The 123,338-nt window shown below is 42.1% G+C and overlaps 5 protein-coding genes and 2 long non-coding RNA genes across 7 annotated transcripts; 6 read left to right on the top strand and 1 right to left on the bottom strand.

Moving 5' to 3' along the window:
* The first annotated feature begins 683 nt into the window (after positions 1-683).
* Positions 684-16,281, top strand: LOC121572187. The gene is made up of 6 exons (XM_041884118.1): positions 684-864; positions 8,366-8,605; positions 13,916-13,984; positions 14,475-14,606; positions 15,491-15,631; positions 15,842-16,281. The coding sequence occupies exons 1-6, from the start codon at positions 780-782 to the stop codon at positions 15,955-15,957; spliced, it is 783 nt and encodes a 260-aa protein (XP_041740052.1). The 5' UTR covers positions 684-779; the 3' UTR covers positions 15,958-16,281.
* Positions 16,282-29,867: 13,586 nt separating this feature from the next.
* Positions 29,868-45,739, bottom strand: LOC121572186 (probable E3 ubiquitin-protein ligase ARI7). The gene is made up of 4 exons (XM_041884117.2): positions 45,249-45,739; positions 43,273-43,373; positions 31,561-31,734; positions 29,868-30,683 (listed from the first exon to the last, which is right to left on the bottom strand). The coding sequence occupies exons 1-4, from the start codon at positions 45,331-45,333 to the stop codon at positions 30,159-30,161; spliced, it is 885 nt and encodes a 294-aa protein (XP_041740051.1). The 5' UTR covers positions 45,334-45,739; the 3' UTR covers positions 29,868-30,158.
* A 495-nt stretch (positions 45,740-46,234) lies between these two features.
* Positions 46,235-47,072, top strand: zgc:194655 (uncharacterized protein LOC794380 homolog). The gene is made up of 2 exons (XM_041884116.2): positions 46,235-46,463; positions 46,646-47,072. The coding sequence occupies exons 1-2, from the start codon at positions 46,319-46,321 to the stop codon at positions 46,780-46,782; spliced, it is 282 nt and encodes a 93-aa protein (XP_041740050.1). The 5' UTR covers positions 46,235-46,318; the 3' UTR covers positions 46,783-47,072.
* Positions 47,073-47,622: 550 nt separating this feature from the next.
* LOC121572184 lies at positions 47,623-48,952 on the top strand. Its single transcript, XR_006001835.1, has 4 exons — positions 47,623-48,201; positions 48,289-48,385; positions 48,605-48,723; positions 48,868-48,952. It is a non-coding gene; the product is annotated as an uncharacterized LOC121572184 (long non-coding RNA).
* An 8,455-nt stretch (positions 48,953-57,407) lies between these two features.
* LOC121572183 lies at positions 57,408-58,670 on the top strand. The gene is made up of 3 exons (XR_006001834.1): positions 57,408-57,642; positions 58,085-58,213; positions 58,424-58,670. It is a non-coding gene; the product is annotated as an uncharacterized LOC121572183 (long non-coding RNA).
* A 2,595-nt stretch (positions 58,671-61,265) lies between these two features.
* Positions 61,266-62,994, top strand: LOC121572182 (40S ribosomal protein S18-like). The gene is made up of 4 exons (XM_045225849.1): positions 61,266-61,287; positions 61,409-61,443; positions 61,527-61,605; positions 61,900-62,994. Exon 4 carries the CDS (start codon positions 61,940-61,942, stop codon positions 62,414-62,416), a length of 477 nt encoding a protein of 158 aa, XP_045081784.1. The 5' UTR covers positions 61,266-61,287; positions 61,409-61,443; positions 61,527-61,605; positions 61,900-61,939; the 3' UTR covers positions 62,417-62,994.
* Positions 62,995-84,414: 21,420 nt separating this feature from the next.
* On the top strand, positions 84,415-109,061 carry LOC121572180 (probable E3 ubiquitin-protein ligase RNF144A-A). Its single transcript, XM_041884114.1, has 4 exons — positions 84,415-84,512; positions 86,228-86,328; positions 87,069-87,242; positions 108,606-109,061. The coding sequence occupies exons 1-4, from the start codon at positions 84,440-84,442 to the stop codon at positions 109,059-109,061; spliced, it is 804 nt and encodes a 267-aa protein (XP_041740048.1). The 5' UTR covers positions 84,415-84,439.
* Positions 109,062-123,338: the final 14,277 nt, after the last annotated feature.

A 123,338-nucleotide genomic window follows, 5' to 3' on the forward strand; every position in this document is an offset into this window, starting at 1 on the left:
TCACTCAATTGACCATGTCAGCTAACAATTATTTGATTGGTAAGTTAGTCTAGCCAGCTATCTAAAGTTGTAGTAATCATGGCCAAATACCGACCAGGCACGCAGGGCAAATGCCCAGGGGCCCCCATTGATTTTGTTAGTCACTCTCAGTCAGATATCATTAACATGGCATAAGTCATGACAAATGTGTAGAATTGCAGGACATTTGCTTTAAACCTGAAAAAAATGTCTCTCCACCCCATGGCAAAATGTGTAGAATTGCAGGAAATTCACTTTAAAACATACATTTTTCTCTCTGCCTTAAAGAAGGGGGTCACTAAAATGTTTTGTGCACTAAAATGTTTTGCTTGCTTACGGCCCCCAAAAGGCTAAAACCGGCCCTGAGTCAGAGAATGTCAATTGATACAAGTTAATCTGCAGTGACTGTGATCTGTCATGCTCAAATATCTAGATAATAACAATGTTGGACAGTCATGAAATTTGACAACATGCAAAGGTGCAAGCCTCTAGGAATCAATTCAACAGCACAAAGTATAACAATACACTTTTCAATCACTACCTAGGAGTAAAATAGTTGGGCAACAACAGCATGCATGTCCTTCATACCATGTGACTTCTTGTAAATGGTAGTTGAAAAAGAAAGTGAAATCTAGTGATGTTGGAAAAACAAGTACAAGGGATAGTTGAGGAGCAAATCTGCTTCTCTTATTCATATCCCACAGTCTGCCCTGTGTGTATGAGGCTACGACTGAGAGACAGTGAAGACAGAGAGCAACACGATGACAACCCACCAGCAGGAAGGAGAGCAGCGCTATGACACCAAAGACACCACGCTCAAGTTCGTCACTAGACAGGATTATATTAGTAAGATTTATCTAAGCCTCACTTGCTCAACCTTAGTTTATGATTTCAAGTACAATAGGAATCGCTTAATAGGTAATGGCATTTTGTAGGCAATATAGTCAATTAAACTCTGGCTGGTGATAGTAATTGTGCATACATCCCCTGAGATTTGACAGTATTGATTTGATTGTAGTTTGAATATACAGGAAACTGCCCAAATAAAGGAAACACTAACATGAAGTGTCTTAATAGGGCGTTGGGCCACCACGAGCCGCAAGAGACGCAAGAGATTGAACTTCACTGAGTTCGCCCAATTAGTTTGCACTATTTAGATCAACGTTTTTTCTGTGATCAAATCAACATTGTATCAGCCCCTTTTCAATGCAACAAAACAAAACAAATCTAACTTTGCAAGATTGAGTCTGTGATTTTGTTATAGGCAAAGCCAGAGCGCAAGGAGTATAATTCTATTGGCGGGGGTAGGCCATGAGCGGTCGTTGATCACCCGGGAATGAATGCGCATTTCAGATCAGTTCAGATCAGTGCGCAGAGCCGCGCGTGTGCACATTTCTTGATATTCTTTGCTAGTTAGCAAGTTATTAGCATAATTATAGATAATTATACGTCAGCAAGGGGGAGTTATTGCTTCCTACAAGACCACAAAACCTGTAGGCTACATTTCAAGCTGTCTTTGAAAAGCCAGTCAGGTAAAAAGTTTGTCTTAATTAAAGGGGCAGTGTTGTATTTTGAGACAAGCTTGAATATGCAAATAAGCCAATAGGCAGAGGGGTAGCCTACATTTTCTAATTCTCTGTATGGTAATAATAATTCATTTGATTTTGTAAAGTGGTTTCTTGCATCATACAACACAATACAATGCAATTTACAGTCACCTATTTGTCCTATTGTGTTACAGACCAAGTAAAAAATCATTAATTAATGTTAAGCTCGTTTTTAAAAGTCTCATGCAATGCAGGCCTGCATTGAACACCCCATATAGGCTACTGTAGGCTATATCATAGAAATCAAAAGCTATTTCCATGTATCATAGAAATCAAAAGCTATTTCCATGTGGAAATGTTATGGGATTTGCTCTATTGGTTTTGTTGGTAGGCCTACATTATGCTCAAATAGCCACAATAGCCTATTGGCTACTGTCTAAAACTGTAAGGGTACAGCCTCAGTTCCGGAAGTTGCACACATTTCTAAAAACTTTGAAGTTTCCACTCACAAGACCTAAAAAAAGCACCTGCTTTCAATATACTTTGTATCCCTAATTTACTCAAGTGCTTCCTCTATTTTGGCAGTTACCTACCTGTATGTTATAAGACGTGTGCTAAAAGTTCCGGAAAAATAGGATTCAAATTCAAATTTTATTCCAAACCCCACTTCTGTAGATACAGATGAAGTCGGAAGTTTACATACACTTAGGTTGGAGTCATTAAAACTTGTTTTTCAACCACTCCACACATTTCTTGTTAACAAACTATAGTTTTGGCAAGTCGGTTAGGACATCTACTTTGTGCATGACACAAGTCATTTTTCCAACAATTGTTTACAGACAGATTATTTCACTTATAATTCACTGTATCACAATTCCAGTGGGTCAGAAGTTTACATATGCTAAGTTGACTGTGCCTTTAAACAGCTTGGAAAATTCCAGAAAATGATGTCATGGCTTTAGGAGCTTCTGATAAGCTAATTGACATCATTTGAGTCAATTGGAGGTGTACCTGTGGATGTACTTCAAACTCAGTGCCTCTTTGCTTGACATCATGGGAAAATCAAAAGAAATCAGCCAAGACCTCAGAAAATAAATTGTAGACCTCCACAAGTCCGGTTCATCCTTGGGAGCAATTTCCAAATGCATGAAGGTACCACGTTCATCTGTACAAACAATAGTACGCAAGTATAAACACCATGGGACCACGCAGCCATCATACCGCTCAGGAAGGAGACGCGTTCTGTCTCCTAGAGATGAACGTACTTTGGTGCGAAAAGTGGAAATCAATCCCAGTACAACAGCAAAGGACCTTGTGAAGATGCTGGAGTAAACAGGTACAAAGGTATCTATATCCACAGTAAAATGAGTCCTATAACGACATAACCTGAAAGGCTGCTCAGCAAGGAAGAAGCCACTGCTCCAAAATCTCCATAAAAAAGCCAGACTACGGTTTGCAACTGCACATGGGGACAAAGATCGTACTTTTTGGAGAAATGTCCTCTGGTCTGATGAAACAAAAATAGAACTGTTTGGCCATAATTACCATCGTTATGTTTGGAGGAAAAAGGGGGCAGCTTGCAAGCCGAAGAACACCATCCCAACCGTGAAGCACGGGGGTGACAGCATCATGCTGTGGGGGTGCTTTGCTGCAGGAGGGACTGGTGCACTTCACAAAATAGATGGCATCATGAGGAAGGAAAATTATGTGGATATATTGAAGCAACATCTCAAGACATCAGTCAGGAAGTTAAAGCTTGGTCGCAAATGGGTCTTCCAAATGGACAATGACCCCAAGCATACTTCCAAAGTTGTGGCAAAATGGCTTAAGGACAACAAAGTCAAGGTGTCTCCTGAGTGGCGCAGTGGTTGCTCTGGATAAGAGCGTCTGCTAAATGACTAAAATGTAAATGTAAAGAACACAGCCCTGACCTCAATCCTATAGAACATTTGTGGGCAGAACTGAAAAAGCGTGTGCGAGCAAGGAGGCCTGCAAACCGGACTCCGTTACAATGGGCCAAAATTCACCCAACTTATTGTGGGAAGCTTGTGAAAGGCTACCCGAAACGTTTGACCCAAGTTAAACAATTTAAAGGTAATGCTACCAAATACTAATTGAGTGTATGTAAACTTCTGACCCACTGGGAATGTGATGAAAGAAATAAAAGCTGAAATAAATCATTCTCTCTACTATTATTCTGACAGGGAATGTCAGGAATTGTGAAAAACTGAGTTTAAATGTATATGGCTAAGGTGTATGTAAACTTCCAGTTTGGACAGACCTACTCATTCAAGGGTTTTTCTTTATTTTTTACAATTTTCTACATTGTAGAATAATAGTGAAGACATCAAAACTATGAAATAACACATATGGAATCATGTAGTAACCAAAAAAGTGTTAAACAAATCAAAATATATTTTAGATTTTAGATTCTTCAAAGTAGCCTTGATGAGAGCTTTGCACACTCTCGGCATTCTCTCAACCAGCTTCAACTGGAATGCTTTTCCAACAGTCTTGAAGGAGTTCCCACATATGCTGAGCACTTGTTGGCTGCGTTTCCTTCACTCGGCCGTCCGACTCTTCCAAAACCATCTGAATTGGGTTGAGGTCGGGGGATTGTGGAGGCCAGGTCATCTGATGCAGCACTCCATCACTCTCCTTCTTGGTAAAATAGCCCTTACACAGCCTGGAGGTGTGTTGGGTCTTTGTCCTGTTGAAAAACAAATGATAGTCCCACTAAGCCCAAACCAGATGGGATGGTGTATCGCTGCAGAATGCTGTGGTAGCCATGCTCGTTAAGTGTGCCTTGAATTCTAAATATATCACAGACAGTGTCACCAGCAAAGCACCATCACACCTCCTCCTCCATGCTGCACGGTGGGAACCACACATGCAGAGATCATCCGTTCACCTACTCTGCGTCTCATAAAGACACGGCGGTTGGAATCAAAAATCTCAAATTTGGACTCATCAGACCAAAGGACAGATTTCCACTGGACTAATGTCCATTGCTCGTGTTTCTTGGCCCAACCAAGTCTCTTCTTATTATTGGTGTCCTTTAGTAGGGGTTTATTTGCAGCAATTCGACCATGAAGGCCTGATTCACGCAGTCTCTTCTGAACAGTTGATGTTGAGATGTGTCTGTTAATTTAACTCTGTGAAGCATTTATTTGGGCTGCAATCTGAGGTGCAGTTAAATTTAATGAACTTATCCTATGCAGCAGAGGTAACTCTGGGTCTTCCTTTCCTGTGGCGGTCTTCATGAGAGCCAGTTTCATCATAGGGCTTGATGGTCTTTGCGACTGCACTTGAAGAAACTTTCAAAGTTCTTGAAATGTTCCGTATTGACTGAACTTAATGTCTTAAAGTAATGATGGACTCTCGTTTCTCTTTGCTGTTCTTGCCATAATATGGACTTGGTCTTTTACCAAATAGGGCTATCTTCTGTATACCACCCCTACCTTGTCACAACACAACTCATTGGCATAAACGCATTAAGAAGGAAATAAATTCCACAAATTAACTTTTAATAAGGGACACCTGTTAATTGAAATGCATTCCTCATGAAGCTGGTTGAGAGAATGCCAAGAGTGTGCAAAGATGTCATCAAGGCAAAGGGTTGTTACTTTGAAGAATCTCAAATATAACATATACTTTGATTAGTTTAACACTTTTTTGGTTACTACATGATTCAATATGTGTTATTTCATAGTTTTGATGTCTTCACTATTATTCTACAATGTAGAAAATAGTAAAAATAAAGAAAAACCCTGGAATGAGTAGGTGTGTCCAAACTTTTGACTGGTACTGTATATTTACAGTGCATTCGGAATGTATTCAGACCCCTTGACTTTTTCCACATTTTGTTACGTTGCAGCCTTATTCTAAAATTGATTAAATTGTTTTTTCCCCTCATCAATCTACACACAATACTCCATAATGACAAAGCAAAAACAGTTTTTTTGAAATGTTAGCACATTAATAAAATATAAAAAAGAAATAAGTATTCAGACCCTTTACTCAGTACTTTGTTGAAGCACCTTTGGCAGCGATTACAGCCTAGAGTCTTCTTGGGTATGACGCTACAAGCTTGGCAAACCTGTATTTGGGTAGTTTCTCCCATTCTTCTCTACAGATCCTCTCAAGCTCTGTCAAGCTGGATGGGGAGCGTCACTGCACAGCTATTTTCAGGTCTCTCCAAAGATGTTAAATCGGGCTCTGGCTGGGCTCTGGCTGGGCCACTCAAGGACATTCAGAGACTTGTCCCGAAGGCACTCCTGCGTTGTCTTGGCTGCGTGCTTAGGGTCTTTGTCCTGTTGGTAGGGGAACCTTCGCCCCAGTCTGAGGTCCTGAGCTCTTTGGAGCAGGTTTTCATCAAGGATCTCTCTGTACTTTGCTCTATTAATCTTTCCCTTGATCCTGACTAGTCTCCCAGTCCCTGCCACTGAAAAACATCCCCACAGCATGATGCTGCCATCAACATGCTTCACCGTAGGGATGGTGCCACGTTTCCTCCAGACATGACGCTTGGCATTCAGGCTAAAGAGTTCAATCTTGGTTTCATTTTTTTATTTTTATTATTATTATTTTTTCACCTTTATTTAACCAGGTAAGCCAGTTGAGAACAAGTTCTCATTTACAACTGCGACCTGGCCAAGATAAAGCAAAGCAGTGCGATAAAAACAACAACACGGAGTTACATATGGAATAAACAAAAACAAAACGTACAGTCAATAACACAATAGAAAATCTATATACAGTTTGTGCAAATGTAGTAAGTAAGTTATGGAGGTAAGGCAATAAATAGGCCATAGTGCAAAATAATTACAATTAGTATTAACACTGGAGTGATAGATGTGCAGAAGATGATGTGCCAATAGAGATACTGGGGTGCAAATGAGCAAAATAAATAACAATATGGGGATGAGGTAGTTGGGTGGGCTAATTACAGAGAATCTTGTTTCTCATGGTCTGAGAGTCCTTTAAGTGCCTTTTGGCAAACTCCAAGCGGGCTGTCATGTGCCTTTTACTGAGGAGTGGCTTCCGTCTGTCCACTCTACCATAAAGGCCTGATTGGTGGAGTGCTGCAGAGATGGTTGTCCTTCTGGAAGGTTCTCCCATCTCCACAGAGGAACTCTGGAGGAACTCTGGAGCTCTGTCAGAGTGACCATCAGGTTCTTGGTCACCTACCTGACCAAGGCCCTTCTCCCTCGATTGCTCAGTTTGGCTGGGCGGCCAGCTCTAGGAAGAGTCTTGGTGGTTCCAAACTTCTTCCATTGAAGAATGATGGAGGCCACTGTGTTCTTGGGGACCTTCAATGCTGCAGAAATGTTTTGGTACCCTTCCCCAGATGTGTGTCTCGACACAATCCTGTCTCTGAGCTCTACAGACAATTTCTTCGACCTCATGGCTTGGTTTTTGCTCTGACATGCACTGTCAACTGTATGTAGACAGGTGTGTGCCTTTCCAAATCAAGTCCAATCAATTGAATTTACCACAGGTGGACTCCAATCAAGTTGTAGAAACATCTCAAGGATGATCAATGGAAACAGGATGCACCTGAGCTCAATTTCGAGTCTCATAGCAAAGGGTCTGAAAACGTATGTAAATAAGGTATTGCTGATTTTTTATTTTAATACATTTGCAAAAATTTCAAAAACCTGTTTTCGCTTTGTCATTATAGGGTATTGTGTGTAGATTGATGAGAATGTTTATTTATTTAATCAATTTTAGAATAAGGCTGTAATGTAACAAAATGTGGAAAAAGTCAAGGGGTCTGAATACTTTCCGAATGCACATTATATACACTACCAGACAAAAGTTTGGACACACCTACTCATTCAAGGGTTTTTCTTTATTTTGACAATTTTTTCTACATTGTAAAATATAAGTGAAGACATCAAAACTATGAAATAACACACATGGAATCATGTTGTAACCAAAATAGTGTTAAACAAATCAAAATATATTTCATATTTTAGATTCTTCAAATAGCCACCCTTTGCCTTGATGACAGCTTTGCACACTCTTGGCATTCTCTCAACCAGCTTCATGAGGTAGTCACCTGGAATGCATTTCAATTAACAGGTGTGCCTTCTTAAAAGTTAATTTGTGGAATTTATTTCCTTCTTAATGCTTTTGAGCCAATCAGTTGTGTTGTGACAAGGTAGGAGGGGTATACAGAAGATAGCCCTATTTGGTAAAAGACCAAGTCCATATTATGGCAAGAACAGCTCAAATAAGCAACGAGAAACGACAGTCCATCATTACATTAAGACATGAAGGTCAGTCAATCCAGAAAATGTCAAGAAAATGTCAAAAACACAATCCCCCGACCTAAACCCAATTGAGATGGTTTGTGATGAGTCGGACCGCAGAGTGAAGGAAAAGCAGCCAACAAGTGCTCAGCATGTGTGGGAACTCCTTCAAGACTGTTGGAAAAGCATTCCAGGTGAAGCTTGTTGAGAGAATGCCAAGAGTGTTCAAAGCTGTCATCAAGGCAAAGGGTGGCTATTTGAAGAATCTAAAATATAAAATATATTTTGATTTGTTTAACACTTTTTTGGTTACTACATGATTCCATTTGTGTTATTTCATTGTTTTGATGTCTTCACTATTATTCTACAATGTAAAAAATAGTCAAAATAAAGACAAACCCTTGAATGAGTAGGTATGTCCAAACTTTTGACTGGTACTGTATATATACAGTATATATATACACGTAAGTACTTACGTATATATTACATTTTTTTATTAGCGTTTTTCCATATTGACACAACCTCTATGATATTTACCAGCAGCCCAGTTTGTAGATGATCACAGGGCAGAGCTGATTCAGAGGGTCAGTCCGGTAGAGCCCATTGCAGATGTCATGCTCTCAAAGGGACTGATCCATCCAGAGGTTAACTCTAACATCCTGGCTGCCAGAACCAGCCAGGAGAAAATGAGGGTGCTATACGAAGCCATGTCCACTCAAGCCCAGAAGGAGGCACTCTACAGCATCCTGGAGAAGGACTATTCTTGGGTCACTCAGGACATCAGTAAGTATCACAAGCTCTATCGGCTCTGTCAGCTACCACTAAGCCATAAGGTACCGTTATCTCTCTGCACACAGTATGCACACAAGACCTGGTTAGAAAACAGTTGTATTTTGTAGTTTATTTATACCAACCTTTCAAATACTAAAAGTTGTTGAATATAGGGAATCAACTAAAGGCAATTATTTCCTTTGATATTCAAATACAGGTCTCAGACGATCTAATAATATGTGAAAGTATATTGAATACCTCTCAGAAAAACAAATAATATTTTAAGGTATTTAAGTTATTTGAAAACCAAAAAAAAAATTATTTGATGGCTGCCAAGTACTGTATTTGATGAAGAATGAAAAAAGAACAGTTAGTTGAATTAGTCTAAATATAAGATCATTAGCATATGGTTTGGAGGGCTTTAAGTAATTAAAAAAATACTTTGTGGTTACTAAAATAGCAACGTTGTTACCTATAGACTTTAGAAACCTGGGGCCTGTTTAGGAGAATGGACATTTACAGAATGTTCAGATATAAATGTATTGTGTAGATCAAATATGATCCAGATGGATTGGAATAGTATAGGAAATTGTGTGTGAGTTCCAGATACAGTCCTGCCATTAGTTTTAAAAAGGTAGTCACTTTCTGTGATCTGTATTCAAATAGTTTTAAAAAGTAGTAATTTTTGGCATCAGTATTCAAATAGTTGTTGTCACCTCCAAAGTAATTATTAAGTTACTTTCCCCAAATAGTTACTTTCCACAATGCATATTTAAAACTATAATTATCGCAGGTCTACTTGACAATGTACTAAACAGTTGAGCTATACAAAAGGATCTGTCACGAACTCTGATGCGGATGTGGTGCGAATCAATTGCAGGACACAGGAGCTAAGTCAATCCAGACTTTACTTGTAAATCCAAAAATAACAACACGGGTCAAACAACCCGGAGGCGAACAATACGCCACAGTGCGAAAACACTCCAAAACCGAACTGCGCACAAAACAATAGTGCGACGGTACACAAAGAGCGACTGGCAAACAGCACTGCACCAAACGACAGAAGAAACCACCATAACTGGACCAAGCAGCGTGTCCAGGAGCCAACGCCAGAGAGGACTTGGAAGCAGAAGAGAGAGAGTTGGGCGAGAACTATGGAGGCCTGGTCCACGAGGAGGAGAGACACACAGAACATTTTTAGGGGGGGGGGCTCACGCCGTGGACGACGGGGCAGCAGGAGGCCGCGATAGAGCGGTTAGTAGAGGAGGCCGCCAGGTTACGGGGGCCACTGGTCACAAAAGGGGAGGAAAGTGTAGAGGCACGGCGAGAGGTACTGGGGTGTGTTACCAGTCCGGTCCGGCCCGTTCCTGATCCCCGCGTAGGGCCAGTGGTGTGTGTCCCCAGTACGGTCCGGCCTGTTCCTGTCCCTCATACCGAGCCTGTGGTACGCGTCGCCAGCCCGGTCCGGCCTGTTCCTGCTCCCCGCACCCAGCCAGTGGTGCGCTGCGTCAGCCCAGCTCGGCCCGTTCCTGCTCGCCGCACCAAGTCAGCCCGGTCCGGCCCGCTCCTGCTCCCCGCACCAAGTCAGTGGTGCGTTTCGTCAGCCCAGCTCGGCCCGTTCCTGCTCCCCGCACCAAGTCAGTGGTGCGCTTCGTCAGCCCGGCTCGGCCCGTTCCTGCTCCCCGCACCAAGTCAGTGGTGCACCTCGTCAGCCCGGTCCGGCCCGCTCCTGCTCCCCGCACCAAGTCAGTGGTGCGTTTCGTCAGCCCGGCTCGGCCCGTTCCTGCTCCCCACACCAAGCCAGTAGTGTGCGTCGTCAGTACGGCACAGCCCGTGCCTGTTCCACCGGTGCCTGGGTCGGCACGGGTCAGCTGCGTCACGCCGGAGCTAGAGCAATCCGCTCCACCAGTGTTCAGTTCAGCTCCGGTCAGCAGGGCCAGACCGGACCAGGGGTACTTTGGGGGGTTAGAGAAGGAGTGGGGGTCATGTCCGGAGCCGGATACGCCGCCGAGGCGGAGTGCCCACCCCGGTCCCTCCCCTGTTGTGTTTGGTTGGCGCGGTCGGAGTCCGCGCCTTTGGGGTGGGGGTACTGTCACGCCCTGGCTCTGGGGACTCTCGTATGTTGAGCCAGGGTGTTAATTTCTAGGTTTTGTAATTCTATGTTGGCCAGGGTGGCTCCCAATCAGAGACGGCTGTAGCTCGTTGTCTCTGATTGGGAGCCATACTTAGGTAGCCGTTAGGCATTCATTTGGTGTGGTTTCTTGTTCCGTGTTGGTTGGTGTATGTAACCAGGGACGTCACGTTATCGTTTTGTTGTTTTGTTCGTGTGATCATTATTTAATAAATATGTTCGCATTCCACGCTGCGCCTTGGTCCTCTGTTCCCGACGATCGTGACAGGATCCAATTCGATAGCACCATTGGTGACATTTTAAGCTATCTGTGGAGTGAGCTTACGGCACATTCTTATCTCCGTCAAAGATGGTGGATAAATGAAGATGTCCCACTCAGGCCGTTTACCATTGAAGAAAGGGGGTGGATGTCCCATTGACACCAATGCATTAGCAGCTGGGTCTGGTCTACTTAGTTCATTGACTCTATATGACCGTGGAACAATTTGACAAATTATACATATATATACAGTACCAGTCAAAAGTTCGGACACACCTACTAATTCCAGGGTTTTTCTTTATTTTTACTATTTTCTACATTGTAAAATAATAGTGAAGACATCAAAACTATGAAATAACACATATGGAATCATGCAGTAACAAAAAAAAGTGTTAAACAAATCAAAATATATTTTATATTTGAGATTCTTCAAAGTAGCCACCCATTGCCTTGATGACAGCTTTGCACACTCTTGGCATTCTCTCAACCAGCTTCATGAGTTACCTGGAATGCATTTCAATTAACAGGTGTGCCTTGTTAAAAGTTAAATTGTGGAATTTCTTTCCTTCTTAATGCGTTTGAGCCAATCAGGTGTGTTGTTACAGGTTAGGGGTGGTATACAGAAGATAGCCCTATTTGGTAAAAGACCAAGTCCATATTATGGCAAGAACAGCTCAAATAAGCAAAGAGAAACGACAGTCCATCATTACTTTAAGACATGAAGGTCAGTCAATCCGGAAAATGTCAAGAACTTTGAAAGTTTCTTTAAGTGCAGTCGCAAAAACCATCAAGCGCTATGATGAAACTGGCTCTCATGAGGACCGCCACAGGAAAAGAAGACCCAGAGTTACCTCTGCTGCAGAGGATAAGTTCATTAGAGCTACCAGCCTCAGAAATTGCAGCACAAATAAATGCCCCACAGAGTTCAAGTACAGACACATCTCAACATCAACTGTTCAGAGGGGACTGTATGAATCAGGCCTTCATGGTCGAATTGCTGCAAAGAAACCACTACTAAAGGACACCAATAAGAAGAAGAGACTTGATTGGGCCAAGAAAGACAAGCAATGGACATTAGTCCGGTGGAAATCTATCCTTTGGTCTGATGAGTCCAAATTTGAGATTTTTGGTTCCAACCGCCGTGTCTTTATGAGACGCAGAGTAGGTGAACGGATGATCTCCGCATGTGTAGTTCCCACCGTGCAGCATGGAGGAGGAGGTGTGATGGTGTGGGGGTGCTTTGCTGGTGACACCGTCTGTGATTTATTTAGAATTCAAGGCACACTTAACCAGCATGGCTACCACAGCATTCTGCAGCGATATGCCATCCCATCTGGTTTGCGCTTAGTGGGACTATCATTTATTTTTCAACAGGAGAATGACCCAAATCACACCTCCAGGCTGTGTAAGGGCTATTTGACCAAGACGGAGAGTGATGGAGTCTCCACAATCACCCGAACTCAACCCAATTGAGATGGTATGGGATGAGTTGGACCGTAGAGTGAAGGAAAAGCAGCCAACAACTGCTCAGCTAATGTGGGAACACCTTCAAGAGTGTTGGAAAAGCATTCCAGGTGAAGCTTGTTGAGAGAATGCCAAGAGTGTGCAAAGCTGTCATCAAGGCAAAGGGTGGCTACTTGGAAGAATCTAAAATATAAAATATTTTTTGATTTGTTTACTACATGGTTACTACATGATTCCATATGTGTTATGTCATAGTTTTGATGTCTTCACTATTATTCTACAATGTAGAAAATAGTAAAAATAAAGAAAAACCCTTGAATGAGTAGGTGTGTCCAAACTTTTGACTGGTACTGTATATATCATTTTTTATTTTATTTTTTGGAACTCAGTCTGGGTCTCAACTTACTGGTGAGCGTTAGAATAATAGAATACACAAGGTGCAATTTCGAAATTTGGTTGTGCATCAGCAGTCACTAAATTAGCCCATGTAATCATATATTTTTTAGATTGGTAAGTTAGTCTAGCGGCCAGCTATCTAAACTTGTAGTAAGCATGGTCAAATTACTGACTGGGGTGGGGCCCATTAAAAACTGCATCCACCCTATGGCAAAATGTGTAGAATTGCAGGAAATTAGCTGTAAAACTGAAAATGTTTCTCTCTGCTCCATGGCAAAATGAGTAGAATTGCATGAATTGAGTTATACAATTGGTGGCATGAATCATGCGAACTGATATGAAAATATAAATGCATTTATCATTTTCATATTCCTATTTAGTATTGAAGCATTTCATTTAACACAACAATGCAATATGTGCGAACCTGACAGTTCAGCCCGATGAACGAATCACTCTAAAAAGGTATGTGTAGCTAGGTGTAGCCTACGACTCATACTGATAACCAGCTCAGTACAATCTGGCTTGACTGACTGGTAAAATGTACTGACAGGTGACAGGTACTCCGATGTTAAGATCGTAAAATCGTTTAGTGTTCAGGGGGCCTAAACTTTGTAGTAATCATGGCTTGATTACCGACCGGGCATGCAGGGCACGCACTTAGGGGCCCTGATTTCCGGGGCCCCCAATGATTTTGTTAGTCACTCAAAGTGAGATCTCATATGAACATAGCGCATGACAAAATGTGTGGAATTGCAGGAAATTAGCTTTAAAACTGCACATGTATCTCCCCTGCCAAAAAGAGGGCCTTTAAAATGTTTTGCCTGCAAGGCAAAATCTCGCTTAGGGCCCCCAAAAGGCAAGGCCCGGCCCTGGATAGAGAGAACAGAACCTAATGTATAAAAATACAACTCCACATCTACTGTAAACATTGAACCACCGGGAAATACATCACTATTACAATGCATTAAACAGTTTGGTCTCAGATAACATGGAGTAGCCTACTGTATGAGTAAGGCAGTCATTTCAAGTGCATTCATTTTTCAAATATGGTGTGTTCTTTCTATTAAAACAGATAGAATGAGGATATTTCCGCTGGGAAAAACTGGTGCTGGGAGGAGTGCATCAGGAAACACAATCCTTGGTGAGGGATATTTTCATTCTGAGTCTAACTTCTCTGTAACACGTAAAACAGAAATTAAAATGGCAAAATGCAGCCAGGAGATGCAGCCAGGGCTAAGTTAGAGTCAGAATTCATTACAAACATTTCAAATGAATAAATGAGAAGTTGGTGAGTGTTAAATTATAATTATCAGTAATTGTCAGTATAATTGTAAGTGTGTAGAAACAGCTTTGTATGGTCTGCCTGTATATATATATATATATATATATATATATATATATATATATATATATATATATATATATATATATATAATTATTTCCTGATGTTATATTTTTTTAAATGAAAGAGATATTTCAATTGTGTCAAAATAATAATCGTAGCAGGTAATGTCAGTGGGAAAATGTATCTTTTGGGGGGTAGGGGCCGGGAGTGCACCTGAACAGCATTTTAAAACAGGCACCCAAGTTGCAAAGTGTGCTCTTGCATTTATATTTGTATATCTTTATAGTGGAAGGACAGAGACAAGAGAGAATGGCAATCGGCATGGGCCATATTGAGGAGGAGATGAACAATACCAGAGTGCTGCAGCTGAAACAGAATACTGTTGAGCGAGTACCAGAGGGACTATCAAGGAAGTCAGGTAAGCAGGTAGAACTATATGCAGAATGGAACACACATACTAAATAGGCAATGTCAAGAAATCAATGATGATAGACTATTATATTAAAACTACAATCAGAAATTAAACATAAAATTGAATAACAATATAAAACTGCTGGGAAATACCTGAGGAGTTCAGGTAGGCAGGTGGAACTGTAGAATGCAGAATACAATACATTTTACATTTACATTTTTGGCATTTAGCAGACGCTCTTATCCAGAGCGACTTACAGTTAGTGAGTGCATACATTTTCATACACTGGGCAATATCAATATATCAATGTATGAAAAAATGAAAGGTGACAAAAACGTGCATTTTCAAGTAGTATCAACATTACAAAGTTGACGTTAACATGGCGGGTTAGCTACTTAGCTTTGTGGCACAACAGATTGCAAATATTCTGATCCTGACCTAATGTTATCTTCATAAAAACATCTCAGTAAAATATTTCTGTCTTTTGTCATTGATATTCTGTGTCTAACAACATTCCCCCTTCAAGCAATTAATCTCTGTTAAAGCAAACACAGAGTTCCTGCCCGACTACATTGCAGACGTTGCATTGCATCAACTAATTGTTGCATGCCACGTCATCGACTGTGTAGTTGGGCATCAAATGGCTATATCATATGATGTGGATAGCTGATATGTTAAATACCTATCCAGGCGTTGTAAAATCTGGCACCAATGTAGTCGGGCAGGAAACCATAGAGACTGCTGATGATAAGTCCCAAAGAGAAAAAACATCTACATGAATTCAATATATTTATGTCCATGACTTGCAAATTATACATAAATGCCCTTGAATGTAATTTAGTCTAAACCTTGATTCATGAAATAATAAAGTTTGTTTTGATCACATTCAGCAACATTCCACGTTAGAGTAAATGGACTGAGAGGGGAGATAATGGAAATCGACGTGGGCCATTCAGAGGAGGAGATGAACAATACCACAGTGCTGCAGCTGAAACAGAAAATTGTCCAGAGACTACCAGGCTGGGACATAGGTAGGCAGGTTGAACTCTACAATACAGAATAGAACACACATACTGTACATAATGATGTTTATGGAATGTTATGGTTTATCACTAGGGAAACAAGGGAACTCCAACATATTGATTAACATTGTCATAAACAGTTGATAATAACAATGGTAGGAATGTGTGTACCACCTTATTAACGACAATCGTACACTGAACTCTCACCTCTTTATGCAGATACTCTGACGATGAGATACACATACAAGACTCTGGAAGACTCACGCCTGCTCTCCTGTTATGGAATCCAGGACAAATCTCTCATTAATCTAGTGCTTGACAAATATAGAGAATAGAGCATCTTCACCAATCACATCCTCCCACTACGCTACACTCTAAAAAATGCTGGGTTGTTTGGTTGATCCTGGGTTGCAGGCGTTGGGTCACTTAGTTGGGTTGTTTTCTTTAAACATTGTTGGGTTATTGGTGCTGGATGCTGGGTTATTGATGCTGGGTAATTGATGCTGGGTTATTGATGCTGGGTTATTGGTGTATGAGTTCCCTTTAAGCCGATGTAAATCCCGTTGTTGGGATACAGTAAGGTGGTATACCTTATTATAATATGTAATAAATAATCCAATGTGTAAAATGCAAATAAAATAAAGGACGATTAGAATTTGCAGTATGTAAACTTAACATGATAAAATGGGATGACATTTACTCTCACGGGTGGCCAATAAGATCTACAGTGAGGGAAAAAAGTATTTGATCCCCTGCTGATTTTGTACGTTTGCCCACTGACAAAGAAATGATCAGTCTATAATTTTAATGGTAGGTTTATTTGAACAGTGAGAGTCAGAATAACAAAAAAAATATCCAGAAAAACGCATGTCATAAATGTTATAAATTGATTTGCATTTTAATGAGGGAAATAAGTATTTGACCCCCTCTCAATCAGAAAGATTTCTGGCTCCCAGGTGTCTTTTATACAGGTAACGAGCTGAGATTAGGAGCACACTCTTAAAGGGAGTGCTCCTAATCTCAGTTTGTTACCTGTATAAAAGACACCTGTCCACAGAAGCAATCAATCAATCAGATTCCAAACTCTCCACCATGGCCAAGACCAAAGAGCTCTCCAAGGATGTCAGGGACAAGATTGTAGACCTACACAAGGCTGGAATGGGCTACAAGACCATCGCCAAGCAGCTTGGTGAGAAGGTGACAACAGTTGGTGCGATTATTCGCAAATGGAAGAAACACAAAAGAACTGTCAATCTCCCTCGGCCTGGGGCTCCATGCAAGATCTCACCTTGTGGAGTTGCAATGATCATGAGAACGGTGAGGAATCAGCCCAGAACTACACGGGAGGATCTTGTCAATGATCTCAAGGCAGCTGGGACCATAGTCACCAAGAAAACAATTGGTAACACACTACGCCGTGAAGGACTGAAATCCTGCAGCACCCGCAAGGTCCCCCTGCTCAAGAAAGCACATATACATATACAGTGGGGGAAAAAAGTATTTAGTCAGCCACCAATTGTGCAAGTTCTGCCACTTAAAAAGATGAGAGAGGCCTGTAATTTTCATCATAGGTACACGTCAACTATGACAGACAAAATGAGATTTTTTTCCTCCAGAAAATCACATTGTAGGATTTTTTATGAATTTATTTGCAAATTATGGTGGAAAATAAGTATTTGGTCAATAACAAAAGTTTCTCAATAATTTGTTATTTACCCTTTGTTGGCAATGACACAGGTCAAACGTTTTCTGTAAGTCTTCACAAGGTTTTCACACACTGTTGCTGGTATTTTGGCCCATTCCTCCATGCAGATCTCCTCTAGAGCAGTGATGTTTTGGGGCTGTCGCTGGGCAACACAGACTTTCAACTCCCTCCAAAGATGTTCTATGGGGTTGAGATCTGGAGACTGGCTAGGCCACTCCAGGACCTTGAAATGCTTCTTACGAAGCCACTCCTTCGTTGCCCGGGCGGTGTGTTTGGGATCATTGTCATGCTGAAAGACCCAGCCACGTTTCATCTTCAATGCCCTTGCTGATGGAAGGAAGTTTTCACTCAAAATCTCACGATACATGGCCCTATTCATTCTTTCCTTTACACGGATCAGTCGTCCTGGTCCCTTTGCAGAAAAACAGCCCCAAAGCATGATGTTTCCACCCCTATGCTTCACAGTAGGTATGGTGTTCTTTGGATGCAACTCAGCATTCTTTATCTTCCAAACACGACGAGTTGAGTTTTTACCAAAAATTTCTATTTTGGTTTCATCTGACCATATGACATTCTCCCAATCCTCTTCTGGATCATCCAAATGCACTCTAGCAAACTTCAGACGGGCCTGGACATGTACTGGCTTAAGCAGGGGGACACGTCTTGCACTGCAGGATTTGAGTCCCTGGCGGCGTAGTGTGTTACTGATGGTAGGCTTTGTTACTTTGGTCCCAGCTCTCTGCAGGTCATTCACTAGGTCCCCCCGTGTGGTTCTGGGATTTTTGCTCACCGTTCTTGTGATCATTTTGACCCCACGGGGTGAGATCTTGCGTGGAGCCCCAGATCGAGGGAGATTATCAGTGGTCTTGTATGTCTTCCATTTCCTAATAATTGCTCCCACAGTTGATTTCTTCAAACCAAGCTGCTTACCTATTGCAGATTCAGTCTTCCCAGCCTGGTGCAGGTCTACAATTTTGTTTCTGGTGTCCTTTGACAGCTCTTTGGTCTTGGCCATAGTGGAGTTTGGAGTGTGACTGTTTGAGGTTGTGGACAGGTCTCTTTTATACTGATAACAAGTTCAAACAGGTGCCATTAATACAGGTAACGAGTGGAGGACAGAGGAGCCTCTTAAAGAAGAAGTTACAGGTCTGTGAGAGCCAGAAATCTTGCTTGTTTGTAGGTGACCAAATACTTATTTTCCACCATAATTTGCAAATAAATTCATAAAAAATCCTACAATGTGATTTTCTGGATTTCTTTTTCTCAATTTGTCTGTCATAGTTGACGTGTACCTATGATGAAAATTACAGGCCTCTCATCTTTTTAAGTGGGAGAACTTGCACAATTGGTGGCTGACTAAATACTTTTTTTCCCCACTGTACATGGGTGAAAGTGTTGTTGTCAGATGAGACCAAAATCGAGCTCTTTGCCATCAACTCAACTCGCCGTGTTTGGAGGAGGAGGAATGCTGCCTATGATCCCAAGAAAACCAACCCCACCATCAAACATGGAGGTGGAAACATTATGCTTTGGGGGTGTTTTTCTGCTAAGGGGACAGGACAACTTCACCGCATCAAAGGGACGATGGACGGGGCCATGTACCACCAAATCTTGGGTGAGAACCTCCTTCCCTCAGCCAGGGCATTGAAAATGGGTCGTGGATGGGTATTCCAGCATGACAATGACCCAAAACACATGGCCAAGGCAACAAAGGAGTGGCTCAAGAAGAAGCACATTAAGGTCCTGGAGTGGCCTAGCCAGTCTCCAGACCTTAATGCCATAGAAATTCTGTGGAGGGAGCTGAAGGTTCGAGTTGCCAAACGTCAGCCTCAAAACCTTAATGACTTGGAGAAGATCTGCAAAGAGGAGTGGAACAAAATCCCTCCTGAGATGTGTGCAAACCTGGTGGCCAACTACAAGAAATGTCTGACCTCTGTGATTACCAACAAGGGTTTTGCCACCAAGTACTAAGTCATGTTTTGCAGAGGGGTCAAATACTTATTTCCCTCATTAAAATGCAAATCAATTTATAACATTTTTGACATGCGTATTTCTGGATTTTGTTGTTGTTATTCTGTCTCTCACTGTTCAAATAAACATACCATTAATATTATAGACTGATCATGTCTTTGTCAGTGGGCAAACATACAAAATCAGCAGGGGATCAAATACTTTTTTCCTTCACTGTATATATCTATCATTTTTTTGCTAAACAGGTGGGGATCAAAACAGACTGCCCTGAATGACGGGTCGCCACTGATTGTGCATCATTTGCCCATTATTATTTTCAAAATTCTTCAAGCTCTGTCAAATTGGGTGTTGATCATCACTTGACAACCATTTTCAGGTCTTGCCATTCATTTTCAAGTAGATTTAAGTCAAAACTGTATCTCGGCCACTCAGGAACATTCATTGTCTTCTTGGTAAGCAACTCCAGTGTAGATTTGGCCTTGTGTTTTAGGTTATTGTGCTGCTGAAAGGTGAATTCATCTCCCAGTGTCTGGTGAAAAGCAGACTGAACCAGGTTTTCCTCTAGGATTTAGCCTATGCTTAGCTCCATTCCATTTATTTTTTATCCTGAAAAACTCCCCAGTCCTTAAGGATTACAAGCATACACAAAACATGATGCAGCCCCCATTATGCTTGAAAATATGGAGAGTGGTACTCAGTAATGTGTTGTATTGGAAGTAAATTGCTTTGACACATTTCTTGCAGTATTACTTTAGTGCCTTGTTGCAAACAGGATGCATGCTTTGGAATATTTTTATTCTGTACAGGCTTCCTTAATTTCACGCTGTCAGTTAGGTTAGTATTGTAGAGTAACTACAATGTTGTTAATCCATCCTCAGTTTTCTCCTATCACAGCCATTCAACTCTGTAACTGTTTTAAAGGCACCATTGGCCTCATGGTAAAATCCCTGAGCGATTTCCTTCCTCTCCGTCAACTGAGTTAGGAAGGACACCTGTATCTTTGTAGTGACTTGGTGTATTGACACATTATCCTAAGTGTAATTAATAACTTCAACATTTTCAAAGGGATATTCAATGTCTGTTTTTATTTTTTTTACCAATCTATCAATAGGTTCCCTTCATTGCGAGGCATTGGAAAACCTCTCTGGTCTTTGTGGTTGAATCTGTGTTTGAAATGCATTGTTTGACTGAGGGACCTTACAGATGAATGAGGTAGTCATAAAAAAATCATGTTAAACACTATTATTGCACTCAGAGTGAGTCCATGCATCTTATTATGTGACTTGTTAAGCACATGTTTCCTCCTGAACTTATTTAGGCTTGCCATAATAAAGAGGTTGAACGTATTGACTCAGCTTTTGATTTTTAATGAATTTGTACAAATGTTGTAAAGCATAACTCCACTTTGACATTATGGGGTACTGTGTGTAGGCCAGTGACAAAAACATCTCAATGCAATCCATTTAAATTCAGCCTGTAACACAACAAAATGTGGAAAAACATCAAGGGGTGTGAATACTTTCTGAAGGTGCTGTAGTACCAGGCCTTCTCCTTAAATTGTTGTCCCTATTTCAGATTACCATGGCCTGTATAATCAAGGAGCAACCTGTTATTTGAACAGTGTTCTGCAGGTCCTCTTCATGACTAAGGACTTCAGAGAGGCTGTGGAAAGGTTTGGATACTTTTTATGCGTTTTATCGTAATTAAAATGCCTGTACTGGATTTAGTGAGCTGCCAAGCTCTAGCCATCTTGAATATTCTTAGATGAAACTCAAAATAATAAATAGGCGATCAATAAAAAAACAAAAATACATTTAAAATGTCTCCCTACAGCCAAGTGTTTGAACAAGAACAACAACAGGAGCCAGAGCTAGAGAACAAGGATGGAGTTGGTCCTCAGTTGAAAAAGTTGTTTGAGATTTTAAAGACAAGCAATGCTGGCACAGAGGACATCTCATCAAAACTGGGAATTGGAAATGGTGAGTTTAGTTATCGGAGCTCACATGGAATATGCATTTTGTGCATCACTAACTTTAGTAACTTGTGATCATAGTAAATATATTTAAGTGCATAATATTATCCTGTAGTATTAGCCTGCCATCTGAGTGATATATTTGATTTTTGTCACACAGTATTTGAGCAACAAGATGCTGCTCAGTATTTAGAGAAGATTTTAAGCCTGGTCAATGCTGACGTGTCCAAGGTAATGCATCACTGATAAATTGACAGTTCTAAAGTTATGCTGTCTATAGAACTAATGGTATGACAAGAAGGCAAAGATTGTATCCAATGTTTGTCTTTAGATCTTCAAAGGACAATTGAGACACATCTCCACCTGTTCAGAAGGTCATCCAATCAGTGATAAAAGTCGTCCATTTTGGTCTCTGCCACTCTCGATGAAAGATTCCTCAGGCTTCGACAAAACTTACAGTGTGGTAAGGAACATTATCACCTGTTAGCAACTACAATGTTTGCATGGGAAAGTGTAATTTAATGTCCTCTCAGTATAACAGACAAGGAAGTATTGATTTGAGTAAACCCCATGTATTCATGTGTATGATCTCATTTTAGGCAAATATCCCAGTCTCAGTCAAAGGCAAACATAACTGTGTTTAATGTTTTTTCTGTTTATGTTGTTTTTAGGACGATGGGTGGACCGAGTTTTTCAAGTCTTCAACGGTCAGTGGGGACAATAAGATGTACTGTGATGGCTGTGACGAGAAAGCAGATGCAACCATTGTGAGTAGGGATATTTAGAATTCTCCTTTCATTTCCCAAATGTATTATTCCACCTTGATCTGTGGGCAGTTCTGCCTTGAGGGCAGAAACAAATGTGATTGATTAAGTTTAGAAAAGTAATTCCAATTGGTAAGGGTTTGAGTTATGCCCTGCATCCACCTCCAAACTTCCACTGGAAAAAGGAGAACGCCACCAAGTAAGATTTTCACTATACAAGATACTGTGTCTCTCTCTAGTGGTTAAAATAATCAGGACATTTTGTGTCACCAGGAATATCAGATGAAAGATTACCCAGAGATTCTGACTCTGCTCCTCAAGAGGTTTCAGTTTGACTACAATAGGATGGATTATGTCAAAATCGACTGCTGTGTGGAAGTGCCTTACACATTGCAGACAGCGGTATTACAATTATTATTATTTACAACGTTATTTATTCAACAGGTTCTGTTATCACACATTTTCTCATTTGGTTACACAGTTGGATATTTACGTACTATGTTGATGGTACATAAAGGAGAAAAAATCCAGTGATGTCCCTTTCTGCAGTTCATGTCACTGTTTGATTTATTCAACATCTCTGAACAGAGGTATGCATATGAACTCTATGCGATAGTGGACCATGTGGGGAGTCTAAGAGGTGGACATTACACTTCTAGAATCAAGTCCTACGAAGATCAGAAGTGGTATGTGTTTGATGACAGCTACGTTAGACTGGTAAGGAGTGTTCTTTTATTGAAGGGGATATGACTAGATAGATATTATTATTATATGCTTTTTGTATGGCCCTGTTAATAGACAAGGGCTACGTCTAATTTGTTTAACAGATCATAATGTGGGTGAGGTTGTAAACAAGTTGTTAGGTTTCAAATGAGAATATACTGTATTGGGTTGGATGGGAAACCAGGACTAATACCGCAGTAGTCATTTAAAGGTACATTCTGGGATTCGAAAAACAGCAAAACCACTTACTATTTGTTTTGGTATTCAGCTGAGGGATGGGGCTAGGGAAATGTAAACCCTCTTAAATTCATAGACAGCACTGTAGATGAAAGTCCATGCCATCCAAGATATAGTTTAATCACATTTTGAAGATATACAGTGAGGGAAAAAAGTATTTGATCCCCTGCTGATTTTGTACGTTTTCCCACTGATAAAGACATGATCAGTCTATACTTTTAATGGTAGGTTTATTTGAACAGTGAGAGACAGAATAACAACAACAAAATCCAGAAAAACGCATGTAAAAAATGTTATAAATTGATTTGCATTTTAATGAGGGAAATACGTATTTGACCCCTCTGCAAAACATTATTTAGTACTTGGTGGCAAAACCCTTGTTGGCAATCACAGAGGTCAGACGTTTCTTGTAGTTGGCCACCAGGTTTGCACACATCTCAGGAGGGATTTTGTCCCACTCCTCTTTGCAGATCTTCTCCAAGTCATTAAGGTTTCGAGGCTGACGTTTGGCAACTCAAACCTTCAGCTCCCTCCACAGATGTTCTATGGGATTAAGGTCTGGAGACTGGCTAGGCCACTCCAGGACCTTGATGTGCTTCTTCTTGAGCCACTCCTTTGTTGCCTTGGCCGTGTGTTTTGGGTCATTGTCATGCTGGAATACCCATCCACGACCCATTTTCAATGCCCTGGCTGCGGGAAGGATGTTCTCACCCAAGATTTGACAGTACATGGCCCCGTCCATCGTCCTTTTGATGCGGTGAAGTTGTCCTGTCCCCTTAGCAGAAAAACACCCCAAAAGCATTATGTTTCCACCTCCATGTTTGACGGTGGGGATGGTGTTCTTGGGGTCATAGGCAGCATTCCTCCTCCAAACACGGTGTGTTGAGTTGATGCCAAAGAGCTCGATTTTGGTCTCATCTGACCACAACACTTTCACCCAGTTCTCCTCTGAATCATTCAGATGTTCATTGGCAAACTTCAGACGGGCCTGTATATGTGCTTTCTTGAGCAGGGGGACCTTGCGGGCGCTGCAGGATTTCAGTCCTTCACGGCGTAGTGTGTTACCAATTGTTTTCTTGGTGACTATGGTCCCAGCTGCCTTGAGATCATTGACAAGATCCTCCCGTGTAGTTCTGGGCTGATTCCTCACCGTTTTCATGATCATTGCAACTCCACGAGGTGAGATCTTGCATGGAGCCCCAGGCCGAGGGAGATTGACAGTTATTTTGTGTTTCTTCCATTTGCGAATAATCGCACCAACTGTTGTCACCTTCTCACCAAGCTGCTTGGCGATGGTCTTGTAGCTCATTCCAGCCTTGTGTAGGTCTACAATCTTGTCCCTGACATCCTTGGAGAGCTCTTTGGTCTTGGCCATGGTGGAGAGTTTGGAATCTGATTGATTGATTGCTTCTGTGGACAGGTTTCTTATATACAGGTAACAAGCTGAGATTAGGAGCACTCCCTTTAAGAGTGTGCTCCTAATCTCAGCTCGTTACCTGTATAAAAGACACCTGGGAGCCAGATTGAGAGGGGGTCAAATATTTATTTCCCTCATTAAAATGCAAATCAATTTATAACATTTTTGACATGCGTTTTTCTGGATTTTGTTGTTGTTATTCTATCTCTCACTGTTCAAATAAACCTACCATTAAAATTAAATACTGATAATTTCTTTGTCAGTGGGCAAATGTACAAAATCAGCAGGGGATCAAATACTTTTTTCCCTCACTGTACATTGTTTGTTTACACTGTTGTTGTTTGTAAAGAATGGAGTAATAACACTTTATGTTTTGGGTTATGATAAAGACAGACAGTTGTGCAAATCTCATGAGGAATTCATAAGTTATATTTTTCAAGAATTGAAATGACCTAGGTTCCCAAATCCCAAACTGTAGCTTTACAGTGCCTTGCAAAAGTATTCATCCCCCTTGGCGTTTTTTTCCAATTTTGTTGCATTACAACCTGTAATTTAAATAGATTTTTATTTGGATTTCATGTAATGGACATACACAAAATAGTCAAATTGGTGAAGTGAAATGAAAAAAATAATTTATTTTTTAAGCAAGGGGCACCACCAAGCAAGCGGAACCATGAAGTTAAGGAGCTCTCCAAACAGGTCAGGGACAAAGTTGTGGAGAAGTACAGATCAGGGTTGGGTTATAAGAAAATATCCGAAACTTTGAACATCCCATGGAGCACCATTAAATCCATTATTTAAAAATTGAAAGAATATGGCACCACAACAAACCTGCCAAGAGAGGGCCACCCACCAAAACTCACGGACCAGGCAAGGAGGGCATTAATCACAGAGGCAACAAAGAGACCAAAGATAACCCTGAAGGAGCTGCAAAGCTCCACAGCGGAGATTGGAGTATCTGTCCATAAGACCACTTTAAGCCGTACACTCCAAAGAGCTGGGCTTTACGGAAGAGTGGCCAGAAAAAAGCCATTGCTTAAAGAAAAAAATAAGCAAACTCGTTTGGTGTTCGCCAAAAGGCATGTGGGAGACTCCCCAAACATATGGAAGAAGGTACTCTGGTCAGATGAGACTAAAATTGAGCTTTTTGGCCATCAAGGAAAATGCTATGTCTGGCGCAAACCCAACACCTCTCATCACCCCAAGAACACCATCCCCACAGTGAAGCATGGTGGTGGCAGGATCATGCTGTGGGGATGTTTTTCATCGGCAGGGACTGGGAAAATGGTCAGAATTGAAGGAATGATGGATGGCACTAAATACAGGGAAATTCTTGAGGGAAACCTGTTTCAGTCTTCCAGAGATTTGAGACTGGGACGGAGGTTCAACTTCCAGCAGGACAATGACCCTAAGCATACTGCTAAAGCAACACTTGAGTGGTTTAAGGAGAAACATTTAAATGTCTCGGAATGGCCTAGTAAAAGCCCAGACCTCAATCCAATTGAGAATCTGTGGTATGACTTAAAGATTGCTGTACACCAGTGGAACCCATCCAACTTGAAGGAGCTGGAGTAGTTTTGTCTTGAAGAATGGGCAAAAATCCCAGTGACTAGATGTGCCAAGCTTATAGAGACATACCCCAAGAGACTTGCAGCTGTATTTGCTGCAAAAAGTGGCTCTACAAAGTATTGACTTTGGGGGGTTAATAGTTATGCACGCTCAAGTTTTCTGTTGTTTTGTCTTATTTCTTGTTTGTTTCACACAAAAAAAATATTTTGCTTCTTCAAAGTGGTAGGCATGTTGTGTAAATCAAATGATACAAACCCCCCAAAAATCCATTTTAATTCCAGGTTGTAAGGCAACAAAATAGGAAAAATTCCAAGGGGGGTGAATACTTTCGCAAGCCACTGTACGTAATACTGTATGTCACCCAAGGCCATTGTATACCATTTTATCACCATTGCTTTCCCTCTGTTACAGCTCAATCAACAGCCATCTACGCAAGGTTTTGAAATGTAAGCGTTATTATTTTTCTGAATTTTATACATCTCATGAAGCATGGTTGAATATAATGACTACATTACATTTTAGAACACAAATATACCTTCCTTAGAAAATTATTTATTCATTAATTTGTAAGATAACACTGTTATTTTTCCATTAGATCCCGAAGAGCTTACTTGCTTATGTACAAGAAATGTAAGTAAACTAAAGTTAACTATTATATGTAATACCACTCTATCACTAATTATATCAAATGGCTACCCGGACTATTTGCATTGTCCCCCCCCGTCTCTTTTACGCTGCTGCTACTTTCTGTTTATTATCTATCACTTTAACTCTACCTACATGTACATATTACCTCAATTACCTCGACTAACCTGTGCCCCCCGCACATTGACTCTGTACCGGACCCCCTGTATACAGCCTTGTTACTGTTATTTTACTGCTACTCGTTAATTATTAGTTATTTTTATTTTTTATTTGTCTATTTTTTACTTAACACTTATTTTTCTTAAAACTGCATTGTTGGGTAAGAGCTTGTAAGTAAGCGTTTCACTGTAAGGTCTACACCTATTGTATTCGGCGCATGTGACAAATAAAATATGATTTGATTTGATTTATATTGAACCTGTCACTTTCCATCCATTTCAAAGTGCATGCACCAGATCTTCAGATGAACCATGGAACCAGCCAAGGCTGTTCACTCACTAACTCACAGTGCCAGACCTTCCCAGCCAGTGGAGAAGGAGATGTGGCAGAGAAAAGAGAGGATGTTGTCGGACAGGGTGGTTTTGTTTCTGCTGTTGCAGAAAAGAAAGGAGGGGATCATGGTTTTGTTAATAATGCAGAGAAGAGGGAACAGGGGTGTGTGACAGAGACAGGAGAGGATAATGCAAAGAAGAGGGAACAGGGGTGTGTGACAGAGACAGGAGAGGATAATGTAAAGAAGAGGGAACAGGGGGGTGTGACAGAGACAGGAGAGGATAATGCAGAGAAGAGGGAACAGGGGTGTGTGACAGAGACAGGAGAGGATAATGCAGAGAAGAGGGAACAGGGGGGTGTGACAGAGACAGGAGAGGATAATGTAAAGAAGAGGAAACAGGGGAGTGTGACAGAGACAGGAGAGGATAATGCAGAGAAGAGGGAACAGGGGTGTGTGACAGAGACAGGAGAGGATAATGTAAAGAAGATGGAAAAGGGGTGTGTGACAGAGACAGGAGAGGATAGTGTAGAGAAGAGGGAACAGGGGTGTGTGACAGAGACAGGAGAGGATAATGTAGAGAAGAGGGAACAGGGGTGTGTGACAGAGACAGGAGACGATAATGCAGAGAAGAGGGAACAGGGTGATATGAAAGAGACAGGAGAGGATAATGAGGAGAAGAGGGAACAGGGTGTTATGAAAGAGACAGGGGAGGATAACATAAAAAAGGGTGGTGTGGAAAGGGAAGGGGAGGGTTATGTTGAGCAAGCGAGAAGAGAGGATCACAATGAGCCAAGTCAGTCCACACAGTCTCCTAGCTCTGTGAACACAAGTGGGAGCAGACAAACAGACTTGACTCTCAAGAGAAAAGGAGAGGAAAAGCAAAATGAATGTGATGACGAAAAAGAGGAAAAGATAGGAAGAGAGCAAAAGGAGAGCTCAGGAGAGGTGAAGAAGAAGAAGAACAGAAGAGGAAGGTTTAATAGGAGTTCCCTGTTTATCTAATTTGATTGGTGAAACACAGATCCTCCTGAAATGCCATACTCATCAACAACATCCTAGTGGGCAAGTGTCTATTTACTGACTGATTGTTTTTACATTTATTTGTAGAATTATTATGAGATTATGAACAATGAAGACAGATAAAATGTCAGTTTAGGCTACACCAAGATGACTGGGAAAAGGATATTGGTTGTTATAGTTCAGTCAGTCAGTCACAAATGAGACTGCACATAGGTTGCAAACCTCTTTCATATGTCAGGATGAGAAAAAAAAGTACATTAATGAAATAAATGTATGCCCATGATGACTGCTAATGATATTAAAATGCCCTTGAATGTATAATTAACTTTGTCTAAATCTTGATTATTTGGTATCCTTGGTTTGTCCTCTTACGCTTTCCTTACGAACATTTTTTTCCACTAGTATTTGGTCCCATGTTCCTAGCACGCGATCAAGCTTGTGACTTTACAAACTCGTTGGATGCATTTCCAGTTTGATTTGGTTGGGTTTTGGGTTTTGCCCAATAGAGACTGAATGGTGAATGATGACTGGAGTAATTTTCTTTCTAAGTGAGTAGATAAGATGTTTCTGAACACTTAAAAATGTATCCTGATAATGCCATGATTAAGAATAATGAATGAATCATAAATAATGATGAGTGAGAAAGTTACAAAAGCCACAACCCAGCTAACAACAAAAGTTCGCACAACTTGACAGAACGTTCCCTTAAGAGTCTCATTACCTAACATTTTCATGGAATGTTCCAGTGACGTGCAAGGACTGTTTCCAAGAAACCATTGCCTTAATGTCAAACAGAACATACCCAGAACGTCGTTACCATGTTCTCAGTATATTCAATATTAATGTTCTAGACACGTTTCATGGGAACTTGCAATTACATTTGTGTCCTGTTTTCTGAGGGTTACGAGAATATTCCATCAACTTCCCACCAAACATACACAGAACATGGTTGCCATATTCTCAGAATATAAGATATTAATGTTCTAGACATGTTTCATGGGAACAGTCTACCTGGGAGGCTCTATCAAATATGTATTTGTATCAGCCATGCTATTTGAGTCATGCCATTCAGGTGTGCCCCTCACAGACAGACTAGAGAATCTTCACCAGTCACACGCCATCCCACTACGCTGTCTGTCCGTGCATGTCTGATTACCTATCCAGTGTATAGCCTATAGATCTCACTGTCAGACTGTTTTTTATATTTTTTTCTCAGAAGAATATACACATTTTAAATATTTGCCCATGCACATTTATGTCCATGAATTTTCCCTTTCTTATTACACTGTTCTTGAATGTGTCCGTATTCTTATATTTTATGATTTTTTATTGTTGTTGTATTGACAATGATTGTTTAGTCACAATATGAACACAGTTATTAATAATGTCACTGTCACTGCTTTAAAACAAAGCATTTCTCCACTTCTATACCACTTAGATTTACTATATAATGAAAGCTATGTGTTCCTGATGCTTAAAAGCTCATCTTTCATGCATTATGTTTTTGCTTGCATGTGTTAGCCTAGTTTTTTTACAGACAGTATTACGGAATGTTTGTTAAGATATCAGTTAAGATCTGCACAGGCTCGGTAGTTGAAGGGTTTTATTTTACCAGTAGAATACTGTATTGGGTAGATGTTAGCTACTGGTATAAGCATTTTCTTCTTTCTATTATTATGATCTCAAACTTCTGTGTTCCGACATGAAGACGCCAGCTTAATTTAGTGTGTTACTTTTGTCAGTCGTTTATTACATTACATAATGATGCACATAAGCAACATGACAATAATGCAATGATAAAGAAACCATAATGAGCATAAAGCACTGAATCTACACACTATGAAACTCGCTTTGTATAATACCCAAGATTATAATATAAGTTGGTAAAAAAAACATTATACTTCACGTGAAGTACTGCACACAAACTCTCATTGTACAATATATGGAGAAGGTAGCTATAATTAAGACAGACAAAGAAAACACAGAGAAGAGATATGTGTAAGTGGAGCAAGATTTCTACCTACGTGTTCTGTTGGAGACAATGTAAGCAGAGTTTACAGTATGCAGTGAATGAGAGGTATCTTTCATTTGAGTTTCTTTTCCATGTGGGTATAGAGGTCTGCCGAGGAGCCACTCCCTCAGTGCAGGCTTTGAAATATGAGCTGGTCCCCAAGCACTCCTTCGTGAGCTTAAGGCACACGAAGCAGAACTCTTTATTGCACCTTGGACAGAGAATATTCTTACAACCAGTCTTGTCGTGCTCTACCCGTTGGCCACAGGTGGGACAGGCGCGAATGGAAGGGCAGTCGGTGACACCTGCCACCTGAGGGAGAGACGTGGTTTCGCAGTTCTTCAGCAGTTCCAGGTCCTGGTTGATACAGCCATCATTGTCACAGCGGTCAGAGCGTGGCGCGGGACCTTTCCACTGCTTCAGGCACTGCCAGCAGAACTCATACCTCTGACCTTTGTCTGCAGTGCACACTGTGCAGAGGACACTGAGGTTGGAGAGGGCCTTTCTCTCTACAAAGGTTTCGCAGACAGGGCACTGTTATAAAAGAGGGTAGGGTAAGAGGGGGAGATTAGTAAATCGCTATAATTATCTGCATGCATAGAGATTCATAATGATATAGCCTAATAAAACATGTACAATTACTACTTTTGGATAACACAGTAAAGCATCTCTGACCAAAGCTATGTACTGTAGTAGAGAGGTGATTTGTTACTACCTAGTGTCTATAAATCTACCACCTGTTCATAGATCTGTAGTTGTATGTATATTATGCCTTATTATTACTGCCACATCATTTAAGCCTGTTAGATGCAGTTGATCATAGCGCACTGTGCTTAATTACGGGCGACAGTTTTAGTACTCATCACTGCATTCTCTACCAAATAGTTGGTTGGCCCTCTTTGATGTCACGTAGGTTGATACATTGCTATGTTTTCATTTATAAAGCCCTTTTACAAAAAGTACCAATGTACCTAACATCTTTACTAAACTTTAGACATATGAGTTACCACACCCGGTCTCAGGGATGGTTAATGCTGTAAATTCCTTTGGTCTCTACTGAGTTAGGTAAATCAGCTTTTAGTTTTCTTGCACCTTATTTGTGGAACAATCTTCAAAATGTTCTTAAATGTGATGTTTTGGTGCCTCTAGGGCAATTCAGAAAGCTGATTGAGGACCTTATTACTGATGAAAGTCTTTGTTATTTATGACCATGTTTTTCTTTCTACTTGAATTTTGTATTTATATTGATGTGTGTATTTTCTGTAATTTATGTAATTCAAAGCTCATCTGTAAAAGAGACCATGGTCTCAGTATGACTCCCTGATAAAATATAGGTTAAATAAAAAATAACAATATATAAAGCAGTAAAAACAAACTTTCAAAGAATTTGAACAATGAGACATGCACTCACTGATTTGTATTCGCAGTATCTGGCAGCAGCCAAAGCTGCCAAGGTCTTCTCAAAGTGCTCCATCTCCTCAGTGGTCAGAACAGCCAGCCGACGTACCTCCTGGTAAGACCACTCAGTACCACACTTCACAGAGGTGCCATCCTTAAGTGCAGGGCACAAAAATTGGAACTGACTCTGGGTGGACAAAGAAGAAAAGTTGTCAAGGAAAATGGATGGACATTGGATATCAAAATAGTGCAATATGTTTAATATGCATGATGTAATTCATATTGAAATATATAATTTGTTTGATTAGTATGGTTAGTTTGGATCTATTTAATATTAATTAATGTTAAATTAATGATAGGCCTTGCAAAAGTATTCATTCCCCTTGGCGTTTTTCCTATATTGTTGCATTACAACCTGTAAATTAAATTGATTTTTATTTGGATTTCATGTAATGGACATACACAAAATAGTCCAAATTGGTGAAGTGAAATGAAAAAAATAACGTCTTTCAAAATAAATCACGGAAAATTGGTGCGTGCATATGTATTCACCCCCTTTGCTATGAAGCCCCTAAATAAGATCTGGTGCAACCAATTACCTTCAGAAGTCACATAATTAGTTAAATAAAGTCCACCTGTGTGCAATCTAAGTGTCACATGATCTATCACATGATCTCAGTATATATACACCTGTTCTGAAAGGCCCCAGAGTCTGCAACACCACCAAGCAAGGGGCCCCACCAAGCAAGCGGCACCATGAAGACCAAGGAGCTCTCCAAACAGGTCAGGGACAAAGTTGTGGAGAAGTACAGATCAGGGTTGGGTTATAAAAAAATATCCGAAACTTTGAATATCCCACGGAGCACCATTAAATCCATTATAAAAAAATTGAAAGAATATGGCACCACAACAAACTTGCCAAGAGAGGGACGCCCACCAAAACTCACAGACCAGGCAAGGAGGGCATTAATCACAGAGGCAACAAAGAGACCAAAGATAACCCTGAAGGAGCTGCAAAGCTCCACAGCGGAGATTGGAGTATCTGTCCATAGGACCACTTTAAGCTGTACACTCCACAGAGCTGGGCTTTACGGAAGAGTGGCCAGAAAAAAGCCATTGCTTAAAGAATAAAATAAGCAAACACGTTTGGTGTTCGCCAAAAGGCATGTGGGAGACTCCCCAAACATATGGAAGAAGGTACTCTGGTCAGATGAGACTAAAATTGATATTTTTGGCTATCAAGGAAAACGCTATGTTTGGCGCAAACCCAACACCTCTCATCACCCGAGAACACCATCCCATGTTTTTCATCGGCAGGGACTGGGAAACTGGTCAGAATTGAAAGAATGATGGATGGCGCTAAATACAGGGAAATTCTTGAGGGAAACCTGTTTCAGTCTTCCAGAGATTTGAGACTGGGACGGAGGTTCACCTTCCAGCAGGACAATGACCCTAAGCATACTGCTAAAGCAACACTCGAGTGGTTTAAGGAGAAATATTTAAATGTATTGGAATGGCCTAGTCAAAGCCCAGACCTCAATCCAATTGAGAATCTGTGGTATGACTTAAAGATTGCTGTACACCAGTGGATCCCATCCAACTTGAAGGAGCTGGAGTAGTTTTGTCTTGAAGAATGGGCAAAAATCCCAGTGGCTAGATGTGCCAAGCTTATAGAGACATACCCCAAGAGACTTGCAGCTGTAATTGCTGCAAAAGTTGGCTCTACAAAGTAGAGGGGGGTTGAATAGTTATGCATGCTCAAGTTTTCTGTTTTTTTGTCTTATTTCTTGTTTGTTTCACAATTTTTTTTATTTTGCATCTTCAAAGTGGTAGGCATGTTGTGTAAATCAAATTATACAAACCCCAAAATCCATTTTAATTCCAGGTTGTAAGGCAACAAAATAGGAAAAAAATTAAGGGGGGTGAATAGTTTCGCAAGCCACTGTACCCACTGATTCTTAAAGGGGTAGTGCAGTTAAAGATTTTTATTTATTTATTTAGTTTTTATTATTATATTTCCACACTATGAGGTCATAAGGACACTTTGAAATGTTGAAAATTATGATAACACCCTTTTTGTGTAGTGTGGGAAATTATTTTCTTATAACTAGATGTGATGCCTAGCTTAGAAAGAATGCATTAATGATTAAACATAAAAGGTTTGTACTGTACTGATATAAATTGTTTAACCTAACAAGCTGTGATTAATGTGAGGAGCTGTTTTAGGGAGTAGGGGGAGATAAGAACTTGTGTCTCACATACACGAACACTGCCTCTTTGTGATCTGTGAACCGTCCAAGGACGTAGGTACAAAGAGTACAGGGGAACTGTGTCTATGGGTGCTGACTCGGGACAAGGTGTGATGATAACAACTTATTCCTGGCAACAGTGTGCAACAGTGAAGCGCCAAGGGGCTGGGACCAGCCTGTGCACCAACGATAGGCTGAGTAAGTCTAAACCACGCTCAGACTCTACTCTGATTGGCCAGCAGGGAGCGGGAACTATCTCTGTCAGAGTATTTGGAGAAGAACTTAGAACAATGGATCAGTTCTCTGTCTGCCCTGTGTGGTATTTCAGTGGACCCGTATATACGAACATCATACTTACCATTGAAGTGTTTGCATTAATTAAAATACTAGTATATCTTAGAAGTCGTGTTGATCTCTTTTGTTCCCAATACCAGAATTGACGCAACTTAACAATTGGTGACCACCGACTGTGATCTGGTAGAAGGGACTTCGCTGGGTATTGTCCGGCCCATTGGACATCTCTGTCATTGAATGGTGTGTTTCACAAAGAGTCCGGACTACTAAAAACAGGTAAGCAGACACCTATTGTTATATAACTAAAGTTCTGCACATTGGCTTTATCCAAATTAAATTTGTGAAACACCTGTCTGCTGTAAGTGACCTAAATTATGAAACTATTATGAGTAGATAAGCACAATATTGTGACATGCAAACCTTTGGTGAATGTGATGTTAAACCATGGTACCATAGAGTATTTGTTCTACCGGCAAGGTCCGTAACTACGAGGGTACGGCTAGGTTTGGGGAAAATACTGAAATCTATCGGCAAGGTCCGTAACTACGAGGGTACGGCTAGGTTCGAAGATACAGGGAATAATTGAATTAGTAATTGCTATCGGCAAGGTCCGTAACTACAAGGGGTACGGCTAGGTTCGAAGAATTACACCGGCAAGGTCCGTAACTTCGAGGGTACGGCTAGGTTCGGGAAATTTTAGATAGTGTTGCGCTATGGCAAGGTCCGTAACTAGTACGGCTAGGATCATAGTAGCACTTTAAATTACACTATAGTGTTGCGCTTCGGCAGGGAGTTGTACTTGGGGGTACGGCCCAGATCGGAGGAGCACTTTAAAGTATAGGGTGTCGTATGCATGAGAGTGTGAATGATCCCAGTGTAATAAAAGAGTGTTTGCAGACGAAATAAAAGAGGTTTACTAAAATTAATAAACCTGTATACCTTGATAGAAAACTAATTAGGAATTAAAGACGTCTGTGGCTGTCCAAACTGTATAATTTGTGAATAACTGTTGGGTTTGTGGTTGTTTAAACCGTATAACCCGTTAATAACAATTGGGAACAGAAAGGTAAAATAATGAATAACTAGTATGACTAAACTGAAACGTTTGAACTGATATGATTGAACTGTAACGTTTGATGTTTGACATAGCATAATACTGGTTTTAAATAATTATGTTGAAGCAATTTGGTTTATTATTTGATTTAATGTTTGATGTTTGACATAGCATAATACTGGTTTTAAATAATTAAGTTGAAGCAATTTGGTTTATTATTTAATTTAACGTTTGATGTTTGACCCTTTAAAATACTGATTAAATAATTAGACTGAAATAATTAGGTTTATCGTTGAAATATAAATATGCACCGACTTTAACTAATTAGGTGGGAATAATTAGATTTAAATAAATAGATAGACGTACTTTAAATAATTAAATAACGGACGAATATTACAAATTAAAACGAAAAACAGACAAAACCTGTTCCGACTGGACACAAAAGGAGGAAAATGCGAGGGGAGGGGCTGGAGACAGCGAGAGTGTGGCTTTTGGAGAGTCAGGAGAGACAGGGGGGTGATTTGTGTCGATTGGGAATTGGCTGGGAACACCACGGGGCGATTGTTTGAGAGGTACCTTATAAATTTCTAACGATATATACGTATGAACTTTCTCACCCAAACGTACGTCATGGGTGAGAAAGTAGAGAATATTTACATTTACAGTCATTTGGCAGACGCTCTGGTCCAGAGCGACTTATGGGAGCGATTGGGGTTGAGTGCCTTGCTCAGGGGCACATCGACAGATTTTTCGCCTGGTCGGCTCGGGGATTGGAACCGGCGACCTCTCGGTTGCTGGCGCGGCGCTCTTGGTCACTAAGCTGCCTGCCGCCCCATATGAGTTTAAGGTTGTGCCGTTGTTTGATCATGTGATAAGGTTTAATGGGTAATCGGACCATAACTAATGTGGTTATGGAAGTAATGTATAAATAGTGGAGAGCCAATAGGGGGCTCCATTGAACTATTATGTTTTGCTGGGCATTTCGGTGGCATGAGGTGAAGTCTGTGTGTATGAGTGAATTCAACGGCTGGTGTGGGTGGTGACCGGATGCTACGGAGTGTTTGGTTTGGTGATGTTGAATGGACGATTTGTAGCGTGTTTTGGGGTTAAATAGAAAGACTCACTTATTCAATAGAGAATGGGTGAAGGGAGAGATAGCATTACTTTGTGTTGCTAAATGAGGTGAGAGCTAGTGCGATTTTCATTTGGTGACGTCACTTGCTCTATGAACTGGAAGTATTTACTTTGAAAGCATCGCGGAATGTTTGGAGTGACTGGCGATGTATGTAGAGGGTCCCGGGTTCGAACACAGGTAGAGACAGTGGGTAAAGCTTTCGCATTGGGGCTATAGACCTAGATTACTACGTGGATTGAGAAATGTGAAAGGTTGAATTAGATAGATTAAGTAGAAGTATTCTAGAAAGGTCTATGAAAATATGTTACAAGGTCCCCTTGCGCCTTCCCCGTTGTGTAGGAAGGAGCAAGGGGAGGGGTGAGAGATAGTTCAAATGATATGATATCATTAAATGTATGCTTATCAACGATAACAAGTATTTGTTTTATTAATTAGGGCCTAATCAGAGAGAACAGTTAAAGAAATTGAATAGCGAACTGAAATGGCGATAGAGCTGTGAAAATTGAGTTGAGGACAAAGGAGAATAATGTATGGCTCTGGTTAGCGGGAGAAAAAAAATAAAGACAGTCAAGCGAGTTGGGTTGAGCTGTGGGATTTCAAGTGGAGGTCTGAATGCTTGACTGGAAGGCAGTGCTTTGATAAATTCTAATTGTTATTACTTTATTCGAGGGGTTGCTTGATGCCAGTAGTGTATGCAAATAGTTGGTGAATTCTAGAACGATAATTTATTTTCGTTACGGGGACCAGGGGATGCAAGTGGCTTTGGCTGTTGTGCTGGGGGAATAGCGACAGCCTGTGGTGGGTTCTAGATTTGTTAAATAAACAAACTTATATTTTAAACTAAAGTAATGCAATAGGCTACAATTATAACATTATCAGAAAAAGGGCAAAATATAATGTGTAATAGTTATTACAATTATTATTGATAGTTATTACAGTTATTATCATTGATCCAATAATGATAGAAGGATAGTAAACGCTAGTATAACTAAATGCATGCTCTTCAATCGAACGCTGCTGGCACCCGCCCACCCGACTAGAATCACTACTCTCGACGGGTCTGACCTAGAGTATGTGGACAACTACAAATACCTAGGTGTCTGGTTAGACTGTAAACTCTCCTTCCAGACTCACATTAAGAATCTCCAATCCAAAGTTAAATCTAGAATCGGCTTCCTATTTCGCAACAAAGCCTCCTTCACTCATGCTGCCAAACATGCCCTCGTAAAACTGACTATCCTACCGATCCTTGACTTCGGCGATGTCATTTACAAAATAGCCTCCAACACTCTACTCAGCAAATTGGATGTAGTCTATCACAGTGCCATCCGTTTTGTCTCCAAAGCCCCATACACTACCCACCACTGTGACCTGTACGCTCTTGTTGGCTGGTCCTCACTACATGTTCGTCGTCAAACCCACTGGCTCCAGGCCATCTATAAATCACTGCTAGGCAAATCCCTGCCTTATCTTAGCTCATTGGTCACCATAGCAGCACCCACCCGTAGTCTGCGCTCCAGCAGGTATATCTCACTGGTCATCCCCAAAGCCAACACCTCCTTTGGCCGCCATTCCTTCCAGTTCTCTGCTGCCAATGACTGGAACGAATTGCAAAAATCTCTGAAGCTGGAGACTCTTATCTCCCTCACTAACTTTAAGCATCAGTTGTCAGAGCACCTTACCGATCACTGCACCTGTACACAGCCCATCTGAAATTAGCCTACCCAACTACCTCATCCCTATATTGTTATTTATTTTGCTCTTTTGCACCCCAGTATCTCTATTTGCACATCATCTCTTGCACATCTAGCATTCCAGTGTTAATACTAATTGTAATTATTTTGCACTATAGCCTATTTATTGCCTTACCTCCATAACTTGCTACATTTGCACACACTGTATATATATTTTCTGTTGTATTTTTTGACTTTATGTTTTTTTTTACCCCATATGTAACTCTGTGTTGTTGTTTTTATCGCACTACTTTGCTTTATCTTGGCCAGGTCGCAGTTGTAAATTAGAACTTGTTCTCAACTGGCTTACCTGGTTAAATAAAGGTGAAATAAAAAATAAAATAAATAGTAGAGGAAAGGCAAGGGATTAAATCTCATTTAGGGAAAGAAGAAGAGTATGAAGATATATTAGGGAGAAAATACCATTAACTGAGGGATATAAAACGTTTAGCTGAAAAACACAACAGGAATAATTTACATTACACCCTAATATAGACATCAGACCACACCAGAAGTATAGATGGCAGGATCACCAGTAGCAATCATGAAGAGAAGGTTCCCAGAAAATAGTGAAGATATTGGTAATATCTCTAACAAATGAGAAAAAGGACCAGAAAGTTAGTAACTGTAACAAAGGAGGGAACATTTGATGTAACCGTGATTGTATTGGCTAAAAAAATGAAATGACATTTACAGGGGGGACAGGAACAATAGAAGAGGAGACAGATTTTCCTAGGGGGTTGAGCAAATAATTGATAATGGATCATTTGAGATGAGATCACATGTAGCAGATTTAGGGTAATCAATTAAATAATCATTGTATACTCTAGGAATTTTGAGTGGTTTTATGGATTAGTTATGAGGAATTAGATTGATACAAACAATTATTGATGGGTTAGGACTGGGGATATCTGTATCATGTTTTGTGTGTACTACCATCTTTAGATTACTGATGGTAATTGAAGGTTAACAAAAATTATAACCAGGAGAAAGAGATTAGCTTATCTCATTGGAATGTTGCCCAGGGCTAGGGGGAGCAGTAGTGAAGTTAGGCAGTATTTAAGTGGGGCCTGGCTATTTGTGGTTGTTGTTTTTCAAATTGGGTATTTCAAACAAAAAACAACACACCTAGTATGATGTTTATAAAGCCTTGTTGTTTCAATTTTGGGGGGGTTTCAGCAGGTCAAGGGTGATAGGTCTTCGAGGAGCACGCACAGTGAATTTTATGGAGTTTTTTGGTTTTGGCTGAGTTTGGGGTATATATGATTTCTTATGAGAATGAATGTCATGAGGACTTAATGAACACTTGGGATACGTAACATTTATAAAATATTTAGAATAATGGTAATGTTTAGTATACTATGGGATGGAACAGTTCGTTGAATGATTTCAATGGCCTCTGAACTCTGTTTTAACCTTCTGGTGTTAATTAATCATCCACACTAGTAAATTCTAAAGGCATGAGAGGAGGACTTTAAGATAGTTTATTTTACTAAGTTGAGGGTAATTTATAATACTGTGAAAAGTGTGAAGAAGATTATAATTTGGTAAAAATATATGATTTGAACCATAAAATAACAGAAGAGAGAGAGAGAGCTTTCCCTGAATGAGGGATACCTGTTGCTAGTCAATTGTACTAATCTTAGATTACTTTTACGGGATAGAAGTAAATTGAGGTATTATCAAATGTTGTCATTTAAATTTCATTTTTAGTATGCTTTAATAAACAACAAGTTGGTATTTGAAACTAAATTAATGCAATGAGCTGAAGTAATCAGAGGAAGGCACAATCTAATGTGAAACAGCTATTACCTAGATCATTTATTTAGTAATGAGATCAGGAAGATAGGAGCAATAAAGAAGCAAGGGACAGTCTAAAAAAATTAAATAAATAAGGGATGGCAATTGGATGATAAATTACCAATATTACCTAAGTGATTGTTTAGGTAGGTGGTAATATTGACACATGGGCAGAGACATGTGTCAAAAGGGGGATGGTAGGAGATGATAAGTAGATGGTAGGATTAAATAATAAATATATACGAAGGAGAGGACAAAATATATTTTTTTTAAATTTGAGAGCTGAACATGTGTGAAGATAATTTATTAACCACACCCGTATGTCAGAGGTTTTGTGCCCCACAGGTGAACTAAAGGAGAAGGTGACCCACTCTATCTAACCAGGTGACTGGTGAGCATCCAGTCCCTAAAGAAGAAAAACTGGAAGCAGGCCTGTTGGGAAGGGCCCTATCAGGTTATATTGTTCACTGCCTTTGCCATTAGAATAGCTGAGAGAGCCACTTGGGTCAACGTTACCCACTGCAAAACGGTAGGCCCACATGCCAACACCGTTGAACACACACAGAGTTAAAGAGAAGAACTGGAACCAATAGGGTCTGGGGGTAAACTCTGTTAACGAAGATCCCCTACCCCGACCTTTCATCACTGTGGGGTGTTTATAGAGGTGTGAGTATGGGTTAGTACCAAGCAGAAAGACTGAGGACAGGAGAGGGTTGGCAGTTTTTGGGAATATGGATAACTTGAGTTGCATCATAGTCTCGGTAATGGTCTTGATATGTCAAGATCCACCACCAATTATGCTATGCCCTTACCATTGTTAAGAAGTAAAAGAGAAGAGAAGCGACCCGACATACTGACCGTCAAGGACGAGTGGCCTACAAAATGGGAGTCAGAGAAGGGCAGACTGTCAGATTCAAAATAAGGGTTGGGGACGTAGCCAACGGGTGGGGTACATGTCAATAAGCAAATTGGGATTATAAAATCCTATTATATTCATGTTTGGACCCCACGGCGGATTGTTCCTAGACTCAGGTGTTTAAATACACTTGGGGATGGGGATATGAGACCGAGGGGGACTGAACATCCAGAAGGGGGGTAAAGAGAAATAAAGACATCACCAATTATCAATTGGAGACTTAAGTTCGGAAGCACAGGAGATAATTCTAAACCTTACAGCCCCTGTAACCGATGTGTGGTGGGCGTGTGCCAGTAAAGGCAGTGTAAGGCAGAGAATTCCAAAGGGGTGGCTAGATACATGCGCCCTGGTTATACTGGTACAACTAGTTAGAATTAGTCACCAGGAACCAAGGATTAAACAGATATAGGAGGAGTTTTAACAAGAAGGAGAATAGCCCTATTTAGATGGATGCGATTGGGCCACCAAGGGGGGTATCGGATGGATACCGAGCTATACCGAACAATTAGGGGAAGGGTTTGCTACCACGTTCTTTTGGTGGGTGACAATAAACAAAATTGTGAATTGGATTAATTATATCTATTACGACCAACAACGATTTATTGGCTGGACTAGGGATGCAACGGAAGGGATCTTTTGAACAATTATCCGCCATCTCACTCTTATGACTTAGTAAAAAGAGGTTGGCTCTAGATCAGGCAGAAAGGGGTGGTGTCTATAGAATGTTAAGCCATTGTTGTACGTTTATCCATCTCTAAAGCCCTAGTTGGTTTAGATAAACTATCAGCTGAAATGAAGAGCATGGCTGGAATGGAGGGAAACGGACTGTTCTCCTGGTTGGGTGATTGGTTTGGCAAGTATTCAACTATGGTGGTTACTGGATTTCTGAACCTAGTAGTTGTGTTTCTAATATTAATGTGCTGTACTGCCTGTGTAATTCCTTGTCTGAGAAAGTCTGTTACAGATGTCGTGCATACGGCTGGTATGATGCCCCTCCTAGGGGCTCAAGAAGGAGATGCAGACACTGAGATGGGGTTGACAAAGGATGACCCTTGGTTTGCTATTGGTGAGGTGGTGGAGTGACACCCTAGAGGGTGTCTAAAGGGGGCCAAAGTTTACTTCCCTGTTTGTGTTTTATGTTTTAATAATCTTGTGTTTTGTGTTCTATTAATCCTGTGTTTTATGCTTTATTAATCAAGTTAACCAATGTGAATGTTTGTCTTTCCTTATGTGAAGGTTTGAAGTTCCTGGGTGGCTGGTAGCCAACCTAGTACAAGTTGGGTGTAGATGGAAGGACTGAAGGCCTTTTTGTTATCATTATTTCCTATTAATAAAAGTGTGATTCTTTTTGTTTGTATTGTATTTTAATGAGTGACACCCTAGAGGGTGTAAATAGGGGGATTCCTGAATTTCCCTGACATTTCTTATTTTGTTTTTTTTTGTTTTGGGTTCACACCCAGTGGGTGAAAAAGGGGGATTGTGGGAAATTATTTTCCTATAACTAGATGTGATACCTAGCTTAGAAAGAATGCATTAATGATTAAACATAAAAGGTTTGTACTGTACTGATATAAATTGTTTAACCTAACAAGCTGTGATTAATGTGAGGAGCTGTTTTAGGGAGTAGGGGGAGATAAGAACTTGTGTCTCACATACACGAACACTGTCTCTTTGTGATCTGTGAACCGTCCAAGGACGTAGGTACAAAGAGTACAGGGGAACTGTGTCTATGGGTGCTGACTCGGGACAAGGTGTGATGATAACAACTTATGCCTGGCAACAGTGTGCAACAGTGAAGCGCCAAGGGGCTGGGACCAGCCTGTGCGCCAACGATAGGCTGAGTAAGTCTAAACCACGCTCAGACTCTACTCTGATTGGCCAGCAGGGAGCGGGAACTATCTCTGTCAGAGTATTTGGAGAAGAACTTAGAACAATGGATCAGTTCTCTGTCTGCCCTGTGTGGTATTTCAGTGGACCCGTATATACGAACCTCATACTTACCATTGAAGTGTTTGCATTAATTAAAATACTAGTATATCTTAGAAGTCGTGTTGACCTCTTTTGTTCCCAATACCAGATTTGAATTGACGCAACTTAACAGTAGACTGAGTATGGGCCCGGTTTCATAAAACATATTTTCCCTTAAAGTTTCCTTAACTTTAAGTCAGTTGCACAAAGCATTTTAAGGTGAAATCCCCCTTAAATTAATTGAAAAAGTTAAGGGTGCCCATGAAGTCCCTTAAATTATTCATTCAGTATGGATATCAATGTTAACAGCATTTGTGGAGGTGAATGTTGCTTTCATTTGCTCTGGTTACAAAAGGAAAATATCAACCAACTAGCTACTTAGCTAAACAATGAAAGGTGCACAATCCATGGCTACAAAGCTAGCTGGCTAGTTAGCTGTAGCTACTCTGTAAGCTAGCTTGACATACTAGAAAGTAATTTGAACAAGTTGAGAAAAAAGTAACTACACGAAACGTGGTTTATTATCTTCTAAAGGGATTTGTTATTATCCCTTTAAGGAATAGTGAGTAGGCCTACCTGGTCCAGTAGGCTGCGACACCATCTGGTCAGTGACTCCGGAGTTACCGCATGACCACAAGACATTTCTGCCTTCAGAGTCTCAGTGTCATCATCTAGGGCTGAGAACAAAACGAGGAAATGTAATAATTAACCCTGGAAAACTTTAGCATAGGCCCTATGTTTAGTGGTGGAAAAAGTACCCAATTGTCATACTTGAGTAAAACTAAAGATTCCTTAATAGAAAATGACTAAAGTAAAAGTGAAAGTCACCCAGTAAAATACAATTTGAGTAAAAGTCCATAAGTATTTGGTTTTAAATATACTTAAGTATCAAAAGTAAAAGTATAAATAATTTCAAATTCATTATATTAAGCAAACCAGATGGCACAAATGTTTTTGTTTTTTTATCCAGATAGTCAGCGGCACACTCCAACACTCAGACATCATTTACAAATGAAGCATTTGTGTTTAGTGAGTCCGCCAGATCAGAGGCAGTAGGGATGACCAGGGAGGTTCTCTTGTTAAGTGCATGAATTGGACCATTCAAAATATAACGAGTAGGGTAGTAGAGGGTAACTGACTAGCCCAGTTAGCGCTAATTTATGCTAACTTGCTAGCTAGCAACTTCACTAGCAGTAAATGCTAGCCAGCTAGTTAGTTAGCATAAACTGCTTGGAGTACTAGCTAGCAACCTTACTACAAGATTGTCTGAGGTAAAATAAAAAATAAAAGATAACGTAACTTCATTTCAGTTATAATGTTTCCACTAGTGACTGATAGCTTTACAGTTAATGCAACTTTATAGCCTTTTAACTATTTTACACAGCATTTTATGTCATATAGCTAGATAGCTATCTACGTTTTTAAGAGAGAGCTTTCCAATTGGCATCTCTCCCCCTGTTTTCAGTCACAGGTAGGGACTGGATTAGGTGTGAGCAGTGCAGGAGGTGGGCTCATGAGTTGTATCCAATTTTACTGGGGATAGCTTTATTTGTGACCTACAGGTACAAATTAGAATCGTGCAATAGCAGAGCATAAGAGAGCTGCCACATCAATGTTACACTGAGTTAATTAGTTAGGTTATTGTTATTAAATGTTATATTCCAATGTTATTTTGATGTTATTATTTATATTCCATTCCAATATTATATTACAATGAATCTTTTTTTTATGAATTAAAAACAACAATTGAAAACCTTTTGCTCCTGAATGTAATTTTAAAGAATGCTGGGATTTAAAATCTTGCATTATTCAAATCATATTTACTGCAATTGTACATAATGGATTGTATGGAAAAGGAACAACAAAGAAAGAACAAATCAAATTAATGTGCAGGTGAGTTAAAAAGAGGGACTTTACATCAAATCTCCTCATAGTGCGGATGTTAATGGTGACATGTGCAACACCATTTCCCGCCCATATTTTATTTAAATCATTGAAAAATAAGACAACTAGTTTTAGCTTTTAAGTATTACTTACTAAAGAATTTCTAAATAGAACAGATTAAATGGATTTTAACACACTAAAAACAACATTTCATGAAATAACTAAAAAAGTGTAAACTGTAGCCATTTATTTCCCTTCATAGCTTATTCGTGTAAGCATGACCTTCATCCACATACCAATTCTTTTCCTAAACGTTGCTTTTTTGTGTCAGCAATTAAACATTGTTCTTAGGGTGGGCTAGTTACCCCCTAGTACCCTACTTCTGGGTGTCAGGGAAAATGTATGGAGTAAAAAGTACATTATTTTCTTTAAGAATGTAGCGGAGTAAAAGTAGTCAAAAATATAAATAGTAAAGTACAGATACCCCAAACAACTACTTAAGTAATACTTTAAAGTATTTGTACTTAAGTACTTTACAACACTGCTTATGTTCTTCCAGGAACAAAGAGGACATCGACAATTTGGGGCTAAGTAATAATGAATACATACTTTTTCTTTCTTTTTTTTAACAGGCTACTGTTGGTCTATTGATTAAATGGATTGCTTACGATCTAAATCGTGTCTGTTGACGAACTTGAGCGTGGTGTCTCCGGGGTCATATCGCTTTTCTCCTTCCTGCTGTTGGGTTGTCATCGTGTTGCTCTCTATCTTCACTGTCTTGTACAGTCAGCCTACTTCTTCACACTCACCCGGGGGGACGATGATATGATCACGGGAGGCAGGTGTGCTCTCCCTTGAACGCTGTGCGGAAATGTTCCGCCGTGAGTCGGCGCTTAGCCCTTTGAACTTGTAATTCAACATCAGTAGCTTTCACTTTCAAGTTTCAAGAAGACAGGTGATATACGGTAAATGATGTTGACTGCATTTACTTAAGGTTGTTCTCTTAACCTTTTAAATCGCAGTTGTAACAGCAGATAAACCGTGACTTGGGATCTCATAGGAATACCATCTCAGGGGAATAGCCTACTATCACACTCAAATATATGAAAATCAAACCATGGGGGATGCAGCTTGAGAGATTGGTGTGATATTGAGGTCTTGAACATTACAATTCTAATTCTTAAGGAACTTATTTTGTGGAGTTGTTCACACAACAAACATAAGTATGCAAATAGCAAATATAACAACATCCAATAGGGACAGTAAATACTAGGCCAAGTAAATACAATACAACAAAAAAACATGAGGAACACAGTCAACTGAAACACATATATAAACGTGCAAACAACCTCATGATATATGCAATCATATGCTGTAATTTGTCATTATCTTAGTCACCAAATGTATTGAATTAAAATGGTTTTCTTTATAACCAGACTTTAAAAAGAAAAATGTTTCAGAAATGTTATCAGTGTTTATTGTTCATTTATTTGAGTGTGATGGTATTCCCTTAAGATGGTATTCCCCTGAGTCACTGTACCTACTTTCAGTTTCATTTATGTACTCAAAAGTTAGGTCTGTTTATTATTTGTCATGTGATAAGGTAGAAAAATAGTTATTGCTTCTGAGAAGGAGGAGTATTTTCCCCTCCTCATTCTCTCACATACATAGACAAACAGTTACACCCACAGACAGAATAACTCAGACACCTGAGCAGCTCACACACATATTCAGAATCATGGGAAAGATCTACCAGGTCACAGTGATTGGATTCAGGGGGGAGAAAATGGTAATCGACGTGGCCAATACAGAAGAACAAATGAAAAGTACGACAGTACTGCAACTGAAAAATAAAATTTCCGAAAGACTCCCGGGGAACGCAGGTAGAGAGATATTCATTCCACAGTGGAATCATTAATGATCAATCATTATGAGAGTTTCATGAAATGTAATTCAATTAACTAAATTAACTATTTCAATTAATTGTGGAGTAAATGGTTGAGCAGTGAATAAGGAAACTGTATTAGTTGTCAACTGTATTGACTAAAACCTCTGACCTTTTTAGGGGACAATCTGGAGACCCTGCGACTGATTTTCACAAACAAGCAGCTGGAAGACTCATCCATGCTCTCCTCATATGGGATCCAGAACCAGTCTGTCATTCAGCTAGTGATGAGGGTGCCTGGGGGATGGCGGCATTGACAAATGGACAGAAGAGAGCATCTCTGCCTGCATTTTGATGTATTTTTAATACTCTACTCTTGTGATATTAATCTCACTGCCAAAGCACACGAAGGAACTGATGTTGATAAATGTATGGTCTCTTTTTTTTAACAAAAGATAAACATCATGTGGCCAGAAATAATTTTGTTTACGCTCTGAATCTGTTACCAGAACTTCCAAATTATATTTTTATATCTGTGACTTTACTGTATGGAAGTCTTCAACAACAACATTATTCAACAATAAATTCATGTTCTCCTAATTCTGAACTCTCTCTGACTCATTCATTTCGCAAAAATAACAGTATCTAAATATTTTTGGTTGACTATTTATTTTCTTCCATGCAGATAATTAATAATGCAGCAACATAAAGGTGTCAGTGTGTCCAGGTGTGATTAGAAACACTGGGTGGTGTAATGAATACTCAAGGAGAAAGGGTGTAGATTCACGCGCAGAGCGCGGCAGGTTTTTATTTCGCCTTTGCAGAAGGCAGGAATCGTGGTCACAGGCAGGTGAATCAAAACTAGGACTGAAGGCTAGACCTGGTTCTCACAGACGGGCTAGGAAAACGCTTCGTAGAGTCAAAACGAACAATACCTCACAAGGCACAAACAGAATGAACTGAACTAAATAAGGAGCTGATGAGACCAGGTGAGTAACTAACACAGGTGAAATCAATGAACAAAAATGAAAGACGGCTACGTTCATGAACACAAAGAAACAGGGCCACGTTCAAGAACACAAGGTGAACTAACAAAATAAATACAGAACCTTACAGGTGGACAGTCTGGGCTTGTCTAGAAGCCTTACTATAATAATTCAATATAAGATTAAAACATTACATTATCTGATAAACTCATGCATTTAAAGTTATATTCTTCAAGAATCATTGAGCCAAGCCTATGTTCTTAAATTAAGTCCAAAAATGTATCGCAGATACTGACAGGAATAGCCGAAATCGAAAGTGTAGTTTAGGAGAAATGATAGTGGCAGTTTAGCCGGTTCAGCTCTCGTTATTTTTCCTTAGAGCTGACAACTCGAAGGGACGCTTTTCGGCTACAAGAAAACACGAATAAATCGGTAAACTTTGATTAAATAATATTTATAGTCTAGCCTACATTCGATTTTCTTGTGTTGTTCTATTGACTAAAGAAACTAGAAACACTTTGATTTGATTTGAAAGCCCCATTACATTCTTTCATTAGCCTGGCAATGGAAGTGGAAACATTCTGGTGTTGTAAATCTTGAGGATGTGTATGTCATATAACCTAAAGTTATTTTTAATAAATTCTTACATTTCAATCTACAGGTCATTTAGTGGGTGCTTTATGGCGTTTATTCGGACTACTTTAAACAATGGAGCTGAACATTTCAACAAACTTCACACCCCAGGACCAGGTATGTGATTTACTGTCTGTACAACACAATACAGCTATATCTGTATCTTATAATTTATGCACTAATTTATAACTCTATCCCTTTTAGAACACCATGGCCTGTATAATCAAGGGGCAACATGTTATTTGAACAGTGTGCTGCAGGTCCTCTTCATGACTAAGGAATTCAGAGAGGCTGTAGAAAGGTTTTAATTCTTACTTTATGTTCGAAGGATACTGTTCCTCCATGAAAGTGTTAGAAATATATTGAGTCATACCAGAGCCATGTATCTAACTAAATACATGTCTCTGAGTCATACTATCTAAACATGATCATTACACAGTACATTGAGATTAATACTAAACATCTCATTTACTGTATATCTTAACAAAAGCAGTCTTTTTTTTATTTTTATTTTTTACAGTAATAGGCCTATTCAAGAAGAAGACACTGTTGATCTTCAGCTGAAAAAGTTGTTTACAACTTTACATGAAATTGAAACTAACACAAAGGGCATCTCATCAATACTGGGCATTGATGATGGTGAGTTGAGCAATCAGAGCTGATAAAGAATGCATAAAAAAATTCAGCAACTTTATTAGATGTGCAGCTTGTGATGTAATGTAGTATATAGTGTTTGTAGTTATTTGCAGTGGAAGACCCTTCATTTGCCCTCCTCCCCCCCAGTATACGAGCAACGTGATGCGGCCGAGTATTTTTAGAAGATTTTAAGCATGGTCAATCCTGAAGTGTCAAAGGTAGGCTAGTGCATTACTTACCTCATATATCAGCAAAAATATCAGCAAAAACATTGTTTTATGATGGCAAATATCATATGATCATGTATGTAGACAGGGCTAACCAACACTTTAAATGCCATAGCCTACATTATTGGTATTCAATATTAGCATAATCGTCCAGTGGGAATGTATTATGTCGTAATTTGGCATGTACAGTGCATTCGGAAAGTATTCAGACCCCTTGCCTTTTTCCACATTTTGTTTACGTTACAGCCTTATTCTAAAATGGATTAAATTGTTTTTCCCCCCTCATCAATTTAAACACAATACCCCATTACGACAAAGCAAAAACAGGTTTTTATAAATTCTTGCAAATGTATTAAAAAAACAAAAAACAGAAATATTACATTTACATAAGTATTCAGACCCTTTACTCAGTACTTTGTTGAAGCACCTTTGGCAGCGATTACAGCCCCGAGTCTTCTTGGGTATGACGCTACAAGCTTGGCACACTTGTATATGGGGAGTTTCTCCCATTCTTCTCTGCAGATCCTCTCAAGCTCTGTCAGGTTGGATGGGGAGCGTCGCTGCACAGCTATTTTCAGGTCTCTCCAAAGATGTTCAATCGGGTTAAAGTCTGGGCTCTGGCTGGGCCACTCAAGGATATTCAGAGTCATTCAAGCCACTCCTGCGTTGTCTTGGCTGTGTGCTTAAGGTCGTTGTCCTGTTGGAAGGTGAACCTTCGCCCCAGTCTGAGGTCCTGAGCGCTCTGGAGCAGGTTTTTATCAAGGATCTCTACTTTGCTCTGTTCATCTTTCCCTCGATCCTGACTAGTCTCCCAGTCCCTGTCACTGAAAAACTTCCCATAGCATGATGCTGCCACCACCATGCTTCATGGTAGGGATGGTGCCAGGTTTCTTCCAGAGGTGATGCTTGGCATTCAGGCAAAAGAGTTCGATCTTGGTTTCATCAGACCAGAGAATCTTGTTTCTTTTGGCAAACTCCAAGCAGGCTGTCATGTGCATTTTACTGAGGAGTGGCTTCCGTCTGGCCACTCTACCATAAAGGCCTGATTGGTGGAGTGTTGCAGAGATGGTTGTCCTTCTGGAAGGTTCTCCCATCTCCAGAGGAACTCTGGAGCTCTGTCAGAGTGACCATCGGATTCTTGGTCACCTCCCTGACCAAGGCCATTCTCCCCCCTGATTGCTCAGTTGGGCCGGGCGGCCAGCTCTAGGAAGAGTCTTGGTGGCTCCAAACTTCTTCCATTTAAAAATGGATGCCACTGTGTTCTTGGGGACCTTCAAGTGCTGCAGACATTATTTGGTACCATTCCCCAGATCTGTGCCTCGACACAATCCTGTCTTGGAGCTCTACGGCGAATTCCTTCCTTGGCTTGGTTTTTGCTCTGACATGCATTGTCAACTGTGGGACCTTATATAGACAGGTGTGTGCCTTTCCAAATCATGTCCAATCAATTGAAAAGGTGGACTCCAATTAAGTTGTCGAAACATCTCAAGGATGATCAATGGAAACAGGATGCACCTGAGCTCAATTTCGAGTTTCATAGCAAAGGGTCTGACTACTTATGTAAATACGTTAGTTTTTTTTGTGATATTTAATACATTTGCAAAAACCTGTTCTATATCGTGGAGCTCCGCCCCATAGGGGAGCTCTGCTCCTAGTGGTTTACCCTCTGCCCTAAGGCAGCAGCAGCCTGAGACAAAATTATGCACACACCTACAGCCAATAGGAGTACAGGTGTCCCTATAAGAGGGGATGCCTCCCCTCAATCAGCCTCCCTTTTTCTTCAGCGACTGGATGACTAGACTGAAGAGCCAAGAAGAGACGAAGCACGAAGACTCAGGACGAAAAACGCAGTTGATATTCCAGTCATCAACGTCGTCTAAATGAGCACACCGGGAGATTTTCCACCCCCAAAAAGCTCTTTTCAGAGCTCAGTGCAGATGCACTTCCATGGCGGCCGGTGACCACCACGACCTATGTTTCGTGTGTTTGGGATCCCAGCATGCCAAGGAAGGCGTCTGCAGTCCCCCGAATTGCGCCTCCTGCGCCCTCCTTTCTTTAAAGGAGAGGAAGCAGCGTTGGGTGTTTTTCAGGGAGGACATCCCCCTTGAGGATTTGTTGTCGATACTAGCCTCTGCTTCAGAGGCGTCGTCCGACGGCGCAGACTCGGGGGAAGATAGGGATTTTGAGGAAGGGTCTGGCATTCCAATGGAACAGTCGGACCCCGTCCCTCATACTTTCAAGCCCCCCTTTCCTTTGGAGAGCGAGAGGGCTTGTAGTCCCTATAGCGAAGGGGATACGAGCTCTGAGAGATCAGAAGCTCTCTCTTTCGCTGCAGCCTCTCTGAGAGCGGATTTTCCGGGTCTCATTGAGAGAGCTGCTCAACGGCTGGCAATAAGGCTGCCCCCTCTTCCCTCCGCACCGGAGGTTGATATGATGGAGGGCGGTCCTTATTCCAGGCCAAGGAAGGCGGCAGAGCCAGTGGCTCCTGCCATGCCTTCTTTGGCTAGGTACGTTGAGGGCTCGTGGGAGGCACCTTTAGCGGCGCGTTCGCCTGTAAAAGCGTATCTCCCATTCACGAGAGTGGAAGGAAGGTTTCAGGGTCAGGGAATCCCCAGGTTAGAGAGCGCCATGGCGGCATATCTTGTACCGGGTTCGAGCCCTTGGCCCTCTTCCAAGAAGGCCACGTTGCCATCCCAGAAGGACCGACTCACAGCGTCGCTGTTAGAGAAGTCTTTTGGGTTGGGAGCCCAAGCTGTAGCAGCAGCTAACAACATTGCCCTCTTGGCGGCCTCTCTGTCCCGTTTAACCACGGGTAAGACAGAGATGGCACCGGAGGAGGTGGAGGAGGCGTCCAGAATTTCTGGCGCCATACTCCACCTTACACAGGCGTCCGCAGTCTGCGCGGGGAGATCCATGGCCACTTCGGTGGTCGGGGAACGACACCTCTGGTTGTCATTGACTTCCATGAAAGAGGCAGACAGGACGTCTCTCTTGAACGCCCCCCTCTCTGACGACGGCCTCTTTGGGGTCGCAGTCAAAGAGGCGACTGAGCGTTTTTCAAAGTTAGAGGAGGAGAAGAAGCAGCTGGCCAAGCACCTGCCGTTGGCAGGACGACTCGGCCCCCCTCCTCCCCAAAGGCCATCTACCTCCGCCCCTCTAAGTAGACCGGGGTCTACGACGAGGCGGCGTAATCGGCGTCATCCGGCGGCCACGAGCAGCAAGGGAGCGGGCTCGGCCCTCCCAGCAGCTACGGTAGCCCCACTACAGCCGGCGAGGGAGGTGACGAGGACGCCGACCTGGCCCTCCAAGGGAGGCAAGAGGAGGCGTACGTGACGGGATGCGGGGGAGAGGATTGAGGACGCATCGATGGTGTCGAACGTGCCCACTGTTCCCCCCCACCCTTCGGTTGAAGGGACGGGTGTTGATGTAAATGCCTTTGTTGATGTGTTTAATAAAGAGTTGGCTCCACCTGACTTTGTCAAAAAAGAGCCTCTTTTCCATAATACGTCCGAGAGCGTTCAAATCTCACCCTCTCTTCCTTACCACTCTAAGAGCCATTCAGCCCACCGAGGGTGCGTTGCTGAACAGGCACTAAGAGTAGGTATCCAGAAGACCTCAATCAGGTCGTCACATCACACTTCACGTATAAGAAGTGCTTTACATAGAAGGCAGCAGTCCCGGTCAGATTCTGACATGAGGACGCAGCCGCTATTTGGGGATGGCGCACTAGCACAGACTAAGGTCTCCACTAGTACGAGCCAGACCCATGCTGCGTTCACGGAGGGCCCGATTACCGCGGTCACCAAGGTGCCCAGAGTATCGGCGCCCCAGGCATTGTAACACAGCAGCTATCTGGGGACAGCGCATTATCGCAGACCAAGGTCTCGGTTAATGCGATTCAGACCCATGCTACGTTCACGGAGGGCAGGATTACTAGCGTTATGGGTATAACCAAAGTATCAGCTCCCCTGACAGAACGAGCCAGTACTCACCACACTGAGCGTGAATCAACCCACCAGGGGTGCAGAGTTGAACACACACAGAAGGTGAAAGTTAAGAAGGTATCAAGGCGCCGCCTTGTTTTACCTCATAGAGACCTCATACTACAGACTTCTAGGAGTACTGTAGTGAAGGGCTCTGATAGCGAATTGCAGTCACCTAAGATGACGCAATCGCTTGCTGGGGATGGTGCCCTGCCGCAGGCTGTGGCCTCGGTCAGCGCAATTCAGACCCGCGATGCGTTCAAGGAGGGCAGGAATACGATGGTTACGGGTTTAACCGACGTCCCTACTCCTCTTTCTTTCTCAGAACGCATTTCCTCTCCCTTTCACGGGAGGCCCACCTTGGGCTGTTCCACCACTTCAATGTTGGGGAACAGTGGCGGTAAGGGCCATAGAGGAATACAGGTCCTTCCTACTGGATGCACCACAGCTTCGCGCCCAGCCACTTTCTCTGCATTGCTGGCAGTGGCGAAGAAGCTGCACCCTCTCACGCTGGCTAGAACAGACGTTGCAGAAGGGTTATGCTCTCCAATTCCACGGACCCCACCCCCGTTCAGGGGAGTGGTGGAGACGGTGATGAAAACGCCAGACAAAGTGGCCGCTCTGATGACAGAGATTACGGAACTTTTGGCGAAGGAGGCGGTGACAGTAGTTCCCCGGGAGCAAAGGAACAAAGGGCTATATTCGCCTTATTTCCTAGTGCCCAAAAAGACTGGGGGAGTGAGGCCGATTTTGGATTTACGCATTCTCAACGAGAGCATAACCAAATGGCCCTTCCGAATGCTAACGACAAAACGTCTGCTGGAATGTGTCCAGAGAGGGGACTTTTGTACGAGCATAGACCTAAAGGACGCGTACTTTCATGTGCCGGTTCAGCCGCGTCACAGGAAGTTTCTGCGGTTCGCCTTTCAAGGGGTGGCGTACGAATACACGAGGATGCCATTTGGGTACGCCCTGGCACCTCGCACATTTTCCAAGTGTGTGGAGGCGGCATTAGAACCGTTGCGTCGTCAGGGAATACGGCTACTAGCCTACCTGGACGACCTACTGGTTCTCGCCCCGTCAGCAGAGCTGGCGATCACTCACACAACACAGACAGTGATGCATCTCACAAGTCTGGGGTTTGCTGTGAATTGGAAAAAGAGCGCGCCCTGGCCCACTCATCAGATTGTCTACCTGGGAATACAGCTAGACACTGTGAGGATGAAGGCTCGAATTTCGGACCCCCGAAGGGTAGCCTTGTTGCTAGCCCTAAGGAAGTGCCGTCCGAATCACACGGTGACGGCGCTGTCGATCATGTCACTTTTGGGTCTCATGTCGTCAGCGCACTCTGTGGTTCCGCTGGGACTCCTGCATATGCGCAGGACGCAGCGATGGTTCGCCCAACTAAGACTAGATCCATTGCGTCAACGTCATCGGTTGGTGGTGGTTCCCCTCTCGCTCAGTGCAGACCTAAACTATTGGAGAAACTCGCGCGTTCTCACGCACGGAGTCCCGATAGGAAAGGTGTCCTCTCACATCCCAGTATTCACGGATGCGTCCTGACGGGATGGGGAGGGACATGTCAGACACAAGCGATAGGAGGTGTGTGGCCTCAATCAGGTCGTCACATCAACCTCCTGGAGTTGGAAACGGTTCGACTGGTTCTGACCCACTTCGCGTCTACCCTTCGTGGTCGCGATGTGCTGGTCTGGTCAGACAACCGGACCACAGTAGCCCACATAAATCGCCAGGGAGGAGTTAGATCTCCTGCTCTCCATCGGGCGGCAGAGGAATTGTGGCTGTGGGCTCACGAGCACCTTCGCTCATTGAGAGCAGCACACATTCCGGGCTACTTGAACGTAGGAGCAGACCTCATGTCAAGAGGGGGTCCTCGAGACGACGAGTGGTGTCTGCATCCAGACATTGTTCTCCAGATTTGGGAACAATTCGGGAGAGCCGAGGTGGACCTATTCGCATCACGCGTGAACGCGCAATGTCCTCTGTGGTTCTCTCTGAGGGAACAGGATGAACCGCCACTGGGAAGGGACGCCTTTGCGCACCAACCGTGGCCGAGAGTTCTCCTGTATGCATTCCCTCCGCTGTCCTGCATTCTCCCACTGCTAGCCAGGGTGAGGTCAGGGGGGCTGTCAGTGATACTGATAGCGCCCGATCGCCCGGGGGCTCCGTGGTTTGCGGAGATGAGTCAGATGTTGATTGCGCCACCTTGGCCAATTCCACATCGACGGGACGCGTTGTCTCAGGCGGCTGGCACGATAGGGAAATTGGCCATAATCGGCCAACCACTGAAGGCCTGGCTGCTGAGAGGGACAGGCTAGAGCGCCGTGGGTTATCTGATGCAGTGATCAGGACCATACAGGGTTCACGTGCCAGTTCCACTTCTAAGATGTATGCCAGTAGATGGAACGTGTTTTCACGATGGTGTGTCACACAAGGTGTAGACCCCATGAGCTGTCAGGTGGAGAGTATTCTCTCTTTTCTACAGCTCATGTTTGATAAGCAAAAATCGCCTGCCACGATTAGAGTGTTTGCAGCAGCGATTTCAGCTTGTCATGAGGGTTTTGGCAGAGACAATGTCTTTAGCCACCCTCTAGTGAAATGCTTCCTATTAGGAACGCGGCGACTTAGGCCAACACCTAGAGTCACGCTTCCTCAGTGGGATTTGGCTTTGGTACTCGTAGCGCTATGTAAGTCGCCGTTCGAGCCATTGAATCAAATACCCCTCAAGATGCTGTCTATAAAGACAGCATTGTTGCTCGCTTTGACTACAGCTAAGCGGGTCAGTGATTTGTGTGCTCTTTCGACGAGACCTGACTGCTTGGCCATCAATGGTGACATGAGCAGAGCAGTGTTACGTCCTAACCCGGCATTTGTGCCGAAGGTTATTAAGAGTTCATATAGGTCACAGACCGTGGAGCTGTGGGCTTTTTCTCCTCCTCCTCATAGAGAGAGGAGTGAGGAAAAGCTCCATCGCCTGTGCCCGGTACGCGCTTTGGCGTGTTACGTCGAGCGCACAGCAGCGATTAGGTCATCGCCTCAGTTGTTTGTGTGTCACGGTGCGGCTGCACTAGGTAGACCACTTTCAAAACAGAGGTTGTCTCACTGGCTTTGTGAAGGCATTGAGACAGCTTATGAGGTGGCAGGGCGGCAATTGCCTCAGGGTATCAGAGCTCACTCCACTCGTGGAGTAGCGGCTTCTACTGCCCTTTTCAGAGGAACAGGAGTAGAGGATATTTGTAGAGCAGCATCCTGGTCGACGCCGTCTCCATTTATCCGTTTCTATCTCTTAGATATGTCTTCTAATTATCTGGCTCGATTTGTACTCAGCGTGGCTGAAGGGAGATCTTGAGCAAGAAAGAGAGGAGAAGCAGGACTGTGGACACAGGTTTCCATCAGGTCCGCTTTGGTAAGGAAGACGTGTTTTTGACAGATGTGTTTTCTAACTCTTTGGCTCGGTCTGTACTCAGCATAGCTGAAGGGAGATCTTGAGCTAGGAAGAGAGGGAAAAGCAGGACTATGGACAGGGTTTCCACCAGTACTGACCCTGACTGACAGGGTCAGTACAGTAGAGGCATGCGTTGATTACAGAATGTGAGGTCATCTATCTGCTTGTTCAGTTAGTATGACTCATGTTTTTGTTCCTGCCCACTAATCTCTGGGATTCCATTGAGTGAGTGAGGCGGTCTACCGCGTTCACAATGTAGAGTGACACTTGATGTGATTCCATTAGTGGTCGGGAGTGTTTTCACAGGATGTTGAGGCACATCTATCTGCTAGTACAGGTTAGTATGGCTTCTATTCTGGTGATCTGCCCACTAGTCATTGGCATTGCCATTGGACTAGGTGGGGCGGGTCTTTAACCGATGACGCGGTATATTGTAACGCCCGTAGGGGTTTTTAGTTGCAGTACTGCGGGACTCGGTTGCAGCCATTGCTAGGCCTGACTTTCTCGTTTCGATGGGAAGTGTTAGGATCGGCAGGGAGTACATTTTGGAGCGCTACGCTCCGCCTTAAACCACTAGGAGCAGAGCTCCCCTATGGGGCGGAGCTCCACGATATAGAACGATTAGTTACCGGAGTGTAACTCCAGTTCTATGAGTGGAGCGGAGCCCCATAGGACTGAAGAAAAATATCTCGGGAGGCTGATTGAGGGGAGGCATCCCCTCTTATAGGGACACCTGTACTCCTATTGGCTGTAGGTGTGTGCATAATTTTGTCTCAGGCTGCTGCTGCCTTAGGGCAGAGGGTAAACCACTAGGAGCAGAGCTCCCCTATGGGGCTCCGCTCCACTCATAGAACTGGAGTTACACTCTGGTAACTAATCGTTTTCGCTTTGTAATTAAGGGATATTGTGTGTAGATTGATGAGGGTAAAAAAATATTTTCTATCCATTTTAGAATAAGGCTGTAACGTAACAGAATGTGGAAAAAGTGAAGTGGTCTGAATTTTTTCAGAATGCACTTTATGTAGGCCTACACTACTATTGGTCTAAGTTATCATGGTATTGTAGTTAATATTATAAGTTGATATAATATGACAATAAAAAACAATTCAGGCAACTATATCAGTATGTTGGAGAAACAATTTTGTGTTCTCAGAAAGATGGCTTTAAGGAGTTCTTCAAGTCTTCAACTGTCAGCGGGGAAAACCAGATCTACTGTGATGAATGTGAAAAGAAAGCAGATGCAACCATTGTGAGTAGTCATTTTTAGAATTCTCATTTACTATACCAAATTAAAGTGTTATAGATCTGTCATTGTCATTGAAAGCATGTCTAAGAAGCGGTAGTTCTGTTATATGTGCACTATTACTATGCTTCCCGTTCTTAAGTTGAGTTTTTGCGTCTTTTACTTTCAGTTTTGTACACCAGCTGAAAATGCAATATTTTGGGTTATGGAAAAGATACAGTATTCACAGCGGTTTAGATGGTACAATGATCATCAACACTATACGTGCTTGTTTTGTCACATAAACTGAAATTAGGCGAACTATTAGAATTTTAGCAACCAGGAAATGGCGAAGCAATTTCTGCTTAGTGCAGCTTTAATTATTGTACCAAAAGCCTCTCAAAAATGGATATCAAGCTTTTCACTGTAGAAGGTATTGTATTACAATGCTTCCCTCTGTCACATATAGGAATGCAAGATAGAACATCACCCAGAAAATCTTACTCTGCTCCTCAAGCGGTTTGAATTTGACTACTACAGCATGTCATATGTCAAAATCAACTGTTGCGTGGATGTGCCTCACACACTACAGACAGAGGTAGACTACTTACAAAACCTTTATTCAACAGGTTCTGTTCTCATACAAGTCTACAATGTAGCTAGACTAAATTAAAACCGATAATTCTGTCGTACTGTATATCGCCTTCACTTGATTGCCCATCAGAAAAATAAAATATGTAGTTCAAGTGATGAATATTTTGTCATCTGTAATTCAATTCATGGCATGTCTTTTGATTTATCTGAACAGAAATGTGAATATGAACTTTATGCGATTGTGGACCATTTCGGAAGTCTTAGAGGTGGACACTACACTGCTAAGATAAAGTCATTTGACGATGATAACTGGTATGAGTTCAATGACTCCTACGTCAGAAAGGTATGCAAGATTATTATTTTTTTGAATTGAATATCATCATTATTCTAATATCATAAATTGTATTTGCCATTTTATTTGGGTCTGTGAGTAGACTAGTGGCAACCCGTCATTCAGGGCAGGTGGGGCAGAAAAAAATATAATAATGTTATTTTGCCATTAATACGTGTCACCGTTTGCAAACAATGTAAAAAAAGAAAATCAATTGAGTTCATAAAGCTGCATACAAACATGGTCTCTTTTTTTGCTTTCTTGAGGAAGTCAGCTCCAGTGCTTTCTGTGGTGGTGGGGGAGCCAGCGGAAAATACGGAGCATAGGGGTTAGTAATGTTCTCTAGTTGGTAATGTTCTCTAGTTGCGCCGTGATTGGCTCAGTGTTCTGTCACTCATGGGGACACTACGTCACTGCTAAATCTACAGGGAGAGATCGAAAATAAAAGCCCCTTTGGTGCTGCCATATAGTTACATTAGAAGTGCCCATCCAAGAAGGCTCAAGGTCATTGGCCACAGATAAAATGACGTCAAATCACGTTTTATCTACCATCGCTTTGATTGGACTGATAATGTGAACATCATACTTTCAAAATCTTAGCTTGCAAGCTAGTCAAGCAGTCATCATCATGAATCAAGTTGACTATCTACTGGCAAATCCTTTTCAACCCTTGTCACATTAAGAGAAATTAGAGAAAATATCTCAGTGCTCATCGGCCATTGGACATAAACATTACACAACAAGTCTGAAATCGCAAATTCAACAATGAGTGGTTTGGAAGGAAGCAGTGGCTAACTGCAAGTATCTCAAAGCAATCAGTATTTTGCTTCCCCTGCCTGCTATTCAGTGGAGAGGGTGTGTGGTCTAAGTCTGGGTTTAAGGATTTAAAACATCTGTCTGAAAGGGTCTCAAAACATGAGAATTGTGAGTCACATATAGACAATGCTGTAAAACTGGGGAAATCAAACGTTGTGGCTCAGCATATAGATGAGCTATCGACCTTCGATCTTCACAACCAATAAATGGAGGAGAATATGGACCTGCTTGCCAGAATTGTAGCATGCATTCAATTGTGTGGCAATTGTGAGACAGCACTGCATAGCCTGTTTGTACAACTGTTCTGACTTGGTGGTGCACATGTAGCCTATAGCCAGTTTTAGAGAAATGTCATAATCGAATATTGTAACAGCTTTCATTGTCTGCTTACGTGCCCCCATTGTTAGAGCTTTCATTGTCCTGCTTATGTGTCCTTGTTAATTTAGCCTACTGTTCGGACTTGGTGTGCAGGGAGAATACTGTAAGAACGGCCCATGTTCTGAATTCTGTCACTGTCCATTTCAAAAGGGCTGAAAGAATAGGCATATAGCTTACTGTTCTGACTTGGTAGTTCACCTGTAGCCTATAGCCTGTTTTAGCTAAATGTAATCATTGAATATTGTAAGAGTGTTAATTGTCTGCTTGTGTGCCCGTTATTTATCCTACGGTTCTGACTTGGTGTACAGGGAGAATACTGTAAGAACGGCCCATGTTCTGAATTATGTCGTAATCAATTAAAAAAGTCCTGAACGAATAGGCGGCATATAAGCTACATCCGTCCCAGCTCGCTCATGTCTTCATCGAAATTACGGCTTGCCTCTTAACCGCTTATCATCATATATGCCATAGTTTTTACAGCTGCATTGTTATATTGCCTATATTAGGTCTATCTCATTAGTATCTTATTCATAATTTTAGGCAATGTTAGAATTATGTATTTCATTGTTTTGCTTACTTTGTGTTATAATTAGCTCAGGTGCTTTTCTCTACGAGGAGGGGCTACTATAATATGATGTTGTTGGGTATGTACATTATATTATAATATCCCCTCCTCGTAACCATGTTTGCCGGTCTCTTCCCATTCAAATATTTTTGTTCAACAAGTTCAGTAATAGACCCATGTAATTCCAGTTCATATTGCGAGGGTTGTTTTGTTTTGCGCAATGCGCTGTCAGTGCGTCTGTATATTGTCTATAAAAGTGCATCCTCGTGATTGTATTGTGCTTTCTTTTAACCACACAGCCTACCATTTGAAGTATTTTATTAGGCCTAACTGCTGAGTCTGGGTCTTTCTCTCTCTGTGGTGACTTAAAGAAGAGTAAAGTTAAGGCCTCAACATCTTGCTGAATTTATCTGGACTAACATTTATCTGAATTTCTGTCGCTGTCCATTTCGAAATATATGAACGAATAGGCCTACCTCATCCCAGCTCGTTTGCTTGCCCTTGCTTATACTTAGAGATAAGTGTTAATTATATAACAACACACATTATGAATTTACTGAACATAAATGTAATAATGTTTTGTATGGTTTAAAAGTCAAAAGAGTATGCGGTTCTTATCCAGTTACACAAATCCACAAAGAGTCCGTAGAAACCGTATTTATTTAAGCAAGTCAGCCATAAGCGTTTGTCACCATTAGAGTGCATTTAATGTTTTGTTTAGAGTTGTGTAGTGGCTTCGCTGGCATGCATCCACCAAGATTGACATGCTAAAATCGCCACTGGAGTGAACCAGACAAGGGTTATCACTTCAAGAACAGATATGGAGGTTATAGTTAATTTTTGAATATATTTGGTGGGGAATCACCACATTTACCATGCTACTCCGTCAGAATCTTATCTAAGGCCATTGGCAATGTATTCTATTAATTTAATTTTGACGCATTGCTGCTCCTTCCTTACAGCTCCAACCAGCTACACTGATTGAAAGGTACGTTTTTTTGTTTCCAGTTATGTATCCGAAGTTTATCGCCAAATGTATAAACCAGAACATTAACAGGCGTTCCAATTAGTAAATAAATATGTAAGTTAACAAATTCTTCTCTCTCTAGTTCTTGGAGCGCTTATCTACTCGTGTACAGGAAATGTAAGTTAATTTATGAACTGTGCTCTTATCAATTGCCTTGAAACTGTATCCCTGATGTCTTTCATTTTCCTTCCCTCCCAAAGCACATGCAGATCGTGAGAACCATGGAACCAACCACGTTCACGGTTCACTCAGAGAGGATGGGGTTACAGAGGCTGGAGAGTATGTTCAAATAAAGACAAGTGGAGATGATGATCACAGTGTTGGTGGAAATAAAGGACAGGGACAACATGTTGCAGTCAGAAGAAAGGAAAATGTAGGAAAGGCGGATACAGGAAGAGATTATGATGATTTGATAGAGAGAAGAAAAGAGGATGCTGTACACAGGAGAGAGGATGTGGATGAAACAAGACGATATGATTTGGTTTTGATAAAAGAGAAACAGCAGACTCCAGAGATATGTCGGAAATTAGGCAAATTCCGTGTGTTTTATCATGACTATATTTTGCCCATCAGGTATTCATCATCGATAGAAGAGGATAATGTTGTGGAGAAAATGGAACAGAATGATGTAGTGAGAAGGGTAGATAAGGACAGAGAGGGTGTTGGGGTAAACGGAGAAACGCATCTTGGTGAGACAAAGACAAGTCTGACCAAGTACGGAGAGTCTTCCAGCTCTACAAACAGGTGCGAGACCATCCCATCACATCCTTCTTACATCCCTCAAGAGTTCAATGAAATCAGAAGGAAGGCGATGCAAAGAAGAAAGGACGAAAAGAATGGCAAGTACAGCCAGGTCCTTGCTAACGGTCTGGACAACAAGCTGAGAGAGGTTCTTGAGAGGCAGAAGAAGAACAGGGCTCACTGTGGTTTTAGGCGCTTCTGGGGTGTGCGTGTCAAGCACACCAAGACCATTGGTCGCAGGGTTGGTATGTCTAAGAAGAAGTCAACTATCTCCCTGCTATGTGTCAATAAATGCCACAGTTCACACAAAAGAACGGTGCAGGAAGAATTAAAAGAGAAGTGTAGATGAGATGGAGCTTTTGGGTAAAGACAAGAAAATAAGAAACGGGAACTTCAGGGAATGAGAATAAAGAAGGAATGGAAAAGAAGAAGTGAGATGGATACATTTGAAGTTTCTGTTTGGTCCAATTTGAAAACGGAAAAAGATGGAATATAATCAGACTTTGGGAACAATTCTGTCTTTAACCCTGAGTAAATTTTGTATATATGTTTAACAACAAACTTTAACTGAAGTCCGGTTATTAGCATCTTTATGTTCAACATCGTTCATCATTTTACTCAGATTACTTTCTGGGACAAGTTTTTACAAAGTACTGTATATTAAAGATGCTTTGTATGTAGAGAAGAACTTAGTCGTCATCTTGATTCTTGAAATACTTCACAAGAAGTTTAGAGATCATCCTTGGTCTGACATTAAAAAATGCAAAACATCATCTTACATTTTAGTAGACACTTTTTTTATTTTGTACCCCCTTTTTTTTCTCCCAATTTCAATTACGAGCTTGTCTCATCGATGCAACTCCCCAACCGGCTCTGGAGAGGCGAAGGTGGAGTCATGACGCGTCTAACCGTGCTCCTTAACACCCGCCAGCCAGCCAGCTGCCAAGTAGAGCCCCCCCAGGCCAAACCCTCCCTTAACCCGGACGACGCTGGGCCGATTGTGCGCCGTCCTATGGGACTCCCGGCCACGGCCGTTTGTGGCCCGCTGCACCACTCGGGAGGCCCTTTAGTAGACACTCTTATCCAGAGCAATTAGGGTTAAGTGCTTTGCTCAAGGGCAGAGCAACAGATTTTTCATTTAGTCGGCTAGGGTATTCAAACCAGCGACCTTTCGGTAACTGGCCCAACACTAGGCTAACTGCCACCCTACATCTTTAAATGTATAGAAACTGTACTTTTGTATGTTGGCAATCACAGCCTTTTGAATGTTGTCAAATCACAGCCCTTTGCATGTTGTAAAATCACAGCACAGGTTTAAAGGCTCTAAAAAAGTATTCAGTTGATTTTTGTGTATCATTAATAGTCTCCCTCGGCAGACATGTTGCATCCCACGTTAACAATGTTCGGACATAAACTAGTTCTGTTGCCCTAGGTCTGGTTTTTCCGAGACTATATCATTGATAACAACTATATTACTTTAGTACTGGGTGGAGTACTACGTACAGAGACCAAAGTACACTGACCGGGGATATCAGGTGAATTCCAGTAAATATCGCTATGGCAATGGATCACAAAATGGAAATACAAACAAACGATTAAAAAATAAAGCTGTCATTTTGTCTGGCTGTAATGTTAAAATCTCAAAGGGAAAAGCCATAGAGAAACGTAAAATGTATTAAAGTATCATAAATGGAAATTGCTGATTGACTGAGTGTTTCAGACAAGTAACACCTTATTAACCACACATATACCTGCCCGTGTAAATACAATTCATTATATCTATAACGAGATATAATGAATACAGAATGAAAACATGTTCTCTTTAGTTGGTATGGCTATATAGGTTACAGCAGCTGCCCCGATACATCATTTTATGCTTTTGCTTTCTTGTCATCAACTTTCAGGATTGGAATTTATCCAGTAACCCCAGGCAGAGATAGCGAGAGTGGATGATGTTGCTGTTCCTATTGTTCATGGTTGGGGTTCTGGTCATGCTCTTAACAAGACCTGACATTTTTATATGGAGGGAAGAACTCTTCTAAATAGACCGTTCCAAAGGCAAAGTGTGTATGCTCAAAGTGTTGTCTCATCTCCAAGCTCATCAAATTTACTCCTACTGGTGATTCCTCAGAAAAGTTATTTTGGTCATCGGGCAGGATAGATGAAAAACAACAACAAATAAAACCTATTTCCACTAAAACTATGATGCTAAAACATTAGTATTTTAGGTGACTCAAATTGGAGGGGTTAGGGTTTTTTTCTGGACAGGGCCTAACTATACTGGCCCAATAAGCACATGCACTTGCAATATCCCTTATTGGGACAGATGTTAGGGTGTTTGCTGGTGGGCTGGGTTCGAGACCCTCTATGGGAGTCACCCTGCTCTCATGTTCTTAGCAATATATGCTAATGTGATTATTTTGCAACAGTTACAAAACACCTATCTGATCTAATTAAAATGAGTTTGTCAATGACACGTTTGTGGTATATGTGGTCTAGATTTAAAAAAGACGATAGAGTTCTCTTTGAGATGCTCAGCTATATGGACTGAATAAATACTGATAATGTTTGAGGTAGCGGAAATGTGGTCATAATTCGTGCTCAAGGGAAAATCCTACAGACTCCCATCTTTCAATGGTAAACTCAATTTAATCTGACTTGGTGGTGCACATGTAGCCTATAGCCTGTTTTAGAGAAATGTCATCATCGAATATTGTAACAGCTTTCATTGTCTGCTTACGTGCCCCCATTGAAAAGCTTTCATTGTCTGCTTATGTGCCCCCATTAATTTAGCCTACTGTTCGGACTTGGTGTGCAGGGATAATACTGTAAGAACGGCCCATGTTCTGAATTCTGTCGCTGTCCATTTCAAAAGGCCTGAAAGAATAGGCATATAGCTTTCTGTTCTGACTTGGTAGTGCACATGTAGCCTATAGCCTGTTTTAGAGAAACGTAATCATCGAATATTGTAAGAGCTTTAATTGTCTGCTTATGTGCCCCCGTTATTTATCCTACGGTTCTGACTTGGTGTACAGGGAGAATACTTTAAGAACGGCCCATGTTCTGAATTATGTCGTAATCCATTAAAAAAGTCCTGAACGAATAGGCGGCATATAGGCTACATCCGTCTCAGCTCGCTACATCCGTCTCAGCTCGCTCATGTCTTCATCGAAATTACGGCTTGCCTCTTAACCGCTTATCGTCATACAGTGCCCTCCACAATTATTGGCACCCCTGTTTAAGATGTGGTCGAGGACTTCCAAAAATTCTCCTTTTTTTTTTTAAACAACATAGAACCCAAATGCAAAAAAAGAGAAAAATCCAACCTTTTATTTAAGTACATTACTTTGGTGTAAAAAAAAAAAAATCACACATTTAGAAAAAGAAAACTTGAAATCATGTGTCCCAGAGGCCATCAGGTTTTTATTTAAAATGTCCTGGTAGTTCAAAGCGTTCATAATGCCATGCTCCCTAACAAGGTTCCCAGGGCCTTTGGAAGAGAAACAGGCCCACAGCATCACAGATCCTCCACCATACTTCACGGTGGGCATGAGGTGCTTTTCGGCATACTCATCTTTTGTTTTACGCCAGACCCACTTAGAGTGTTTGTTGCCAAAAAGCTCAATCTTAGTCTCATCTGACCAAAGCACACGATCCCAGTTGAAGTCCCAGTGGCGCTTAGCAAACTCCAGACGTTTACGTTTGTGAGTGTTAGTGAGAAAAGGCTTTTTCCTTGCATGCCTCCCAAACAGCTTGTTGGCATGTAGAGAGCGTCTGATGGTTGTTTTGGAGACTTTGTGACCCCAAGATGCCACTCTTTGATGCAATTCTGTGACAGTGAGCTTAGGACTTTTTTTTACTTCTCTTACCATCCTCCTCACTGTGCGTTGTGGCAAGATAAACTTGGGACCTCTTCCCGCCTTGTTTGTCACTGTTCCAGTTGTTTTAAACTTCTTAATGATTCCTCTGACTGTAGATACGGGCAAGTTAAGGCGAGTGGCTATTTTCTTGTACATTTACATTACATTTTAGTCATTTAGCAGACGCTCTTATCCAGAGTGACTTACAGTTAGTGAATACATATATATATATATTTTTATACTGGCCCCCCGTGGGAATCGAACCCACAACCCTGGCGTTGCAAACGCCATGCTCTATCAACTGAGCTACATCCCTGCCGGCCATTCCCTCCCCTACCCTGGACGACGCTGGGCCAATTGTGCGCCGCCCATGAGTCTCCCGGTCGCGGCCGGCTGCGTCAGAGCCTGGATTCGAACCAGGATCTCTAGTGGCACAGTTAGCACTGCGATGCAGTGCCTTAGACCACTGCGCCACTCAGGAGACACGAGCCATTGCCTGACTTATGAAGGTCGACACAAATCTGCCTTACTTGAATGGTGTGTTCTCTTGTCTTTGCCATGTTGACAAATGGGTAAGAGAATTAGGCCTCTGTGTCACATCATATTTATACCCCAGGGAAACAGGAAGTCATGAATTACTAATTAAAAGTTCCTAGATACCCTGACCAACTTTAGCAACTACAGAAAAATATATTTAAAAAAAAATCAATTAAAATTTTCAGCGGAATTGTTAGGGGTGCCAATAATTGCCAGGTCGCAGTTGTAAATGAGAACCTGTTCTCAACTGGCTTACCTGGTTAAATAAAGGTGAAATAAAAAAAAATAAAAAATTGTGGTACACATGATTTCAAGTATTTTTTTTCTAAATGTGTGATTTTTTTTTTTACCACCAAAGTAATGTACTTAAATAAAAGGTTGGATTTTTCTCTTTTTTTGCATTTGGGTTCTATGTTGTTTAAAAAAAAAAGGAGAATTTTTGGAAGTCCTCGACCACATCTTAAACAGGGGTGCCAATAATAGTGGAGGGCACTGTATATGCCATAGTTTTTACAGCTGCATTGTTATATTGCCTATATTAGGTCTATCTCATTAGTATCATATTCATAATTTTAGACAATGTTAGAATTATGTATTTAATTGTTTTGCTTATGTAGTGTCTGAGGGTCTATGATTGTGCTGACGTTCGCAAATAGTGTGTTAGAGGAACTTGGCTCTGTTTGCTGAAACATTTGGAAGGCATTACTACATAGATATTTTCAGACACAACAGAATGGCGACGAGAATTGGGGCGTGTTGCATCTTTTCTCAGCGTTCCATTCATGGGCTGCGAGGTGACTCCCGCTCAAGAGGCATGCAGATACGGTGAGCTTTCTCACAAACTTTGGGCGCTGGTCAGTTCGTGTGGCTGTGTGTGTGCGCGCTGGGGGGATGTACCGTCAAAGAACTTGTGTGTGCGCTTTGCTGTTATTTGCTGTGTGATGAGAATTCCGTTCTAAAAAATTTAATTTTTTGCGTTGGAAACAACGCAAACAGGGGGGAGTGTCTATAGGGCACACCGATAGGGCACACCGATATTTGGCTTGAATAAAATTAAAAGGAGTGTCCAGGAAAAGCATGAAGGAATAAGGCCAGGAATAAGGAAAAAGTATACTTTTAGGACGTCGCTAATTAAGGAAGCCCTCAAACGAGGCGATCATTAAGATGGGCCATAAATCCTAGGAGAGTTATTAGATTGACTCTCGGGTCAGTTCTGGGAACTGTGGGATTGTAGAAGATATATTCAATTGTATGTTACCTCTCGGAATATGGTTGACGAATTATATGTCCGAAGTGACCTCTCATTGAATGTCTACAACTCGAGGTAGCAGAAATTTAGAAGGAACAAGAGAAATAAGGAGCGACGGTAGCATGCTTAGTGTATTGTCTGAACGGATGCATTCCTCTTGAACTGTGTGTATGAGAGGAACGGAGCCTGTGTGTGTGTGTGAGACAGAGAGAGCCGCTGCATGTCTGTACATGGAGAGGTCTCTGATGTGTTCCAGCTGTGTGTCGACTAGGGCTATGACAACAGGGGTTTTAGTTTTTTGTAAGGAAATATGTAAGTTAAGGTTAAAAATCTTATGAGTCTCTATAAAAAGAGAACGTTTATTAACTATTAAAAATCATGTGCCTACAGGGAGGAGTTTTTAAGAGTATATAGTGATGTTTTGTAATTGATAACAACATAAATATAAATCTGCAGATTACTATAAGTGAAGATAAGAAACTTCGAAGTAGGATTTGTGTTCTATGTTCTGTGTTCCGTGTTCGTTTGTGAGTTTTGTTAAGTGTTATTGTTTGTCTATGGGGGGAGAGAACGGAGCGACAGCGGGTCTGTCTACTCTGTTGTTTGGCTGGGAGAGAGCTGCTTGGGAGAGCTACTTCCACCCTGAAATCGCATTGGTGAATGAACAACGCATGCGTGGGATTTTATGAGTTTAGAGTTACGTAGAACAAATGTCCCCTGCCTGCACTGAGCTGCTGGGAGACGCAGTCTCAGAGCAGACAAAGAGGGAGGGGGAGACTTGCACGAATGTTCTGTTTGTTGAATTAACTGTTGCTTGGCTGTGGAACTGTTTGGTTGACATCGGTTGAGTTGATGAATGAGAGATATGTTGATGGATTAAAAATAAATAAAATAATTAAATAAATAAATAAAATAAAATGTTATTGAGCTATTTATAATATTCCTGAGTTAAGCTGTTTGCTTATTTCTTAGCGTGAATGTGAACATAAGTATGCATAAACTACTAAATTCTTGTATGTTCCTTTGTTCTTCTGTCATGTGAGAGACGAGAAGGAGGAGACAGAGAGAGAGAGAGGAGGTGCTGACGAGTACATCAAGCGACAACAATCAAGTCCAATTAAGGCCAGTACTGTTCTTATCCACAAAACCTACTTTCCCTTACAGGATATAATAGATACATTGTGTATGCATAGAATATTTCATGTTGTGACCATTTCACAGGAACTTGGCAACAGACTGATGAATTGATGTAATTGATAATTGCACATTAGGGTTTTTGTGAATGAGTTGTTTTGATTAGAGTTGTGTTGGAAATCCAGCACTGACATTATTCTGTAAAATTAAGGTAATTGGGTGCTTATTAAGCAATAGGTTTGTGAGTGCTGTAGTGTTGCTGGATTAGAGGTCTTTCTTTTTTGGATTGCTCTAAGGTGACTACTTTAATTTACTTTTCCTGATCGGATGTGGTAAGATTGCCACTAATCAATAATTTGGTAAAATAAAATAAAATGAATAAATAAGTAAATTGATGAATAAATTAATAGATTGATTAATTAATTAATTAATTAATTAATTTGGGGAAGAAAAAGAAAAGAGAGGAAACTATAAGCTACATAGTCTAAAATAATTCACAATAAAGGAATATAAAAGAGTTGTTACAAGGGGGAAAAAGGACATCAAAACTACAAAAGTAATTACTCCTCTTGATGTAGTACAGAATAGTAATCCTCTAGTTAATGGTATTGCAAGGTTATCTGAAAAATTTAATAAACGTTGGCCTGACATTGAACAACCATGGCCAGTGGAAGGGATTCTTAACCCTGACGTCATCAACATGATGAAAGTGATTGAATAATAGAGAGAGGACAAGCAGAAACGACCATAAAGATGAATCCAAACTCCAAAAGTCAGAAGAGAACGAGATGTCTGGAAACTAAGGATGGAGTGAGGTTCAGGAGGATGGAACTTGAAGATGATGATGATGATGATGATGATGATCAGAGTGATTCAGAAGAGATCATGGGTGGATATGACTCTGTCATCAGACAGAGGTTGGCCAGAGCGGAAAGAAGGGGTGATGGAAGTTGGAAGAAGAAGAATACAAGAGATTCGAGTTCTGATGAAAATGAAGATGGAGACAGCGATGAAGATTTGAAGATTAAAGGTGCTTCATATTCAAGAGGATTTTATCCTACAATGACTAGCACAGAAGAAATAGAAAGAGATATAGATCATATAGCCCATCAAGTGGATCTGTACAGGAAAAAGGAACACAACTAGAAAGAACAGGACCAAGAAACTCTCAGAAAACTCAATCAAATACAACTGGTGCAGAATAAGAAGGAGAAGAAAAAAGCTTTGGTTATAAAGAATCAGTGTGCACCAAATCAACAATCACTGCCACAGTTTCAACCGAACCAGGTCAACTGCAATTGTACCAGCCACAACTAGTGGTACAAGTTATTTCATATTTATAGCCAGTTTCTGGACAGACACAGAATTGGAGAGGAAGAGGACGAGAAGGCTTAGAAAGAGGAGGAAGATTTAAGCCATACTTCCAACAATCTTCAGAAGTTTGTTATAATTGTGGACAGGTTGGTCACTTTGCCCGTGAGTGTAATGGGCCAGGAGGAAACACCAGAGGAATTTCAGAGGAAGATACAGGGGCAAGTCAAGATCATCTGGAGGACCGGTGAACCCTTATAGGGGCCCGGAGCAAGGATTCTAGAGGTGCCCAGAAGATCCGAAAGGGGGGTGTCAGCTGGTAGCACCAGTTAGGGGAAAAATATCCAACAATTGAGGTGAAAATAAACAACGGACCATGGGAAGTGATGAAGAGGTTACACATCTCACTATGTCAAATCAGCTAATTAGGATAGGTATTTGAGGGAGTAAAACAGTTGATTACTCTTAAGGAACCAATTGAGCTCTGCTATGAAAATGAAAAAATTACAGTACCCATACTGGTATCGGAACGTATACCTATTGTATTGTTGGGAAGAGATGCATTGTGTAAGTTGAACTGTACAATAAGATGTACACCAGACGGCTGTCTGGTAGAAGTGCCAAAGGAAAAGGTTTACCAATTGTTGATGATGACAGAGATGGATTCGTCTTCAGTATTCTGGATTGGAAATCTCAGTGAAGATTTTTGAAGCAGGCTAAGATATGGAAGAAATTAAAGGGGAAAATATGCCAGATGCGAGGCTTCTGGAATATTCATTTCAATTCAACTGAAGTATTTCAAGAATGCTGCCCAATCGAACTCAGAAGAATGGTGTTACGGTTCGGCACTGTTGTTCTTGTTCCCTCTTGTTTTCCGTTTCCCTTTTTCCCTGTGTGTGTGTGGTCTGTGTCTGTCTCCCCCTGCTGTGCAGCCCAGTCAGAGGATCTAGGTCAGGGGGCGTGGCCATTCTCTCTCATGCTCAGTTACCTCAGCTGCGGCTCATTGTCACCAATCAACCAGCAGTCATCTACCCGGGCTGGACACCTCTCCAGCGCCAGTTCGTTCCTTCACCACCTGTGATCCCGTCTATTCCTGCTGCCTGCCTGCCTGCCACTCCCACGCCGCAACCCGCTCGTCAGTTGTCTGTTATCCTCGGCATCCAGCTCTCGGTGCTACTGGCTCTCCTCACCACGCAGCTCCTACCCCGGTCTGAAGCTGCTCCACCCTGCACTACTCCTCTCTGCCAAAACCCCCTGAATAAACTACATCATATTCACCCTCTTTGTCCGTGTGTCCGTCTCTGCGCCTGAGTCCCCACCTAATCTAACAGAACGAACTGGCCCAAACATGGACTCAGCAGAGACGCCACATGAAACAACGGGTGATGGCGTACAACGCGCCCTCCATTCACAGGGAATGTTATTGGGACAACACGACCAACTCATCGGGTCTCTATGGGATAACAACCAGCGGTTGTTGGATCAAGTATCTCAGCTCACCTCTCAGGTAGCTAACCTGGTAACACTCACTACTCTTCCTCCCTCTGCTTCTCCTCCGCCTGTTCCTCCTACAGTTGCTCCAGGCTCGGTTTTCGCTCCTGCCCTTCGGGAACCCCCTACGACCTCACCCGAACCTTTCACCGGGGACCTGAACAAATGCCGTGGTTTCCTGCTTCAGTGCCGCTTGGTGTTCCAACAGAAGCCCCTGTCGTTCTCCACGGAATCCTCAAAGGTACATTACGCTCTGGGGTTACTAAGGGGCAAAGCTTTGATTTGGGCAGAAGCGGCTTGTTCTACTCAGCAGATTGCCAGCCTGTCGTTTGACGGTTTTCCTCTCAATTGGAAATTGTGTTTGATCACCCGGACCATGCCGGGACCGCCACAAAGAGACTATTGAAGCTACGACAGGGCATGGGTAGCGTGGCTGAATACGCCATTGATTTTTGGACCTTGGCAGCCGATTCCAAGTGGAATGACGACGCTCTTCAGGGAGCGTTTGTTAACGGTTTGAGTGACACAATTAAGGATGAACTAGCTGTTCGTGAGGAGCCTGCTAACCTTCATTCTCTCGTTTCTCTTGCTACCCGTATAGACAACAGGCTACAGGAGAGGAGCGGTCGGGTCCGCACTGCAGGCGGGGGCCTCTCGCTTTCTGCAACCCGAGCTACACCACCACTCGGACACCGCCCATACACCTCAGCGGATCCCTCCACGGAACTAGACGAGCCCATGCAGCTGGGCCGTGCTCGTCTGTCCCCTGCCGAAAAGGAACGGCGCATGCGGGCTGGTGAGTGCGTGTACTGTGGGGGCCGCACTCATTTTCTGGTTAACTGTCCGGTTCGCCCAAGAGACAAAGCTCGCAGGTAAACGTGGGCGTACTTGCAAGTGTTACACCTGACTCCATGCCCACAGCACCCCGTCTAGTTATCCCAGCTACAGTCCAGTTCAGGAATCTGTCTCTCCCTTTAGCTGCTTTCATTGACTCTGGTGCTGAGGATAGTTTCCTGGACGTTAACCTGGTTACTCAGGCTGAGATCCCTGTTAAGCCCCTGCCTAAGCCTATAACAGTAACCGCTATTGACGGTCATCAGTTTGCCAACATCACCCACCAAACTGTCCCCGTTTCTCTCATACTGTCCGGCAATCACAAAGAAACCATCCAGTTTAAAGTAGTCTCCTCCTCTGCCTCCCCTCTTATCCTCGGTTTCCCTTGGCTTAGCCTTCACAACCCCCATATTGACTGGCAAAACCACAAGATACACAGTTGGAGCACTCACTGCCATTATGCTTGCCTTGGGTCGGCTATTCCGCCCTCTGTAGGTTCCCCTGCATCCCCTGTCAAACCCCCAGACCTCTCTTCAGTCCCTGACGAGTACCTGGACCTGGCCGAGGTATTCAGCAAGTCCAAAGCACTTTCACTACCACCTCATAGGCCATACGATTGCGCCATTGAGTTACTGCCTGGAGCCCCTTTGCCGTCCAGTCGGCTTTTCAATCTGTCCCGTACTGAGAGAGAAGCTATGGGGAAACCTACATAGGCGACTCTCTAGCCTCTGGCCTCATTCGTCCCTCATCTTCCGCTGTTGGAGCGGGGTTCTTTTTTGTTGAGAAGAAGGACAAAACATTACGCCCCTGCATTGACTACAGAGGACTTAATAACATCACAGTCAGAAATACGTACCCCCTGCCTCTCATCAACTCAGCATTTGAACCCCTTCATGGAGCTACCGTGTTTACCAAACTCGACCTGCGTAACGCTTACCACCTCGTTAGGATCAGGCAGGGAGACGAATGGAAAACTGCGTTCAATACCCCTCTCGGACACTTTGAATACTTAGTCATGCCATTCGGTCTCACTAACGCCCCAGCAGTGTTTCAGGCCATGGTTAACGATGTGTTGAGGGATTTTCTACACCGTTTTGTGTTTGTCTATTTGGATGACATTCTTATATTCTCTAAGTCACAGGATGAACACGTCTCCCACGTCCGTCTGGTTCTCCAACGCCTCATGGAAAATAAACTGTATGTGAAGGCAGAAAAGTGTGAGTTCCACCGGCAGTCCGTCCCCTTTTTGGGTTTTATTATCGAGCGGGGACAAGTGTCACCAGACCCTGACAAGATCAGAGCGGTTGCGGAGTGGCCCACACCCACGTCCCGGAAGCAGCTACACGCTTCCTGGGCTTCGCCAACTTCTACCCGACGCTTCATCAGGGGTTTCAGCCAAGTGGTTGCCCCCTGACCAAGCTCACCTCCCCAAAGGTGCCATTCCTGTGGACGCCGGAGGCCGAGTCAGCCGTGAGTACACTGAAGGAACTGTTCACCACCTCACCTGTTCTTATTCATCCAGATGCTAGTTTGCAGTTTATTGTGGAAGTGGACGCCTCTGATTCGGGGGTGGGGGCTGTCCTGTCACAACGTTCCCCCACGGACCAGAAGATCCATCCTGTGGCCTTTTTCTCCAGGAGATTGACCCCCTGCGGAGAAGAACTACGACGTGGGTAACCGGGAGTTGCTTGCTGTTAAGTTGGCGTTGGAGGAGTGGAGGCACTGGCTAGACGGAGCAGAGCAACCCTTCATAGTCTGGACAGACCACAAGAACCTGGCTTACATCCAGTCATCCAAGAGGCTAAACTCCCGTCAGGCCAGATGGGCCCTGTTTTTCAGCAGGTTCAAGTTTACTTTAACATACCGTCCTGGCACACGCAATGTCAAGCCTGATGCTCTCTCTCGCCAGTTTACAGACAATGAAGACTCCAGCAATCCTGAACCTATTCTGCCCGCTTCCTGTTTGGTGGCGGCTGTTCACTGGGAAATCGAGTCCCTCGTCCGATCGGCTCAAGAGTCGAACCTGGACCGGCCGATGGCCCCTCCGACCTTCTCTATGTTCCCGCAGCCGTGCGGCCGCAAGTGCTCAACTGGATCCACACCTCGCGCTTCTCCTGCCACCCTGGTATGAACCGTACACTGTCGCTACTGAAGAGGCACTTTTGGTGGCCATCTGTCGAGGCTGACGTCCGGGGAGTACGTGGCGGCCTGTTCCATCTGTGCCCAAAATAAGGCTTCCCACCGGGCTCCTTCGGGCCTGCTGCGGCCTCTCCCAGTCCCGAGTCGTCCTTGGTCTCACGTGGCCTTGGACTTCGTCACTGGACTTCCTATGTCGGAAGGTAATGACACCATACTCACCATCGTGGACAGATTCTCTAAATCTGCCCATTTTGTTGCATTACCAAAATTACCGTCTGCCAGTGAGACGGCCGACCTCTTTGTCCTACATGTATTCCGTCCCCATGGAATACCTGTGGACATAGTGTCCGATAGAGGTCCACAGTTCATTTCTCGGGTATGGAAGGAGTTTTGTTCTGCTCTGGGTGCCTCTGTCAGTCTCTCATCAGGTTTCCATCCCCAGTCCAATGGCCAGACTGAGAGGACCAATCAGGACCTGGAGGCTGCTCTACGCTGTGTGACATCCCAGAACCCGTCCACCTGGGCCAAACACCTCCCGTGGGTCGAATATGCCCACAATTCCCCTCACCTCATCTGCCACTGGTCTCTCACCATTTGAGGCGGCTTTGGGATACCAACCGCCATTGTTCCCCGTCTCAGGAAAAGGAGTTAGCCGTCCCATCAGTTCAGGATAACCTTCGTGCCGCTGCCGCAAGGTGTGGGTGGACACCCGTGAGGCCCTTCTACGGACAGCAGAGCGCAACAAGAGAGTGGCGGACAGACACCGGATAGTCGCTCCCCAGTTCCAGCCTGGTCAGCGAGTCTGGCTCTCCTCCAGCAACATCCCTCTACGCACTGACTCCCGTAAGCTGTCGCCCCGGTATTTGGGTCCTTTCGTGATCGACTCCATCATCAACCCTTCGGCTGTTCGGTTGAAGCTTCCCAGGCCATGAGAGTCCATCCTACATTTCACGTGTCCCAGCTTAAACTGGTCTCCTCCAGCCCTTTGTGTCCGCCGGTGGATCCCCCTCCGCCACCGCGTATTGTGACGACCATCCAGCCTACACGGTGCGGAGACTGCTGGACGTCCGGAGGCGTGGTAGAGGTTTTCAGTACCTGGTGGACTGGGAGGATATGGTCCCGAGGAGAGGTCCTGGATTCCCCGGCGGTTTATACTGGACCCGCAGCTGGTGGCTGACTTCCATAGGGACCACCCTGACAAGCCGGGGGGGTCGCCGGGTGGCGCCCGTTGAGGGGGGGGTACTGTTACGGTTCGGCACTGTTGTTCTTGTTCCCTCTTGTTTTCCGTTTCCCTTTTTCCCTGTGTGTGTGTGGTCTGTGTCTGTCTCCCCCTGCTGTGCAGCCCAGTCAGAGGATCTAGGTCAGGGGCGTGGCCATTCTCTCTCATGCTCAGTTACCTCAGCTGCGGCTCATTGTCACCAATCAACCAGCAGTCATCTACCCGGGCTGGACACCTCTCCAGCGCCAGTTCGTTCCTTCACCACCTGTGATCCCGTCTATTCCTGCTGCCTGCCTGCCTGCCACTCCCACGCCGCAACCCGCTCGTCAGTTGTCTGTTATCCTCGGCATCCAGCTCTCGGTGCTACTGGCTCTCCTCACCACGCAGCTCCTACCCCGGTCTGAAGCTGCTCCACCCTGCACTACTCCTCTCTGCCAAAACCCCCTGAATAAACTACATCATATTCACCCTCTTTGTCCGTGTGTCCGTCTCTGCGCCTGAGTCCCCACCTAATCTAACAAATGGTTGAGTCATCAACTGAAGAAAGTTCAACTCAGTTTATGTTGAATAATTTAGGACCACAAGGAGCAATTATGAAGATAAACACAGATGATTATCTGGATAAAGAATTGGAGATTGAGAAGAGTGCAACATGTAATCTAGTTGGTTTCTGAAGGCCATGAGCAGAAGCAAATAGGAGAAATGAAGACAGAAGCAGAGAAAGCTGTTTTCGTACCGATGAAAGAGAATTTGGCGATTTGGAGGAGTGAAGATCAGCGATTTCTCATAATAATGATTTCGGCTCAAGGACAAGGAGAGCCACAAGCTGTACGGATGACACATTAATCTATTTGCAGTGTGAAGATGGATTCAGACCCTATGAAAGAGGAGATGTTGCAAAAAGTCACGGGCCGTACCGGACTGTGGAGGCGGACTGGAGGTCTGGAGTGGAGAGCTGGCACAACCCGTCCTGGCTGGATGCCCACTTTTGCACGGCACGTGCGTGGTGCTAGCACAGGACGCACTGGACTGTGCTGGCGCACCGCCAACCACCCAGTGTGCCCCCCCAATTTTTTTTATTGGGGCTGCTTCTCAGGCTTTCGTCGTGACCGCGTCCTCTTGGGCCGCCGTTTCTCCTCTCCTGCCTGGGCTTCCTCCTTCGCCCAGGATCCTCTACCGGCTACTCTCTCCTTCTCCACCCTCATCCCTTTCAGGGCCTCCATCTGCTTAGCCAGATCCTCTCTTATCTCCCCCCAAGTCCATGATCTCTGCTCCACTACCTGTGTCCAGGGTGTCTGCTGCTCCTGGGCACGCTGCTTGGTCCGTGTTTGGTGGGTTCTTCTGTCTCGGTCGTTTAAGGACTGGTCAGACCAAGGCGCAGCGTGAAATGCGTACATGTTTATTTCACCGATAAACACACTAACAAAACAACAAGCCAACGAAACGTGAAGTCCTAAGGCTAAACACAAAACAAGCCTCTACACGGAACAAGATCCCACAACTAATGCATGCCAACAGGCTGCCTAAGTATGATCCCCAATCAGAGACAACGAGCGACAGCTGTCTCTGATTGGGAATCACACCCGGCCAAACATAGCAATACAACACCTAGACTGAAACATAGAAAACACAACATAGAACACCACACCCTGACTCAACATACCAGAGTCCCATAAGTCAGGGCGTGACATTATTACAGTTGACATATTCTGTGGTGGTAGTCTGAGTGTAGTAATTTGTGATTAAATATGTGACTTAACTGCCCCACACTCCAAAGTAATAAGGTTGACATAGTAGTCTATCAAAGTAATCAGACCAGATATTTTAATTTATACCGTGGCATTGTTGAATACTCGTTTCTGATTGACTTGAAGCCTTCTAGAGCGTGCATTATTTCCCTATAATGAACGATAAACAGTGCATTTGGAAAGTATTCAGACAGCTTGAATTTTTCCATATTTTGTTACGTTACAGCCATATTCTAAAATGGATTAAAACTGAAATATCAAATGTACATAAGTATTCAGACCCTTTACTCAGTACTTTGTTGAAGCACCTTTTGCAGCGATTACAGCCTAGAGTCTTCTTGGGCATGACGCTACAAGCTTGGCACACCCGTATTTGGGGAGTTTCTCCCATTCTTCTCTGCAGATCCTCTCGAGCTCCGTCAGGTTGGATGGGGAGCGTTGCTGCACAGCTATTTTCAGCTCTCTCCAGAGATGTTCAATTGAGTTCGGTCTCTGGCTGGGCTATTCAAGGACATTCAGAGACTTGTCCCGAAGCCACTCCTGCATTGTCTTGGCTGTGTACTTAGGGTCGTTGTCGTGTTGGAAGGTAAACTTTCGCCCCAGTCTGAGGTCCTGAGCGCTCTGGAGCAGGTTTTCATCAAGGATCTCTCTGTACTTTGCTCCGTTCATCTTTCCCTTGATCCTGACTAGTCTCCCAGTCCCTGCCGCTGAAAAACATCCCCACAGCATAACGCTGCCACCACCATGCTTCACCGTAGGGATGGTGACAGGATTCCTCCAGACGTGATGCTTGGCATTCAGGCCAAAGAGTTAGATCTTGTTTTCATCAGACCAGAGAATCTTGTTTCTCATGGTCTGAGAATCCTTTAGGCGCCTTTTGGCAAACTCCAAGCGGGCTGTCATGTGGCTTTTACTGAGGAGTGGCTTCCGTCTGGGCACTCTACCATAAAAGCCTGATTGGTGGAGTGCTGCAGAGATGGTTGTCCTTCTGGAAGGTTCTCCCATCTCCAAAGAGGAACTCTGGAGCTCTGTCAGAGTGACCGTTGGGTTCTTGGTCACCTCCCTGACCATGGCCCTTCTCCCCCGATTGCTCAGTTTGGATGGGCGGCCAGCTCTACGAAGCGTCTTGGTGGTTCCAAACATCTTCTATTTAAGAATGATGGAGGCCACTGTGTTATTGGGGACCTTCAATGCTGCATAACTTTTTTGGTACCCTTCCCCAGATCTGTGCTTCGACATAATCCTGTCTCGGAGCTCTATGGACAAATACTTCGACCTCATGGCTTGGTTCTTGCTCTGACATGCACTGTCAGCTGTGTGACCTTATATAGACAGTTGTGTGCCTTTCCAAATCATGTCCAATCAATTGAATTTACCACAGGTGGACTCCATTCAAGTTGTAGAAACATCTCAAGGATGATCAATGGAAACAGGATGCACCTGAGCTCAATTTCGAGTCTCATAGCAAAGGGTCTGAAAGGTTATGAAAATAAGGTATTTCTGTTTGCACATTTTTTCTAAATAAAAAAAACGAATAAAAACCTGTTTTTGCTTTGTCATTATGGGGTGTTGTGTTTAGATTAATGATTATTTGATTTTTTTAAACCATTTTAGAATAAGGCTGTAACATAACAACATGTGAAAAAAGGGAAGGGGTATGAATACTTTCTGAATGCACAGTATCAGCATGGTCGAAAATGGCTTTAGTTCATTCTTACATGTTCTATGTTTGAGCTGCTTTTGAAAGCAAAAGTCGAATTGAAAACATTATTGGCATTGTTGAATTCGATTTTCATAATAGCAAGCTAGGACTGATGGTTTAGTTAGCTAAACTAGCAAGTCTGTTTGTTTGGTTACCAAGGCAACTATTGTAGCTATCTAGTAAACTTGCTAGCTATTTCAGTGGATGTTGAACCCATTTCTACGTGCAAATGAACCCATTTCTAGAGGCAAATGTGTTAATTTATAGCCATGGTGGTATGAAAGGGTAAATGTGACATTTCCATGGTTTATTTTTTATACATTTGCAAAAATTTCTAAAAACCTGTTTTTGCTTTGTCATTATGGGGTATTGTGTGTAGATTGATGAGGAATAATAACAATGCACTGTATATGTGTATTTTAACCCAATAAATGTTCAATTGAAGACGTTTAAGCTGCCTATCAATCATTGTTTTTGCTACTAGTGTCCAGCCAAAAAGATGAGCTCTTGCAACAACTGCATAGTGCGGATCCCAGCCTATGGAATAAGAGTTTGTGGGGCTTTTATTGCTCAATCTAATTTGTGTTGATAAAAAAAAAGATCCATAGGCCTAACGGACACATGCTCAAACTCGCACACTTTTGATATCAAAGTGTCACCAACAAAAACATAAACAATAGGCCTATAGCAAATGCAGCATATGGGATACATTTTTCTTTCCCAATTTTTCCAAGTCCTAGGGGTATTAAATTAATTGGAATGCATTACTCCATCACTATCCTTCTTGGTGTAATAGCCCTTACACAGCCTGGAGGTGTGTTGGGTCATTGTCCTGTTGAAAAACAAATGATAGTCCCACTAAGCCCAAACTAGATGGGATGGCGTATCGCTGCAGAATGCTGTGGTAGCCATGCTGGTTAAGTGTGCCTTGAATTCTAAATAAATCACAGACAGCGTCACCAGCAAAGCACCCCCACACCATAACACCTCCTCCTCCATGCTTTACGGTGGGAAATACACATGCGGAGATCATCCGTTCACCCACACCGTGTCTCACAAAGACAAGGCGGTTGGAACCAAAAATCTCCTATTTGGACTCCACCAGTCTAATGTCCATTGCTCGTGTTTCTTGGCCCAAGCAAGTCTCTTCTTATTATTGGTGTCCATTAGTAGTGGGGGTTTTTCAGCAATTCAACCATGAAGGCCTGATTCACACAGTCTCCTCTGAACAGTTGATATTAAGATGTGTCTGTTATTTGAACTCTGTGTTGAATTTATTTGGGCTGCAATTTCTGAGGCTGGTAATGCTAATGAACTTATCCTCTGCAGCGGAGGTAACTCTGGGTCTTCTTTTCCTGTGGCGGTCCTCATGAGAGCCAGTTTCAGTTCAGTTTCCTACCTTGTCACAGCACAACTGATTGGCTCAAATGCATTAAGAAGGAAAGAAATTCCACAAATTAACTTTTAAGAAGGCACACCTGTTAATTGAAATGCATTCCAGGTGACTACCTCATTAAGCTGGTTGAGAGAATGCCAAGAGTGTACAAAGCTGTCATCAAGGCAAAGGATGGCTATTTGAAGAATCTCAAATATAAAATATATTTTGATTTGTTTAACACTTTTTTGGTCACTACATGATTCCATATGTGTTATTTCATAGTTTTGATGTCTTCACTATTATTCCACAATGTAGAAAATAGTACAAATAAAGAAAAACCCTTGAATGAGTTGGTGTTCTTAAACATTTAACCAGTAGTGTATGTGTTGCCACCCTAGGGTCACACACTACTCATAAAGCACATTTTAAACTTTTTGTATTCAATTACTTAAAATACCATCAAATACAGTCATACCATCACTTTTTTTTTTAAATACCGTAATATTATATTTTAGCCATATTGCCCAGCCCTAGCTGTAGCTTATGCTTTCAGCACTAGATTCATTCTCTGATCCTTTGATTGGGTGGACAACATGTCTGTTCATGCTGCAAGAGCACTGTCAGGTTGGAGGACGTCCTCCAGAAGATGTCATAATTACTGTTAAAGTCTATGGAAGGGGGTGAGAACCATGAACCTCCTAGGTTTTGTATTGAAGTCAATGTACCCAGAGGAGGATGGAAGCTAGCTGTCCTCCGGCTACACCATGTTGCTACCCTGCAGAGTACTGTTGAGGCTACTGTAGACATTAATAGCAAAACAGTGTGTTTTAATACATTATTTGGTGATATTAATATATTTAGTATAGTTTATCTAAAAAGGATAACTTTTTAAATATTTTATCATTTTTAACTTTATGAAATTTACTGGGGAGCCTCCACTGGATTGAACAGTGTATACTATAAGGATATATGTAAGTTATGACTTGTTACCTAGGTTACCCAGTAGTTTCACAGCTATTTTCTTTTTCAGTTGCAGTACTGTCGTACTGTTCATTTGTTCTTCTGTATTGGCCACGTCGATTACCATTTTCTCCCCCCTGAAGCCATTCACTGTGACCTGGTAGATCTTCCCCATGGTGCTGAATGTAAGTGTGAGCTGCTGTTGAAGTGAATCTGTCTAAATTAGTGTCAGTGCCAGTGGATGTCACTGCTTTTCGATGTGTATCAGAGGAGGAGACGAAAATGCTTTCACTTTTTTTTTCTCAGGTGCTCAAATCATTTCCAGGAAGATGTGTTTTTCTATATTGGACTTCCTTATCACATGAGTCATGAACGATAAATGATTTAGACCTAACCTTAAAGCAGATAGAAAGGAAAGTCATGGAATGTCAGTGGAGTGACACAGAGTGTACAAAACATTAGGAACACAGACTATTTTCATGTCAGTCTGACCAGGTGAATCCAGGTGAAAGCTATGATCCCTTATTGATGTCACCTGTTAAATCCACTTCAAACCAGTGTAGATGAAGGGGAGGAGACAGGTTAAAGAAGGATTTTTAAACCTTGAGACGATTGAGACATGGATTGTGTGCGATTCAGAAGGTGAATGGGCAAGACAAAATATTTAAATGCCTTTGAACAGGGTATGGTAGTAGGTGCCAGGTACACTGGTTTGAGTGTGTGAAGAACTACAACGCTGCAGTTATTTTTTTCTATAATTTCCTTTAACAATACAAAACATACGCCTACACACAACAACATCACACAAACAACTACGTCACACCTGCCCAGACCCACATACTCACACCCCCATCTCCAGCACCCACATTACTCTCCGCCACATGACCTCAAATTGCACCATTTTGTTTCTCTCCATCGCCCATGCACTTTCAATGTTTAGATAATAAAGCATTTTACCATTCCATTGTGTTAACGACGGAGGATTGGTTGACTTCCAGTTAAGTATATGTTTTTTCAAGATGATTGACGAGAAAAGTATCGTCCAACCCATCGGGTATCTCAATACAACCTCATATGCCGTGTCTTGAAATATGCAGACAGACGGATTGAAAGTACATTTACATTGTAATACTTCTGACAGCTAACTTTCTAACTTCACCCATAACTTTCTGACTGTATAAGATTCCCATAAGGCATTGATTATTGAGTCATTGTTAGTTTTACACTTAAAACATGACTCTGCCGTTGTGCTGTAGAATTTGTGAATGTTGTCTCTTGTATAATACATTTTATACATTAGTTCATACTGGATTAATTGTACATTTTCGTTAACTGTAATTTCGTTAGTTGCAGTGCATTCTGAAAGTATTCAGACCCCTTGACTTTTACCACATTTTGTTTCGTTACAGCCTTATTCTAAAATTTAAACTTAAAAAAGTTTTATTTCAAGAAATTTAGATTTGAAATCTTTTGGACATCAGAGAAATCTTGAGGGAATCCTGTTTGAGTCAGAAAAGGATATTCATATGATAGGTAAGCAATACAAAACCTTCCAACTAACAAACTCTTAGAAAAAATGTAAACTATTGTAACCAAGATTTTAAAATAAAGCCTTCTGGATTTTTCACAATGAACAGTTTCCCATGTGTATCAAGAATGGTCCACCACCCAAAGGACATCCAGCCAACGGCAGGTCAGTGGTCGAAAACGGGTCATTGATTAAAGAGCAATAACTGTAGCCTGTCTGTTGCTTTGCACAATTCGTGTCAGCCGCCTTTGTCAAATCAAATCAAATGTATTTATCAAGCCAGCAGATGTCACAAAGTGCTTATACAGAAACCCAGCCTAAAACCCCAAACAGCAAGAAATGCAGATGTAGAAACACAGTGGCTAGTGAAAACTACCTAGAAAGGCAGGATTGGAGCATAGCCATATGGTTATAGGACACTATGAGGGAAAGGTATTGTCATTACAATGCTTTATGGAAGAATAAGTACATTATCTTTAGGTGGATTTTGTTTTTCAAAATAATTGAGAATGAAATAACACTGGTGGGCATAGTCATGTTTTCTGTATGCAAAGTTTCTAACCAGAATGAGTATGTACTTTTCAGTAGCCCATGTAGTTACATTTCAAGAATATGAAGTAGTAGTTCAACAATATCATGACCAAGTATTTATTTATTTCCTTGTGTCAAGGGGTGCTGAAGGTGGGTGTGGTGCATGAATCAAGCGCAGGACGCAGAAGCTCAGTCCAAAAGACTTTAGTGCAATAATCACGTAGAAAATAAGCACAATAAGCCCGAAGGCGAAATCACGGCGCACACAGGTGTCAAACCAACGGCGCACTAACATGTGCGAAAACCCTCTCCAAAACACTGGAGGGAAGTACGTAGCTCCAACACGAAAACAGAAGAGCAATCACATACAAAGACAAACACAACCATCGAGAACTAAATAGGACACTAACGAGGACTAACAAGACACAGGTGTACAACATAAAGACAAAACCAAACGAACATGAAACATCGATCGGTGTCAGCTAGTACTCCGGGGACGACGACCGCCGAAACCTGCCCGAACCAGGAGGAGGAGCAGCCTCGGCCGAAACCGTGACACCTTGTTATCATGTGACTTATTGTAAATGCTACGGTCTGTGGAAAGAGAAAGTAAAAGTACTGATGTTGAAAAACAAAGCCAAGGAAAATTCCAGGGAGAGCATACCTGCCTGCCTCCCTTAGTCATATCTCACAGTCCACCCTGTGTGTGAGGCAGTAACTGAAGGACAGAGAGAAGACAGAGAGCAACAAAATGGAGGACGAGAAGAGATATGACCCCGGAGACTCCACTCTCAAATTTGTCAACAGACAGGATGATTTAGATCGTAAGTAATTATTATTAGTATGGCTTGCGAAAGCAGCCACACTTTAAATATTGTACGAATTATTTCGGACTTTTTATTATTATTATTATTATTATTATTATTATTATTATTATTATTATTATTATCATCATCATCCTTTAGCACACTTCTCTTCTTACACCATTTAAGTTAGAAACGCCATTTAAACTTTAAAACGTGATCTAGATTAAGTTGCTTACATACAACTTTTTGTCCTTTTTGTCCTCCATCCACTTTCATGGGATTTCCTCAACATTCTAAAGGGCCCATTGTGACATCATGACTTCCAACATTCTATTCTATTCACTAAAAACAACTTTTGACACAAATCAGCTACTTTTACCACTTTCCCAAGAAGTTCGACATAAAGTTAGAGGGTATGACATCTTGGTCTACTTCCCTGCTATTCAAATCTGAAATCAGAACAGAATGATCTGGTACCGATGAAACATTACCGCTGTTTAAGTTACCACATCAACAACATTTTCTCTAACTTTTTATAAACTACAGACATTTTTACCAGTTTCCCAACAATTTAGACAAAAAGTTGGAGGGTATGACATCTTTGCCTATTTCTCCGCTATTCAAATCTGAAATATAAAAAAATATCTCATACCAATCAAACGTTATAGTTGTTTCAGCAACCGCATTAACAAAAAAAACGGACATTTTGACCACTTTTCCAGAACTTTAGACAAAAACGTATAAAGTATGAAAAAGGCCGTTAAGAGCGGTGGGCCAGTAAATGAAAGGTTGCTGGTTCAAATCCCCTGAGCCGGCAAGGTGGAAGATTCTGCATTTCTGCACTTGCGCAAGGCAGTTAACCCCCAACAACAACTGCTCTCTGGGTGCCGTGGAAGTCGATTAAGGCAGCCCCCTGCACCTCTCTGATTCAGAGGGGTTGGGTTAAATGTGGAAGAAACATTTTGGTTGAATTTATTCAGCTGTGCAACTGACTAGATATCCCACTTTCCCTTATCTTGGTCTACTTTTCTGCCATTTAAATATGGAATCCGAACAGAATGATCTACTACCAATCAAGAGGTACAGCTGTTTTAGTAACCACATCACCTAATTTAGCTAACTTCCCACTGTTGAATTAACTGCCATGGAACTTTTCAGAACTTTCTAATTATAACAATGGGAATGACTGGAAATCTGAGACTTTTTTAAATGTAAAGATATAGCCTAATCATATTATTATCATTTGTATTAAAGTAGAATGCAATGGGTTACAATAAGCCTACATAACCAACCTATAAAGTAAATGCAACATCCAGTTATGGCCAGCTATGTAAACTTTAACATTGATTTATCCTGCAATAGATGTCCTTAAATTGTTAATTCATGTTTGTCTTCTAATCCCTTTTAAGGGGAAAGTAATTTGATTACGTTACTGAGTTGGGGTAATCCAGCATTTACGTTACTCATTATTTTAGTAACTGTAACAGATTACGTTTAGAAAGTAACCTACCCAACCCTGTTTATGAGTAAAAGTGTAGTAGTCTTGGTGTAGTTACTGTATTTGTGATTAAATATGTGATCTAACTGCCCCACAGTCCATAGCTGGGGTTATAACGAAATCATCACACTTGAATTCAGCTGTTGAGAGTTGACGGTTAACTTAAGACCAACTTGTACTTGCATCATTACCATTTGAAGATGTATTCATTATTACATTTCTTGTTTTGACTCAGCCCTGGATGATGACCTTGTGTCTCTGAGGGCGGAGATGTCCTGTGGTCATGCAGTCACCCCACAGTCCCTGACCGGATGGTGCCGCAGCCTACTGGACCAGGTACTCACATTTCATCAGTTAATAAATTACAGTATGTCAAGTTATATACACTGAGTGCACAAAACATTATGAACACCTGCTCTTTCCATGACATAGACTGACCAGGTCAATCCAGGTGAAAGCTATGATCCCTTGTTAAATCCACTTCAATCAGTGTCGATGAAGGGGAGGAGACAGGTTAAATAAGGATTTTTAAGCCTTGAGACAATTGAGACATGGAATATGTATGTGTGCCATTCAGAGGCTGAATGGGCAATAACAAATATTTAAGTGTCTTTCAACGGGGTATGGTAGTAGGTGCCAGGCACACTGGTTTGTGTCAAGAACTGCAACGCTGCTGGGATTTTTGACGCGCAACAGTTTCCCTTGTGTATCAAGAATGGTCCACCACCCAATGGACATCCAGCCAACTTGACACAACTGTGGGAAGCATTGGAGTCAACATGGGCCAGCATACCTGTGTAACGCTTTCGACAACTTACAGAGTCCATGCCCTGAAGAATTGAGGCTGTTCTGAGGGCAAAAGGGAGTACAACTCAATATTAGGAAGGTGTTCCTAATGTTTTGTACACTCAGTGTAAATGTTGACCAAAAAAACCCCACAGTAAACACAAACAAATTATTCTGTTGTTCTATGTATTCTTACATTTAATTTATATTTTATTGAAGATCATTTAAACAAAATCAATTGTTTTGCCCTCCAATGTTCTCCACAACAAGTGTTCTTATTGTTGTCCCAGGGTCAATGCAAGTTCATGTGTCCTGCACTTAAGAATGGCACTTTGCAAAAGTGTGGCGCTGAGTGGTCTTACCAGGAGGTACGTAGACTGGCTGCGCTCACCACCGAAGAGATGCAGCACTTTGAGAAAACCATGGCCGCCTTGGCTGCTGCCATTTACTGCGAATACAAATCAGTGAGTGTCTCATTGTTCAAATTCATCTGCATTCTATATAATTGATGGTATTTTATCACTGCTGTAAAGTGTATAAGCTGGAGCTATGAATTGGAGATATGAACAAGTCCCCCATACTTTTTAAAGAGACAGTAGAAATACAGATCACCTCCCAGCTAGCACATTTGCTTCCTTGGAAGTTGAGGGAACGTATGTTTTTGGTTTTCCATTGGTTCTGGGAAAGAAGCCATAAGTTTCTGGACCGGTAAAACGGAACGTTTTTTAAACGTTCTGAGAAAGGAAGTGAACATTTTGCTGTTCTGGGTATGTACATTTTTAGGTTGCAGAGAGGTTCTGAGAACGTCTTACTATGGTTCCCTGAAAGTTTTCCTGGGAGGTTTTATTAACTTTCTAAGAACAGAAATTATAGGTTATTTGAAGGTAATTAAATAACACTCTGAGAACATGTTTCAATAAGACTTTGAAAAAACTTTATTTTTTGACAGAATGTTTAAAAAAGGTATAATCTTCGTAAATGATATCATCGGTAGGACTGGTGGAGTTATGTCGCACATGCAGCTAACAAAAACATATGGAAATGTCTGCTCTACCCAAAATTACAACCAAATAATTGCAGCCTTACCGCAAAAGTGGAAGAGGAAAGTGGAAGGGGAGAAAGTAAGGAACTTGTCTGTCGGCCTTGCATTAAAGAACTTAATTGGTTAAGGAAAACTGTGATAAATAAAAAAGTATATCAGTTTAACTTAAGGACCAAAGGATTGACAGCCGTCCCATATAGATTGCAAAATAGTTGGGAAGAGATTTTTGACGTACCGATCCCATGGCATAGTGTTTATGAACTGACACGCAAAACGACACCATATTCAAAAATTAGAATCTTTCAATTTAAATTATTATATAAAATTCTTGCTACCAATAGAATGTTATTTATATGGGGGATACAATCTTCCCAGCTCTGCAGATTTTGTGCTGTCTCTCTGTCGATGTGCCCTTGAGCAAGGCACTTAACCCTAATTGCTCCTGTAAGTCGCTCTGGATAAGAGCGTCTGCTAAATGACTAAAATGTAAATGTAAAAAAATAGCATTACTGGGTGATCTGAAAAGTCATAGTCAATCGATCAATAATATAATAATACTTTTAGCAAAAATGTTTATTTTAAATTCACAATCTGTAGAAGCAATGAGAATAGAAAGGTTCAGAACTTTTGTAAAACATCACAGTACGGTTGAAATATATATGGCAAATAGAAATCCTATATGGATGGTGTTTAGAGATAGATGGGAGGTATTGAATGGAGTTGAAGGATGGGACTAATAACAAATAACAACAAATAATAACAAGATAACTAATAATGTAAGCATACTGTGTCCATAATAAGGATATAGGTTGTATGTTGGGAGATTTTGGGAAAGAGCACAGTTAGAAAGATATGGCATATGGAAGCAAACCGGATGGACATCATGAAAATGATCGGAGAGGTTGAGAGTAGAAGAAGTTCAGGAGCAAAAACAAATAAAATATAATTATTGTAAAATTGACTGTGTCCATAAGGTGTAGATAGTAAGTATAGGCTGGAAGTAGAGGCCTGGGCATTGTTGTTCACTAGTTTACCCCAAGTAGGGAAAGGATGGCGGGGTTGAAAAGGAATAAAGGGGAGAATATATATAAAAAACATGGGGGATTGGAAGTGATGCAGACAATTACATTGATGGAAGTTACAATCTATCTGCAATATTAAGCTGATCTACCAAGCACAGGCATTAACCATGCTTGGTATTAATCATGCAAACACATTAATTTTTTATTGTGGCAAAGCGTCAGTGAGATTTTAACCTACAATCTTCAGTTCTTTATACATGGAATTAGCCCACTGCGTCACCAGCATGGAGATAGCATGCCATTTGTTTTAACTCATGCAATGCTATTCAAACATAGCCCATTTAAAAGGAAACAAGCACTCATTAAGATCAGGTGTGGCCAATTAGTGGGTGTGGCCAACACACTTAACAAGATAGAGGATAGAGAGAGTTTAGTTGATGCTGAGAATGGAATGTACACTATATATACAAAAGTATGTGGACAGCCCTTCAAATTAGTGGATTCGGCTATTTCAGCCACACCCATTGCTGAAAGATTTATAAAATCGAGCACACAGCCATAAAATCTCCATAGACAAACATTGGCAGTACAATGGCCTTACTGAAGAGCTCAGTGACTTTCAACGTGGCATCGTCATAGGATGCCACCTTTCCAACAAGTCAGTTCGTCAAATTTCTGCCCTGCTAGAGCTGCCCCGGGTCAACTGTAAGTGCTGTTATTGTGAAGTGGAAACGTCTAGGAGCAACAACGGCTCAGCCACGAAGTGGAAGGCCACACAAGCCCACAGAACGGGACCGATGAGTGCTGAAGCGTGTAAAAATCGTCTGTCCTCGGTTGCAACACTCACTACTGAGTTCCAAACTGCCTCTGGAAGCAATGTCAGCACAATAACTATTTGTCGGGAGCTTCATGAAATGGGTTTCCATGGCCGAGCAGCCGCACACAAGCCTAAGATCACCATGCGTAATGCCAAGCGTCAGATGGAGTGGTGTAAAGCTCGCCGCCATTGGACTCTAGAGCAGTGGAAACGCGTTCTCTAGAATGATGAATCACGCCTCACCATCTGAAGAATCTGGGTTTGGCGGATGCCAGGAGAACGCTACCTGCCCCAATGCATAGTGCCAACTGTAAAGTTTGGTGGAGGAGGATTAATGGTCTGGGCTGTTTTGCATGGTTCGGGCTAGGCCCCTTAGTTCCAGTGAAAGAAAATCTTAAGGCTACAGCATACAATGACATTCTAGACGATTCTGTGCTCGTTTGGGAAAGGCCCTTTCCTGTTTCAGCATGACAATGCCCCCGTGCAAAAAGCGATGTCCATACAGAAATGGTTTGTCGAGATTGTTGTGGAAGAACTTGACTGGCCTGCACAGAGCCCTGACCTAAACCTCATCGAACACCTTTGGGATGAACTGGAACGCTGACTGCAAGCCAGGCCTAATCACCCAACATCAGTGCCCAACCTCACTAATGCTCTTGTGGCTGAATGGAAGTAAGTCACCACAGCAATGTTCCAACATCTAGTGGAAAGCCTTCCCAGAAGAGTGGAGGCTATTTTAGCAGCAAAGGGGGGGGGGGGACCAACAACATGTTAATGCCCATGATTTTGGAATGAGATGTTCGACGAGCAGGTGTCCACATACTTTTGGTCATGTAGTGTGTGTTTTTAAAGTGGAACTGACAACGTTTGAACTACTTTGCAGATATGAAACAAACAGACAATCATAATATCACTAAAAACTATCAAATTCCCGACTTTATGAATTTTTGAAACAACTTATATTTGACTCAACATTCCATGATGTACAGTAAGGTATTGTTGGCAGAATAGATGGATGCAGTTTAATGCATGATTAATATAATTCACTAATACATTTCTTGATAGTCTAAAAAATATTGCTATCAGGTTGTAAATCACAGCTGGCCTGGTACATTGTTTGCTGCCTCCACCCATTTGGGATGCACTGTTTCAGTTTCAATCACTCAATATTTTGAACAAAAACGGACGACTGTATGTAAGGCTGGGAATGTCAATACAATCAAACTAGCAAGGGCAATGATCACATGTCAGTCGTAACGTGGCCAATAGGCTAGGGTACGTGTCAAACAAGGCCCCCGGGCCGAATAAGACACACAAACGAGTATAAATGAGTCAACAGTTGAGTCATCTACTTTATGAAATTACAGCCTGAAGCGCTCTCATCTGTGAATTAAACTTCAATTGCGCTGACTTCATGTGTCCGGTTTACAGACACATGCCACAGTCTAGGCTACTAAAATGTTGCTGTCTTGCTTCGGTTTTTAAAGCTTGACAATGAATAACCAAAAAACAAAACCTGCCAGAAAACAAAGGAGAAACATGTAGATCTATTACAGCAACATTTGAGCAGTAGCCTAGACTCAACATACAATACATTTTGAGTGCACCATACAGCAATGCTGCATTCAACCGCACCGGTGATCAATGCAGTGTAAAAAAAAAAGTAAAATATGTTTTAAGTTTAAATGTTACAATAAACCTATAGCTACGTTTTATTTTTATTTTGAGTTATTAAAAACCTCTTGAATGTAATGGCAAAATGTAGATTTCTGCCTAAATAGACATACCCAAAACTAACTGCTATTCATGTGTAATTACATGATTCTGACATGCAAAAATGTTGTATATTTGGAAAGAAGACATCTGGGAGATTATGAGGAAATGACAGAAGATAGATAGGAGTTACATTGTTCAGCATACACAAGATCAAGCACACACCAAATAACTGTTTTTTAAATGTATCTTTATTTTTTAAAGTCATCTTTCATTGACAAGCTATAAGTGAATAATTGATGACTAGAGCTGGCAACACATCAGATGGCTTCCACAACATGTGAACAATATCAGAAAAAAAGGGATTGATAGACCTAACAACTAGAAATAGGCAGATGTTTTAGTAAGTGGTGTCAGGTGTGGTCACGGGATGTTTCCAAGTGTCCCTAAACCTCTCCAAAGTGGCATATGTCTGTAAATTAAATGTATCCAGTGCTATTACATATTTGCAAACCCTAAATGCTGTTGGTTCAATATAAAAACACAATTTATACCATATCAACCTCACTCAAACATTGTGGTGGTGTTATGGGGTATCCAGGGTACATTCAAGTGTCCTTTCAACCTCTCCAAAGTGTCCGAATGTGGTAATTGCACTGTTTTTGCACACTGGATGTGCCTAAAATCTATTGTTCAAAGTAAAAACTAAATTTCTACAACACCAACCTCTCTCAAACATTGTAGTGGTGTCGGGGGACATACAGGGGACATCCAAGTGCTTTTTCAATCTCTCCAAAGTGCCTGAATGTTTAGCCTAGGCATATCCAATGTATTGGTCCCACATACAAATGAACTGTTTACAAAAACAATATAAAAGCAAATATATAAAAATGTCTTATCAAACACAAACGTGGTTACACACGTGTCCTTCACTAAAAAAAGGTGCAAAAATAGAAATAAGCTGAACTATTTACAAATGGCATTCGTGTTTGTTTTACATCCCAGGTGTAGATGATTAGATTTCACTTTCACCGTAGCTTGTGCATGTCGTGATAGTCTTTGAAGCAGTCCCTCTCTGCCAGGAAACAAAAAGCTGCTGACAGGTTTCCAGAACATCTCCCCCTTCAGGTCATTTGGGTTTAAATCAAAATTGTTCTGGCTCCTCATCATCTTCAAGGACCGTGTGCCACCTGTCCTCAGTTTCATATCCCTCTGTTGTGCTGCTTCCACTGCCTCTCCCTCTTCTCTGTTGAGGCTTAGATCTCCTCCCTGCCCCCGCACCTCCAGATGAACTTGCAGAGAGGGGAGTGGTGCCAGGGCCTGCAGTAGGGGTGGTTGAAGAGGAGTGGGGTCTTTGCGGAGTAGTGGACGTAGAACCATCAGACGGGGTGATTGAAACTGCAGTGGGGGTGGTTGAAGAGGAGTGGGGCCTTTGTCGAGTGGTGGATGTAGAACCATCAGACGGGGTGGTTGACATAGCAGTGGGGGGTGAAGACCTTGACCGGCAGGGGTGCTTGCTGGGAAGGGGTGGCTCCCAAACGTCATCATCCAAATCCTCTGCATCCTCCACTCTGTGGTGAATAAAATAAAGGGATATATTGTTGTAGGACACATAGAATTACAGTTGACTACATTTACAAAACGACATTACTATAAAGTAAAAACACCAAGCCTTAACTTTATCTTTACAGTGACTCACATAGAAGGTGTGAAGCAAACACACAATACAAACAGTAACACTTTGGAGACAAAGGCAGAGGTGAGAACCACAAATAAACGATGGCCATGAGAGTTTAGTGGCCTCTCCAAAGTTACAAGGATGAAACTTAGAACAGAAAACAGTGAACTAATATGAAACATAAACTACTTTGGAATTATATAACATTGAAATTACTTGTTACATAGGCCTATGTAAACTAAATCCAAAGCACAAAAAGCAGACAACTTATAAAAAACGAAATACATACAGTAAAGTAGCAAACCCCTTGACTTTTTCCACATTTTGTTATGTTACAGCCTTATTCTAAAATGGATTACTTTTTTTATCCTCTGCAATATACACACAATACCCCATAATGACAAAGCACAAATATTTATTTACATAAGTATTCAGACCCTTTGCTATGAGACTCGAAATTGAGCTCAGGTGCATCCTGTTTCCATTGATCATCCTTGAGATGTTTCTACAATTTGATTGGAGTCCACCTTTGGTAAATTCAATTGATTGGACATGATTTGGAAAGGCACACCTGTATATATACAGTTGAAGTCGGAAGTTTACATACACTTAGGTTGGAGTCATTAAAACTTGTTTTTCAAGCACTGCACAAATGTCTTGTTAACAAACTATCGTTTAAGCAAGTCGGTTAGAACATCTACTTTGTGCAGGACACAAGTAATTTTTCCAACAATAGTTTACAGACAGATTATTTCACTTATAATTCACTGTATCACAATTCCAGTGGGTCAGAAGTTTACATACACTAAGTTGACTGTGCCTTTAAACAGCTTGGAAAATTCCAGGAAGTGATGTCATGGCTTTAGAAGCTTCTGATAGGCTAATTGACATCATTTGAGTCAATTGGAGGTGTACCTGTGGATGTATTTCAAGGCCTACCTTCAAACTCAGTGCCTCTTTGCTTGACATCATGGGAAAATCAAAAGAAATCAGCCAAGACCTCACAAAAAAAATAGTAGACCTCCACAAGTCTGGTTCATCCTTGGGAACAATTTCCAAATGCCTGAAGGTACCACGTTCATCTGTACAAACAATAGTACGCAAGTACAAACACCATGGGACCACGCAGCCATCATACCGCTCAGGAAGGAGATGTGTTCTGTCTGCTAGAGATGAACGTACTTTGGTGCGAAAAGTGCAAATCAATCCCAGAACAACAGCATAGGACCTTGTGAAAATGCTGGAGGAAACAGGTACAAAAGTATCTATATCCACAGTAAAACTAGTCCTATATCGACATAACCTGAAAGGCCGCTCAGCAAGGAAGAAGCCACTGCTCCAAAACCACCATAAAAAAGCCAGCCTAATGTTTGCAACTGCACATGGGGACAAAGATCGTACTTTTTGGAGAAAGGTCCTCTGGTCTGATGAAACAAAAATAGAACTGTTTGGCCATAATGACCATCGTTATGTTTGGAGGAAAAAAGGGGTTGCTTGCAAGCCGAAGAACACCATCCCAACCGTGAAGCACGGGGATGGCAGCATCATGCTGTGGGGGTGCTTTGCTGCAGGAGGGACTGGTGCACTTCACAAAATAAATGGCATCATGAAGAAGGAAAATTATGTGGATATATTGAAGCAACATCTCAAGACATCCGTCAGGAAGTTAAAGCTTGGTCGCAAATGGGTCTTCCAAATGGAAAATGACCCCAAGCATACTTCCAAAGTTGTGGCAAAATGGCTTAAGGACAACAAAGTCAAGGTATTGGAGTGGCCATCACAAAGCCCTGATCTCAATTGTTACGGATACAGGTATCCTGTGTTTTTGTGTGTTTCTACTCCTTCTGCCCTAATCACAGGTGTCCTGTATGTTCCTGATTGGTGGTCGTTGAGGTGTCTGCTGATTGGACCAATCAGTGAACATTCCTGTGCATTGCACCACCTGTTACTCGTTTTTTCAATCACACATCCCATTATATAAAAACCAGTCACTTGTGTTTGTTAGAGAGAGAGAATATTTATGTATGTGAGTATGGACACTGTGGTGTCCTGTTTTGTTTACTCACTCAGTTGCTGGTTACTATGATTGGTAATTCTGTTAGACCACTGTTTTGTATGTGAGTAATGGATACTGTGATGTCCTGTGTTTAGAGTACTCATTAGTTTGCTGGTTACTCTGTTTGGTAACTATTGTGTGTTTCTGGGAAAAGGGAGTTTGAGCTAGCTGCCCTTGGGCATACATTTCCCGTAGAAAGAACTGTCTATAAACACTAGTTAGACCTGGAGCGGACCACCCACTGTATTTTTGTATGGTAGCAGTAGCCTAGCGGTTCTTGAGGCAGGCAAGATCAGCTTAGGGGTGTTTTACACTATTGTTTCATTTCTTGGGTCCTGCTCAGCCCTTTTTCCCAAACCTTTACCGTGTGTTCAGAAATAAACCATTTGTGTTTGACGGTAGTTCATGGTTGTTGTGTCATATTTGTTCTCACTGTTCCATGCCACCCTTATAATTTACATGAATTATGTTACGGGTCTCATGTCCATCACCCTAGACGTTCAAAGCCACGGGGTTCGTAACATAAAGTGGGGGCTCGTCTGGGATCTATCCCATGCTACTCATGTAAATTAGTAAGTGTCTGGTTCAGTGTTGAGCTTGGCAGCTGTAACTACCTGTTTTTTTTGTGTTCAGTAGTCGACGGCTCGTGTTGCTAGTAGGATGGCTACTTTTGAGTTGGAAGCATTTTTGGAAAACCCTACGTGGGAGGTTTTTGAGAATTGCCGTAGAGTGGATCTACAGGCTTTGGCTGACCACTTTTCTGTACCGATATCAAGGGTTTTAGTGAAAGCCGAAGTGAGGAAAGCAGTGTTAGAAATATTGTTGAGCGAGCGAGTGCTTGAGTTACCGCCGCCTGAGTCTGCTGCTCCTGTAGGGGGAGGTGGTGGCTGTTCCTGTAAGCCCATCAGTGTCTGAGGACGAGGCTAAGGCTCCGGCCACATTGCCCCGTTATGACCCACTCTCCCCACTGACTGACAGTGATGCCAGGATGGATGTCCGCTTGACAGGGCTCCAAATGGAGGCGGAAGAGCGGGCACAAATCAGGCTAGACAAACTGGAGACGCGTAGGCTTGATCAAGAACTGGAGACGCGTAAGATGGAACTGGAGATGCGTAAGATGGAACTGGAGGTGCGTAAAATGAAACTAGAGGCAGAAACAGCGAGGTTAGTCTCTGCTAATACTATGCCTGCTAGTGAGCCATCCTCTCCAGCTGTGTCGTCTGCTACTTTTGATATTAGTAGGCAGATCACCTTGGTACCTGTGTTTAGGGAGTCAGAGGTTGATTCCTATTTCAGTGTGTTTGAACGTATAGCGGTAGCATTGAAATGGCCCGAAGAGGTATGGTGCCTATTACTTCAGTGTAAACTAACAGGTAAAGCCCAAGAGGTTCTGGCAGCGCTACCTCTTGAAGACAGTTTGAATTATGACGTGGTCAAAGCTACTGTTCTTCGTGCCTATGAGCTTGTTCCTGAGGCATATCGGCAGAGATTTAGGTCTCATAAAAAGTCTCCTACTCAGACTTATGTGGAGTTTGCTAGAGACAAAGGAAATCTGTTTGAGAAATGGCACAGCGCTAGTAAAGTAACTGATTTTAACTCTCTACGGGAGTTAATCTTGTTAGAAGAGTTTAAAAATTGCTTACCGGAACGCATTGTAGTTTATCTGAACGAACAGAAAGTATCCTCACTGTTGGAAGCGTCTGTATTGGCAGACGAGTTTGTGTTGACGCATAAGAGCGTGTTTTCGGCTCGTACGGAGAGCAGGGCTGCGGAGTTGCTAACTTTTAGTCCTAGTCGACCAGCAGTACATCCAGCACGCCCAAAAGATGTGCGTCACTGTTTCTATTGTCATAAGGTGGGACATATGGTTAATGATTGCTTTCTGCTAAAACGCAAACAGGGGATGCCTCAGCACGCCAGGCCGCCAACGGGTGTTGGGCTGATTCGTACGGTTGTAAGGCCGGAATCAAGACAGAGGCCTCATAGTGAATGTGGTTTGAAAGTCCCTGTCCCAGATCACAGTTATGAACCGTTCATTTTTGAGGGGTTTGTTTCTATATCAGATGACGAAGCGTCTCAGCGACCAGTTAGAATCCTCAGAGATACTGGTGCGGCGCAGTCGTTCATACTAGCTGATGTGTTGCCCTTGTCTAATAATACATATTGTGGTTCCAGTGTGTTAGTACAAGGAATTGAAATGGGATTTGTTCCAGTGCCATTGCACTTTGTGAACGTACACTCTGAGTTAGTCAGTGGAGTGTTCAGAGTTGGAGTACGTCCTATGTTGCCAGTAAAAGGTGTGACATTTATAATGGGCAACGATATTGCCGGAGGAAAGGTGATACCCGTATTGGAGGTATTGGATAAAAGTGACCAGTCTCTCTCCGAGGAGCTGGCACAGGGTTATCCAGATGTGTTCCCCGCTTGTGCTGTCACACGTGCTCAAGCACGACAAGTGGGTGAAGTGATAGATTTGTCGAACACGATTCTATTCAGAGAGTGTGACCCAGAGGATAGTTCGGGTGCTACCTCTGGTAAGCTGGTGCAGTCTGACCAACAGTCCAGAGAAAGGAAGAAGGATGTGGAACTTGTTGCTGAGGCAATACAGTTACCAGTCACTCGTGAGCAGCTGATCGCTAACCAAAAGGTTGACATTAGCCTGGCTAAATGTTTTTCTAGTGTTGTCTCAAAGGAGGAGCTAAAGAAGAAAAACATGGCATACTTCATTGATGGTAATCTCCTCATGCGTAAATGGACATCCCATGTTGACGCTGGCGGAGATTGGAATGCTGTTTACCAAATAGTGATTCCTACAGCCTTTCGACAAAATGTTTTATCCCTCGCTCATGATCACCAGTGGTCCGGACATCTGGGAGTCACCAAGACTTATGATCGAGTTTTGCGACATGTCTTTTGGCCTGGTTTAAAACAAGATGTGGCTCAGTTCTGTCGGACTTGCCACACCTGTCAAGTAACTGGGAAACCGAACCAGGTTATTTCCCCCGCGCCTCTTTGTCCCATACCGGCCATAGGTGAACCCTTCGAACATGTGATGGTTGATTGTGTTGGACCATTACCAAAAACAAAATCTGGTAACCAGTTTATGTTGACAATTATGTGTGTGGCCACCAGGTACCCAGAGGCCATTCCTCTGCGAAGGATTACTGCTCCAGTGGTGAGTAAAGCGTTGATCAAATTCTTCTCAACTTTTGGGTTACCTAAGGTGATACAAACTGATCAGGTACGAATTTCCTTTCTAAACTTTTCAAACAAGTGTTAAAATCCTTGTCAGTTACACACCGTGTGTCAAGCGCATATCACCCAGAGTCTCAGGGTGCGCTTGAACGTTGGCATCAGACCCTGAAGTCTATGCTCCGTAAATATTGCTTGGAATCTGAGAAAGATTGGGATGAGGGAGTTCCTCTAGTGTTGTTTGCTGTCCGTGAGACAGTACAGGAATCCCTAGGGTTCAGCCCAGCTGAACTGGTGTTTGGACACACCATGAGAGGACCTATGAAAGTCCTTAAGGATCAGTTTTTGTCACAAGAGTTGTGTGTGAAAGAAAATGTGTTGGACTACGTTAGTCGCTTTCGTGAGCGCCTACATGGTGCCTGTGCTCTAGCAAAGGAAGCGCTGTCTTCCTCACAGAAACGGATGAAACGACACTATGACACACAGGCTGTTTCTCGTTCACTGCAGCCAGGTGACCGAGTTCTTGTATTGTTGCCTGTGCCAGGAGCGTCATTGTCAGCACGTTTCTCTGGTCCTTATGTCATTGAAAAGAAACTAAGTGAAACTGACTATGTGATACAGACTCCTGATAGGAAACGCCAATCTCGTGTGTGCCACGTTAACATGTTGAAGACATACCACACCAGACCCGTCACTCAGGTAGACAGTCCAGAGAAACTGGCCGAGTCGGCTGTCTCTATTGCTGCTACGGCTGTAGTGGGAGGTCATGTTAATGATGTGGACGGAGATGGTTTGGAGTTGCGCAATACCCAGCAGCAGTGTGCTAGATTGCCCAATTCAGAGATGCTGCTGTCTCTCCCGTCAAGCCTGATTCATTTAACGGACAGACAGTCAGATGATATTGTGAGACTATTACACAGCTTTCCATGTCTTTTTAATGATGTTCCTACATGTACAAATGTGTTAGAACATGACATTAATGTTGGAAACGCTGCACCTATCAAGCAACATGCTTATCGTGTCAACGTCGCTAAGAGAAAGATAATGAGGGGTGAGGTCGGTTATTTGCTGGAGAATAACCTGGCTATGCCAAGTTCAAGTCCTTGGAGTTCTCCGTGCATTCTGGTTCCTAAACCTGATGGGACATCCAGATTATGTACGGACTATCGGAAGGTCAATGCTGTCACAGTGCCCGACTCGTTCCCGTTACCCAGACTGGATGACTGTATTGATACTGTTGGTGCTGCTACTTATGTAACCAAACTAGATCTTCTAAAAGGTTACTGGCAGGTGCCGTTAACCCCACGTGCCTCCGACATCTCTGCCTTTGTGACCCCAGATCACTTCCAACAATATGCTGTCATGGCATTTGGGATGCGGAACGCACCAGCCACTTTCCAACGCCTGGTTAACACAGTATTGGCTGGAGTTCCTAATTGTAGTGCTTACCTTGATGATCTGGTAATTTATTCAACTGAGTGGTCTGATCATGTTAACACTCTAAGGGTAGTGTGTGAACGTCTAGCAACCGCTTCTCTAACCCTGAACTTAGCAAAGTGCGAGTTTGGGAAGGCCACTGTTACTTATCTTGGTAAACAGGTCGGCCATGGTCAGGTGCGCCCTGTAAATGCCAAGGTCTCCGCTATAAACGCATTTCCCGCACCTACCACCAGAAGAGAGCTACGCCGTTTTTTAGGGATGGTTGGCTACTACCGTAGTTTCTGTAAAAATGTATCTGCGGTAGTTGCTCCATTAACGGATTTGCTCAGTCCGGCGAGAAAATTTGTATGGTCTGAAGATTGTTGTACTGCTTTCAACACTGCTAAAGCACTCTTATGTAGTACTCCTGTTCTTGCTGCGCCAGATTTTGAACGACCGTTTAAACTGGAGGTAGATGCAAGTGCCAGAGGTGCTGGTGCTGTTCTACTGCAGCAGGGGCCAGAGTGGAGTGGACCATCCTGTCTGTTATTTTTCACGGAAATTTAACAAATGTCAGACAAACTATTCCACCATTGAACAAGAAGCTCTAGCTTTGTTGTTAGCTCTGCAGTACTTTGAAGTTTATGTTGGTTCCAGTGCATTACCAGTGATAGTGTATACTGACCATAACCCCTTAGTTTTTCTCCACCGGATGTACAACCAGAACCAACGCCTTATGCGTTGGGCACTTGTCGTGCAAAATTATAATTTGGAGATCCGCCACAAAAAGGGGGTTGGATAATGTGTTGGCAGATGCTTTGTCTCGTGTGTAATGATCTAGGTTTTGTTATCCCGGCAGGATGATTATTGAATTTTGGGTGTTGTGATGGTACGTGTGTCGCAAACCATTGTGGTTTGCTCTTTTAAGGGTGGGAGTGTTACGGATACAGGTATCCTGTGTTTTTGTGTGTTTCTACTCCTTCTGCCCTAATCACAGGTGTCCTGTATGTTCCTGATTGGTGGTCGTTGAGGTGTCTGCTGATTGGACCAATCAGTGAACATTCCTGTGCATTGCACCACCTGTTACTCGTTTTTTCAATCACACATCCCATTATATAAAAACCAGTCACTTGTGTTTGTTAGAGAGAGAGAATATTTATGTATGTGAGTATGGACACTGTGGTGTCCTGTTTTTGTTTACTCACTCAGTTGCTGGTTACTATGATTGGTAATTCTGTTAGACCACTGTTTTGTATGTGAGTAATGGATACTGTGATGTCCTGTGTTTAGAGTACTCATTAGTTTGCTGGTTACTCTGTTTGGTAACTATTGTGTGTTTCTGGGAAAAAGGGGAGTTTGAGCTAGCTGCCCTTGGGCATACATTTCCCGTAGAAAGAACTGTCTATAAACACTAGTTAGACCTGAGCGGACCACCCACTGTATTTTTGTATGGTAGCAGTAGCCTAGCGGTTCTTGAGGCAGGCAAGATCAGCTTAGGGGTGTTTTACACTATTGTTTCATTTCTTGGGTCCTGCTCAGCCCTTTTTCCCAAACCTTTACCGTGTGTTCAGAAATAAACCATTTGTGTTTGACGGTAGTTCATGGTTGTTGTGTCATATTTGTTCTCACTGTTCCATGCCACCCTTATAATTTACATGAATTATGTTACGGGTCTCATGTCCATCACCCTAGACGTTCAAAGCCACGGGGTTCGTAACATCAATCCTATAGAAAGTTTGTGGGCAGAACTGAAAAAGCGTGTGCGAGCAAGGAGGCCTACAAACCTGACTCAGTTACACCAGCTCTGTCAGGAGGAATGGGCCAAAATTCACCCAACTTATTGTGGGAAGCTTGTGGAAGGCTACCCGAAAAGTTTGACCCAAGTTAAACAATTTAAAGGCAATGCTACCAAATACTAATTGAGTGTATATAAACTTCTGACCCACTGGGAATGTGATGAAAGAAATAAAAGCTGTAATAAATCATTCTCTCTACTATTATTCTGACATTTCACATTCTTAAAATAAAGTGGTGATCCTAACCGACCTAAGACAGGGAATTGTTACTAGGATTAAATATCAGGAATTGTGAAAAAGTGAGTTTAAATGTATATGGCTAAGGTGTATGTAAACTTCCCACTTCAACTGTAAGGTCCCACAGTTGACAGTGCATGTTAGAGCCAAAACCAAGCCATGAGGTAGAAGGAATTGTCCGTAGAGCTCAGAGACAAGATTGTGTCGAGGCACAGATCTGGGGAAGGGTACCAAAAAAGTTTTGCAGCATTGAATGTCCCCAAGAACACAGGGGCCTCCATCATTCTTAAATGGAAGAAATTTGGAACCACCAAGACTCTTCTTAGAGCTGGCAGCCCAGCTAAACTGAGCAATCGGGGGAGAAAGGGCCTTGGTCAGGGAGGTGACCAAGAACCCGATGGTCACAGAGCTCTAGAGTTCCTCTTTGGAGATGGGAGAACCTTCCAGAAGGACAACCATCTCTGCAGCACTCCACCAATCAGGCCTTTATGGTAGAGTGGCCAGACGGAAGCCACTTCTCAGTAAAAGGCACATGATAGCCCGCTTGGCATTTGCCAAAATGCTCCTAAAGACTCTCAGACCATGAGAAACATGATTCTCTGGTCTGATGAAACCAAGATTGAACTCTTTGGCCTGAATGCCAAGCGCCACGTCTGGAGGAAACCTGGCACCATCCCTGTGGTGAAGCATGGTGGTGGCAGCATCATGCTGTGTGGATGTTTTTCAGTGGCAGGGACTGGGAGACTAGTCAGGTTTGAGGCAAAGATGAACAGAGCAAAGTACAGAGAGATCCTTGATGAAAACCTGCTCCATAGTGCTCAGGACCTCAGACTGGGGCAAAGGTTCACCTTCCAACAGGACAACGACCCTAACCACACAGCCAAGACAACGCAGGAGTGGCTTCGGAACAAGTCTCTGAATGTCATTGAGTGGCCCAGCCAGAGCCCGGACTTCAACCCGATCGATCATCTCTGGAGACCTGAAAATAGCTCTGCAGCGACGCTCCCCATCCAACCTGACAGAGCTTGCGAGGATCTGCAGATAAGAATGGGAGAAACTCCCCAAATACAGATGTGCCAAGCTTGTAGCGTCATGCCCAAGAAGACTCAATGTTGTAATCGCTGCCAAAGGTGCTTCAACAAAGTACTGAGTAAAGGGTCTGAATACTTATATAAATGTGATATATTTTTGTGTGTGTAGATTGATGAGGGGAAAAAACAATTTAATCAATTTTAGAATAAGGCTGTAACATAACAAAATGTGGAAAAAGTCAAGGGGTCTGAATATTTTCCGAAGGCACTGTACATCATGACTGATTCTATATCTCTGAGCCTGGAAAATAGTAATCTGGAAAATAAGTATTTGGTCAATAACAAAAGTTTCTCAATACTTTGTTATATACCCTTTGTTGGCAATGACACAGGTCAAACTTTTTCTGTAAGTCTTCACAAGGTTTTCACACACTGTTGCTGGTATTTTGGCCCATTCCTCCATGCAGATCTCCTCTAGAGCAGTGATGTTTTGGGGCTGTCGCTGGGCAACACAGACTTTCAACTCCCTCCAAAGATTTTCTATGGGGTTGAGATCTGGAAACTGGCTAGGCCACTCCAGGACCTTGAAATGCTTCTTACGAAGCCACTCCTTCATTGCCTGGGCGGTGTGTTTGGGATCATTGTCATGCTGAAAGACCCAGCCACGTTTCATCTTCAATGCCCTTGCTGATGGAAGGAGGTTTTCACTCAAAATCTCACGATACATGGCCCCATTCATTCTTTCCTTTACACGGATCAGTCGTCCTGGTCCCTTTGCAGAAAAACAGCCCCAAAGCATGATGTTTCCACCCCCATGCTTCACAGTAGGTATGGTGTTCTTTGGATGCAACTCAGCATTCTTTGTCCTCCAAACACAACGAGTTGAGTTTTTACCAAAAAGTTCTATTTTGGTTTCATCTGACCATATGACATTCTCCCAATCCTCTTCTGGATCATCCAAATGCACTCTAGCAAACTTCAGACGGGCCTGGACATGTACTGGCTTAAGCAGGGGGACACGTCTGGCACTGCAGGATTTGAGTCCCTGACGGCGTAGTGTGTTACTGATGGTAGGCTTTGTTACTTTGGTCCCAGCTCTCTGCAGGTCATTCACTAGGTCCCCCTGTGTGGTTCTGGGATTTTTGCTCACCGTTCTTGTGATCATTTTGACCCCACGGGGTGAGATCTTGCGTGGAGCCCCAGATCGAGGGAGATTATCAGTGGTCTTGTATGTCTTCCATTTCCTAATAATTGCTCCCACAGTTGATTTCTTCAAACCAAGCTGCTTACCTATTGCAGATTCAGTCTTCCCAGCCTGGTGCAGGTCTACAATTTTGTTTCTGGTGTCCTTTGACAGCTCTTTGGTCTTGGCCATAGTGGAGTTTGGAGTGTGACTGTTTGAGGTTGTGGACAGGTGTCTTTTATACTGATAACAAGTTCAAACAGGTGCCATTAATACAGGTAACGAGTGGAGGACAGAGGAGCCTCTTAAAGAAGAAGTTACAGGTCTGTGAGAGCCAGAAATCTTGCTTGTTTGTAGGTGACCAAATACTTATTTTCCACCATAATTTGCAAATAAATTCATTAAAAATCCTACAATGTGATTTTCTGGATTTTCTTTTCTCAATTTGTCTGTCATAGTTGACGTGTACCTATGATGAAAATTACAGGCCTCTCTCATCTTTTTAAGTGGGAGAACTTGCACAATTGGTGGCTGACTAAATACTTTTTCCCCCCACTGTACATGTCACACTATTTGGCATTTAAAACACTGCAATGGGGATGGGACAAATCCTCTGACATTGAAACTAAGGAATCCTATCTGTACTTCCACGCTATCCAGGCAAAACCTTCTCAAACCTCAACAACACTGATAAGCGTTCACTTATTTGACCCTCTTTCCTACTGATCAACCTTTTGGCCTCAATCACTCTGCCTCTCTTCACATTTTCTTTAATATCATCTATGGACATAGATATTGGGTCCCCAGTGATGACTCCTCTCAACCTACCATAGGCACCAGGGACATGGCTTTTAATCTTCTTTTCATTAAGCTTTTCCAATTGCTGAATCTTCCCTTGCTAAGCCTGGCTACCACAAAATATTAGCAATCTACCTTTTCCAATGAACCGGGCTAGTTTGACTTCACCTATCTCTGTTTCTATGGCATTGGTTAGTCGGATAAGGGGTAAATGAGGCCCTGTGGTCTCATCAAACACCATCACCACTTTCCCCTCCAACACATCATTACTCTTGCTTCCTACCTTGGCCCTCTTTATGCTTTCTTTACTAGACGCTCCACTGCTTTCTGTATCATGATCTCTCTTCTTCCTATGTCTTTCTACTACCAACCATTCAGGTCCTTGACCCTCATCCTCCCACTCCATATCATCAGAACTGACACCCATGTTGTTTGCGTTCCAGCACAGCTGTTGCTTCTCCAACATTTTCTCAATTTCCTCCATACTACTCACTGCCATTTCCACCCGAGCACGTTGTCTAGCCCTCTGTCACTTACAGACAAGTTTAGACAAAAAAATCAAAACACTAGACTCCAGTCCTGGACAAGACAGATGTTTTTACACTGAACAATAATACAGTATAAACGTAACATGTAAAGTAATGGTATCATGTTTCAAGAGCTGAAATATGCACAAAAAGCTGATTTCTGTCAAATGTTGTGCAAAAATGTATTTACATCCCTCTTAGTGAGTATTTCTCCTTTGCCAAGATAATCCATCCACCTGACGTGTGGCATATCAAGAAGCTGATTAAACAGCATGATCATTACACAGGTGCACCTTATGCTGGGGACAATAAAAGGCCACTCTAAAATGTGCAGTGTTATCACACATCAGAATGCCACAGATGTCTCAAGTTTTGAGGGAGCGTGCAATTGGCATGCTGACTGCAGGAATGTCCACCAGAGCTGTTGCCAGAGAATTGAATGTTTACTTCTCTACCATAAGCTGCCTCCAACGTTGTTTTAGAGAATTGACCAACCTCACAAATCGTAGACCACGTGCCAGCCCAGGACCTCAACATCCGGCTTCTTCACCTGAGGGATCGTCTGAGACCAGCCACTCGGACAGCTGATGAAACTGTGGGTTTGCACAACCGAAGAATTTCTGTACAAACTGCCAGAAATCGTCTCAGTGAAGCTCATCGGCATGCTGGTGGTCCTCACCAGGGTCTTAACCTGACTGCAGTTTGGCATCGTACCCGACTTCAGCGGGCAAATGCTCACCTTCGTTGGCCACTGGCACGCTGGAGAAGTGTGCTCTTCACGGATGAATCCCGGTTTCAACTGTACCGGGCAGATGGCGTCGTGTTGGCAAGCGGTTTGCTGATGTCAATGTTGTGAACAGAGTACCACGTGGTGGCGGTGGGGTTATGGTATGGGCAGGTATAAGCTACAGACAACGAACACAATTGCATTTTATCAATGGCAATTTGAATGCACAGAGATACTGTGACGAGATCCTGTGGCCCATTGTAGTGCCATTCATCCGCCACAAACACCTCACGTTTCAACATGATAATGCACGACCCCATGTCGCAAGGATCTGTACACAATTCCTGGAAGCTGAAAATGTCCCAGTTCTTCCATGGCCTGCATAATTTGCACAGCCATTGAAGGGGAGTGGGACAACATTCCACAGGCCACAATCAACAGCCTGATCAACTCTTTGCGAACGCACTGCATGAGGAAGTGCTGGTCACACCAGATACAGACTGGTTTTCTGATCCACGCCCCTACCTGTGACCAACAGATGTACAGTGGGGGAAAAAAGTATTTAGTCAGCCACCAATTGTGCAAGTTCTCCCACTTAAAAAGATGAGAGAGGCCTGTAATTTTCATCATAGGTACATGTCAACTATGACAGACAAATTGAGGGAAAAAAATCCAGAAAATCACATTGTAGGATTTTTAATGAATTTATTTGCAAATTATGGTGGAAAATAAGTATTTGGTCAATAACAAAAGTTTCTCAATACTTTGTTATATACCCTTTGTTGGCAATGACACAGGTCAAACGTTTTCTGTAAGTCTTCACAAGGTTTTCACACACTGTTGCTGGTATTTTGGCCCATTCCTCCATGCAGATCTCCTCTAGAGCAGTGATGTTTTGGGGCTGTCGCTGGGCAACACAGACTTTCAACTCCCTCCAAAGATTTTCTATGGGGTTGAGATCTGGAGACTGGCTAGGCCACTCCAGGACCTTGAAATGCTTCTTACGAAGCCACTCCTTCGTTGCCCGGGCGGTGTGTTTGGGATCATTGTCATGCTGAAAGACCCAGCCACGTTTCATCTTCAATGCCCTTGCTGATGGAAGGAGGTTTTCACTCAAAATATCATGATACATGGCCCCATTAATTATTTCCTTTACACGGATCAGTCGTCCTGGTCCATTTGCAGAAAAACAGCCCCAAAGCATGATGTTTCCACCCCCATGCTTCACAGTAGGTATGGTGTTCTTTGGATGCAACTCAGCATTCTTTGTCCTCCAAACACAACGAGTTGAGTTTTTACCAAAAAGTTCTATTTTGGTTTCATCTGACCATATGACATTCTCCCAATCCTCTTCTGGATCATCAAAATGCACTCTAGCAAACTTCAGACGGGCCTGGACATGTACTGGCTTAAGCAGGGGGACATGTCTGGCACTGCAGGATTTGAGTCCCTGGCGGCGTAGTGTGTTACTGATGGTAGGCTTTGTTACTTTGGTCCCAGCTCTCTGCAGGTCATTCACTAAGTCCCCCCGTGTGGTTCTGGGATTTTGATTTTCTTATATGAACTGTAACTCAGTAAAATCTTTGAAATTTTTGCGTTTATATTTTTGTTAAGTGTTTTAGGTTTATTTACTGCAGTGTCTGTTAATTGTCCAAATGCACGTCCGCTTTCCAACTCTATTGCTATAGAATTTTCACAAATGCCTTACTATACGTCATTCCCAAACATTAAAATAATTCATGAAAATGTGAAAATGACCATATCTAAGTGCTGGCTTGCCAGAAAATGTAAAAAAAATAAAAAAATAAAGTCATATTCTTCCTGGGGGTGTATATAAACAGCTTTTTATACGATTTCATGTTGCTAAAATGCTGTCAGTTCCACTTTAAATAACATTCTTAGAACATTCTCTGAATGTTACTAAAGTTTTCTTGTGTTTTTTATGGAACGTTTTCTTTACATTCTCTGAACAATGTGAGAATATGACTTTAAATAGAACCATTACAACCTGTAGGAAACATTATGCTGAAATACTGAAATTCTGACAGAAGAGCATTGTTTCTTAACGTTCTCTGAACTATTTGAGAACATTCCTAATGTCAAACCAGTTGGAGAACATTCCTAGAACATTACCAAAATTGAAATGAAATGTAGCCATGTTTGAACCTTTAGGAAACTTTCTGTTAAAGTAATGATATACCAAGAATTTGATTTTTTGTCATGTTCCTTAAATGTGCTGAGAATGTTCCAAAGCTCAGCAAATATCCTGCACCATTTCCAGAAAGTTGTGGGAAGGTTTTATGCAAAATAATCATAGGACATCCACGCTCTCACCAAGCTCTAAGAAACATATGGTTCTCAGAACGTTATGTGCTAGCTGGGCTACAGCTAGTGTTGGTCAGTGATTCTTTATCATTTGTTATTAGGCTCATACTGTATTATCATATCATATTAATTAATCTCTATGCATGCAAACATAGATTTTTCCTCAAATACCCTGCCAATGTGTTACAGTAGCAACAGGATTTGCTAACAGTGAATCCCCCCCTCTTTCCTCTTACCTTCTTACCTTACCCTCTTTTATAACAGTGCCCTGTCTGCAGAACCTTTGTACAGAGACAGGCCCTCTCCAACCTCAGTGTCCTCTGCACAGTGTGCACTGCAGACAAAGGTCAGAGGTATGAGTTCTGCTGGCAGTGCCTGAAGCAGTGGAAAGGTCCCGCGCCACGCTCTGACCGCTGTAACAACGATGGCTGTATCAACCAGGACCTGGAACTGCTGAAGAACTGCAAAACCACCACTCTGCCCCAGGTACAGGGGGTCACCGACTGCCCTTCCATTCGCGCCTGTCCCACCTGTGGCCAACGGGTGGAACATGACAAGACTGGTTGTAAGAATATTCTATGTCCAAGGTGCAATAAAGAGTTCTGCTTTGTGTGCCTTAAGCTCACGTCTGAGTGCTTGAAGACCAGCTCATATTTCATAGCCTGCTCTGCTGGAGTGGCCCCTAGGCAGACCACTATACCCACATGGAATAGAAACTAAGATAAAATATACCTATCATAACAGTCATGGTAGAATGCATACTGTAGAGTTCAATGTTCTCTTTTTCATCTCATTATTATCATGTTGCTTCTGTGCTTCTTTAGTAACACATTCACGTCCTTGTACTATATTTAGTAGAATATCAAAATGCACCACAGAAAAAAATAGTTTGATGTAAATGCATGACATTTGGTGTCAACACAGTTAGCACAAGTGTGTAGACAGGCCACATTTACATTTTAAGAGTGTCATTATCTATCACGTTCCAGTGTCAAACAAAGTTGGGATTTTGAGAAAATGTGAAAACATAATTAAAATGACTTCAGCTTATGTATTTTGAAATACAGTCAGGGAAAAAAGTATTTGATCCCCTGCTGATTTTGTACGTTTGCCCACTGACAAAGACATGATCAGTCTATAATTTTAATGGTAGGTTTATTTGAACAGTGAGAGACAGAATAACAACAAAAAAATCCTGAAAAATGCATGTCAAAAATGTTATAAATTTATTTAATGAGGGAAATAAGTATTTGACCCCTCTGCAAAACATGACTTTGTGATTGCCAACAAGGGTTTTGCCACCAAGTACTGAGGTCAGACGTTTCTTGTAGTTGGCCACCAGGTTTGCACACATCTCAGGAGGGATTTTGTCCCACTCCTCTTTGCAGATCTTCTCCAAGTCATTAAGGTTTCGAGGCTGACGTTTGGCAACTCGAACCTTCAGCGCCCTCCCACAGATTTTCTATGGGATTAAGGTCTGGAGACTGGCTAGGCCACTCCAGGACCTTAATGTGCTTCTTCTTGAGCCACTCCTTTGTTGCCTTGGCCGTGTGCTTTGGGTCATTGTCATGCTGGAATACCCATCTACGACCCATTTTCAATGCCCTGGCTGAGGGAAGGAGGTTCTCACCCAAGATTTGACGGTACATGGCCCCGTCCATCGTCCCTTTGATGTGGTGAAGTTGTCCTGTCCCCTTAGCAGAAAAACACCCCCAAAGCATAATGTTTCCACCTCCATGTTTGACGGTGGGGATGGTGTTCTTGGGGTCATAGGCAGCATTCCTCCTCCTCCAAACACGGCGAGTTGAGTTGATGCCAAAGAGCTCGATTTTGGTCTCATCTGACCACAACACTTTCACCCAGTTCTCCTCTGAATCATTCAGATGTTCATTGGCAAACTTCAGACGGGCCTGTATATGTGCTTTCTTGAGCAGGGGGACCTTGCGGGCGCTGCAGGATTTCAGTCCTTCACGGCGTAGTGTGTTACCAATTGTTTTCTTGGTGACTATGGTCCCAGCTGCCTTGAGATCATTGACAAGATCCTCTTGTGTAGTTCTGGGCTGATTCCTCACCGTTCTCATGATCATTGCAACTCCATGAGGTGAGATCTTACATGGAGCCCCAGGCCGAGGGAGATTGACAGTTATTTTGTGTTTCTTCCATTTGCGAATAATCGCACCAACTGTTGTCACCTTCTCACCAAGCTGCTTGGCGAGGGTCTTGTAGCCTATTCCAGCCTTGTGTAGGTCTACAATCTTGTCCCTGACATCCTTGGAGAGCTCTTTGGTCTTGGCCATGGTGGAGAGTTTGGAATGTGATTGATTGATTGCTTCTGTGGACAGGTGTATTTTATACAGGTAACAAACTGAGATTAGGAGCACTCCCTTTAAGAGTGTGCTCCTAATCTCAGCTTGTTGCCTGCATAAAAGACACCTGGGAGCCAGAAATCTTTCTGATTGAGAGGGGGTCAAATACTTATTTCCCTAATTAAAATGCAAATCAATTTATAACATTTTTGACATGCGTTTTTCTGGATTTTGTTGTTGTTATTCTGTCTCTCACTGTTCAAATAAACCTACCATTAAAATTATAGACTGATCATGTCTTTGTCAGTGGGCAAACGTACAAAATCAGCAGGGGATCAAATACTTTTTTCCCTCACTGAATTAAATTGTTTAAAAGCATATAGTATTGTTATTTTACCTGTTCTAAGCCCAAATATGCCAAATATATGATTCAGCTCATTGTTTGTGAACTACAGACGTTTCTGTATCATACTAAATTTAGTCTTTGGACACATGGGGTAACAATAAAAATAAAAATAAAAATCATAAATCAAGTCATGTGAATACATGTTCAAATGATCAGATCTTTAGAAAAATTGTATGTAGAGTGTCTGGACCAATATACTGTATATATAAATATATATTTAAATGTAAATATATAAAAAAATATATTAAAAAAATCCAAATGCTCTCTCTCACACACACCCCTGGAGTATATGCAGTATAATCTAATTTAATAGAGCCTGGAGAGAGTCATTTTACAGTGTTCTCTCTTTCTCAGATCTTACTTTTTTTTTTGTCGTAATAATTGTCTGGACCAATTTCCAAGACAGACTGACCAGGTAAATCCAGGTGAAAGCTATGATCCCTTATTGATGTTAAATCCACTTCAATCAATGTAGCTGAAGGGGAGGAGACAGGTTGAAGAAGGATTTTCAAGCCTTGAGACATTTGAGACGTGGATTGTGTATGCGTGCCATTCAGAGGGTGAATGGGCAATGCAAAATATTTAAGTGCCTTTGAACGGGTTATGGTAGTAGGTGCCAGGCACACCGGTTTGTGTCAAGAACTGCAACGCTGCTGGGTTTTTCATGCTCAACAGTTTCCTGTGTGTATCAAGAATGGTCCACCACCCAATGGACATCCAGCCAACTTGACAGAACTGTGGGAAGCATTGGAGTCAACATGGGCCAGCATCTCTGTGGAACGCTTCAACACATTGTAGAGTCCATGTCTTAACAAATTGAGGCTGTTCTGAGGGCAAAAGAGAGGGGGTGCAACTCAATATTAAAGATGGTGTTCTTAATGTTTTGTACACTCACTGTATATAAAAACAATATCTAAAGTATTCCACACACACTAGAGTATATTATTCAGTATAAGCCAGGGATGGGCAACTGCGGCCCGCGGCCCCCTTTTGAAGGCCCTTGGATCAATAAAAAATGTTTTTAAATAAAAACTCTGTCGGGGTCTCAACTTACTGTTGCAAGTTAGAACAGCAGAATACACAAGGTGCAATTTCAAAATGTGGTTGTGCATCAGCAGTTTTTCTCTTGTTATGTCAGTCACTGATAGTCACTCAATTAGCCTATGTCAGCTAACATTATGGATGTGGATACACAGACCCGCGAGCAACTGCGCACCCTCATGATGGGATACACAGTCCTGTGTAGCTCAGTTGGTAGAGCATGGCGTTTGCAACACCAGGGTCGTGGGTTTGATTCCCACAAAGAAAAAAAAAACTGGAAGTCGCTTTGGATAAGAGCATAAGAGACTTAATAATGATGAGTTTAGATTTTTTGTGGACCCAACTCCCATTAAAGTTGTCCATCCCTGGTATAAGCAAACTCAATGCAAGTCATTGGAGAGTGAGGCATGCTATAGCATTCTCCCTCTTTCTCGCCCTCTCTCACAAGCACACGTGTATGCAGTGTCTTCAGAAAGTATTCATACCCCTTGACTTATTCCATAGTTGTGTAACAGACATAATTTATTTTCTCACCTATCTACACACACCCCATAATGACAAAGTGAAATCAGTTTCACCTAATTTCTACCAGCATGACACCTGTGCAACTAGAGGGGAATAAAACTCTAGATGACCTTTACTCCACACACAGAGACGCATACAAAGCTCTCACCCGCCCTCCATTTGGAAAATCGGACCATAACTCTATCCTCCTGATTCCTTCTTACAAGCAAAAACTCAAACAGGAAGTACCAGTGTCATCATCACGGCTCAGGCTGAGACCCAGATGCAGACACAGGAGGCGGATAGTATGAGTCTCAGAGTTTATTACAGTACAAGGGGCAGTCAAAAGGTAAGACAAGGCAGGCAAAGAGTCGTAATCCAAATCAGAGTAAGGCAGGTACAGGACGGCAGGCAGGATCAGGGTCAGGACAGGCAGAAAGGTCAGAACTAGGAAGACTGGGAAAAACAAAAACTAGAGCACAGGAAACACGGGAACACGCTGGTAGGACTTGGCGGAACAAGACGAACTGGCAACAGACAAACAGAAAACGCAGGTATAAATACACAGGAGATAATGGGGACAAATGGGAGACACCTGGAAACAGGAGACAAAGGGCTGTGAGACAGGGGTTTAATTCTAGATACAGTACATGGAAAGTGGGATGTACACGGAGAGTGCGGGGCAAAAGAAGGTGAACAGCATAGGGACTAAAGACCTTAGAGATGGGGAAAGGGACAATAAAATGGGGGGAAAGTTTGTGGGACTCCACCCGGAGGGGCAGAACCAGAGTGGAAAGCCATACCCTCTGCCCAAGACTGTAGTGGTCCGGTGGTGGTCCGCCTGTTGTCAATACCTGGAGGTGGTCTTGAGAAGAGCGGCCCTGGCGCTCTTCCAGGTATGGCGACAGCGACGGACGAACATCTGGGCAGAAGGTATGCTGACCTCTTCCTCTTGCTCCGGGAAGAGTGGGGGCTGATATCCCAGGCAACACTCAAAAGGCAAGAGACCCGTAGCAGAACAGGGAAGAGTTTTGCGGGCATATTCCACCCACACGAGTTACTGGCTCCAGGTGGTGGGATTGGTGGAGACGAGGCAACGAAGAGTTGGCTCCAGGTTCTGATTGGCTCGCTCCGACTGGCCGTTAGACTGGGGATGAAAACCAGAGGACAGGCTGGCCGACGACCCAATGAGGGTGCAGAACGTCTTCCAGAACCGGGATGAGAACTGAGGACCGCGATCGGAGACCATGTCGGAAGTCCATGGATCCGAAAGACGTGCTGCTCCATGAGCTGGGCCTTCTCCTTAGCTAAGGACAACTTGGGAAGGGGAATAAAATGGGTGGCTTTGGAAAACCTATCCACCACCGTAAGGATGGTGGTGTTGTCATTTGACGGAGGGAGACCCATGAAGAAGTCCAAGGATATATGGGACCAGGGGCGGTGAGGAACAGTGGTTGAAGGAGGCCAGCCGGAGCTTGCAGCGGAGTCTTGTTCTGCACACACACTGTGCAGGCGATAACGAACGTGGAGACGTCAGGAACCATGGGGGCCACCAAAAACATTGTCGGACGAAAGCCAAGGTCCGATGACAGGTGAGTCTCGAGGAATGTGCCCATTCCAGAACCAGAGCATGGGCAGAGTCCGGGACAAACATCTAGTTAGCCAGGCTGCGCCTTGCGGACCAGACTCTCGATTCTCCAGATGATAACAGCCGCTAGACAGGAAGAAGGGAGGATGGTCTCGGGGTCCGATGGTGTAGTAGCAGGGCTTTACAGACGTGAGAGTGTGTCAGGCTTCACATTCTTGGACCCAGGGCAGTGGGAGATAGTGAAATGGAAACGAGTGAATAACAGGGCCCATCTTGCCTGCCTGGGGTGGATGCGCTTGGTGGTACGGAGATATTCCGGGTTCTTATGGTCCGTCCTCACCAAGAATGGATGTTTCGCCCCTTCTAACCAGTGCCTCCATTCCTCCAATGCCATCTTAACAGCGAGTAATTCTCGTTTCCCACGTCATAGTTCCTTTCAGCGGTGTTAAGACGATGGGAAAGATAGGCGCAGGGATGCAGCTTCTGGTCCTGGGCAGAACACTGGGACAGGACAGCCCCCACTCTGACGTCCGAGGCGTCGACCTCCACCACGAACTGATGGGACTGGTCCGGATGGATTAAGATGGGGGCTGTAGTGAATCGCTGCTTGAGGTCTGAGAACGCCCGGTCAGCTGCTGGAGACTATATGAACGGAACCTTGGAGAGGTGAGTGCAGAGAGAGGGTGCTGTATCCCGGACGAAATGGCGGTAGAAATTAGATTTCCGGGATTCCTGGGAGGCGAGGTGGAAATCGAGGAAGAGCGAGAGCGACAGGGAACAGACACACTCTCCCTCCTATGTTTCCGTAACTGCCCATCGATCCGGATGGTCAAGGCTCCCGGGCTACAAGCTCGTCTTAGTCTTGACATAGTTGGAGCAGCTTACGAGCAGCCTCTCTCCCGGACAACGGAGAATCAAACACTTTACGTACCTCTGCCACAAACTCCTCCAGACTGAGGCAAACGGTGGCCTGTTGCTCCCACACCGCCATAGCCCAGGCGAGTGCCCTCCCGGACATCAGCGTTATCAAATACGCTATCTTCGAGCGGTCCGAGGGGAACAAAGTGTGCAGCTTTGTTTCCCAGTGTGCCTGATTTACTCACTGGAGTGTTTGATGCATTGCTGAGTCCCGCTGTGTTTTCGGTATCAACCTTTTATTCTGTGATTTACCCTCCTGCGCCTGACTCCTTCAAATCACTCATCACCACAAAGTTGTATGCCAAACTTTTTAATCCAATAAATCTCTTATTGTCTGAGTACAATATTTTAGAAGTATCTGATAAATCTTTGTACCAGTAAAAATGATCTTTCCCAGTGACATAATGTATTACTGTATGAGCCCACAACAGTCGCTATCCTGTGTAGATATCAACTGATAATTGACAAACATTCCATTATATACAAAATGACTGGGACATACCAAGAAACTAGGCCAGCACATCTGAGCAAACATTGCATGAAACTTGAATTTTCATAACTTTCACCACTGCTTTCATTATAAATTATGTGGTAGGCTATAGCAACAGTAAATACATTCTATTTTCAAAACAGGGACTTCTATGGTGCGATATGAATGCTTGCCAAGTTCACAAAATGACTAATTATGAAAACAATGATAAAACAGCTAGACTGAAGGACTATCTCTTCATCAGTTACACAGGTAAACTGTTGCAACACAATCTCACACTCAATTCGTGCAAATATATACAAAAAGTATTTCAACAGATTTTGTGTGTTTTTGTGCATTTTTGTGTGGCTTAATTCATGTGAAAATTCAACAAATGTTGTGCGACTTCAATACATTTTGGGGGGCAAACATCGGAACAATCTTTTGAAAGTTATTGGAGCAATGCATTTTCTACATTGCCTTTTTTTGTATCCCACATTTATTTATATATTTTAAAAAACCGTGTTAACAACCCAATATTGTTAATCAACCACGTTGTCATCAAAATATTTATAATATAATAGTAGCTTTACAATATTTTTTGTTAATGCCAATGCTATTTTCTGTGCATGTTTTTGCTTAATACTTTGGGATACTGGTGCTATGTCAGATTTTGTGAGGGTTGCCAGATTGGAGTAAAAATCTGTATTTGTCTGTATTTTTTAGTGGTATTGATTAAGGTATTTGATTGGGGAATAGGGATACATTTTCATGATGGGAAATTATTCATCAATAAATGTGGGGAAACAGAAGACCTGTAAAAACAAATCTGTTTGGTTTAAATTCCCCTGGTTCAACTGCATGGTATTTTCAACTATAACGAGTCTGGACTAAGATCAATTAAACTATATCAATGCAGTTAAACAGGTTAATGTAAAATAAGGAATTATGTTGGCTTGCACTTATGGCACGTCCAACGCCATTTCATGATGATTATTACGGTCGTGTCAATCATGTTATATACTTAGGCTATTGTAACAAGGCATATGCCAGCATTGTAGGCCTACTGCCTCTGCCCAGAGGCCTAATATGCTTTTATGGCAACGGCTGTTAGAGCTCACTATGCCACGTACAGTATGAGCCCTGGTTAGAGTCCCTGTTGCAGATTTCACTTTCTTCAGCTAAATTAGTGGCAGCGTTGGGATCACGTCCAGCTCACGTCTAGTTATGTGATCTAGTGTTGGGAAGCATTCTGTTTTTCAACATTGTGTTGGGTGTAATTACATTGATATATCTAGTGAACAATGGATAAGCAACAATGGGAGTGAGGGATAGAAGTAGTCACTACAGGTGTGATCAAGACTTACATCAAAGTTGCCTGAAGCTGAATGGAAAGTGCTATGCCCTGACCAGTTATTCAGAAGAAAATCCTCTGTGACTGTTTAATTGACATAAGTTAACCTACCAGTGTGGACACAAAACAAACACATTCTACACATTTACAAACTACCTATTTAAAATGTTATTACAACCATGGTGTTCTTTTGTTACTGAAGCTTATATCAAATAACCTGACAATGATCCACATCATATGGGTAGACAAATAATGTATGTGTGTTATGCAGCAAAACAAAACTATCATTTCTTCAGGAGGCACACCAGTAATATGAATCACTGTTGATCCATCTTGTTTTGATCTAATGAGATGGACGTAGCCTTTCCCAGACATGAAGGACAAAGCTAGTCCCCTCTTGGTTCTCATTGGTGAAGACTGAACCAAAGTTAGGGGTTATATGTCAGACTCTCCTGTACCACTTTGCCCAACATGTTATACCCCAGAGGTTGTAAATAAATGCTTTTTAAGGTGATATAACTTGTATTGTTATTATAGGGCTGTGAAACCCATTAGCCGAATGGCTTCAGATTGAGCATTTCTCACCATTTATTTACGGAGAGCAATTTCTGTTTTAATACAGGTAGTGTCCATTTATTTGCAGTAGTGTGTTGATTCATTATTGCTTTCTTCTGTGAAAATACAGAATATGTATACAAATGCCAAATATTTTATCACAAATAATTCATCCAAAAGTAAAGCTATAACATGAGTACAAATAAAGTGAGTGTGTGTATATGGTGTGTATTATAATTTCCCATCATACAAATGTATCCCCATTCCCCAATCAAATACCTTCATTGATACCACAAAGAAATCAACAGAAAAATATGTTTTTCTTTCTCCAATCATACAATTCAACAAAGCCCTGTATAAAATGCATGAAAGAAATTGTGTAATGTACACGAAAAAGTAGAGCCTTGTATTAATTGTGTAATGTAGGCTCCACGAAATATGAAATGCATTATGAAGAAAATCGTGTAGGCCTACTGTTGGCTTCATGAAAAAAGGGCTTTTCTGACTACAAGTGCACCAGTATCCCAAAGTATTCAGTGAAAACAAGCATAGAAAACAGTGTTGGCATTTATTTTTTAAAAACAACGTAAGGCTACTATTATATTATAATTATTTCGGTGACAACCTGGTTGATTAACAATATTGGGTTGTTAACACGTTTTTTATATATATATATAAATAAATGTGGGACACAATAAAAAAAAAAGCAGGGTAGAACACCATTGCCCATCATGCATTGCTCTAACAACTTTCAAAAGATTGTTCCTAAGTTTGCCCCCCAAAAATATATTTTCCTATGAATTAAGTTGCACAACATTTTTTATTTTCCTACAAATTAAATCAGACAAAAATGTGTATCTATTCACACAAATTAATCACACAAAAACGCCCAAAAACGCAAGAAATCTGCTGAAATACTTTTGGTACATATTTGCACGAATTGAGTTTGAGACTGTGTTGGCTATTCATGTGATGATGGATAATACAGTTGTCGCTTGATCATAATGAGGCATTTATACGTTACAGCCTATCCTTCAAGTATCAATGGAGAGACCAATATAATTATTTGAAATGGCCAATGAACAGCAGTAAATATTGCAGATTAGGCTACACCTTTAGATTACATAGTTTTATTGACTAACAGGAAGGAGTAGCTGAAATCGAAAGTGATGTTTTAGGACTCTGGGAGATGACAGTTGCACTATAATAGCTTTCGTTGTTTTCTTAGAAGCTGACAACAAATAACTATAGACGTAAGCGCACCAATAATATTTATTCTACGCGGTTGTTACTATTCAATGATACTGGTAAGCTTGAAGTACATTTTACCAAACTATTTCGCTACCTTGTAATTTACAAATTGTCAAAGAAACACTCAGAACGCAGAACAGATCAATCTCAAATCAAATGTTATTTCTTTCCAATGACAGCTGTTTGACTTGAGTCCGTTTATTTATTGATGAAATAGTCCTAGTATAATCATTTCTCATATCGATGTTGTAAACCTTCAAGATGTGAATTTGAAGAACGAATGTAATCAAACAATTTAACAAAGTCCCATGTTTATTAACCTTCAACAGATCATTAAGTGGATGATGGTATGGACTATTTAGACATGATGTCCCTTTCGAACAACCAATGCTATTATCCAAATGAGAACCTGAACAAAGGTAGGCCTATAATACAGCTGAACTCGACATAGAACTACTTTACTTTATTAGTTCCACATGGCAGTCATACAACTGAAATATATGTACATTTACATACACATAAAAACATTGGGGTTTGAGAGACATAAAGGCCACCTCTATCCTATATAGGCCTACACACACAAAACATTGCATAACGACATATACAGTATTAAGCCTAGACTACACACCACAACACAATATAGCTATGAGCTGCCTCACTGTCAGTCATCATGCCACTAATTATTAAAATTCTGTCCTTTATTTTAGACAATAAAACCATACTCTATTATGGTTTGCACAATCAAGGGGCAACCTGTTATTTGAACAGTGTGCTGCAGGTCCTTTTTATGACTAAGGGCTTCAGAGAGGCTGTGGAAAGGTTTGGATACTCCTACTCTTCTGTCATATTTTCTGTTGTAAAAAAAAATCACAAATAAAGAAAGCTAGAATATTTCTTTAAAATTGTCAAAAGCTTTTCAAAATGGATAACAAGCTATACACTGTGGGAGAAAGGCTACTTGGTTACTGTATCTCTCCCTAGTGGCTGTAAGAGTGTATTTATTGGCTATTGCCAGTAATAATATGAATCTTAACTGCCAGTAAGTTATTAAGAGATGTTGCCAATAAATATAACTAATTATAGTTCTTAAATGTCTCCTTACAGCCAAGAGCAGGATAATGTTGAACAGAAGACTTTAGATCTTCAGCTGAAATGTTTGTTTGAGACTTTAAAGAAAAAACAAGCTCACACTAAAGATGTCACATCGAAACTGGGCATTGAAAAGGGTAAGTCAAGCAAAAGTATCAGAGCTGAGAAGTAATCTGCATTTTATGTATCAGCATAGGTGTACAGGTACTTTAATAGCACAGTATTTGATGATACAATTGAAAATAGTATTATTTGACGTATTTGTATTTGTATTTATTATGGATCCCCATTAGCTGCTGCCAAGGCAAAATTAAGACAGTTATACAATTTTAAAACATTATAATACATTCACAGATTTCACAACACACTGTGTGCCCTCAGGCCCCTACTCCACTACCACATATCTACAACACAAAATCCATGTGTACGTGTGTGTATAGAGCGTATGTTATCGTGTGTGCATGTGTCTGTGCCTATGTCTGTGTTGCTTCACAGTCCCCGCTCTTCCATAAGGTGTTTTTTTATCTGTTTTTTAAATCCAATTTTACTACTTGCATCAGTTACTTGATGTGGAATAGAGTTCCATGTAGTCATGGCTCTATGTAGTACTGTGCGCCTCCCATAGTCTGTTCTGGACTTGGGGACTGTGAAGAGACCTCTGGTGGCATGTCTTGTGGGGTATGCATGGGTGTCCGAGCTGTGCGCCAGTAGTTCAAACAGACAGCTCGGTGCATTCAACATGTCAATACCTCTCATAAATACAAGTAGTGATGAAGTCAATCTCTCCTCCACTTTGAGCCAGGAGAGATTGACATGCATATTATTAATATTTGCTCTCTGTGTACATCCAAGGGCCAGCCGTGCTGCCCTGTTCTGAGCCAATTGCAATTTTCCTAAGTCCTTTTTTTGTGGCACCTGACCACACGACTGAACAGAATGACGTATTGCCTGAATGAGTGTAGGTCTACCATTCATTAAATCATTGGGTGTACCATTGATTGTTTTTATTGCCTCCAATGCAGTGTTCGAGCAAGGTGATGCTGCTGAATATTTTGAGAAGATTTTAAGCAAGGTCAATCCATATGTGTCTAAGGTACTGCATTGCTCAACATTGAGTTTCACATTCAATGTATAGAAGTTATGAAATGACAAGACTGACAAAAGTTTGTTTTTAGATATTTCAAGGACATTTGAGGCACACTGCCACCTGTTCTGTATCTGACCATCATGTGAACAGTGATGAAGTTGGTCCGTTTTGGACTCTGCCACTCTCAATGGAAGATAACAACTACTACAGTGTGGTAGGGAAACGCCTACTTCACCTATTATTGCAACTCTAACATGTTCTACATACAGGGCTATCAAATACTTCAAATGCCATGTAGTATGCAATGTGTCTTATGGAATTTAATTGTAGTTTATATTTGTATATTTTGTATTGTTATTTAAAAATAAAAATAAAATATCTTACAAAATGTTTTTAATTAACAGCATAGTCGTTCAGTGGGAATGTATTTACTGTACGTTGGAATTTGAGGAAAAAAGCAAATGAATTACATTTAGTCTTATATTGTATGATAATAATGCCAACATTTTATATTATGTGACAAATTGGTTGAGGCAAATAACACTGTACCGTTGGGCTGCTGACATTAGAGGTGCATGATACAATTTTGTTTGTTTTTTCAGAGGGATGGTTTTGAGGATTTTTTCAAGTCTTCAACTGTCAGTGGTGACAATCAGATGTACTGTGACTACTGCGATGGGAAAACAGATGCAATCCTTGTGAGTAATGGTATTCAATCAATACTCAATCAATATCCTAAATCGATAATTGTATCAAAAGCTTCTTAAAAAGGTAACACTGTGAAAAATACTATGTTACTGGGTCTTCTTCTAGAGGTGTGATAATAGTGTGTTTTGTGTCTCCAGGCATGTAAGATGGTACATCCCCCAGAGATTCTAACTCTGCTCCTCAAGAGGTTTGAGTTTGACTACCACAGGATGTCATATGTCAAAATTGAGAGCTATGTGGAGGTGCCTCGCACATTACAGATAAAGGTAACTATAAACATTTCTTCATTGAACATGTTATTCTGTTATAAAAAAATGTTTTCATTAGGTTGTATAACTTAGGCAGTTACGTTAATTGCCTTTTAAAAAGAGAGAGAACAGTAGCATTGTAATATGAGTTTTCAGTGTGTTCCTTTATAGCCCTCCTCCTCTCTGTAACTTTCCCTACTTTTGACCCTTTCTGAAAAATATCAGCGGTTTTCCTGTTCATGGCGGCCCTTTTGATTTATCCAATGTCTCTGAACAGAACTGTGACTATGAACTCTATGCGGTTGTGGACCATGTGGGAAGTCTAAGAGGTGGACATTACACTGCTAAAATCAAGCCCTATGATGATCACAACTGGTATGTGTTCGATGACAGCTACGTCAGACAGGTAAGGGATACTTTTTTAAATCTAGTTTATACCACCCTGCTAGTTCCTTGAAATGCAGTCCATCCCTAGTTATAGTTGAATGCATTGTTGCTCATCTCTTACAGCTCAATTCAAACCCATTTGAACAAGATGAGAGTTTTAGGTAAATATAGATGTGGGTGTGCTTTATTTGCAAACTTGTGTCCGTTTAATGAAGTGTAATTGTCAAATTAGGAAGGCCTTGAAGTAACTAATTATTGTTCCATTACTGTAGGTCCCAGAGTGCGTACCTGCTTATGTACAGGAAATGTAAGTGAACAAATATGAACTACTTTTTTTTATCTATGTGGTTCTACTTCTCCATAAGGTCAAACATTCCTCTATTTGATAAATCACAGTGAACCTGTGTTACTTACTTCTGTCACTCTGTCATTTTCCCTCCGTTTCTAAGTGGATGCTCCAGATCGTCAGATGAACCATGGAACCGACCACAAAAGTTCAGTCAGTAACTCACAACTCTCTACTCCTTCCTGTTCCTTTGACATGGGAGCCAGCGGAACAAGAGAAGAAGAAGAGAGAAAAGTTCAATCAAATCAATCTATCAATCCAGTTGACTTGGTAGGGGGAACAGAAGTTGTCCCAGAGGAAAGACAGAATGATGATGGAAAGGTTGTTGATATGATAAGACAGATTAACATAAAAGATAGGAGTGGAGAGGATTGCGTTGCTGCTACTGATGATAAAGATAATGATTTTAATGGAGAGAAAAAACAGAAAGGGGAGGATGATGTTGTTGGACAAAAAGAACGGGAAGGTGAAGTGGTCAATGTTGAGATGCAAATGAATGATGAACGGAGCAGGGAAGAGGGTCATGGTATGACAAAGTATCATGGTGTAAAACTGGAAGAAAAGGAGGAAGGTGGACAGAATCAAAGAGATAAGGCAAAGAAAAGGGAGGATATTGTTGTGGATGTTGTGGATGAAGCTGGACAGAATCTAAGAGATAATGTCTTGGAAAATGGAACAGAGGGTGATGATGTGATGAGAGGAAAGGATGTGGTTGTGATGGACAGAGATGGACATAATCA

The sequence above is a fragment of the Coregonus clupeaformis genome, chromosome 16 (genome assembly GCF_020615455.1).
Source record: "Coregonus clupeaformis isolate EN_2021a chromosome 16, ASM2061545v1, whole genome shotgun sequence".
In the NCBI taxonomy this organism is placed as follows: domain Eukaryota; kingdom Metazoa; phylum Chordata; class Actinopteri; order Salmoniformes; family Salmonidae; genus Coregonus; species Coregonus clupeaformis.

Coding starts and splice junctions, on each gene's coding strand:
- LOC121572187 (XM_041884118.1), top strand. CDS start 780: ATGACAACCCACCAGCAGGAAGGAGAGCAGCGCTATGACACCAAAGAC. Junction 13,985..14,474: donor ATCAGGAAACACAATCCTTG/GTGAGGGATATT, acceptor ATATCTTTATAG/TGGAAGGACAGAGACAAGAG. Junction 14,607..15,490: donor GGGACTATCAAGGAAGTCAG/GTAAGCAGGTAG, acceptor GATCACATTCAG/CAACATTCCACGTTAGAGTA.
- LOC121572186 (XM_041884117.2), bottom strand. CDS start 45,333: ATGACAACCCAACAGCAGGAAGGAGAAAAGCGATATGACCCCGGAGAC. Junction 43,374..45,248: donor CAACAGACACGATTTAGATC/GTAAGCAATCCA, acceptor TTTTGTTCTCAG/CCCTAGATGATGACACTGAG. Junction 30,684..31,560: donor GATACTGCGAATACAAATCA/GTGAGTGCATGT, acceptor CTTTTATAACAG/TGCCCTGTCTGCGAAACCTT.
- zgc:194655 (XM_041884116.2), top strand. CDS start 46,319: ATGGGAAAGATCTACCAGGTCACAGTGATTGGATTCAGGGGGGAGAAA. Junction 46,464..46,645: donor AAGACTCCCGGGGAACGCAG/GTAGAGAGATAT, acceptor TGACCTTTTTAG/GGGACAATCTGGAGACCCTG.
- LOC121572182 (XM_045225849.1), top strand. CDS start 61,940: ATGGAACAGAATGATGTAGTGAGAAGGGTAGATAAGGACAGAGAGGGT.
- LOC121572180 (XM_041884114.1), top strand. CDS start 84,440: ATGGAGGACGAGAAGAGATATGACCCCGGAGACTCCACTCTCAAATTT. Junction 84,513..86,227: donor CAGACAGGATGATTTAGATC/GTAAGTAATTAT, acceptor GTTTTGACTCAG/CCCTGGATGATGACCTTGTG. Junction 87,243..108,605: donor TTTACTGCGAATACAAATCA/GTGAGTGTCTCA, acceptor CTTTTATAACAG/TGCCCTGTCTGCAGAACCTT.